The sequence below is a fragment of the Urocitellus parryii genome, chromosome 11, assembly GCF_045843805.1.
Source record: "Urocitellus parryii isolate mUroPar1 chromosome 11, mUroPar1.hap1, whole genome shotgun sequence".
NCBI classification, from domain to species: Eukaryota; Metazoa; Chordata; class Mammalia; order Rodentia; family Sciuridae; genus Urocitellus; species Urocitellus parryii.
The window spans coordinates 95,407,164-95,551,342 of record NC_135541.1 but is presented as its reverse complement, the minus strand read 5'-3'; the positions used below and the strand labels follow the sequence as shown (position 1 = coordinate 95,551,342).

The 144,179-nt window shown below is 37.0% G+C and overlaps 1 protein-coding gene across 1 annotated transcript; it reads right to left on the bottom strand.

Annotated features, from left to right (window-relative positions):
• Positions 1-27,926: 27,926 nt before the first annotated feature.
• LOC144249336 (solute carrier family 23 member 2-like) lies at positions 27,927-118,491 on the bottom strand. The gene is made up of 10 exons (XM_077791584.1): positions 118,369-118,491; positions 107,355-107,536; positions 105,870-105,990; positions 104,653-104,809; positions 103,986-104,239; positions 99,441-99,605; positions 99,122-99,230; positions 98,904-98,999; positions 97,296-97,554; positions 27,927-28,254 (listed from the first exon to the last, which is right to left on the bottom strand). Exons 1-10 carry the CDS (start codon positions 118,474-118,476, stop codon positions 27,927-27,929), a joined length of 1,779 nt encoding a protein of 592 aa, XP_077647710.1. The 5' UTR covers positions 118,477-118,491.
• Positions 118,492-144,179: the final 25,688 nt, after the last annotated feature.

The following is a 144,179-nucleotide window of genomic DNA, read 5'->3' as shown; positions in this document are numbered from 1 at the left end:
CAACCACATGTTTTGCATGATTGAGGGAATCTAAACATCTGAAACAATGTTTCCTCAATATGTTCTGTGCATATGTATTCTGTGTCCTTCAATATGATGCTTAGTTTCTGACACAGAGGAATCTGAAGATCAGAGTTTTCTCTGGGCAACTGTCAGCACAGTCTGGATGTTTTTTCATATGTTTGCAGTGCTTACCAACTTTAAGTCCTCCTAATGTACAGAGTAGTCCCAAAAGATATACTTAAATCATGTTTATTTGCATGTTCACATTTTTTCACATCAAATTTCATTACAATTAATCTTTGTATTACATAAACATGTAAATAGTTTTTCTTGGTGGATAAAATTTATAGATACCTGAAATAGGGAAAAAATTGTATGTTTTTTTTCCTCCTAAACCAAAGTAACTTACAACAATCCTAAAGTCTCTTTTCGCTTCTCCAAAATGTTTTATATCTAATTATATCGGGGAGGAGATCCATATTAGGAATTGGTGTGTCTTGCACACCTTTCTTTAATTTGGTAAACTCTCAGTTTGGCAGAGCATGTGTTCCCAGCCAAGGGCCATTTAGATAACTCTACCAGTTTAGAGAATGCAGCAAATGGGACTGAAGCAACCCAGAAGTGCATCAATCATCATTCTAACACATGTCATGTTGATAATAAATACAAAAAAAAAAAAAAAAACTGGGAATACATAGCCCCGAAAGCCAGAGGGTGTTCTGTATTTCATTTGGACATTGTGGCTGATCCCTCCTTCTTATCTGAATTTGCTGATGTGCTTGGTAAACATGATCTTAGCCTCAGCCATTCTGTATGAAGATCACAACAGGCAACTATCCTCACTTTGTATTTATGTTCCCATGGGGACACACATATTCCTTAGAGAATTTGGAGACCTTTCTGCTTTGATAAGTCAACTGAATACATGCATTTCTCCACATTAAGGGCAGAAAATGTAGTGATGAGAAAAGGAGATAGCTTTCTTCCAGACATAGTCCTTATCCTTGATATTCTCTTAAACAACAGGCGGAATTCTTCAAAGACACTAGGAATTCTGAGTAGTAGAAAAAGATAAACCTCAATACCTCCAGAATGAGTGAAGCTACACTTGCTGTGATGGAAATCCCTTGTTAAGTATTTGCTAAACTCTTATTAGACCTAGTTGGTGTAGCAAGTTGTTAAAGGTAAGATAAATAAAATAAAAGCTAATACCTCAGTCTAGTGGCTGAAAGTGAAACTAGCCAGCATCTATGACAATGGCTGCCTCATTATCTCCTTTTATTATATACTGGAATGATTCAGTCACCAGTTTGACAAGATTAAGGTACAAATAAATAAAGGATGAAGGTACAGAGATATGAAAGAGCAAACCCATTTCATTGATAAAATAACTGAGATGTAGAGACACTTAATAACTTGCATAGGCTATATTTAACTACCAAAAGCCAGAATGAGTAATAATGTCTATCTCTATGACTTACTCTTTTTGCAACTTTATTATAGTATGATGGTCTAGACAAGGGCGATGACAATTTATTTGCAGGACTTATTTCAGCTGGCATCTAGATCGGTGTCACTATGTCCACCAGGAGGCTTGTGATAATTATTTGTTTATTCCTCCAGCAGGCATGGTCCAGGCTTGTGCCACCAGGTCTTCTTGTGGCATCTGGAGTGTAGTGCTGGTAGCACATTTGCTTGTACTTATGGGTGCTGTGGTTTGAATGATTTTGTTCACTCCCAAACTCAAGTGTTAATAAATTAATCTCCATTGCAACAGTGTTGGAAAGTGGTGCCCCTGAAGAAGTTTAGCTCATGAGGGCAGGGCCCTCACAAATAAATCAATGCCATTATAAAGAGGGCTGTGCAGGAGTAGAGTTAGCCCTCATGAACAAATTAATATCTTTATAAAATGAGCCTGAAGGAGTGGGTTTGCTTCCTTTCCATACTTCTGCCACTTAAGGGCATGGTTTTTGTCCTTCCTTGAGCTACCATATTCTGCCATGTGAGAACAGCACAGAAAAAAGACCCACATCAGATTCTAACCCCTGAATCTTGGACTCCCTGTCCTCTGGAACTCAGAAAATAAATTCTGTTCTTTAAATTACCAAATCCACATAATTCTGTTATAACTATGCAAAAGGACTGAGATAGTTTAGATAGGAGTCCTCCTACATTTCTTACATCCTGAACATCCATACCCCTGCATAAGTTCCTTAGGGAAGAAGTAGGTCCAATAGGAAAGAAAGTAAGAATTCAAAGAAACAATGATTACTCAGGAATCCTCTGCTTCCTACTTATGGTATCTGTTTCTGGAAACAGTAATCATGTGACAGTTTAGGTGGGTAGATCATTAGCTTCCATCATCATAAAAATTCAGCTGTGCCTCAGTGAATTGTTTTAGAAACATTCATTAAATGTATATAAGCAGATGTAACTGCAAAACAATAGTACACTTTGTATTTTGGAATAATTTTATATTTATATGAAAGTTGTAAATATAGTACAGAGTTTCCATATATCCTTCATCCAGATTCTTATACTTCAACATCTTCTATAACCACGGTACATTTATCCAAACTAAGAAACTAACTTGTGTTCAAGAATTCAAATGCTTACTTAGAGACACAAAAAATGCTTGAGTAGGGCTGGGGCTGCAGCTCAGTGGCAGAGCTCTTGCCTAGCATGTGTGAGACACTGGGTTTGATTCTCAGAACTGCATATAAATAAATGAGTATAACAAAGTTCCATCAACAACTAAAAATAAAATTAAAAGTGGAAATTAAAAAGTGCATGAATAAGAATAAATTATCAATGTTTGGAAGACAATATTATAATGATGCATTTCTTCTGGAATTAATACATAAACTTTATATACTCTTTATAAAATAACAGTAGGATTTGCTTTACAACTTGACACAATTTTAAGTTTTATTTTAGAAAAGTTGAGGCTGAGCAAGGTGGCATATACCTGTAGTCTCAGCTACTCCAAAGACCAACGCAGGAAACTTGCCAGGTCAACACAGACAAGCCTGGATAACTTGGGCAACATAATCAGACTCTGTATCAAATTTTGAAAGTGGAATAATAAGAGAAATGTATCCTAGGCAATATTAAAATATACAGTTTATTTAAAATAATTTGATTTTGATTCAAAAATAGAAAGTCCATCCAAAGAGAAACTTCAGAAATAAATTTATATTGACAAAAAATGTAAATGTTGCAATTCAAATCTGTCAAAAAAAGGATTATTTCTCACATAAACATTTTTTATAAAAATTACCAGAGTATCATTATGATTTTGAGAACCATATGTCAAAAGAAATTCTCAACTTATTAAAACTACTAAATAGGCTAAGAGGACTAAAAATAAAAGCTCAGAACAAAAATTGAACATAAAAATATGCAAAAGAAGCTAGAATATGGTCAAAAATATTTAAAAATAAATCAATTCTAAATGGCATGGAACTTTCCAGAATATACCATATTTAACTGGGCAATATTTATCTTAAAAATGACTACTCCCAGGGCTGTTTTAGAATGACAATTGTGTGAAGTCAATGGATAGAATTCATAAAACCATTCTGTGAATTGATTGGCAACATGTATGTAAGATATTACAAACTCTGTAGTTCCAATTTTAATGACCAATTCCAAGGAAAAGTTAAAACATTCAGATAAAGATAGGACAATGACTACCACAAATATAGTTATTATTGCATTGCTTAATAAATAAGATAAAAAATAATCTAGAAGCCTTCAGTAGAGAGCAACTGAGAAAACTGTTTTGCTTCACATAGATGTTGAAATACTAGAGATTATTAAAAATGATTTTGAACAAATATGTTTGTTAATTCAGGAAATGTTGATGCTATTCTGTTAAGTAAGAAAACAGACTATAAAGCACATGAAATATAATAAATGGAAAACATCTGGAAATATATAGATCAATATGTAATTTTAACAATAACGATTCATATTCTTAGTGTTGCTTGGTCTCATTGTCTATATATTCATTATACATTCCAGCTTAAATTAAATATAAGTCATAAAAGTATCTATACTAATAAGGTAAATTAAATAGGCAAATAAATACTAAGTGAGTTTTCTTTGTACTAAAATTTGCCACCATTAGATACTGAAGTAATGGTATGAAAGGGTGCTAAAAATTTACAGGAAATGAGGATATATGTTCCATCATTAATATCATTGAGTTAAGTTAAAAAGTCAGATAAGGGCCTAAGGTCACATGGAGATTTTAATGGAGTGTATTCTTGATTCAATAGAAATGTCATAGACAAAACATTTGCATCAATGAACTACACATGAATTAAAGATAAGTGAATCAAAAACCTTAATGTACTGATTTGGAGTCATAAAATCTGTATAATTGTTAAATGTTTCATTAATTTACCAAAAGGTTCCTACTTCACGTCTTTTTCTATTACAAATTGGTGGTAGTACGACATGCATTCAGTCTGCACAAAATACAAAATGTTAAGATAATACTTAGAGATCTTTTGAAGGAAGTGAAAAATACATATCATTAGAAAGTATATTCAGCATGAGAAATATTTGTGACTATAGATAAATTTGGAACTAGTATTAAACTTCCAATATACCTGTTATAATAGTAATAATAGTATGTACAATATAACATGGCATAATTTAAATGCTTGAACATGTTATTTCATTTGTAATTCACATATATCTAAGAAATAGATAAATAAAACCCTTATAACTCTTTGTGTACAAATAAAGTGTAGAGAGATAAAGATAAAATATATAATCTTCTGGTTAGACAAGTGGTCAGTAATGGGTTTCAGTCTTCTCAAGGAGATAGTCAGTCATGTAAAAAATACACACACACACACACACACACACACACACACATATATATATATATATATATATATATATATATATATATATATATTGTTTTATATGAACATTAGTTAAAAGAATCAAGGAAATCTATCTTGGAGAAGAGATTATGCTGGATATTGATGGGTTCTAATTTCAGAATACAGTAAATCTTAGATATAATTTTGACACCTTTTAATGGAAAGAAAACGTTTTTTTTTTTTTAGTTTGCTTCTTGCTACTTTGAGAACTAATAATCTTGAGTTCATCTTTAAAATGAACATATTAATCCCACAGTGTGGATTTGATTCTGAACCCAAGAAAGGAACACAAAAGTTACAATATATAGATTAGAAAATGTTTTAAAACTATTAGTTAATTTATCAAATTCAGACTCCATGATTATATTGTAAAATAAAAGTTCTGAAAATAACTATAAGGTTCAGTGATAGAGTATTTTCCTAGCATGTGTATAGGCCCTGGGTTCCACTGTACTGTCAAAATTAGTAAATATATAATTACAGTCTTTGGGACAAATAGCTGCAATAAACTCTGAGCATTTTAGATATTCTGAAAATATAGTATAATTAATAATAATATGCTAATAATAAAATTAACATAATTTTTTGTCTTTGTTGTTCTATGATGTCACTGCCTATTTGATTGTTGAGGTGTATTTTGATAAACTAAATATTTTCTCAGGTTAAAGACAATATATAAGTTCTTAGGAGGTTGACCATCTTCTGGGTACCTGAATTTGAGAACAAATATTAGGTGTTCGGAGTTATTTTAAGACCATCATCAAACCCAAATATTTTATGCTGTTTTTCTTTTCTTTTTTTAGAAATATTTTTCTTGATCTTGGGATTGTATAATTCTTGTGTTACCCTGAATATGTGAGCATTCTCAGTAAAAGCTGGGGTATAATTTTGAAATAGAAGCTGCAAATAGAGACGTCCTAAGAACCGGTGAGGATTCTCCAGATGCCCTGTATTTGGCTCTTTAGAGTTTACAAGCAATGCTTGCTCTACGAAATTTGACTTCAGGTATCACTAGATTTCCAAATCCACAAGGCTAAACTCAAAATCCTTTGAATCACTTGAAGACCACTGGTCTATTGGTTAAAGTCACAGTCTGTCACTTGAAGACCACTGGTCTATTGGTTAAAGTCACAATCTCTGAAATGAAGCAATTTGGCTCCTAAATCTCCTGTAACATTTATTGCCTATGCAAATTTCAATTAATTATTTTATTTCTCAGTCTGTCTCGTTAATTTCATCTGCAAAGTAAAGATTTTTAAATAGTGTATACTTTGAAGTTCATATAGTTTGAAAACAACATGGATAAACATATTTTATAGTCCGAATGATCTCTGAAAACACGTATTGAGTAAATGTTAGCTATTGAGCTGGGGTTATAGCTCAGTGGTAAAGTGTTTGCCTAGCATGGGTGAGGTACTGGGTTTGATTCTCAGCACCACATATAAATAAATAAATTAAGTAAGGGTCCATCAACAACTAAAAATATTTTTTTTAAAAATATTAGCTATTAATAATTGTCCATCTGGATACATTGGTATATTGGGGGCATGATACTCCCTTTAAAACTCTTAGGACATCCAGCTGGCATCTATGTTAGGATTCTCTTGGTAGACATCAAATGTCCTCAGAGCATTTTAGATATTCTGAAAATGTAGCTAATATTAACATAGATTTTTGTCTTTGTTGTCCTACGAAGTCACTTCCCCTTTGCCTGTTGAGTAATATTTTAATCAATTAGTTATTGTCTCAGGTTAAAAGACAAACACAAAATTTTTTCTTTTAATTGTGGATTGCTTTGAACAACTATTGGCAACTATTGTCTAGCAGAGATTGTACTGAGTAGCATTGTGATCCTCAGCTGGTTTAGATTTATGTACTTTTGAGGTTTATGTTGTCATCTTAGACTTCCAATATTGTGTGAAGAAAAGGCAAGATATTAGTTGTTAATCCATTATATGTGAATAATAAAATTATGGAGAGAAAGGGAAAAAACTAGAAGAAAGTTATGAGAAACAGAAAGGGCAGGTACCTCACTCAGGATGAAGGTTGAAGTTTTTAAATCTTGAGTGTATTAGTGGAAAAGGATAGAGTCTAGGAGGACTACAGGCTGGGGAGGATGGCAGGCTGGGATCCTTGGGCAAAGGAATGAAGGGAAAGACACACAGGTTACAGCTTCTGGTAACTACATAAACTATACTGCATGTCACATATTTCTTCTCAGTACTAGCACTCTGTTATAATATCAGAGAAATATGACAAATAATTATAAAAGACACACAAAGACAGGTGAATCTTTGAAGTGTTTCTGCTTTAAGAATACATATGAACAATCCTAATTTATAATTTATGTATCAATTTATTGTTTGGAATTTAAAGTATTTTCCCCTAGAAAGACTGTTTTAAATTGAAGTTGTGTTCCCATATAACCACCAAATATCTATAACATAAAATAACATCTATTGGATACTGCTGAAAGTATAATTTTCTATCAGTGTATAAAAAGCTTTGGATAAGATTTGCCTTGATTCCTGATTAAAGAAAAGTAAAACACTTATTAAATCATGAATAGAAGATAATTCCTTAAAATGATATAGGAACTTAACAGTGAAATAAGCATTAAGAGAAATTTAACATCCTTACTTACAATCAGAATGAGTTGAGGAAGTGTGACATCAGTATTCTGGAATTTCTAGCCTTTGCAATCAGAATCAAAGGAAATTATAAGCATTAAATAAGAAGAGACAAATTATTTTTATTTGTATATTATATAATGAATATCAGGAATAACCAAGGAAATGAATAAAAATGTTTTTTTTAGAAATAATAAGTTATAAAATGTAGAGAGATTAAAAGCAAGCATACAAAATCCATTTCACTATAGAACAGAAGTAATCATATGGACTATAATAAAATATATTACATTCATAATAGCAAAACAAATATAATTATTGACATCAAAGACAGTTTGAGGATCTATATGAAGAATACCATAAAATTTGACTGAATGAGATTTAATAAACGTATATAAGCATTTCTTTTTTAAAATGTAAATTTTCTCAGCTAATTTCTGTAATTTTATGTAATTCTCATCACAATTGAATAATTTTTTAAGAAGCAGGGTGATGATTAAATAATTCCAAATCTTATTTCCAATGCAGAAGAACCTACATATAGATTGCAAGGCCAATTAAATGGTGAAAGGGAGTCTTTTAAAAATAATGCTGGAACAAAAGAACATCCATATGGAAAAAATATACACCTCACATTATACACAAAATTTGACTGAAAATGAACTAAAACATAAATATGTACATTTTTTTGAAAAAGGAAAATCTTTGGGGCCTTACATTAAGGGAAAATATTTTTAGAATAACACCAAAAGCAAAAGCCATTAATGAAAAAGTAGATAAAATATATTTTATTACAAGTTCACACTCCGTAAAGGACATTATCAAGAGAATAAAAAGATAGGCCTCAGACTGGGAGAAAATACTTTTGAATCTGATGTTATACAACAAATTTGTACCTCGAATATATTTTTTAAAGTTTTCAAACTGACATAATAAGACATTTATAAATTACTTTGCAAAATGGCTAGAATATTGTATAGATTCTTCACAAAAGATAATATGTGGATTGAAAATGAGTCCAAGGAAAGAAGTCCAACACCATTAGTCATAAGGGAAATGCAAATTAAACATACAAAGGGCAGAGTGAAAAAATCCTTTGATATGTTGGATTGTTCTGTATACTGAATATAGCATTGGTTACCAGATTTTATGTCTAAATCTCATAGAACTGTGTACCAAAAAAGGAAATTCTTTTTATTTTAAGTTTTAGTGCTTCAATTATAACAAATATATGGCTAAATGAATAAAAAATATAATTCTGCCCAATATGTCCTGGAAAAAACTCAACAAGTTATTTGAAAAAGCTAGACTCCAGAATCAAAATATCCTTAAAAATTTGACATGTCATATAGATGAATTTTCAAGTGGGAAAAGATATATGAATGAACAAATGGATTACAATGTGGGGTAAAATACCCCATTTCAAAATAAAAATTATTTCCATCTGAATCCTGGTTTTATTCAATTAATTAATTAATTTAGTACCAGGGTTTGAGCCTGTGGCACTTTATCACTGAGCCACATCCCAGTCCTTTTTATTTATTTATTTTTTTTGAGACAGAATCTCACTAAGTTAACTAGGGCCTCACTAAATATCTGAGGCTAACCTTAAACTTGTGATCCTCCTCACTAGCCTTGTGAGTTGCTGGGATTACAGGCATGTGCCATCACTCCTGACTTAAATCCTGTTTTTAAAACAAACCGCCTAAAAAGAAGGTCTAGAAAATATTTTCTTTTTTCTTTTTCTTTTCTTTTGAGTACTGGGGATTGAACCCAGGAGCATCTAACCACTAAGCTACATCCCCAGAAATTTTTACTTTTTGTTTTGAGATAGGGTTTTACGTTGCTTAGGGCCTAAGTTGCTGAGGTTGGCTTTGAACTCATGGTCCTCCTGTCTCAGTCTCCAGAGTCACTGGGATTATTGGCATGTGCCACTGCACCTGGCTGGAAAATATTTTCATATTATTAATCAGAAGGAAAGAAATTTGTTAGCATAACACCAAAGGTATGACTCATAAAGTAAAGCTAGTAGGTTTGAATACATAAAAATTCTTAAAAATATAAACTGTAAAAGGCAAATGATGAACTAGGAAAAAATACATTATTATGTAAAGAGCATTTTTACTGCCAGCCTTAGTGTTTCAGGACTTGCTAATTTTAATACTGCTTCTGCCCAACTCCAAGGACAGGTAAATCTAGCAAATAGGAAATAATTCCCCCCAAATCATTCAGGAGCTATCAGGAAAACAAAACAAATATTGTTTTGTTTTGTTTGTTTGTTTTGTTGTTGTTTTGTTTTTTTAGTGGATATTAACCCTTTATTTTTCCATATGAGTATATCAATGATTATTAATTGCAACTAAAGTCACAAATATATGCAATAAAAAATGAAATGTAATTCAAAAAGCTCAAGTGAAAAAAATATTAGATAAAACAAAACATACACTTATCCATATAAGTGATAAGTCCAGAGTGATTATCTAATATGTATGTACCCAGCCACCAAATGCTATGTCCTAGACACTGCTTTTCTACATCTTGTCTCTAGCTGACACCCTCTTGTATTCTCTCCCATATGGTCCCAGATATTTCATGGAAACAGCAGCTTTAGGTTTACATTACAACATACTTATTGTAGTATATGGCTTTTTAAAAAACAAAATTGTCAATTTCTTCTCATGATTGGGGAATTCCTACATCAGACTTAAGTTGCAAATACTGAACCTGATCCCAGACTCTGTCTCACTGTTATCATGTGCCAATCATCATTCTATTATGAACCATGTCTAGTAGTCATGTGGCTTAACCCCAGTCACAGATTTTCATTTTAATTTATGTTTGGTCTCAGAGATCTTGTTCTTGTTTTAAACATTCCTTAAGTTTTTTCTCCAAGTATTTTACTTCTAATATTTATGTACTTGAAGCAAACTATGAGGAATCTTAGAGTACAAACTTCTAATTTGTCTTTAGCTAGAAGCATAAGCTGAACCTGGGAGAAATGAGCCCCAGTATCCAGGGAGCCCCAGTATCCATATTCTTAATATTGTATAGAAAAGATATTAATTGGTATGAGAAGTATTTGAGATCCACATCTGATTTAGTGGCCAAATAAAGTATAAGAAATCAGTTAACTTTGAATTTTGGATAAATAATGGATGATATTTTAGTATATTTCAAATATTGCATGGGGGATCCTTTTAACAAACAAACAAAAGACTTCTTTTTTCTTTTAACTGGCATTAAATTTTGGCTGTATTTCCTGTATTTTTATTTACTAAATACAACAAATTTAAGTTATGCACAAGAAATCATTTCATAATTAAAATGGTGTATCCTTAGGATCATTGTTTCAGGAATCTGAAGGTTTTAATCCTAAAATGGTAGGAATTAAAAGTCTCTATCTCCTAGGATTGTGTGAAGATTAGATAAATTCTGAATGTAAAACATTGAACATAGTGTTTGACCCAGAGTGCAGTTTCTGAAATGAAAACTAATTATTGGTGCATCAAATACTAAATTTATTGAAACTGAAAATAAATCAAGTAAAACAGATCGATGCAAACTAATGACTTCCAGAAAAATGTATAAGATGATTGGACTTTAAAGGTGGCTGGTGAAGAAATAAGAGAAGCTACAAAAAAAAACTTCTTATTTGATCCAGTTGTGTAATAGGAAGTCATGGTAAATTTATAGACTAATCACTGGATACAGAAGAGCCAAAGAAGTGACATTTTGACAGGTTTTCTGGGATCATACCATAAAATAAGTTTGCAAGGGGAGGGGAAAGGCAGATAATAAAGCACACTGAAAGGCAGGCAGAAGAGTGTGGATTTAATGGCATACATCCGAGGAAGCCTTTTTCAATTTTTGACCAAGGAAGTAAAATGATCAAATTGGCCCCTTACAAAATTAGTCTGTCAAAAGTATGCAAGATGGATTGGAGGGGAGAGAAACTTATCAGAGAGCTCAGTTATGAGGCTATTGTAGTAATCTAGCTTCAAAGCAGGAAGGACCTAGATTAATTGGTGGCATGAGGGTAGCAAAGGAGTGAGCAAGTCTGAAAGACATGTGAAAGAAATAAAACAGTTCCTATGACAAAATTCTGTTCTTCCAAGTGATGTAATTGGATAGTCTCCTCACAGCCCTCACAGAGTGTCAGTGATCCTGTCGCTGTTCCATGATGTCTGCATCCCTGGCAGCACTTGTAAGGCACATGTGGCTCCCAGAGACCCCTCGTTAATCCTAACACACCACTTCTATCTCCCCAGGCTTTATTTCAGGACTCTCCAGCACCCTTGCAGGGACAGCACCTGCTGGCCTCTGAGCACAGTCTCTCTGCAGCAGCCTTCCATTTTCCCACTCCTCTAAATTCATTTTGCTCAGCTCAAGTCTCACCTTCTACATAAGGCCACTCTGAGCAGCAGGGATGTAGGAAAGGGAGAGATGGAGGCTGGAGAGTCAGCAGGGCCCGCCTGTGTGGCTCCATGGAGACACTAGGCTCTCCACACAAGAAAAAAAGGAGAGGAGAGGGAGGGAGGTGGGAGCGAGCCCAAAGTCCTGTGTTCTTATCTGTTAGAACAGTTCAGCAATGAAGGCAGGTCGGGAGGTCAGTTACCACACCAAGGTAAGAACATGGTGCTGGGTGAAGCAAAGCTTTACAACAGATTCTATCTACACTGCCTTCAGGCCATAACAGGCTACTATGGATGCTCTGGTTGATTCCAACTCGGACATGCCCCATTTCTTCTCTGATTTTCACTTCCACATGTTTTAATATGCAATATATGCATTGTTTTTAAATTTCCCTTGCTTAAATAAATAAACCAATCTCTTCACAGTCTTATATTTACTTGTTATCCCCAAAATGACAGACACAGGACCAGATATACAGCAGGTCATTTTTTAAGCTAAAAATTATTTAAGACACCTATTTTTAAAGATAACAACTTGTTGCAGTATAAATCAGCAAAAAGAAGCAACATTTTTTCATTAAGCAGACCATTAAAATAACTGCACTAAACATGAAGACACCCGAGTCACTTTTTCAGTGCATGCACACAGCCATCAGTACAACTCCAATACTTAGTCCACATCACATGTTAAAGCAAGTGTGTCTGAAAACATGTAACACATTTCCTTCCCAGCCATTCCAGTTTATATTTTCTATTGCACAGACAATGCTCACTAGGGGGAAAAATAAATCCTACCATAATTTGTTATTTCATTCATTTAATTTTATACACTATTTTTACAGTTCTAACCTAAGACACAATAAAGTTACAGAGAATTATGAATTATGTGAAAAATTAAACTGTACTTGATATGATTTTCAGTACTTGAGGCTATATAAAGCTGACACAAACACTAATATTAAGCTTAGTTTTGTACTTTTAACATTTTTTTCAATTAATATAATGTATCCTCTCTAAATATCCAGTTTCCTGGACAGAACTTCAAAAGACAAGCAAAACTAGTTTGCTGATTCTTCTTCTGCTCAATTACTAGTCCTCTCAGCAAAATTTGAGCAAAACTGAAAACTTTTATCTGCTTAAATAGGGGAAGGCCCCACAGAAAAGCTCTGTATATCACTCAATGAATTAACTCAATGAATCACTCAATGAATTAACATCCTACAGTGAAACACACAGAACATTGTCAACTACACACACTGCATATTAAGAGCTTCTTAAAACCACAACTTGTGAAACACAAGAAAATTTTCATATTCCAACTTCTACACCGTGAATAGGTCAGTAAGCCAGGCAATGGCTCCACACGCTATTTTTGTTGCCATTGCTATTACTGATCAAGAGTGTATAAGAGCTCATTGTCAGTCTAGAACACAGAAATACTTCAGCAAAAAATAAAATCAATTTAAAACTTCAGTTACTCAGTCATCTTTATGCATAAATATTATAACAACAATGTGCAAAAATATATAAGGAAACTACTCCTGTGCAGCTTGGTTGGGTGAAATGTGTACAGATGTTTCCTATATTATAGGTTATATACATAAGTCAAATTTCCTGTATAAAACTAAATTTGGGAGTTGGGGAGGAGACATTTGAATATTAATTTATTTTTAAAGATGCAGATAGGACTTTGTGCAATGTATTTTTGTAAATGTTTTTCAAAATATTTGTCTTTGGTAGTGTTTCTTTTGCTGCCACCAAATTGGTAAGATGCTATTGAGATGTTTAGAGAGTTTAAATTTTTAAAAGTGCACCTGATATCTCAGATGAATAATAAACAGTATATTTCTTTTCTCAAAAAAACTATATAAGGAATCTACTATTCTTTGTGAACTTTAATTATCAACTCTTTTAACCACCCCCAAAGACATTTCTACTATTTAGGCAACATAACAAAGACAAAAATTAAGCAAAATTCTGGCCCAAATGGTCTCCCCCCCAAAAGGGAAAGATCCATTCACAAAGGATACAAAAACTCAAAGTAGATGTGTTACTGAATGAAATCCACAACTTTTAACACTAACCCTAAGATTAGATTTCCTTTAAGGAATAAATGCCTGCAAAAGCATTTGGTATTGAAGAAGATATGGAAAACAAGAACATGGTGACCAGGAAGGGGCAGGTTTTGTCCATGACCTGTTTTGTCCTGTAAACAATAATTATCTGAATAATTCTAAAAGCAGCACCTCGGAAGATGGCGGCGGGGAATGAGTGAGCCGCTCTGTGCTCCGCGCCACCGCCACCGCAGCGTATGTTGCTGCTTCTTAAAAGAAGAAGTAAAGATCATTAAAGGAGATCTGTCGACAAGGATTCAGCACCGTGTCAAGAAAAGGGCCTAGATGGAGTGAATCCGCCATGACTTCAGCGCGAGCAGTAAGGCTGCAGCCCCCGAGCTGCCTGGCTCCCTGGGCCCCTTCTCATTCCCCTCTCCGCCTCTCCGCTTCGCTTCTCCCCCGCCATCTCTCCTCCCACGCTCACTCCCTAAATCTAGATCTCAATCTCTTTCCCCCACCCCACCCGCTCTCTCGCGTGCCCAGTACCCGGCCCGCACGGGCCCCGAGGCGCTGCCTCCCCTCCCCCAGCCCGCACCCCCTCCACGGGGGTCCTGAAGTCCACAGCTTTGCCGCCGCCGCCGCCGCCGCCGCCGCCGCCGCTGCAGCCACCGCCGCTGCCGCCACCGCTTTCCGCGGAGCACCTTAGAACAGACTCTTAACCGCGAGAGTGAGCTGCCGAGTAAAATGGAACAGCTGATAAGATGAGTGACAATTTAAAATCTAAATGATCCAACATGGCGGCGGACGCGGAGAGATCAAGTCTCTAACCCCTTCAGCTGCACGGGCACAGGGAGAAGTAAACTGTCAAAATACTGTTCGCTCAGGACCACTAGGCACGGTTGAGCTGAAGTGGACCCCGGGCGAACGGTCTAGCCTTCTCAGAACACACTGAGCCCGAATTGGCTGCATTCTAGCTCAGGTTCGCCTGCTTTATGTGACTCAACACTAATGATCCCACTGAAATAACTAGTCGGCCCGCCTGAACTCAAAGAGGTAAAAGCCAACTGAGCACCACAGCCAGACCCAGGGAATCAGGAGTGACGCAGGACTAGCGGCGCAGGACTCCCAGCTATCGCTATCACCAGTGCTGACAACAGGTCCCTTGCACCAGCTATCAGGGGAGTTGCTGCTACCTGAGGGCAAACAAATTCGCTGGGGGCCCTCAGCCCCAAGCCCTACAAACTTAGGGTCTGAGGGAGGCAAACAGAAAGGGTGTGCCCAGGCACCCATGAAAACAGGGCTCCCAGGAGCAGCAGACCTGGCGTGTAGTCAGTATTGTGGTGAGTGTCACAGGTGAGCGGGGCCTGGCTTGAGGAACCACAAGAGAAGGCCCTAGGCACTCAGGATTAGAGACCCACACAGTCTGGGAAGAAGAGCTGAGGCACAGTGATTGGTTCCCAACTATCAAGAAGAGAAGCCTGGCCCAGTGGGCATAGCTCCACCAACTGGATGAGAAGTTAATCGAGCTATATGACTGCATTTATTATTATTATTATTTTTTTAATGATTATTATTAGTATTTTTTTTATTTTTATTTTTTTATTTTATTTTCACTTTTTGTTGTTGATGTAGTTGTTGTTCTTTAACGTTCTTATTAATGGTTTCAATTTTTTTAAATTCTTTTTATTATATTAGTATTACTATTATTTTTTAAACTTTAATTTCCATTTTTTTACTATCATTATAAAATTTTTTCTTTTCTTTTTTTTTGGTTTTAAATTTTTATTTTTTTTCGTTTCTTCTTTCTTTCTTTTCACTTTTTTTTTTCTTTTGTCTTCTCACTTCTTTTCAATTTTCCTATTCCCCCTTCCTTGAATTCTACCTGCCTACACTCATTCTCTTTAGTGACTTCTTCCCTCCCCTTCTAATATCTCTCCTCCCCAGTGCCTGCAAGCTAGGCAAACCTGCAACCCACGGGCGGGTCAGGTCCAGCTACCTGCCGAGTGACAGAACAGCTACACGTGTCTGCAGGGAACTCGGACAGGACCCAAAAGTAGGACAGGGCCAGTGGCTTGCTGAGGGGCGGAACCGACCCCTCCCCCAGTGCCTGCAAGCTAGGCGAACCTTCGACCCATCGGGAGGTTAGGCCCAGCAACCTGCGGAGTGACAGAGGTGCCCCTCGTGCCTGCTGGGTAGGTGGACCTTTGACCGACCACTAGGACAGGTCCGGCGGACGGCTGAGGGCTAGGCCCGTCCCCTCCCCCCAGTGTCTGCAGGTAGGCGGGACTGTGAACACCAGCAGAGCGGGCCCAAAGCCTGCTGAGGGACGGAACCGGCCCCTCCCCCAGTGCCTGCAAGCTAGGCGAACCTGCAACCCATCGGGAGGTTAGGCCCAGCAACCTATGGAGTGACACAGGTGCCCCTGGCGCCTGCTGGGTAGGTGGACCTTTGACCGACCAGCAAAGCAGACCTAGGGCCTGCCAGCATGGTAGACGGATCACACTAATTGGAGGAGGATCACAGCCACTACCTGCCCTGCAAGGGTGATTTTTCAACTATACAAGAGCAATATAATTAAATAGAGGGGGAAAATATCAAAGACACAACAATTTCACCAAGCAGAAAGAAACGCCAGCAGTATGAAATGACAAGGAAAGAAAGGACCACAGGCAATGCAGGTCAACTCAACTTTAGAAGAGGTAATAGCTGCAACAGATGGAATGTCAGATAGAGAGCTCAGGACATACATGCTTCAGATGATCTGGAGTCTCAAGGAAGACATGAGACAGCAAAATCAGACAATGAAAGATCATATTGACAAACAAATCCAGGAAGTAAAAGATCAATTTCACAGGGAGATAGAGGTAATAAAAAACAAACAAATAGAAATACTAGAGATGCAGGAAACAATAAACCAACTTAAAAACTCAATTGAGAATACTACCAGCAGAGTGGATCACTTATAAGATAGAACATCAGACAATGAAGACAGAGTATTTCAACTTGAAAAGAACATAGATAGCTCAGCAAGTCTACTAAGAAACCATGAGCAGAACATTCAAGAGCTATGGGATAATATCAAAAGACCAAACTTAAGAGTCATTGGGATACAGGAAGGCACAGAGCTCCAAACCAAAGGATTAAGCAATCTATTCAGTGAAATAATACAAGAAAACTTCCCAGACTTGAAGAATGAGACAGAATCCCAAATCCTAGAAGCCTACAGGACGCCGAATGTGCAAAATCATAAGAGATCCACACCTAGACACATTATAATGAAGATGTTCAACATACAGAATAAGGAGAGAATTTTAAAAGCTACAAGGGAAAGGAAGCAGATTACATTTAGGGGTAAACCAATCAGGATAACAGCTGATCTCTCAACACAGACTCTAAAAGCTAGAAGAACCTGGAATAACATATTTCAAACGCTTAAAGAAAATGGATTCCAACCAAGAATCGTGTATCCGGCGAAATTAAGCTTCAGATTAGAAGATGAAATTAAAACCTTCCACGATAAACAAAAGTTAAAAGAATTCGCAGCTAGAAAACCATCTCTTCAAAAAATCCTTGGCAAAACATTACAGGAAGAGGAAATGGAAAATAACATTGATAACCAACAATGGGAGGTAGGACAGTAAAGGGGTGAAAGTAGTCAAAGAGGATAACAAATCAGGTTTAGTAACATCAATAAACAAATATGGATAGAAGAACAAACCATATCTCAATAATAACCCTAAATGTTAATGGCTTAAACTCACCAATTAAGAGACACAGGCTAGTAGAATGGGTCACAAAACAAGACCCAACAATATGCTGTCTACAGGAGACGCATTTGATAGGAAAAGATGTACATAGACTGAAGGTGAAAGGTTGGGAAAAATCATATCACTCATATGGACCACGGAAAAAAGCAGGAGTGTCCATACTCATATCTAATAAAATAGATTTCAAGCCAAAGCTAATCAAAAGGGATAAAGAAGGACACTTCATACTGCTCAAGGGAACCATACACCAACAAGACATTACAATCATAAATATATATGCCCCAAACAATGGTGCAGCCGTGTTCATCAAGCAAACTCTTCTCAAGTTCAAGAGTCTAATAGACCACCATACAATAATCATGGGAGACTTCAACACACCTCTCTCACCACTGGACAGATCTTCCAAACAAAAGTTAAATAAGGAAACTATAGAACTCAATAACACAATTAACAACCTAGACTTAATTGACATATATAGACTATACCACCCAACATCAAGTTGCTACACTTTTTTCTCAGCAGCACATGGAACCTTCTCAAAAATAGACCATATACTATGTCACAGGGCAACTCTTAGACTATACAAAGAGGTAGAGATAATACCATGCATCCTGTCTGATCATAATGGAATGCAACTGAAAATCAATGATAAAAGAAGAAAGGAAAAATCAAGCATCACCTGGAGAATGAACAATAGGTTGCTGAGTGATCAATGGGTTTTAGAAGACATCAAGGAGGAAATTAAAAAATTCCTAGAGTTAAATGAAAACACAGACACAACATATCGGAATCTATGGGACACATTGAAAGCAGTTCTAAGAGGAAAATTCATTGCTTGGAGTTCATTCCTCAAAAAAAGAAAAAACCAACAAATAAATGATCTCATACTTCATCTCAAAATCCTAGAAAAAGAAGAGCAAAACAACAGCAAAAGAAGTAGAAGGCAAGAAATAATTAAAATCAGAGCTGAAATTAATGAAATTGAAATAAAAGAAACAATTGAAAAAATTGACAAAACTAAAAGCTGGTTCTTTGAAAAAATAAATAAAATTGACAGACCCTTAGCCATGCTAACGAAGAGAAGAAGAGAGAGAACCCAAATTACTAGCATACGGGATGAAAAAGGCAATATCACAACAGACACTTCAGAAATACAGAAGACAATAAGAAAGTACTTTGAATCCTTATACTCCAATAAAATAGAAGATAGTGAAGGCATAGATAAATTCCTTGACTCTTATGATCTGCCCAGATTGAGCCAGGAGGATATAGACAACCTAAACAGACCAATAACAATAGAGGAAATAGAAGAAACCATCAAAAGACTACCAACTAAGAAAAGCCCAGGACAGGATGGGTATACAGCAGAGTTTTACAAAACCTTTAAAGAGGAACTAACACCAATACTTTTCAAGCTATTTCAGGAAATAGAAAAAGAGGGAGAACTTCCAAATTCATTCTATGAGGCCAACATCACCCTGATTCCGAAACCAGACAAAGACACTTCAAAGAAAGAAAACTACAGACCAATATCTCTAATGAACCTTGATGCAAAAATCCTCAATAAAATTCTGGCGAATCGGATTCAAATACATATCAAAAAAATTATACACCATGATCAAGTAGGATTCATCCCTGGTATGCAAGGTTAGTTCAATATACGGAAATCAATAAATGTTATCCACCACATCAATAGACTTAAAAACAAGAACCATATGATCATCTCGATAGATGCAGAAAAAGCTTTCGACAAAGTACAGCATCCCTTTATGTTAAAAACTCTAGAAAAATTAGGGATAACTGGATCATACCTCAACATTGTAAAAGCAATCTATGATAAGCCACAGGCCAGCATCATTCTGAATGGAGAAAAATTGAAGGCATTCCCTCTAAGATCTGGTACAAGACAGGGATGCCCTCTCTCACCACTTCTGTTCAACATAGTCCTTGAAACACTGGCCAGAGCAATTAGGCAGACGAAAGAAATTAAAGGCATAAAAATAGGAAAAGAAGAACTTAAATTATCACTATTTGCAGATGATATGATTCTATACCTAGCAGACCCAAAAGGGTCCACAAAGAAGCTATTAGAGCTAATAAATGAATTCAGCAAAGTGGCAGGATATAAGATCAACACGCATAAATCAAAGGCATTCCTGTATATGAGCGACAAATCCTCTGAAATGGAAATGAGGACAACTACTCCATTCACAATATCCCCCCAAAAAATAAAATACTTGGGAATCAACCTAACAAAAGAGGTGAAAGATTTATACAATGAAAATTACAGAACCCTAAAGAAAGACATAGAAGAAGACCTTAGAAGATGGAAAAATATACCCTGCTCATGGATAGGCAGAACTAACATCATCAAAATGGCGATATTACCAAAAGTCCTATATAAGTTCAATGCAATGCCAATCAAAATCCCAACAGCATATCTTGTAGAAATCGATAAAAGAATCATGAAATTCATATGGAATAATAAAAGACCCAGAATAGCAAAAACAATACTAAGCAGGAAGTGTGAATCAGGTGGTATAGCGATACCAGACTTCAAACTATACTACAGAGCAATAGTAACAAAAACAGCATGGTACTGGTACCAAAACAGGCGGGTGGACCAATGGTACAGAATAGAGGACACAGTAACCAATCCACAAAACTACTACTATCTTATTTTTGATAAAGGGGCTAAAAGCATGCAATGGAGGAAGGATAGCATCTTCAACAAATGGTGCTGGGAAAACTGGAAATCCATTTGCACCAAAATGAATCTGAATCCCTATCTCTCGCCGTGCACAAAAGTTAACTCAAAATGGATCAAGGAGCTTGATATTAAATCAGAGACATGGCATCTGATAGAAGAAAAAGTTGGTTATGATCTACATGCTGTGGGATCGGGCTCCAAATTCCTCAATAGGACACCCATAGCGCTAGAGTTAACAAATAGAATCAACAAATGGGACTTACTCAAACTAAAAAGTTTTTTCTCAGCAAAAGAAACAATAAGAGAGATAAACAGGGAGCCTACATCCTGGGAACAAATCTTTACTCCACACACTTCAGATAGAGCCCTAATAACCAGAATATACAAAGAACTCAAAAAATTAGACAATAAGATAACAAATAACCCAATCAATAAATGGGCCAAGGACCTGAACAGACACTTCTCAGAGGAGGACACACAATCAATCAACAAGTACATGAAAAAATGCTCACCATCGCTAGCAGTCAGAGAAATGCAAATCAAAACTACCCTAAGATACCATCTCACTCCAGTAAGACTGGCAGCCATTAGGAAGTCAAACAACAATAAGTGCTGGAGAGGATGCGGGGAAAAGGGCACTCTTGTTCATTGCTGGTGGGACTGCAAATTGGTGCAGCCAATTTGGAAAGCAGTATGGAGATTTCTCGGAAAGCTGGGAATGGAACCACCATTCGACCCAGCTATTCCCCTTCTCGGTCTATTCCCTAAAGCCCTAACAAGAGCATGCTACAGGGACACTGCTACATCGATGTTCATAGCAGCTCAATTCACGATAGCAAGACTGTGGAACCAGCCTAGATGCCCTTCAATAGATGAATGGATAAAAAAATGTGGCATTTATATACTATGGAGTATTATTCTGCATTAAAAAATGACAAAATCATAGAATTTGCAGGGAAATGGATGGCATTAGAGCAGATTATGCTAAGTGAAGCTAGTCAATCTTTAAAAAAAAATACCAAATGACTCCTTTGATATAAGGGGAGTAAACAAGGACAGGGTAGGGACGAAGAGCTTGAGAAGAAGATTTACATTAAACAGGGATGAGAGGTGGGAGGGAAAGGGAGTGAGAAGGGAAATTGCATGGAAATGGAAGGCTATCCTCAGGGATATACAAAATGTCATATAAGAGGAAAGGAGGGGTAAGACAAGATAATACAAATGGAAGAAATGATTTACAGTAGAAGGGGTAGAGAGAGAAAAGGGGAGGGGAGGGGAGGGGAGGGGAGGGGGGATAGTAGAGAATAGGACAGACATCAGAATACATCAGACACTAGAAAGGCAATATGTCAATCAATGGAAGGGAAACTGATGTGATACAGCAATTTGTATACGGGGTAAAAGGGGGAGTTCATAATCCACGTGAATCAAACCGTGTAATATGATGTATTAAGAACTATGTAATGTTATGAATGACCAATAAAAAAAATAAAAAATAAAAAATAAAAGCAGCACCTCCTTTAGTAGAAACACATCTTTATACTAATCAACAAAACCATGTCACTGAACCAGCACTGATGTGTAAATGCAAGTTACAGCAGTTGCACACCATTATTTTTAGTAGTGCTCAAAAGAAGACTAAAATGCAAAATGTAGGGCTGTTGGTTTTCAATATAAAAACAAAACAAAAAATAGTAAGGTGATCGCCATATCACATCTATAGTCCTCCAACTATAAAAACAACTCTTCATGAAAGTGAGTGGTCAATTTTAAAACACACACAACTAGATTCAAAATCAAGCAATACAGATTCAAGAAACATTTCAACTACTACTTTTTTTAACAACAAAAAACTTATTTAAAAAAATTTAAAAATCTAGTTTTATCATTTTAGAACTACCAACCTAAGATATTCAAGGTTCTCTTAAATATCTTTGGAGGCTTGATGAGAGTAATTTGACACTCTGAACCCTGAAATTATTCCAAAAGCCACTAACCAGATGAGTGACATATTAACAATTACTTCAAACTAGGCAGTAATGAGTACATTTTATTTCTTCTGCTCTTTGCTATACACTGATGCAGAGAATAACAAATTAAAACTGTGACTGAACGCAACATCATTTACACCTAAGTAACAGCCACAGTTTGTGTTTTCCCTGACTACTGGTATTTTTGACTATGACAAAATGAAATAAATTTAAAAAGTTATTTTGTGGAAAGAAGTTAAAAAGTACTTTTAGTAGCTTGGAAGCAGGACAGTCCTTTAGAAATTAACTACATTTGATCAACTGTCATACAAATGCTCACGATTTGCACCATTACAATTAACTATTTTAAAATTTTTTTGAAATTTTTTTCTGACATTTTTGTCTATTGAATTATCTTTGGAAATAGTTTCTAGAGTTATGAACTATAAAATAGTTGCGATACCTTGTTTTATATCTTTCTTATATTTCTATATTGAAATTTGTATATATTCAGATATACATATCTTTTCCAAATTTACTTGAGTGTCTGCTTAGGAAATAGCTTTTTCTGTGCTATTGGTTAAATGTGTAATGTTGAATTCTTTTCCAGATTGTGTCTGTATTATAGTTTCCTGTGTCTTATCTGTGACTCATGAGTTGTAATAGTTTGCACTGTAAAGTAACAATTTTCTGTGTCAGTGTTGTGAGAATAGAGTCATGTTAGTGAAATAGTGACATAGGCTGTAGAGCATCTGAAATGCATTTTATGTGGTGGTTCCTCCATACTTGTCAATAATATGCTGTCTGCAAATATATGGGAGAGACCTAGGCTGAGGACCTGCATGAATGAAGATCTCATTCCTGTATAATTCAATAAGAGTTGCTTCATTTGTTTCTAGTCTTGCTTTAGGGTGTCCAGACCACTGAATTTTAGTCCTCTCTATCCATTACTAAATGGGTGTGTTAGATGAAAGCTTTTTATCTCTCTTCTTATTTTTAATTTTTTTCAGCACCAGGTTTTATTTCAATTTTTAGATATATATAACAGTAGAGTGTATTCTGTGGATACATGTGCTATAACTTATTCTATTTAGAATCAGAGAGAACATTTGGCCTTTGGATTTTTGGTATTGGCTTATTTTGCTTAGTATAATAGTCTCAAGTTCCATCCATTTACCAGCAAATGCCATAAATTTCATTATTTATGGATGAGAAATACTCCATTGTGTATATGTATCACATTTTCTTTAACCTTTCATCTGTTGAAGGGAACCTAGGTTGTTTCCATACTTTAACTATTGTGAATTGGGCTGATGTACACATTGATGTGACTGTGTCACTGTAATATGTTGATTTTAAGTCCTTTGGTTATATATGTAGGCCCAACTCTTCATCATGTCAGCCTAGGAACTGATTTCCTCAACAAGACTTCTAAATTGTAACAAATAAAATCAAGAATCCACTGGGTTGATAACTGGTTGATGGTGTTTCCATTCCAAATTTTCTGAGGAATCTCCGTACTATTTTCCAGAGTGCTTGCATCAATTTTTAGTCTCACTAGCAATGTATGAGTGTAAATTTTTCTCACATCCTGTCCAGCATTTATTGTTACTTGTATTCTTGATAATTGCCATTTTGACTGGACAAATAATGGTATCACAATGTAGTTTTAATTTGTATTTTTCTAATTGTTAGAGATATTGAGCATTTTTAAAATATATTTGTTGACCAATTGTATTTCTTGTTCTGTGAACTACCATTTTCACACCCTTTGCATATTCATTGGCATCCTGTGCCCACTAGAAGAGAATATTAACTATATTGGGTTACTTGTGTATGTGTGTGTGTGTGTATGTTTTTTGATTTTGATTTTTTTTCCATGGGGGCAAGTACTGGGGATTCAACTCAGAAGGGCATTCAACCACTGAGCCACATCTCTAGCTGTATGTTTTGCATTTTATTTTATTTTATTTTTATTGTAGATGGGCACAATGTATTTATTTACTTGTTTATTATTTATTTATTTATTTTTATGTAGTGCTGAGGATCAAACACATGTTGTCACACCTGCAAGGCAAGTTCCCTGACACTGAGCCCCAGCCCCAGCTCTTTTTTGCATTTTATTTAGACACAGAGTTACTCAGTGCCTCACTATTGCTTAAATTGGCTTTAAACTCTTGATCCTACTGTTTCAGCCTCCTGATCTGTTTTTTTTTTTTTTTTTTTTTTTTTTTTTTTTTTTTTTTAGTTCTTTATATATCCAGAAGAATAATGTTCTGAGGTGCAGGTGTAAGGATTTTCTCCCATTTTGTAGGCTCTCTGTTCATTTTCTTGATAATTTTCATTGCTGTGAGAAAGCTTTTTATTTGTTACCTTCCCATTTATTGATTCTTGATTTTATTTAGAAGTCTTGTTGAGGAAGTCACTTCCTAAGCCAACATGATGGAGAGTTGGGCCTATATTTTCTTCTAGTGGGTACAGGATGTCTGGACTAATGCCTAAGTCCTTGATGTTATTTGAGTTGAGTTTTGTGCATGGATAGAGATAGGGGTACAATTTGATTATGCCACATACATATTTCCAGTTTTCTCAGTACTGTTTGTTTCAGAGGCTGTCTTTTCTTTCAATATATGTTGTTGGTGCTTTTTTTTTTGTCTTGTTTTAGATAACAGTATTTATGTGATTTTTGTCTCTGTGATATATTCTCTGTTACATTGGGCTTTTTGCCTGTTTTGGTGCCAATACCATGCCATTTTTGTAGCACTATAGTGTAATTTGAGATTGGATATTGTGATGCCTGCTGCCTCCTTCACTTTTTTCACTACGGATTGTTTTGAATATTCTGGGCCTTTTGTTTTTGCAAGTGAATTTTATGAATGCTTTTTCTATTTCTTTGTGAAATATCATCGACATTTTAATAGGAATTTCATTAAAACTATAGCATTTTGTTAGTATGGCAATTTTGGTAACATTGATTCTGCCAATCCATGAATATTGGAAATCTTCCATCTTCCAAGGTCTTCTTCAATTTTTTTCTTTAGTGTTTGGTAATTTTCATAATAGAGGTCTTTCATTTCTTAGATTGTTTCCCAATTATTTTATTTTTTTAATTTTTGAGTCCATTATGATTTATCAGCTGATGTATAATTTGTGTACAGAATCATAATTGATTTATTGGTGTTAATTCTATATCCTGCTACTATGCTGAGTGCGTTTATGAGTTCTAGAAGTTTTGTGGTGTAGTTTTTGGGTCTTCTACATATAGAATCTTCTTGTCAGAAAAGAGGGATATTTTGAGCTCTTCTTTTTCTATTAGTATCTGTTTAATTTCTTTTTCCAAATTGTGCTGTTTAGAAATTCAATATTCATAAGTTGAATAGAAGTGGTGAAAGAGGGCACACATGTCTTGTTCTAGTTTTTAGAAAGAATGCTTCATTTTTTTCCCATTTGGAATGATGTTAGTCTTGGGTTTGGGGGTATAAAGCTTTTTAAATGTTCAGTTATGTTTCTATTATCCCTAGTTTTACTACAATTTTGAGCATGAATGGATGCTGTATTCTGCCAAATGCTCTTTCTTGAACTATTGAGATAATTATGTGATTTTTAAAGTGTATTAATGAATTAAGTTTTGATTTCCATAGGTTGAAGCAACCTGTATCCCTGGGATGAACCCCACTTGATTATGGTGCACTATGTTACTAAATGTGTTTTTGCATGTAGTTTTTCTCAGTATTTTTTAAGAGTTTATGCATGTGTGTTCATCAGGGATATTTGTCTAAAGCTTTATTTCTTTGATATAACTTTGTCTGGTTTTGGTATCAGGGTGATTCTTCCTTCATAGAATGAGTTTGGAAGTGTTCCATCCTTTTTGATTTCATGGAATAATTTGAGAAGTATTGGTGTTAGTTCTTCTTTAGAGGTTTTGTAGGAATATCCAGAGAATTTATCTAGTCCTGGACTTTTCTTTATTGGTTGGTACAAATACTTATCCATGAAAAATAAGTGGCTTCAAAAATGCTAGAAATCTCTGGGCTCAGTGTTACAAACCTATAATCCCAGAAGCTTTGGAGACAGAGACAGAAGAATAATGAGTTCAAAGCCAGCCTCAGCAATGGCTAGGTGCTAAGCAACATAGTGAGATCCTTTCTTTAAATAAAATACAAAGCAGGAATGGGATGTGGCTCAGTGGTCAGGTATCCATGAGTTCAATCCCCAGTCCCCCCCCCAAAAAAATACAAATGAGAAAAAGAATTATGAATACATATAAAGGTTTATTAATTATTCAGGTCAAAATTAAACAGGAATTGAAAAAATATACTTGAAAAAATAGATCTCAATGCTTTTGTGGTGCCAGTGATTGAACCCATAGCATCATAAAATTGAGGCATATTCTCTGAGAGTGGGCTACATTTAAAGCTGTTGTCTTTCATTTTTACTACTTTTTTCATCAGTATAGGACATGAGAGCATATAGATTGCATGCTGAAGAAGTGTGGAATCTATAAACATCTTACACTTATGAGGAGGATTGAGAAAATTGACATTATATTGTATAACACAGTACTAATTGGACCATACTGCTCTGCTGGGATCAAATAATCTCTTCTCAGTGGAATTTAACAGTCTCAAGAAATCATAATTTGGGATTGGTTTGTGGATCAGCAGTGCAGTGCTTACCTAGCACATGGGAGATGCAGGATAAATACCTCAGCACCACATAAAAACAAATAAAATAAAGGAATTTTGTCCAACTACAACTAAAGAAATATTTTTTTAAAAAGTCATGGTTTATAAAATTGTCATCAAAAGGTCTTTTACATCTACCTTGGCATTGGAAAAAAGATTAGAATGTGAATAGAATGCATGAATTTAAATAATTCTCTTCTTTTGAGTGGTGAATATAAACGCAGTCTATATAATTTTAACAGTAAAATTCTTTTAAAAATCATCACCATCATCATCATCATCAAGTAGTAATCATCATCACCATCATTTTCACCATCATCATCATCATTTATTTCACTGTTGGGGATTGAAGTCAGAGCTCATTCATTCTATGCAATACATTACCACTTAGCATTTTCCTCTGCCCTACCAGTAGATTCTCTCAGAGTAAATGCCACAAGATTCACATTTTTTTGTTTGTTTGTTATATTGTTTTGTTTTGTTTTATAGTTTTTTTTAATCTGTTTTAACTTCCATGTTATTATTGTGAATAGTAACATTGAGGCTTAATGTTTTGCCCTTTAGATTACATGCTTTGAAATAGATAAAAATGTGAGGGAATAAGCTGAAAAACTAGTAACTTTTCCTATGTTTCTTGAGAGTATGTCACCAGCTGTGGCCTTGATCAAGTTACTTAGTGCTCTCTTTACTTAGTGCTCTCTTCCTCAGTTTCTTTATCTTGTTTTCCCTAAAAGACAAACAGGGCTGTCGTAGTTGCAATACGAAGGCTTGTCAAAATTAGTAGCGCCGGGAGACTAGCTGGATCTGGAGGCCTCCAGGGGAACTTCGGTCTCTGCCCAGACCTTCCAGCTAGAGAAGCGGGGCGTCTCAGTCTTCCCATCTTTCAGCTCAATCTTTGGATCCCTCATCCCCTTCCACTGGGTTCCCGACATCGGCGAGGGTCCCTTCATTGCCCACCGGAGCTGTAATCTACTCAAGTCAAAGGCTGTGCAGCAGAAGTGGAAACAACATCGCCAGCTCAGTCCGGAGCCCTCGTGGCGGGCCGCCTCCCTTGGTCGGCGTCCAGCTAGCGGACCTGGCGGCTGGGAGGCGGCCTGCGACCGGCCAATGACTGGGGTACCCCTGTTTTATAGTTTTAATGAAGTGGGGAGGAATTTCTTCTCCTATATGGAGAGATAATGGTTGGCTCATTCTGAAAGCATGAGTGAGTTCATGGCGTATTTAAATATTTTATCTTATCAGCTATTACTACATAACAATTTGCTGCTACCTCTCTAGTGATTCTTTTTACATTTCCCCATGACAATGTGGTATGGATAAAAGTGTATAAACTCTGAAGGTTGTCATCTTTAAACTCTTTTGTCCCTAGGGGAGGTAAAGTTTTGTTTGTACCACACATAAGGTAGAAAAAGTAGCTGGAAGTAAGAGATGAGCATATTTGCTGTCTCCTAAACTGGAGTGTCTTTGTAAGCTTTCTGTCCCTGATCTGTTTACTGCTTTCCTCTAATTTCTGCAGATTTTTTTAATATATATTTCTTGACCATCTGTATTTCTTCTGTGAAGTGCCTGTTGAATTTCTTTGCTCATTTATTAAATTGGTGGTGGTGGGTGATGGTGTCATTATTATTTTTAAGTTGTTGTTGTTGTTGTTATTATTATCATCAGTTCTTTCTCTGTCCTGGAAGTTAATGCTTTTTCTGAGATGCAGGTGGCAAAGTCATTTTTCTTATTTTTCTGGCTCCCTTTTCATATCCTTGGTATTTTTCTTTGTAGTGAAAAAGCTTCTTATTTTGCTGCAGTACCATTTATTGATAATTGATTTTACCTTATGCTGAGAGGCACAGCCTTCTAGCATCCAATGTTGGGAGTTTAAGGTTACAAAGAAACCCCTCCAAAGACAGTTGCAGATAATTATTTTTGCTATATTATGCAGCAAAATAGCTTTTATAGTGGCTTTATGCAAATTTACATATAACAGTCATGATAGGCCAGAGGTGATACACAACATATTTTATTATGGGAGTCCTGACACCAAGAGTCCAGGAAGTGGCTTGTACCAACTGGGGAGTAACTTCTTTTCAAAAGAGCAGGAAAATGGTGCTTGCAGTGTTCAGACAACAGTTCCAAAACATAGTGTTGTATGTTAGGACTTTCCTGCTGCACAATGAGAAAGATAGGCATTCCTCCAAGTAGATTCAAGTTCAAGCCCAACAACAACCTCTTGTGCTTTAGATATGTTATTAAGAAGTCAGTTCCTGAGCTGATATGTTGTAGTTTTCGGCCTACATTTTCTTTCATCAGGTGCAGGGATTATGGTCTAATACCTAAGTCATTGATCCACTTTGAGTTGAGTTTTGTGCATGGTGAGAGGATAAGGGTTCAATGTAATTCTGCTACATATGGATTTACAATTTTCTCAGCACCATTTGTAGAAGAGGCTATCTTCTAACCAGCATATTATATTTGTGACTTTGTCTAGTATGAGGTAATTGTATTTATGTGGGTTTGTCTCTGTCTTCTGTTTCATTGGTTGTCTTACCTATTTTGTTACCAATACCATACTGTTTTGTCTTTATAGCTCTGTAGTACAATTTGAAGTCTGATATTGTGATGCCTCCTGCTTCATTTTTCTTGCTAGGTATTGTTTTGAGTATTCTGGATCTCTTGTTTATCTAAGTGAATTTCATGATTGATTTTTCTGTTTCTGTGAAGAACATCTTTGGGCTCTGGAAGGGAATTGCATTGAAATGTTATAGCACTTTCAGTAGTATTGTCATTTTGACAATATTAATTCTGCCTATCCAATAACATGGAATTTTTTCCATCTCCCATGGTCTTCCTCAATATATTTCTTTAGGGTTCTGTAATTTTTAATTGTAGAGGTCTCTTATTTCTTTTGGTAGATTGTTTCTCAAGTGTTTGTATGCTATTGTGAATAAGATAATTTTCCTAACTTATCTTTTAGCTCATTCTTTATGGGAGTATAGAAACAAAATTTATTTATGAATGTTACTTTTGTATCCTGCAATTTGATAAATTCATTTGTGTTTTAGAAGTTTTCTAGTGATTTTTTTTTGGGAGGGTGGGTGGTCTTCTAATTACAGGATAATCTCTTCAAATGGAGCTAGTTTTAGCCCTTCTTTTCCTATTCATATCCCTTTAATTACATTCCTTTGTCAAATTGCTCTGGCTAGAGATTAAAGAAACTGATTTGTTAAGCTCTGTATATATACAGTAGTGAATTTGGTCTCCTGGTGTTTTATTCTATTATGATCTGATAGATTGCAGGGTATTATCTCTACACTTTGTATTTTCTAAGTGTTGCATTGTGTACTAATAGAAGTAGTGAAAGTGGGCATCCCTGTCTCATTCCAGTTTTTAGAAGAAATTCTCTAGTTTTTCTCCATTTAGAATTATGTTAGCCTTGGGTTTGTCATGTATAGCTTTTACAATGTTAAGGTATGATTCCTTCATTCCTGTTTTTTCTAGTGTTTAAAGCATGAATGGATGTGGCATTATGTCAAAAATAGTTTCTGCATCTATTTTGATAATCATGTGTTCTTATCTCTGTGTCTAATTGTGTGATGAATTACATTTAATGATTCCCATTTGTTGAATCAATGTTGCATTCCTGGGATGAAACACACTTGGTCATGAAGCACTATTTTTTAAAAATATGTTTGTATGAGATTTAGCAGTATTTTATTGAGGATTTTTGCATTAATCCTTATCAAGGATATTAGTCTGAATTTTTCTTTTTTTTGATGTATCTTTGTCTGGATTTGGTATCAGTGTGAGATAGACTTCATTTAGTATATTTGAAGTGTTCCCTCTTTTTCAATTTCATGAAATAATTTGAGGAGGATTGGTATTGGTTCTTCTTTAGAGGTTTGGTAGAAATTGGCTGAGCATCCATCTGCTCCTAGGCTTTTCTTTTTTGCTAGGTTCTTGATGACTTCTTTATTCTCATTATTTGTAATTGATCTGTTTAAATTTTCTATATACTTCTGGTTCAATTTGGGTAGATGATGTCTCCAAAATTTACTGATGTCTTTAAGATTTTCAAGCTTATTGGGGTATACATTTTGAAAAATAGCACTGTTTCAGTAGTGTCTGTGTTGATATTTCCATTTTCACCATAGGATTTGGTACTTTGCATTTTTCTATCTCTGTTAGCTTGGCTAAAATTTATCATTTTTTAAAAATTTTAATTCATTTCTTTTTCAATTTTTACATCTTGATTTTATGAATTTCATTTTTCATTTTTATTATTTTCTTTCTTTTTCTTATTTTAATGTTTTCTCTAGGTCCCTAACATGAAATGTTAGATTATTTTATTCAGTAACTTTCTATTCTTTTACTGTATGTGCTCAATGCTATAAACATTTCTGAACATTTGTCCTTTAAGTCATCTAGTCTATTGGTGATGCTTTGCATTGCATTTTTAATTTGGTTTATTGATTTCTGCATTTTGAGAATTTCTGACTGATTCTCCTTTAGAACTTCTATTTCCTTATTGATATTTTACTTTTTGTTTCTTCTCTGTGATTTTACTTTTTACATTATATTTTATCTAATAGGTCAGTTGACATCTAAACTTTCAAAATTTCTCCTCTGATGTTTTCTTCACTGTGTTTTTTGTGGAATTTGCTGTTGAGTCATTCTGCTTTGTTTGGGATGCTTTGATCCCTTGCTTGTTGATATTTTTTGTGTGTATACTCATGTATCTAAAGGGATCTATAGCAACAGAACTTCTATTCTGTGCATTTCTAGTGATCCTGTAGATATCTGTGGCTCACAGATTGGGGGGGGAGCCAAATAATTGCAACCAGCTATGCATAAAATATATAGAACTAAAATGCATTCTTAATTTTTATTTCAAACAAAGTTAATTGGCACAATAAACAGAAATGTATCAATTTATATCAGTAAAGACAGTAAGTAATCATGAATTATATCTTTCATAAAATAAAAGAATAGGTGTTTCCTATGGCTTCAGTTGTATTAATTGTTGCTTTAGCATTAGTGGTGGTGTGTGGAGTTTTATAAACCAAGAGTGCTGGAAAAAAGTAAAAATAGGGTTCACTATGAGGAAAAAGCAATGGTGATAGAAAAGGATTAGCAGTTTCAAGATGTGAATAAGGCAGATGCAGAGGTGATATAGGATGTATTGTTTATGAGGAAGAAGGAGAAAAAACTAAAAGAAATAAAGAGTAAAGAGAGAATAATGGAATTTGACTGTTTGTAAGAGAAATAAAAACAAATAAATAAACAAACAAAAGGTTTGAAACAGAATACAAAGTCAATCCAAAAAATGCTAATTGACAACTTTAATCCTAAACAACAGAGTAAGGAAAAGTAACTGTTTAAGAATGATGCAAATGAGAAAGCATAAACAAATATGTACATGTACAAGTGTGTAAATGTTCATCATGTAACCATTAATACATATAGAAAAACTAAAAAAAAAAAAAACAGGATTCATACAGAGATTATGTGCTTGCTGTTTGTTCCAAAGTGTCTTTCCATATCTCAGTTTCCATTCTCCATGGGATGGTATGGGGAGCTGTGAGAGGTGCTCTTAGCTCCATCCCCAGTGTAGGTTATACAAGATGTTCTCAGGGGAGGCAGTGAGGTCCAGTCTTTGCCTCAGGTATTTCATTGCATGGGGAGTTACTGAGCATAAATAAATCAAAGCACACCAAGGACTTTACCCCACCCTTCTTCCCAGGGCTGCATTCATGAGCCAGGTAATCCAGTCTTTTACCATTTATGTTTTTCCAGGGTACTGTTCTTTCTGACCTCCGAAGGTCTGCCCCCAAGCACCAAGCTTAATCACTCCTGCTCATTAATATTTTGAAGCCACTGCCACTGATCTTGGTTACTGGTGTGTCAAGGGAAGACAGGAAGACAAGCTGTTTTTGGCCTATCTGACTTGCATTAACCCCAGGGAAAATACTGTCCATGTCAGAAATTCTCCTGATTTTCTAGGCTCAGTTTAGGTATTGTGGTTGATGTCTTCCAGATTTATGTATCACACTGAGCCTCAAAACATGGATCTAAGTTCCCAGTTTAAGTTGGTGCCCCTGCAGTGCAGATATTTAAATATGTCTTCAGCTTCAGCTCCCTGTACATAGCAGGCAGACTGGGGGTGACTTTCATGCCACAGTTTAATGAGTAGAATAGCTTGAGTCTGCCCAGGGCAGGCTTGACCCTCTGGTCCCAGATTCTGCATTCCAAGACTGTCTGTAGCATTTTTTCTTATTATTATTATAATTTTTTAGTTTTAGGTGGACACAGTATCTTTATTTTATTTTTACATGGTGCTGAGGATTGAACCCATGCCTCATGTGTGCTGGACAAACACTCTACCACTGAGCCACAACTCTAGCATGTTGTCTGCAGCACTTTTCAGTCTTTTCTGTCCTCATGTACTAATTTCTCCCACTCACATCAAAACCTAAGCTCCAGTTCTGTTTCTCATCTTTGTCTGATACATCCCAAATTCCCCAGTTTTTAAGGTTCTCTGTCAAATATTGAGTATCAGTGCATGATTTTATCATGCACCTCAGAGAGAAACAGTTTTCTCACTTTCTGAGTCCCATGTGGTAGAGTTGTGAGAAAAGCCACTTCTTGTTAATCCACCATCATGTCTCCCCTTGTTTAACACTTATATCTTTATGCTACTTTATGTGACAATGATAAGGTTTTCTTTCCTTTTTGTAGCTTTTAGTAAGGATTATGCTTATGGGACCAATGATTTACTTTTAAGTATCAAACTTTTATAATTCCCATGTTTATTTCTTGCATTTGATATGTACAAAGTGGGAGACATAGGAGTTAATGCATTCATTACTTACCTTTCAGAAATACAATTAATATTAATTCTAAAAATTTCTCCAAGTAGGGGCCTGGAGGAATGTTTTATAACAAAACTTCAGAGTCATAAACTTTTAATATTTTATATTTCTGTTTTTGATTAAATATATATTTTACTGTTTTTAATAGTGAAAGAAATTTCTAAAGATGACTCATTAAGAAGGTATATATTTATAGATTTTAAGTAAAAAATGTCTATTAACCAAGTGGAGAGTGAAAGTAAAAGGATTTGTTTAGTATTCTAGTCTGGGAAAGACACCACATGCAGTTAACACTTGTTTCCTAAAGTTGTCTTATAAGCACTTTGAAAGTACCTGTGTTATTATATCCTGTTAATTTCTGATAAAGCAACTGTCATTCACACAGTTTGAGTATTGGTCCCATATTTGCCTAATTAGTAAGTTTTAAGCCTGTGTTTAGACTGTAGTCTTACCTGGATGACAACTGCATTGTGTTGTTCTACTGTACAGGTTGATACTGTGATGTATCATCAATTGTGTATCATCAATTTAGAAAGTCAAAGGCAGTTTGTGTTAATTCTGAATTATATTTTACCTGAGAAGCTGGGTTATAATCCAAGATTTTGTCCGGACATTGACAGTTCCACTGGTAACCATATTTTTTTTCTTAATACATCAAAGATTTTTAAAAACATCTCACAGAACTATGGCCACATGGTTTCTAATGAACAAGATCAGGCAAGTGCTGCATAGAAATGATTTTATGGAAGTGAAGATAACATTATTTAGACAATGTTGTATTAATTAATCCTTAGAGGACATTCTAATTTCTCTACTTCCTGATTTTCCATTTAGTTTCTCTTCAATTACTACCCTTATCCATTTTATGAAAAATTTTACTTTTATAGTTTTTTTTCCTTTTTCTATGACTATAATCTTTTATTTAATTTCTATTTGTATTTTCTGTTTGTTCTTTTATGCTTATATTTTATTTTGTCAAGTGAATTTTATATTTTGCTGTTGATAGAATCAAAAGTTCTGAAATTTCAGAATTTTAAGGAATTTTAGCAACCATCTAGTCTTTCATCATGTGTTTGACATGCTGGCCAAATGATAGTTTTGAGTATGAAACTGAATCTTAAATATATTAAAGGGACTTTTCTGAGTACAAACAATGATGACAATGAGATTTGAACTCCAGTTCCTTAATTCTGAGCTCAGTAAAGTTTCTGGTTATCATTTTATGGTGAATTTTTTCATAATAGATTGAAGATTGACTATAGGAACCCAACTAAAGAGAACAACACTAGAATTATTTAAGTGAACACAGTGATAAAGGATCAAAATTTAACTAGTGAAGAAAAGGGCTATTCTAAAGACTAACAATAGTGTGTTGGGTAGGAATAAGGGTATTAAAACACTTGAAAATACAGACACCCTCCCCAACACACACACACACACACACACACACACACACACACACACACACACACACATTGTTTTAGGCAAGATGAAGAACTGGAAATCATCTTTGGTGGCCACTAACAGACACAAGAAGACAAAGTTGCAGCAGCCCTTATATATTGAAGGAAATTTTGTAGGAGAAAATATCAGACTTAAATTTGTCCACTTTTACCATCTCACAGTCTCTTCCCATTCTACCAATAATATTGGGAAAAATCTAGAGTATTTCACTTTAGCAACTGTATACTGTGAGCTAATCCACCTCAGATCTACAACTTTATGAGTCTGTCCAAAATATGTAAACATTTTCATATATTAATCTCACAGAATACAAAGCAGAGAAAGAATTCCCTTCTATTTTAGAACTGGATTTATGCTAAAGAGGTATAAAAAGCCAAAAGAAAAAACCTAAAAATTGTACTTAGAATGTATTCATTTGGTCCTATATGTATTCATTCCTTAATACTTACAAGTTCTTAATCCACAAAATAAGCTAGGTTTATCAAATAGTTATATTTACCAACTAATGATTTTTCTGGAAATTAATATAAGATTTCTGTGGTATTTAATGAATTCATAAGAGTTTTATATTTATTTTTTGGTTTGCTTTAAATGAGGAAATGATGTTTGAAAATTAAAATAATGCTCCAAATAAATATTGGAATAATATTACTTAGTTTTCTGGGGATAGGAATTTTTTACTCTGATGTGGGGGAATTTTTAAAAACTCTGATGTGCTCACATTATACAAGCTGTTCTGATTCTGGATTTGAACTAGTTTTACTGTTCTATTCAGTAAATGACTACATATTGTCCTGCTTACTGAGTTCTGTTTCAAAATGAGCTAACTCAGTGAATTAATTTCAGTATTTGAATATGTCCTCCTTTAATCATATTCTAATATTTTGGCATGTGTTTGCCATTTAGGGCCATGACTTTAGATTAGAATGATAGCTTATCCAACAGACATTTTCTTTGTCTCACTTAGTCATTAAGTCAAGGCTTAGGCTGGATGATGAGGACTGGGTCTCAAGTCTGAGGAGGTCACCTTGCATTTTCTTTCAGAGGAGTCACTTCATCCCTTCCTGTGTGGACTCTGGACAGTGCAGAAACAAGTTGTGGGGTCTGCATCCTTCTCTCCCTATCCCTTTTCATGGGGACTGTGGGTGGGGTCTTTGCACCCGACTGAGGAGACCTGAAATGGTCAATCAGAAGCTGACATGAGAATGAATGCCAATCATGACACTTGTGGCCAGCTGAAGAAGTCACCCTTGAAACTCACATCAGCACTGACCAACCTGAGGCCAACACCATGCCCCTGAACTCTGCTCAGCCAACCTGCTGTCTGCAGCTGAAATTTGTATGGCCTCCTACCTCTGGTTTCCCTTATTGGTATTGTTCTCACCTTTCCTGCCCACAACTGCCCCCTGGCCCTCACCCATTCGTGGACAGGTGAACCTGGCCTGGGAGCACCCCCTCAGTAAACTTTCTTTTGGTGCCTCCTTTTTGTTCCGTGGTTCCTAATCTTGCATATCCTTTCTGTTTTACACAAGTCTCATTTGAAATGCAAGAAGATCGATCAATCTGCATTTAGTAAACATATACACATTTTAAAGAAATGCAAACAATTATATGGAAATATTGCTTACTACAATAAAGTCTTACTTTCAGGGGATGAAGCGCTCATTATGGGATGGTATGGTTAAGTGAAGTCTTACTTTTCTACAAAGGACCTTTCCATTTCTATCCTTAGTTTCTCTAGCAAGAGCTGAGAGATCTCAGTGTGTTTAAGGCCATGTGTGCTCATCTCCTTGATTTGTAGGTATCAGCAGTGTCTGATAAGGAGACACTTAGCATCATAATCCAGAGGTTGGAGTTTCTGGCAGACTCTTGAATCATTAGATCTCAACCTTAGGTGAGGACATGTTACCATAGCAGACAGAGTTATAGGAATCCCTTTTTATCATGCCATAAGCCTAAATAAAAGACCATGAGATTTTAGTCACAATAGCTCAGCAAGAAAAATCTCATGTGTACCTTGGGGGCATCACTTGATTTTTTGGTCTCTACCTTTCAAATAAATGACAGGTATTTATTTACTGAATGGCTCCTATGGTTTATTGGGTTCTTGGATATATGAGACTGTTCAGGATAGAACCCTTGCCCTTGACAAGCATGTATTTCATTTATGAAAAGTAGTTCATATCTATGCAAGTAAATTATAAAAGATTTCATTGAAAGCTGGGTTGCATGAAGATGATGTCACAGGAAATTACTTACATTTCTTTGGGGAGTTAAAAGCTGAATGGTGGAAAAGGGGGAGACCTTGAGGCAGAGGGAAAAATAGGCAGTCAGGGGCCAAGAGGAAGAGAGTCTGGCATGTTATGGACAATATCTCTTCAATTTCAGTTCCTTGTTGGGAACCCCAGCATCCTTTCTAGTTCTTCCTGGCTCCTCTGTGTTTTATTATAGATAACCTTCCTCCAAACTGAATGCACTACCTACAACCAAGAATTCATCCAAAGGAGGCTGAGGATGAGCAATGCCATAGAAACATCTGTTGTGTTCTTTCCATGTCCACCACTGACCATTTCTCTCCAACACCAACTGAGGTCTGAGTTATTCTCCCACTCAACGTCACAGACTAAAGCCTTGTGGGTAGTGTCATTATATTTAGTGATGCTGAATCTAAGTCCTTGTTATAACCTTAAGTAAATCACTTTGCTTCTCAGATTCCCAGCCTCATCAATGGAAGTGTGACTGCTAGTCTATGATAGTTAAGAGTTGTTTATTGTTAAACTCTTCTAATACAAAGATGATAGACAATGTAGTGTGTAATAAGAACTGGGGATAATGATTTTTTTAAACATTTGAAAACAATGTTCCCGCCTTACTCTTGTGAGGGTAACAAAGCATATATAGAAATTACAACACATCCATGGGAAGGTAAAAGTACCACAGAAGAGAAATTTCTGAAGCAGAATCTGGGTAGAAATATACTTTATTCTCTGACTGTAATACTAGGAATGGGAAGATTATCTACATCTGTTAGACTTCAAAGAACAGGGTATTTGGAACTTAAATTTAAAATATAAGAATATATATCTACATCTGTTTGGAATTAGTAATGTAAAATCCCATGGCATAGGCAGGAGAAAATGGTGGGATATGTTTAAGAATATTTCCCTATCCATTTTGACCAGATGTTAGAAATAAAATGAAATAGGGGGAATGAAACTGAAAATATAATTTGTAAGACTAAATTTTATTTTGTAGGAATGAGGGATCACTGAAACTTTATATTAAGATGTGACATATTAAGGTGTCTTTTAGGAATATATTCATGTTTCTGTTCATAGGAAAATTTATAAGCCAGGAAGAAATTTTGATCAACAAAGTTTTGAGATCTGGCTCAAACATCTGACAATAAAACATGTTAATGCACATGGACAGTATACTGATATGTGGACAATAAGACTATAATTCCTAAAAATAGATAAATCATTGTATATTATGATAATATATCATATCTATTATGGTACAATTAGATACTAAAGAGGGTCTTTCTTTACAACTTAAAATAATTAAATTTAAGATATACACTACAAATTGTAGATAATAATGCATAACTATTCAAGTCCAACTGCTATCCAGAATATTACTCCAGAGTTACCAGCTCTGTTTTGTAATTCATGAGCCCAAAGTGCAGATTTACTTCCCTAAAGTCGTCATCAATTTTTCTGGCTCAAGGTTCTAGCTATTTACTACTTCATATAAGGATTGTGCAATTTCATATCACATTCTATACATTTCATATTTTTCATAAATATTATTCTGAATATTAATTATAGTAAATTAAAGTTACACATAGCAACATTTATTAATCATACAAAATTTTATACTGAGCCTTAGTCACCCATTTAACGTAAAGATATACAACATGCTTTTTATATCCTGGGTTTACCACCTCCTAAGTATATAACCTTGGTTAATTTATTTAACCACTTTATTTTCCTCATTTTTAAAATGGAATTTTATTACCTATCTAACAAAACTAAATGGGTTAATGGTAAAATTCTTCTAACAGCCTTAGCACTAAGTAGTTGTTTTAAAACTAGCTATATATCAGGCTCTTTTTCTTCAAGGGTCAATTATATTTTGTAAATAAATCTCAAGATTTCAGACATTGATTTAGGGATTAAGGATGCCAAGGCACACATTATAGTAAAAATAATCCTTTTTTTCAACAGAAGTCTGTAGGAACCAAACAGAAGGGAAAGTTAGCAATTAACAAATCAATTTTGACTATGTCCACAGTTAACTTAGATCATACAAACTAAAGAGGGTTTATGTTGGGGCTTGACTGGCTGTCCACTTTAACAAATTAACCAGATAATTGACATCTCTTATCTTGACAGTGTATTGTAAGCGTACAGTCAGGTTCTACTCTCAAATGCCATGCAGCATTTACAATCTAAAGTGAATTTGAAACAATATGTGCAGTAGCTTTCCCTTTCATTAACCCAGTGACATTCCTATCATTAACCTCATTTAAAAAAGAAATTCCATAGAGATTTGGTAGAATTAAAGGAAAATGCAGTCTATGTACTTTTCCCCTCCATAATTAGTAACGTAGAGACAGCATGTTGTAATTTGAATGAAAGTCAGCATACATTCAATGTCTTCCTAGCTCCATTAACGAACTAAATGTGCAAATTTACCCATATCATTCTAATGCATGTCATTTCTCTCATTGGCAAAATGGAAGGTTGTTGAGTGATCAGAAACTCACCCAACAAGGAAAGTTTCACAAACAAGCACTGTTTTAGTATCTTTTGTTTTTAGCAAAATATCTAACACATAATAAGAAATGATCAATATTCACAAAATCCAATCTAATGCTTCATCTGTAAAAATATGATTTGTATCCATCTATTAAAGTGTTGGTATTTTAAAAAGGCTTCTTAAATACTCAATGTACTTTCTAGGAGGAAACCAAGAAATAATAAAAAAAAATAATGGTCAAGGTTGCTAATTTATTCTATCTCTGGGAAATTAGACATGACAGACAAAGAACAAAATGGTAAAACAGAATAACGGAGGAAATAAAACTGACTCTCATTGAGATATCTTCAAAGAAATAGATATGCCTGCACTGAAATAGACCAATGTGCATCTGAATCTTATCTTTCAATTTTGTATGTATGCATACAGATCAGGTACAGCCTAGCTAACTTCCCATTTCTCACCATGCAATTACCTGAAAAACACATGTAATTGAATATATTAAGAATTCTGCAGATGCAACTTATATACCAGCATGAAAATTGCATTTTACCCAATTGTGAAATATTAATTAATTTAGCAATAATAGTTACATATGTTAATAACTTTAAAAGTGCTCACATTCTTTTTACACATTTTCTTTGCAAAATATGTGTACCAAAAATAATACTACAAAAGAACCAAATGCAAGTCATACATGAGAATATACAAGAAATAATTCAATTTTTTAAATTGACAATTAATAATGGTCTCAGATTATTCTATACAGAAGGCATTTATTCTTCTACTTGATATAATTTAGCATAGTTCATCATTGAGGCAACTATTCTCCTTGTATAATTTCTAGGCCTCACAGTAATTTCATTAGTTAAACAAGTAAACCCATTTTAGAGATGAGGATATAAATCTAACAGGTTTATGAACTGTACTTTTTATAGCCAGGAGGTCATTTAGACCTACACTTTCAAGGAAGAACAGAGTTCAACAACAGTGAGTGCCTGTACTAAAACTAGTAGGCTACAACTAATTGATTCCTATCCCAGTGGTAGGTTTTTTATATTATATGAATCTAATTTTCTTTAGGAAATATAAAAGAAATAATTTAAATACTTCATGCAGTCACAGTCTAAAATTATTAAAGGTGAAATATATAGTTCACAACTTCCTAGTAAATAATAATGGTAAATACCCTGAAGAATAAGGCCATGATTGTTTGTAATAAATGATTTAAATAATCAAATTGTTATTCTTTTGATGTTACAGGACTGATAAGATTGAACAATCCATTTTTAGGATATTGATTTTGAGAAGGAAATGGGTATAAATCACTTGAATTTTCAATTACTATTACTTTAATTAGCAAATTGAATAATCTCCTGTCTCCATTAAGATAAAAGGTGAGAAACAGTGTATAATCTAGCCATGAGTCTATTGAGAAAAATGATTGTTAATTTTCTTTCAGGATTAAAATCCTGTTTTCATAACATTTTTAAAGAAAAATAGCATTACATACATAGTTAAAGAGGAGAGTTGACCAGTTTGGGATTGATCAAGGAGTTTGATGGTAACCCGTGCTATAATCATTAACAGATTTAATTAGCTTTTTGTTGATTTGATTACATTTTATTTAAATTTTATTTGCCACCTATTCAATTGGTAGCAGGAGTGCAGTAAAATCTGAATTTATCTGTTCAATTATATTCTGGATTTCTACTACCCCAAAGCTATAAAACCACCAAGATGAAATGTTTAGAGTCCAGCTAAAACTATATTTTGTGACATGAGGCCTCAAAAATATGACTGGATCTTTTGTTATTCCTTCAGTATAAATTTCCAGGACATTCAACTGTAAATGTTATACAATGACTAACATTAAAATACTAGAATTACAAAAGTTATAGTTTACTATTTTTTATTTAGATTAGAAAAAATGAAATATCATACCTCTAGCCTGGAACACATCACAGTAGACAAAGATTAACTTGTACTCAGATAAGTAAGGTTCAAAATCAGGCCTATTAAGAGCAATCAAATAACTTTAGATTTTACTAATCAAATAGATCATAAAACAGACATAAAATTTGGTGTAGTTTAAAAGAAGTTAAATGGCAGCAATCTTTTATATTAAAGAAACAGATGTTCAGTAGTGAATACAAATGAGGACAAAATGACACATTGCAATAACAGGCAAGATCATTTAGAGCTACACCTAGCAGAAACAAAACAATTCTACAAAATCCAAGAAAATTTGGAATTTTTTAGTTATGCATTTCATTCTGTCAAGATTAATACTGTAATTCAATGCCAATGTCTCGGCTTGGTACTGAATCACTAGCCACTCACAGCTTTGTAGATTCAAACAGCAATTCTTTATTCCCGAACTCACACCAGCCTCCACACACGTTCAGGGGAAATCCAAAATCTCCAATATGCTGCCGCCCCCAAACACCTACTCCACAAGGCTTTTTTCCAAATCCCATTTGAATCTCATGAGAACTCAACAGGAACAAGCAGCAGGAACACCCTAATCCCAACAGCAATAATCTTCAACCTCCAACTTCCCTAAAACCCCTATTGTCTTAAACCGGGAACACCCTAAACTCAAAGAGCAGGGAAACTTCCTCAAACCTGATCAGCTCTAAACCCGGATCCGCCCTGGTCTTTGAGCAAGGTCACCTTAATAAAGCATACATGCAATGTCCCATCGAATGTCCTCTAAGCAGCATGGGGTACGCTGGCAAGGAAAATTCCATGTATCATTCCTACTTGGCAATGGCCCTCAGCATCTCCCCCCTTCTGATTAATTAAACAACAAGCAATGTGGCTTAAGGACTTTAAAAAGCATTCATTGGGCATAAACTTTCTTAGTTTGTGGAGTACAATATTATTATTCCTGTGGTCATTTTCAGCTATTACATAATAGTTTTATGTTCATATTCTCAAAAATCCTAATAAATTATTATTTCAGCTTCAAAAGTTTATTTCGTCAATTTTTACTGACATTTTAGCCTTTTTTTTTGACTCTCTGCTATACTCTTCTCCAAACTCCAGGTTATGATTGCAAGTCTGATTATTTACTTTCAAATTATTTTTGGTGGTCCTCAAATCTATCCCTATTCCTTGTTCTACCTCATTAAACTGGCTCACTTTCTCACTAGATATACAGAATTCTGAACATCTTTAATGTTCATGCCCTGTCTGCTTTACTATAAGAGCATTTGTATACATATATAAAGCATCTCACACTTAAAGAATCACACTCGTGAAAACTACGATAAAAAGAACAGTCTACTAATTATTCTATTCAATGCATAATTTGCATATTATGTTATACAGCACTATATAATGAAAAGTGATAAACACACAATACCAGCCATTTGGCATTTAATGAATCCTTTCTTCTTGTTTTATTAAATGAACATAAAACTACCTCTATTTCTTAAAAAATATTTTAAAGTACCTATAGTATAATATATGCACAATTCTTACATTTTCAGAATTAAATAATAGGGATTGAGTAAGTGGAATAAATTTACAGATTCCACTTTATTTGAACAGCATATTAATGAGAATATAAAAATTCTAGGGGAATGGTAATACTTGGTTTCAACTTTCTAAAATAGTACCAACATTAAAATATAATAATGGCAGAAAAATTAGAAACTGAAAGAATATACTGCCATTTTAAAATTTTTAGTAGAAAAAGTTTGGCTGAAATATAGCTTTAAAATATGAAACATAACTTTAGTAAAATTTAAGGAGAATTATTATATGTATAAAATTTATATGATAACATAAGTATCTACATAAATATAAAAATCAGCTTCATAATTGGGAGGACTTGCATATGATTACTTAGATTTCTATATAGAATTAAAAATTGGTGAAATAGAAGGGTAAACCTACAAGTGTCTCAGGGTAGAGGTTTGTGAATAAAGGAAAATATAAAATAAATAAGCAATCAAAGTACAAGGGAAAAAAAAAAGCCTGCTCTGTTAAGAATTTTTTCTAAAGCTCAGCTACTTGACTGGGACCTCATTTTCCAGTTTCTTCTAGCCTGCCCATACTTTAACACTGACCTATGTAAATGCAATGCACATATATACACAGACACACACAAAGTCAACACCTTGTATTTCAAGCATTAAACTCCTATTATTTCAATAGGCAGAAAATATGTACAAGGAAACAGAAATAAATATTTCTACTTTGAGGTACAGTCTTAGCAAAAATATGTATATGAGTAATATGTAAAAAGATGAAATACAGTAATAATCTACCATTCAAATACTCTTGCAAGCTACATGCCTCAGTTTAAAGGTGAAACTATATTTATATTTGAAGTGAATATTTTGCCAAGCACAGACTGTGGCATATATTAATAGTGTCTGGAATATTTAAAAGTTCACAGATTTTCTGGTTAGAATTGGTTGATATTTTATAATAAAAAGTTTTATATATGTTCAGCTATATACATTTAAAAATATATGTTCTATATAGAATAACCCACATATAATATTCAAGCATAGGTTATATTTTTACAAATTATTTGGGCAAATATACTTTATTTTTGAGTAGTATTTATTTAAAGATACTCCAGTCCTTCAATCAGAACTCCCATTGTGATGAGATTTTATAAACAGTATGACAAACCACTTAAAGGTAGAAACAGCAAACAGGTGTACAGCTTGTGCCTAATAGACCTTCCCTTAGTGTCTCAGTCTGATAATCTTTTTTGCATACTGTCTTGACCCGGTTATTCATGACTTTTTGCATAATGAGAGAAAGTTTTCCGACATGTTAGGTATGACATACAAAATCTGCAGCTAGTCAACCATCCTGGAAAGTCCTGTTGATTTTTTAAGTAGATATAGCAGTCAAATTATAATTTGATCCAGCATGATTAAAATGGTGAACCTATTTAGTGAATTCCTAAAAGCAAAAAACACTTTAAAATATTTCAGTGAATCGTCACATGCATAAAACTACCTTATACTTGCATAAATTGTCTAAATGAGCAATTAACACACTTCAGCACTGTTTTAAAAAGTTCCCTAGGGTTGGGGATGTGGCTCAAGCGGTAGCGTGCTCGCCTCGCATGCGTGCTGCCCGCGTTTGATCCTCAGCACCACATACCAACAAGGATGTTGTGTCAGCCGAGAACTAGAAAAAAAATAAATATTAAAAATTCTCTCTCTCTCTCTCTCTCCTCTCTCACTATCTCTTTTAAAAAAAAAAGTTCCCTAAACTATTTTACTCTATTACATTTGTTAATATTGTCCATATTTGACTAACTGACAGAAATGTTAGTACATGGGTCACTGCCTCACAAAGAAAATTTAAATTATTCAGAAATACCAACAGTTCTCACTTTTACATAATACTATAGCTCACATATAATGATTCACATATAATGACAAATGCTATTTGTCCAAAAAATGAGTCTGCTGTATATTTGAAATTCATAAAGAAAAAAGCTTTGAAACTATAAAATCAGGGCCAATTCTATAATACTTCATGATTTTTATTATAGTTTCCACAAAGAAAGCCAAAAGATTTTATGATCATGACCTCATCCTCTGAGAAATCACCTAGCAAATATCCACAGTAAAAGAGAATGTTCCACAAACTACACAATCGTAACCATTTGAGAGCAAAAGCCCGATCAATGGAAAAACTTTGAGCACAGGAATGTTCAATCAAGATCAAACTAATGCAAGGCTCATGTGCATGGATGGATTTTAGGTTTTCAATAAAAAATAAAAACATTGAAATCCAAAAGGAAAGATGTATGAATCATACCTGTCATCCTATTATCTGACATTTTGTGGAAAGCCAGGGCACGTACTGCAATCATAACAAAACCATAAACAAAACCACAGAATAGACCTTCACTGTTAAATGTTTACCGCTCCTGATTCATGTATAATGCAAAAGGACTTCATGTTCTGCCTTAGAAACTCATGATACCCTTTGTAATTTTTTAGAATTCAAGAGCCAGAAGAAAAGTGTCTAATATTATTCAACAGCAAGGTGAATGCTATCACAATTAAGGGATTTCACAAGGCAGTTGCTTCAATGAGTACCAAGTTACTCCTGTGCTTCCAAACTTTTGCTGGAGCTTTTTGACAAAGATCAGAATATGGGAAATAGCCTTCAAGTGCTTGCCTGACTTCCCTTTTAGACTCTTCCCTGCTCCTATTTGATTCTATGACCAGAGCTTTTCTTTTTCTCCCACCTCAACCCTCCCTATTTTCTCACTGACTCCAAGCTCCTTCCCTGCTCTAGGTCTTCAAATCTTCTCTTCCTGGGGTTTTCCTGTACTTGTGCCCCAAATTCCTGCACACTTTCATTGTTGTTCTTAAATGTCACTTTGTCAGAGAAACTCCAATCCCCCCATCCAAGCTAGGAACTCTATGGATTTTTTTTTAACAGCTGTAGTGTTTTCAGAGTTTATGTGTATCATTATATATTTAGTTTCTTTTTCTGGTGTCCATGAAACTCCATGAAGCAATAATATCTATTTTGATCACTGCTGCTTTCTCAGGGGCTACCTCAGTTATTACTGAATAAATTTCTGAGAATTATCTGCAAGAGGTAGGAATGTGTTTCAAGATACTGGCATTCAGTAGATGATCTTTGGATTATTTTGTAAGTGCATCATTTAAGAAGACAAATTAACATCAGGGGAGAAAACATTAAGAATGTATTCATTGAAATTTTGTATATATCTGTTATAACATGGCCCTTGGAATTTGCCACTTAAACTGTGTGACCAAGGAGAAGTAACTTAAGCTCAGATTGTCTCTATCTTTAAAAATGGAGACAACTATACTTACAACTGAAATCCAAGTGAAATAATCACATAAAACACTCTATAAAATGTGCACATATATGTAGCATATATTCAAATTAATTGAGTTGCTTTAAAGTTGACACAGCTTTGTTTGCAATACTCAGCACAAAATATGTTTACAGTTTGTTTACCTTCTTTCGTTACAGAATGAGACTCTCACCTGAGGACCACACTTCCTCTTCTCCTGAAGCTCTCTAATGGCAGTTTCTTCCTCCAGAAAGGGAAGGCTGAATTAGAGGGAGGCTTGCACACCGCCTTTTCACATCTGAACAACTTTCCTACCTCCTCAAGCTTTCAATGTGGGTTCCTCCGCCCACACCACCCACAGTGCTCAATTCTCTGGCCATCTTGTTGAATTGTCCACAGGCTGTGAACATCTTTAGAACCTGGCTCAGGGGCACTCCTGTGGAACCACCCAAACCTGCAGGTTCCTAAATTTTTTGACTCTCCTAGAATACTCTGTCTCCTGAATCCCTTTCTGATCTGTTCACGTTCTGACCTTGGATAGCCATAGACCACTGACCTTGCATGATCACAGCAGACTCTTCACTTCTCAGTTCCAAGTGGCCCGCTCTTTAATCATACCTTCTTTCCTTGTAGTTCAATTGTTCTGGTAAGTTGACCACAAAAAGTTCATTTAGCTCCACGTTGACCTACAGTCCATGGAACTTAACCACCTTTTCTTCATCACTCACCTTCAGCTGTTCTCATTTTCCTCTTGATCCACTCCAAAAAACAGCCCCCACCGAATCACGGTTTCTCACCTTGTCATCCCTAGCATATCCTAACCACAGCTCATTTCTTCACCCACACAGCTAAATGCATCAGAGAAATGTGCATGTTTTCTATGTTTATGGTCAAAACCTGAAGTACTTTTAATTCTTCAAGTAAACATTGAATGTCCAATTTAATGTCTCTTTAATTCTCCAATTGGTAAATATTTCATCTTTCTTTAAGACATCTCCACCTTATCTCCACCTTCACTTTTAACTGAAAGCCTTATTTATAAAACCCTTAGTCTGTCAAATGAATCAGAAGGAAACTACCATAAGCAACTACCTCCTGTGCTTTTATTTCTCCCAGTTACTTCTCTTAAATTCACTTCACTCTCCAAACATTGCTCCATTCCTATTGACTTTGAAATTCTTCAGAGGAAATGTGCTCACCATTTTTACTTAAACCCTTCTGATTTTCTCTTTGAATAACAGCATCCCTGAAATTGTTCTTCTTATACTTACCCATATAGCCTTTGCATTGGGAAATCCTATTTGCAATTCTCAGTGTTCATTTTATTTGACTCATCAACACCATTTGACCCAACTGAGGGTTCCTCACTCTTCCTGAAAGCAATTTTTCTATTAGCTTTTGTGACACCTCAGTATTTTAAGTTCTTTTCCTACCTCAAAGATTACTCTCATTATCTTTGTCCTTTGATGCTTCAACCTCCCTCTAGGGGTGATGACAAGGTAGAAGTAGTGTTTTACCCGTGCTAAGCTAGCACTCTACTTTTAAGCTGCACCCCCAGACCTGATGCTCCATGTTTTTCTTCATTTCCTGAGGGGATCAGAGTGGCCCAGGCCCACACTTTGAAGGTAGCCATAAGGAAAATGGAGTCCATAAAGTACCCTACCCAGATGTCTGGGAAGCCATGAATAAGAGGTCTTAAGTCAGAAACAAGAGCACATGCATAGTCTTATATAACCCAGGACATCATACTTGGCACAGGGCCAACTTTGTTATAATCTTGTACATAAACTGAACAGAATTTTCTGCTGTGCAGATTGTCAGCCCATCAGATAAATAATGTCAGGTCTCCCTAAGGCTCTGTGCTATCTTCTTCAGGCTGTGCCAATCTTGAGTTCACCTGCCTTGGATGGGGAAGCTGCTCTACATAGTCCCTTCTGATGTACATTTCCATCTTGGTGATTTCATCTGATACTGTGTCTTTGACTATCATTTATTTCATAATGACATGAGCTCTTTTCCTGAGGTCACCCTCTGAGGGCTTATTCAACAAGTCCTTTGAAATGAAGACTAGCAATGTCCAACTTAACATGTCTTCTGAAGTCAAAATTCTTTTTCCCGAAACAATTCCACCTGCAGTTTCCCCATCTTAACACAGGACAGTTTCATATGTGGAAGTGACATCAAAATATTGGGGTTATCCTTTGCTTTCTCTTTTTAATCATTTAGCAAATTCCATTTTAGCCTCTTGGATTTATGTCTGGAATCCTGAGAGTTTTCACCACCTGCATTGCAACCATACCCAAGAAAGTCACACATTACATTATCACAATTGCCTCTTCATTGCTCTAACTCATCTTTCAATTTATACTCAGTACAGCTGCCCAAGTGATTTTGTCAAATTATTAGTGAGATTATTCTCCCCTTCTCAAATTTTTTCCATGTCTTCTTACCTCATTTAGAATAACCATTCTATGGCCTCTGAAGAATTTATTAGATTAGGCCTTCTTTGACTTTTTTCCCAGTTCTCTTTGACTCCAATCCCACCCTATTGCAATCTTGGCACCCCAGTTACACCTTTCTGATTTTTTTTCTTGTTTTAATTATTTTTGTCATACAAGTTACCAGAAGAAAAAAATTAACTTTATTTAAATTTTATCTCTCATACAAGAAAGTAAGGCAGGAATTTTTGTCTGGTTTATTCATGGTTGGATACGCTGTCAGAGCAATTTGGGATTGATAAGTGTTTCTTAACTAAAGAGAAATTTTGGCTTAATCAGTAGGAAACTTTTCTCAACTACTAAGGTGATATAAATCTGCAATTCTAAACATAAGTAAAGAAATGAATGACAATTATTAATTTTTTTCAGCTGATTCACTATATTGCTGAGAAACTGAAGAGATAAAATGTCATTTATATCACCACATAATTATGAATCTGAAATAAACTTAAGTTTCTGTATTTAATACCATCCTTCTATTCTCTTCTGTAGTTGGAGTTAAAGAAGTGTTTTTATACATAGTTGTTTCAATAGAACCATATAAACAGCTGCCTTTTTTCTTAACAATAACATGATTTTAATTTTTTTTCCTTTTTGGACATAAAAGAAGTAAATGTGATTTAAAATAGTATATAATAACATACTCTTTTTCATCAAGAAAAATATGCACAAGTTGTATAAGCTCTTTGCTACCAAGATTAACTTATCCATGTTTGCTCTCTCATATTTTCTATTCATTTATAAAATTTTACTTTTAAAGTGAAAAGTATATTTTTTTATTCATTTTTGGGGGACTGTTTATACAATGGGAGGAACACTGGGTTTTTGTTTTGGAATTCATCATTTCTCTGCCTGACTGCTATTTTCTAGCCCACTTATCTTAGTTCATTCATAGCAAACTTTTCTTCTTAACTGCAAAATGTGGACACTTGTCCAGATATACTTACTGGGTCATTATGAGACCAGATGACTTAACACAGGGTTTGTTGAATGTTGGCCTGGGGCTCAGGATATGACAAAAATAAGGATAAAATTTTAAAAGTTTATAATAATATTTAGTATACACCAGAGGATTTTAGAATAAAATTTAGTCCATACAAGAGGATTTTCTTCAAGTTGCTGTTAGGTACTATCCATAACTTTCAGTTATAAGATAATCAGAAAAACATGGTTGTTTTCTTCTTTCATTTTTTATTTATGATTGTTTAATTTTATTTGTGTATTTTACCTCTGGTGAAACACAACTCTAAAATCCATATGTGAGTTTACCAGATTTTTATTCACTTATTTATTTTTAATCTAACAAATATGTTAAGGTCTGGGGATGACTGAGTTAATATATTCGTGGCTTAAATTTTGATACCTAGACCTGACAAGTTAGAAGTAGAAAGAAAGATGGTTATTATTTGGGTTCTGTCATTAAAAAAGATTATGACCTGGGGTAACTCACTTATGTTCTCTATATCTCTAATTCTGTTCTATGATATAAAGAAAACAGATTAGAATACTTTGGAAGTGGTTTCTGGTTCAAAATTTATCACATGATATAAATTTCTACTTGATGTTTTCTTATTCCAACATATTATTGAGTCATACTTTTGTGTTCAAAAATTTATTAAGCAGTTGGATAATGAATGCTTTCATGAATTCTTACTTCATCATTGAATAGTACAGTAAAGCTCATATTGTTTTCTGGAAATAAATGTTTTAAATAAACAAAAGCAAATATAAGACTGTAACAGAACAAAACAGCTCATATGTTGCTTTACCACCATGCAATATTCAAATTTGGACATGAAGTCATTCTGAATTATTTTCCATTCAGAAAGCTATTTTGCTCAAGACCAACTGCTAATCATTCATCTCTTTAGATGACATTGACTTTTGACCAGACACTGCTAGGTTCTAAAGCTTCATATGATGTTTCAATTAGAGTGATTGTGTAATAAGAAACATGAAAGGGTAGCAGCAATTAACCTTCCCCAGTTTAAAAATGGAAAATTTAAAAACATAAACAAGAGTTTGAATCCATAGGTCAGACATGCCAATAATCATTTTCATTAATTTTTTCATGTGCATATTCATCGAAGGAACTTATGCTTTTTTAAATGTTTTTATAAAATTCATATTTGGGGAAGAAGCATACAGGACATAGTGCTTAAATATGAGGTTTTCTTATCTCTCACTTTAGCCATGTTATTCAATGAGATGTGTATTCAATGAGTTGGAATCAGAAGATGAATTAAATGGTTCTGATTAACAGTGAGCCTTTTTGCCCCTAGACAAATGGTGAGAGCCAGATATTTGTTCTGTTTGCTGAGTTTATATGAAGGTTGGTTGAGGACCAGATATCACTCAGCCTTCTTACTATGTGATTACTAACCTCATAGATTTGCCACATTGATGCTAAAGACTAAATGCAATGTACAACAAGAGAAAATGATCACATCCATATTAACCATGAAGCCAAAAAGGTCAACTTACCTTAAAAAATTGTATCATTTCTATCAAAAAAAAAAAAAACAACTAGTAACTATCATTTCTTAAATATACTATTTTAGACAGGGTTGGTGTGGGCTTTATAAAAACCATACTAATTCTTTTTCTGCACCTCAGATACAAATATCTATAATTTATGACATATAAATTCACATGCAGTTATATATTTTATATGACAAATCAGATGTTAGGGAGTTTTTAAAAAATCTAGATTTTCCTCAATTCTTAATATTCTGGAAATTACCTGAACATGATCCTTTTAACAAAGTATTTAGTAACCAGTTTCATTACAGAATGTGTCAATATGTCTGATCACATTTTAAAATATTATATCTCAGGAATGAAGTGAATAATTTAGGAATGAAAATTTTGACGTAATTTTAAGAAGAAAGTGCAATTCTGCAACATATTTGGTACAATTGATTAACCCAAGCCTTATGGCACTTGACAAAATCATTTATTATTGGTAGGTATAAATGATGCCACTTCACTTTCCCACTTCCCCTGGGGAACCTAAGGGTCCCTCATGAAAAACCATTATTTTGTCTGTAAGTGGTATTTTTGGTTATTACAAGATGGAAGGACATGTTCGAAAATAACATACTTTTTATGACCTCAAATACTTTAAAAAGTAAAAAGAAGGATAAAACTTAGAGAACAGAAATAAAAACTGAAGAAGTATCAGAAAGAAGGAAATTTAAAATGTTCATTTCCTGCTTGAAACAGATGGTTACATTGATTTTGCCTCAAAAGAAAAAGAATGGGAAATGGAGGGTTGTTAGAACCATGGCTTTCTATTGTGATCCTGAGAGGAAGGTCTCTAGCTATGAATGGAATGATAGCTCACTTGGTACACAAGAGATAGAGAAATATAAAATAGCTATACAACATAGGGTATAAAATTTTCCAAGGGATTCTACGGGTAGGAGCTTGGATTTTCATATCATTTCTAAAACACACATTTTTTTTACATATCTCCAGATTTGTGTTAATATTTTCATTGTGGCATTAATTCTTCAACACCCAAATATTGATTAATTACCTGTATTTTGGTATAAGTTGATATTTTCAAAATTTTTATATTACCTAATTCTTTTCTTTCCTTCAAAATAAAAAAGCACATTCTCAGAGCAGTCTTACTTTTATATCAAAGTTATACTATGAAATAATTATAAATAATTCTGTGAAAGCTGGTATTATGTCAGATCATCTTACTAGATTTTAGAGATAAGTATTTCATTTATTTATTATTATGTTTCTAGTTGTACTGTTAATATTATTTAAAAGTTTTTCTTGTGCTTTTGAATTTATTCCATCAATATGAAAATAGTCTTGGTATTTTTATTTATTTGCCTTGATTTTAATTTTATTTACAATGACAAAAAATCCTAGAAATATAGGAGAGATAAATCATTAGGATTGAAGCTATAAAATCTTAAAGTATGATACTAGAAGTGTTCTGGTTTATAAATACTAATAAGAAATTCATTTCAGTTGCTCATATTTGTTAGAGTTTCAAATTGGTGTATACATGCACATGTGTTTTGAATGTTTACCTTATATGTGTAAAGGGTTCTTTGTTTATATAGGATGTTTGCATTGTATACATTCAAAAGGACATCTATTCAAGTAGATTAAACCTTAAAAAATAGTTGTATTGAAGAATTTACTTACGAAAAATGTTTACTAGCAAAGAATCTATTTCTCTCTTGTTATCACGAATCGATACCAATAATGATTAGTATTCCAACTTTTAATTTTTGAAAGAAGGATTCACTCTGTGCCACAGTAAGTAAATTCCATTGAAAATTGATTAAATTTAAATGTAGTTTCAAATTAAACAAAATTATGTCTTCATGGGACTGGATGCAGTAGATCACACTGTTCCAAACGGCCACAGGCATTGTCAATGTCTTTCCCTCTGTTAAACCCTAATTTGCTCTATCTCCTTTGTTTAGTAACCAATTCATCATCAGTTGTCAGATCAATTATCACTTCTTCAGGGAACTCTTTCCTGATATTGCAGTAGACTAAATCACATCACCTATAACATGATTCTAAAAAACTTATCAATAACATCTAAGTTCTATTTTTTATAATATTACGTGAAACGTACATGGCTTATTGCTCATGTACTTCAGTGTATTTATGACATTTAATTGTGCCTAGTAATAATGGTGACTAATAATGCATTGTAGGATTTTACATTATCATTTCAATAAATAAAATCTACAAATGAATGAAATGATCCAATGTAAAGTGCATTACAAAAAGAATTACACCTCTTAAATTATGAAATAAATGTTTTGCATATTTCCAAGAAAATATTTTAAACCATGATTCTTTATATCTAAAAATATTCAAATTGGTAATTGCTATGACTAAAAAATTCTATCATTACAGTTGTCCCTTGGTATTCATTGGATACTGATTTGTGGAATTTCACAGATAATAAGATCCATGTTTGCTTATGTCTGTTATATAAGATACTTGTACTATTTGCACTGAACTCACACACACACTCCTGTGTCATCTTTATGTTATTTATATCTTCTAATACAATATAGATGCTATGTAAATTGTTATATTTTATTATTTATAGAATAATGAGAAGACAGAAAGTACATATAGCTGTGTTTTTGTTGTTGTTTGTTTTTTTGTTGTTTGTTTCATGTTGTTGTTTTTTTGTTTTTAGTATTTTCCAAGTGTAATGGGTTGAAACTGCTGATGCAGAGGCTACAGATGTGGGGAGCTCACTGTCTATGCCCTGTATTGAGTTCCTCAGTTTATACCTTGCATATTATAATTTTATTTAATATTTTAAGGTATTATTACCAGATACTTCTTAAGGCCCTGGGGAGACAGTAAAGATTCCTTCTTTCATGGAATTTACTTTCTGTTGGTTGGTTTGGGGGGAGGAATATAATTACTAACATAAATAAACAGAACATATCTTATGATGGAAAATAAGCAGATCAAAATTAACTAAATGAATATACACAATCATTTTAACATGGCAGTCTAGGATGCCTTCTCAAAGATTGAGACATTTTAATAATGATCTAAAATATGTGAGGAAGTAAAACAGTACAGAGAAGGAATGCTCATGGTAAAGAGCAAGTATTAAAAACAAAGAAAGATTGTATATTATGTATTTGATTTCTTATTTTTCCCTTAATACTGGGGATTGAATCCAGGGGTACTTTGCCATTGAGTTACATCCCAAACCCTATTTGTTTATTCATTCATTCATTCATACATACATACGTTTAATTTTGAGAGAGGATCTTGCTATGTTACACAGACTGGCCTCAAATTGAGATCTTCCTGCCTCAGTCTTCAGTGTAGCTTAGACAATAGGCATGTGACACTGTGCCTGATTGTGCCATATGTTTGAAAACTACCAAAGGGGTGTAGTGGTAAAGAGAGGTCCCTCATTCCAATTGTGACCAGACCAGACCACATTTCAGACACTACTGCAAAAAGTAAAAGTAAAAAAAAAAAAGTCTCTGTATTATATCTGACATTCCTTGTTAAAGTTGTACTGAGAGATGAGAAGTCATTTAAAAATCATACTATGTAGAGAAATTTGTCTTTACATAAAATTATGTATTGCCAATATTTCAAATGTATTCTAAACTGAACTTTCAATGTAAAGGGATGCATTTATTACTTATTCAAAACACTATTGAAAAAAAATGCTTACACCTTTCTTTAAATGTATTATTCTCATTTGGTCTTTGTCTAGGTTGTAATGTTAAATCCCCATGCACATTACTTGATGAGGAGAAATTCTCTCATACATTGGAAGATTTCTCAACATAAATAGAGTACTGCTGTTGATTACTAATGAAGATCTACTAGTTAGAGTTTTAAATGGACATTTTTATGCTTTAAGTTGACTAGCAATGTCAAGGCATTGATCCAATATTGGTTTTCCCCTCTATTTCTCCTTCAAAAATAATCTAGCACTTCTACAATATTAAAGCAATAAAATTGCTGATTACCCAAAGGAATGCCATGAAAATAGATCATTAAACAGTTCAATATGAAACACCTGATATCTGTTCCAAAATGATATCCAGGTATTTTTAAGACATTTGCCAACTCTGTAAAAATCTTACAGTCCTGATTCTGCTTAGTCTTTACAGAAAACATTCTTACACCTCTCCTTGTCTTTATCTGACAGAAGAATTATTTAGAAAAATCATTTAAAAATGGAGAATTATTAAATATCAATTATTTCCAGTGTTGTATTTTTATTTGTGGAATTCCTTTATAATTAAAAGTTTAAGGCTTATTTTTAAAAACAAACCAATTTGCTTGTCAGACTTCTCTCATAATGTTCATCTTTTTATTACCTATACTATAAATCATATATTTGGTTGGAAAGGAAACAAAATATTGAAATTCAGATAGTCATTACATCATCTCTTCCTTGCATCACATTTAAATTCATTTATTTTTGTTTACAATTTAAAACAATTCTAGGTGAAAGGAATGTCTTCAAATTTGAAGAGCTCATTTCGAGGCTGCAAAAACACAATGGGAAATAGCAAATGTGGTTATTTATGGCATGTTTATCCACAAACTTCATTCTCTATTGTTAGAAGACCATCTCTCCCCCTACAGACAGGTAGCACAGCACAGCCTGAAAGAGAATTGAGACATTCATGCATTCAGAAAGTCAGCTTACTGTTTTCCATTACGAGACTATTTTCTTTCAAACCTTAGGGCATAGGAAACAAGTTACTGTTTGAAAAGTTGACAATTTTGGCTCTATTAAGGTAGAAACAGCTACCTGCAAACATGTGAATGAATAATAAAGTCTCTTCAGAGTTTATACTGGAGGGCAGAGAAAAGAGGTTGGCAAAACATATGTTTATTATATGATACAAAGAAAGTAGTTTGGCAAAACTGAAAGTTATGAATAGGAATTATTCTTGCCATTTAAAGTTTCAAAGTGTTCTACATAATACACAGTAATTTGGAATTGCTTGTGAATGGTTTCCATTCTAAATAAGTTAGAACTTACAATATATTTAAGATTATACTCGTCACATAGCACCTGAGTTTTTTAGCAGAGGAAATAGTAATCCAAAAACAGTGCACTAATAATCACACATAATCCTGAGATCTTCCTCACTAGGGACAGTCCTTATTAATATGTTGCAAATGCACATGATGTGTGTCAGAGGTGGAAAGCCAACTGAGAAACCCCTGGCACACAGCACCCATTACTTGTGAATGTTCATGTGTTAAACGCATTTTAGACATGACACTACAAACCCTATAATAACTTACAAATGCAAAAAAGTTATTAGCACTTCAGAAATTTATTTAACTGTGTTGTAAATTTATCTACCTTCTTTTCCTAGGAGAAAAAAATGTTAAAAAGTTTTTTCTCAGCAAAAGAAACAATAACAGAGGTAAACAGGGAGCCTACATCCTGGGAACAAATCTTTACTCCTCACACTTCAGATAGAGCCCTAATATCCAGAGTATACAAAGAACTCAAAAAAATAGACAATAAGATAACAAATAACCCAATCAACAAATGGGCCAAGGACCTGAACAGACACTTCTCAGAGGAGGACATACAATCAATCAACAAGTACATGAAAAAATGCTCACCATCACTAGCAGTCAGAGAAATGCAAATCAAAACCACCCTAAGATACCATCTCACTCCAGTAAGATTGGCAGCCATTATGAAGTCAAACAACAACAAGTGCTGGTGAGGATGTGGGGAAAAGGGTACACTTGTTCATTGTTGGTGGAACTGCAAATTGGTGCAGCCAATTTGGAAAGCAGTATGGAGATTTCTTGGAAAGCTGGGAATGGAACCACCATTTAACCCAGCTATTCCCCTTCTCGGTCTATTCCCTAAAGACCTAATAAGAGCATGCTACAGGGACACTGCTACATCGATGTTCATAGCAGCTCAATTCACGATAGCAAGATTGTGGAACCAACCTAGATGCCCTTCAATAGATGAATGGATAAAAAAAATGTGGCATTTATACACAATGGAGTATTACTCTGCATTAAAAAATGACAAAATCATAGAGTTTGGAGGGAAATGGATGGCATTAGAGCAGATTATGCTAAGTGAAGCTAGCCAATCCCTAAAAAAAAAATGCCAAATGTCTTCTTTGATATAAGGGGAGTAACTAAGGACAGAGTAGGGATGAAGAGCATGAGAAGAAGATTAACATTAAACAGGGATGAGAGGTGGGAGGGAAAGGGAGAGAGAAGGGAAATTGCATGGAAATGGAAGGTGATCCTCAGGGTTATACAAAATTACATACAAGAGGAAGTGAGGGGTAAGGGTAGAATAATATAAGTGGAAGAAATGATTTACAGTAGAGGGGGTAGAGAGAGAAGAGGAGAGGGGAGGGGAGGGGGGATAGTAGAGGATAGGAAAGGCAGCAGAATACAACAGACACTAGAATGACAATATGTAAATCAATGGAAGTGTAACTGATGTGATTCAGCAATCTGTATACGGGGTAAAAATGGAAGTTCATAACCCACTTGAATCAAACTGTGAAATATGATATATCAAGAACTATGTAATGTTTTGAACGACCAACAATAAAAAAAGAAAAAAAAAGAAAAAGAATTAAATATTTAAAAAAAAAAGAAAGAAAAAAAAATGTTGTACACAGAGACAACCATCAGCACTTCAACAGTTTTTCCAACCAAATCCAGATCTTTGCTGGAAGTTCCCTAAAGATAGACATGGTAACAAAAAGGAATTAAAAGGGATTTGGATTGGAGTCTATTTCTTCTACGTATGTCAATATTCAATATTATAAAATTATTGCCTTAATGCTTTGACTTTGCTTATTATTATTTATAAACTTAACGCAAAAAAAGTGTGTCACATTAGATTGGATAGAGGGAGAGGAGGGGAGGAGTAGGGAGGATAGGAAGGGCAGCAGAAAAGAATAGACAATATGATTGATGTATGTACATTCCATGTATGTATTATATGTCAAAATACATTCAACTATCATGTATGACTAAAAAAAAATAAATAAAAATTCAAAAAATAAATAAATTATTAAGGCAAACTAAAACCTCTTATCTGATGTAATCATAAATATTTATGACAAACAAATTGAAGTCATTTTTTACATATTCATTGAAAAAATCACATCACGATTACACAGCCTGTCATATTCCACTGAACAGAGGAACATTACTCACTTTAGAAATAAAATATTTAAAATTTGTTGAAGCAAGAAGGACCTTTAGAGAGGCAAACTAACCAAGAAAGGAGTTTGCATTTTTCTGCTCTAAACTGTATTCAAGAGGCTTTAAGACTTCATTCATCTTCAAAAGATGACTAACCTTTCAGACTGTGTCTGCATGAAGACACCCTGGCACAATGATTTTGGAGTGAGCCAAGTTCTCAAAACACAATTATATGTTATTATTTTTCCATCTTATGTTAGACCCATAATCAGATTGGAAATCTATAGTCAGCAATAATTGAGCACCGAGACAATTGGCCATGTCATTCAAGCCAAAAAAACACTTTGATTTGAAATTCTGTATCTAAATGATTGGGGCCAGAGTGCTCCTTTGGTTTGAATGATTTGGATAATTGTTTCAGTTCTCTACTTCATTTTGCTAGTATAAATTGTCCAAAAGCAAACGTATGAGGAGACCATATTCATTCAGTGTAGTGAAAATATGTACATATTTTGTGGCATATAAAGTTTGTAAATGTTTAAAGGAAAATAAAACTGGAAACTACTGAAGGCATAATTTACATATTTTCCATACCTCCTTTACAGAAAATAAACTACAGTATTCAAGCTCACACATGTTCACTAAATTGCATTTTTGTATAGCTATTTATCACTAAACTATTCTGAAAATTAAACAATTCTTAAAAATTTGATCATCACAAATGATTAGGTGTTGAGATCCACAGCCAAGTCAGAATGATGCCTGGCATATTGCCAGAGGGAATGGTTGAAATGTGATGCCAGAGAACCATTGAGATGATGATTTGAGTTAAGCTGTATATAACTGCTGTGATGCTGGATTAATTGAGTTGTATATGAACCCTGCTCTGGGAATAGAGCAGCTCCAGGAATCTGCCTCTACAACTGACCAGCTATTTTACCTGTGGCAAGTTACTTTAATTCCCTGTTTTTCAATTTCTTTATATGGGACTAGATAATCATATTCAACACTTACAGATGTTTAAGAAAATTAAATGAGTTAACATGTTTTAAATGGTCAGAATGATAAATCTTCTAAAATTGTTGATTAAATAAAATGCATTTGAGATGATGATTTTTTTTAATAAAGTCTGACACAGATGTTATCTTTTTCTCTTTTTCCCAGAAGCTAAGGGGCAGAAGGACATCAAAGTCAAACCACAGAAAAGAAATGAATCTGCTTTTGACAACGTGGTAAAATGCCACTTATATCACTTCAATAGCAGGAAAACAATAGAAAAAACAAAAGAATTAAGAAAATGGAAGGTGTGCACTGAACACACAGTTAAGCTTTTAATATATTTGTAATGAGGCTTTATAATCTACAAATCTGGGTGTTAATCAAAATTAGACTTTATGAGCATCCAAAGGACTTGTAAATAATGAGATTTCTGAAAGTGAAGATAACAATAATTGGGTAATCTCCGGAGTTCAGCAATTTGCTTTTTTGCAGGCAGATATATTTTATAGCACTTTAGAGAAAGTCAATATCCAAACATTCATTTTCTATTTGTTTAGCTGAGGCCTTTGGCCTGAGAGCTGCAGCTCTTTTGGAATAGGAGCTCTTAGTTTGCACAGGTGCATTTCCTCTGGAAGATTTATATGCCTCATAAAAGCTTTATATAACTCATGAATGCAGATTTTCAATCCTACAGATACTGCTGATCTGCAAGTTTTATTTTATCTTTGGGGTTGATGAAATGGCACCTCCTTGTTGGGAGATGCCAGCATGAATGGCAGAGCAATGGTATAAAACCGCAAGAGAGTGATCCAGATGAAAAGAGGTCCAGGAGAGGAACTGGGAAGCAGAAGTGCACAGAGAGAGAGGCAGCTGCTCACTGGGAGCTGCAGAGAAGGTGGGATTCACAGGGAGAACTCAGAGGAGTGGGCACAGAGGCATGAGAAAACAGAGCAGGAAACAGCATCTCAGATCAAGTGGAAAAAGAAACAGGCTTACCCATGCCTCCTGTATCTAGATTTCCTTTTGATAATGTGTATTGTTTTCAGGACAGTCTAGGTACTTCCACATATTAAGCTAGTGTGGGTCAAGAAAAAAAAAATTGCTGATGTGCATTTTCAAAATATCTAATACATTGAAGGCAGATTTTTTCCTAGAAAGTTATATATAATAGTAAAACTTAGTAAATGCTTATTATGTATGTGGTGAAATAGAAACAGTATGTATAATATCTCTCTGGATATGGAAGTAGGACAAAAAGTAGGGAAAGAGTCAAAGAAGAAAACATATAGATTCATCTTTACTGTCAATGAGAAAATTCAGTTATGAATGCTGGCAGTAAAGATGGGAAAAGTTTTGAGATATATTCTGAAAACGAAATGACATAGCCATGCTTAATGTATGCCAGAACTATTCTAAAAGTTTTAAATATTTTCCTTTGTTTAATTATTTAAATAATCCAGAAAAGTAAATATTCTGTTATTTCTGTTTAACAGAAAAGGGGTGTGTGGAGAGGGATTAAAGTAAGTTACCTACTGTGAAATGTTGGAGCCAGGACTTGGGGGTTTTCATGACTATGTCAGTCAACAAGAGAAGCTAGCAAAAATTTCAATGGGGCTGAAATCCAGTTCAGTGCTGCACTTACCACCTAAATGAATGAAGACTCTTCTGAAAAATTCAAATTTATCAACTGGGATAAGGACAACCTTGTAGGACATGGACATAAACAGTTTGATACCAGACTCTGTATTTTAAATTTCATGCTAATACAATATATGTGGGGATAAAGGAGTGTCTGGAGTCAAACATGGTTCCCAAGATTCCATTTTAAACAACTGGATAGACCTTACCACTGTTTACAGTTATAGTGTAAAATACTATTGTGGTTATTGTTGGGAAAAGTATAAATGGCAGCCATACCCCAGACAAAAAACCCCAACATGGCGCCTAAGGACCTCTTCTTCCTACCTTCTTCTTTTCTGCAGTGGCCCGAAAACTTCCCGCCCGTGTCAACTCTCTTGCCGGCACCAATTTCAAATCTCGCTGGCGGGAAATCTTAGCTCCAATGAGAACTAATTCCTGGGCTCCGGAGCTGATATCTGGAAGAACTTGCCAATAAACAGGTGGCCTGCCATCTATCTAAGCCCTACCACCTCCCCCTTAGTTCTATATAAGCACGCAGCTTTTTGCAATAAAATTGGAATTCTCCCGGCGAAGTGTCTTTGCGTGGGGGAATTCTTTCAGTTATTGCACAAATTATATCATGCAAATTAAATACAATACATGGAAAATTAGCTTTAATATTATTTCAGATTGTGTCTGAAAAGACCCAAGAGAATAAACTTGTTTTAGGTCAGGAACTAATATGCACAGGTAAAATCAAGGAGTGACTGTGGCTCTTCAGTGAGATCTGTCAATGGGAAAGGAAGGAGGAGAGGAATGTCAGGCAGTATTTTTTCAGCTAGCTTCACCCTTCAAATAAAATCCAGAGGTCTGTTTAGACAGCCCTTACCACTCAACTCCCTCTCTTTTTATTCCTCTCATTGCTCCTCCCTTGCTCCTTTCAATTGTAGAGACACCCTGTTTTTACTAACATAAGTCCACACTATTATTTTGTTCTCACAATACCATTTCCACATTTATGAATAAGGCTTTGTGATATTACAAAATATATATTTGATCTTTGTTCCTATTTTCTGGCTCAGACATCCAAAAACTTTGAAATCTCAGCATTATGAATGGCTTTTGTATGCTACTAAGATTACTGGTAGCTGGGGAAACTTAGATAACCTCAGGACAGGGGCTGGGTCACCAGGAAAACCAAGCCATGATTACATAGGCCTGACAATCAACCTAATCCTCTGGGAAGTGGAGAAAAGTTGAAATTGAGTTGATCATTGGTGGAGGATTATTTACTTAACATACCTAGGTAATGAAGGCTCTGCCAAAACCCACAAAGATAGAGTTCCCAGAGCTTCCCAATAGTTGAACATGTGATGGTGCCTGGAGGGCAACATGCTGCAGAGGGAATGAAAGCTCTACCCACTCCCACCAGCCTGGCCTAGGTATCTGGCTTTAATCTATATTGTTTATAATAACATTTATAACATACAAGTAAGTGTAAGTAAAATACTTCCCTAAGTTCTGTGAGTCAGTCTTGCAAGTGAATTGAACATGAGGAGAGGACAGTAGGAAACCCAATTTAAAGTTGGTCACTCAGAATCACAGGTCACATTAGCATGTGAAGAGGGTCAGTTTGGCGAGATTGTGCCCTTCACCTATGGGATCTGACCCATCTCCAAGTGGATACTGTCATTGTCCACTGGAGAATTTGGTGTCAGAAGTGTGTTGAGTGGTGTGAGAGAATAGAAAAGACACTTTTCAAAAAATCATTAAGAACCCTTTTTAAATTCTGCTCATAGGATACTGGTCTTGGAAATCAGGATAAGTTCCTCATTCCCATGGGGTTAAAGATTAAACACCTGAGAAATGCCAAGGCAAGATAGAAAGCAAATTTTATTTAAGAGACAGAGAAAGAGAGATAGTAGACTCCTTTGGAGATGATCCAGGAACCAGAGCAGGTGCCCATGGGAGTGGGGGTGTCTTGTATTTTTATAGACACCCCCCAACACACACACACACACACACACACACACACACACACACACACCCTCTTTTTTCCTACCTTCTTGACCACAAAAAGGAAGGGAACTGCCCAGGGGGTAACTGCTTGTACTGAAAAATGAAATCCTTCCCTCCCCCTGAGGCATTAGCAACCAGTTGCTGGAGAAGTGCTCTCTACCCATTTCCTTTCCTTTGATAATCAGCTTCCTGTCCTTTGCACCAGTCTCATTATTAAACAATGTGATTAGCCCAAATTATCCACTCGGTTTCATGTCAGAAATCTGACCTAGGAAGCTTCTTTATTCCAGTTTACCTCCGAGGAAACTACAGGACATACAGCTAGTAAGTTCAGTTCAGTTTCAGAAGGACTCCTCGCACAGGAACCAAAAGAAGGACACAGCAATCTTTTTTTTTTTTAAAGAGAGAGTGAGAGAGGAGAGAGAGAATTTTTAATATTTATTTTTTAGTTTTCCGCGGACACAACATCTTTGTTGGTATGTGGTGCTGAGGATAGAACCCGGGCCTCACACACGCCGGGCGAGCGCGCTACCGCTGAGCCACATCCCCAGCCCCACAGCAATCTTTGAAGACATAAGTTTTACAGAGGATTCCTCAAAGTTCTAGAATGTCATTGGTTCAACCAAAAGGGAAAGCATATAGACAACTGTATCCTGTGGAAAATGAGGGAAGAGTAAACGGTAAATAAAGGTGGAGAAAACTACAAAGAGATCCTTGTTCTTGCCCCAAGGGACCCAAGAATGGTGAAAAGAGAACTTGGAAAGGCATCCAGGAAGCTAGATATGACAGGGAACAATGGAGGAGGTCAAGTAAGCCATAGGATTTCACCAGGAAGCCTGAATGAGTAGAAAATTTAACTTGATTTTTTCCGAAGCCTGATCATAATCACACAATAACTTTAATTTTAAAGACAGTAATATGTATGCATACATTTGCATACGTTTCCTTTGCAATCATGTATCCATTGTATATGTATTGATAGGAAATATGGTAGTCAGGTATTTCTGTGCTAAGTAGAAACTAGATGTTCTGCAATAATATCTCATTGCCTGAATGTGAGTAAGCAAAATTTTAAATTAAGACAGATATTCTTTAGAAAATATTTGTTTTGTTTGGATTTTTCTTTTTACTGTGAAGATTCACCATATTCTTTTGTGGAAACCAAGCTTTTGCCTTTATTAGAAAAAGTAATAAAACTCTTTTTCTTAACATATAGGCTTGCATAAAATCTCATAAAGTTTGCAAAGTTTTTTTTGCTAATATTCATTAGATGTTTTACATAATGAAAAGGTCATTAAATTAGATGAGATGTTCTGCCTTTGTTACCAGTCAGGTTTGAAAACTGCACACACCATGGTCATCGTGAAAAGGGTAGGGAGAAAAAACCAACGAGTTCTTTACATATGTGAAAATTAGTTTCTATAATAGGCACAGAGAAAATAGATTCTGGAATCAGATTCCTTGAGATAGAATAACTACTTAATCTCTCTGCCTGTTCTCTATTCATGTCTAAGGGAGGATCAAATGAAGCATTACACATAAAGTCCTAAGAATAATATCTGATACATGGTGTGTCATTCATGTGTTTTATGCTTTGATTAAAGACACTCATACATTTGTTATCATATAGTGTTTTTCACAGTATTAGTTGTTACTTTTGAAGTCTTAATTTACAATCAAAACATTGTAAAAATCATACACTATAATACAACATTCAATGTTTGAATAAAATCTCATATGAGTCAGAAAAACAAAAATTAAACTTGAGATGCTTGATTGACTAGACAAACACTTGCCAACAGTTCTCATATGGACTGATTTTGATTACCATATTCCCCAAATTTCATTACAGTTGATGGGTAATGTTGTTGACTTCGTGGCTAGTGTTTTCTGAATGAATTCATGGTATGGTAGTGGAAAATATGGACCACTGTGAGAAAAATCTAAAAGTCACCAAGAAAGGAGAATTCTATACATTTTAACCAGCTAATCCTTTAACTTTAAAGTTTTTAAAGGGCCTCCAAAAATCTTTCACAATTTCTTTTAACCACAGTTTGCTTAATAAAATATTGAGAACTTAAATGATTAGACAAGGAAAAGTCTCTGATGTTAACAAATTGCATTTTCTTTGCCTCCGTAGATAAGTATGCCAGTCATGAGAGTCATCTACCTCTTCACCTGTCAATGACAGTATCCTGCAACTGACTTCATTTTGCTTTTGCAGTACTGGTGATTAAATTTAGGGCCAAGCAAGTGTCCGCCCAGCCCTGCAATTACTATGGATTTCAAATTTCTACAATGAGCATGACTAAAAAAGAGACAATAGAAGTTGAGATGATATAATATCTATGATAACTTAGAGTTCTGTCTATGATATTAATTAATAAATCAAATAATTTCATTATTATTATATTTCTATGTTCAGGCTAGGAATTCCAGAATAACCTTATCTCCAAAGAGAAAATGAGTCATAATGGCAAAATAAGTGATTGAAATATCTTCTCAGTCTAAATGGTCTATTGTCTCTGTGACACATTTGAGGCTCATTTTTGTCTCTTTCTGTAATATTTTGACTTTGTGATTTCCCACTGGCATCTGGAGACCTAGAAAACATTTTCATTCATTTTGGCAAGGGTTAGGGGAAGCTACCAGTGAAAAGATAATGTCTTAAAGCAAAGAGAGGCTTCAAAAATATAAATTTTTGGACATATTTACCAAATAAAATTGGTTAAAGTGCTGTATTTGCTGAAAAGCAGACAAGAACAAAGTAAGTGATGCAAATACTTTAATTTTTTTAAATTACATAATTGGTTGTTATTCTAATTAGAAAGAAAATAAAAAATAATAAAATTTAAAAACTGATATTGCAGAAAAAAATTAATTCCTAAAATGAAGGAAAGAAACAACAATTTTCTGATCATAAAAAACTAGAAAAAAAGGAATAATTTTTACATATACCATTATAATGGAATTTCATAACTGTATCTAATAAAAATAACAACATAATTTCCACCTCCACTTAGATGCCTCTATAACATAAGAAAATTTATCTCAAAGCAAGTTATTTTTATTTCTTTGGATGAGCACAATATGCCTAGTAAACTTCTTTCCATACAATGACTGAAAGTGGGAATATTCATTAACAAGAATTGTTGAGATTCCATCTGTATTCAGTACAAGACACTTGTGTATCTGTATAAAGTTAGACACCTTAGATCTTTATCAGTAAGATCATTTCAGTTTGATCACTTATATTTAGATTAGTATTTTAACACATTTCTTAAATATTGATTATATACCTGAATATATATATATACCTAAATATATATATATATATATATATATATATATATATATATATATATATATATATATTTATATATTACCTAACGTATGTAACTTCTAAGTTATATTATATAATATATAACTTCTAAGTGATCAATTAATGTATTTGGGGGCAGCACCTTTCGTTCACAGAATGTATTACATTGAACCACTTGATAATATATTTTTTTGTAATTCAAATGGCTTTAATATCAGCAATGTCTAATGGGTCCACCTAATATATTTACTATACATTTGTTCAATGTATATATTTATGTATTTCTAAATGATGAATTATCATTTACAGGCCTTTACATTTATTTTGAAGTGTCTTTGAAAAACATCAATACTTTAATTCTCTATCTTTACTTAATAAAATACTAGTAGGTCTTTATATTTGCTTATCAAGTGATGGTTTAAATAAGCCAAATATAAGCATTAGATAGTTTATGACAATTTCATACTTGTACATTGAATAAAATTTTCTGGTAATTTATATAAATTCTATTTACTACTGATTTTTATTTGTCAATCATTTGAATTCAATTTAATTTGAATTAAAATTTTAGGTGAAAAATAAAAGCATAAAACTGTACAGAATAATGAGTTACTATGTGATATGTTGGTACATGTATATATTGTATAGTGTTTAAATCAGGTTAAAATATTTTTCTTCTCAAAATATTGACTATTAAGGACAGGAGGCAGTTTGACCATACAATTGGAAGCTAATCCTAGTAAGCAGATTGTTCAAGAACAGCCTGAACATTGTTTAATATTAAGGAATAAAAGGAAGAAGCACATATGGTTGGCATAACATATATTAAATTATGCAATACCAGTGTGGGATTTATAAACTTAAACAATGAGCCATACTATTAGTAAAATATTGATCATTTAAAAATGTTTACATAGCCAGGCTTGGCGAAGCCCACCTGTAATTCCAGTGGCTCTGGAGGCTGAGGCAGGAGAGTGGTGATTTCAAAGCCAGGCTCAGAAAAAGCAAGGCACTAAGCAATTAGTGAGACCCTGTCTCTAAGTAAAATAGAAAAATAAGGCTGGAGATGTGGCTCAGTGGCAGAGAGCCTCTGAGTTCAATCTCTGGTACACCCCCCCCCAAAATGTTTATATACATATAATATACTTTATATAATATTTACACATGTAATAAATTTATTTCATTGATGCCACTTTATGTGATTGTCAAATGGTCTTTATACATATTTTAGAAATTTAATAAGGATATTTTACAAAGGTGCATTTTTTACTTTATTTCAAGTTAACATACTTATTCCACTATTAAGTAATCTGAGTGAGAATTAGGGTTAATAACTCTGAATATACCAATCAAGAATGTCTACTTAGTCCATTAATAATTTTCAATGATCTCTTTGTATACTTCTACATGTAGTGAACAAATGAGATTAGAAAAAATTGCATCAATATTAAATTTAAGTTATATAGATTTTTAAAAATGTATTATGTGGTCCCACTACATTTTAGTTTGTGCAAAAATTAAACTTAAATAAGTTACCTTGTTTTCAAATTTGTCACATAATTTTTCCAACTAAAAAAGAAATATATTCTGGTAACATGAAATAATATTGGTTAAAAAAAGAATATGCATTTATAATTACAATGAATAAATCACTATGGATAATATAAATGTTAATTCAAATGATGTAATAGTAATTAAAGTCATCAAATGATCTATGTGTTTTGAATTTTAGCCTCTGTTTTTTTCCAGGTGTTTTTAATTGATGAACATTGCTTAATATATCTAATTTTAAGTAAACACATACTTTGGGACAAGAATAAATAAAAGTTAATAAAAGTTTAGATGGGGGTAGGTAGTAACTACCTTCTTAATATTAATCTATTTTATTTTAAATATTTCACGTCATAGCCACCTAGAATCAGCAGTTTTAAAAATTGGTAAAACTTCAGAAATATAAAATATAGCAATAGCTATGTTTTATGGCAGAAGATATATCTTTATGAACAATAAACTTAATAAAATTAAATAAATGATAAGAAAAACCTCAAATTATATTCACAGAGAAATTGTTAGCAACAGTTTATACTATCACAATATAGTATAGCAAGAAGTTTTCAAATATACTAAGCAGTATCAAAGAATAAATATTCATAAGATCTTTTCTTGAAGCTACATAATTATGCTTCTTACAAAAACTTTCCTCATGCATTTTATTAATTCTACAATATTTCCTTCTCAAAAATTGGGTTACCTAATTTTCACTGGTCACTCATCTAGAATAAATTTGGCCTTCTCTGTTACTGCTCATGGTAAGAAAGTTGATTTACTGAGTACACAAAAATGACCTTAGATGATTTTATTTACCTCAGGGGACAAATTTTATAAAACTTTTTAGTTATCACCAAATTATAGACTATATGTCATCTTGCTTAGTCTGTTACTTCTACTATATCATTGATCCATTTCTAATTTAAATGTTTTGTTTTCCTATCTCTCACCTTTATTTGAAGACAGTGAAAACACAAATCTATCGGCTATTAGTGACATTCTCACTGGGGGCAGGTCATAAACATTTATGCAATACATAAATATTTATTAAGTGAACAAATATGAATTTGAATGTCAGAGGAGTTCATAGGGGTATATGAGAGAAAATACAGAACGCAATTGTGAAGAAGAATCTCTTTAGTTGTTTTAAATACAAAGCTGCAATTAATACTAAATTATTATAAATATCCTATGATACTTTAGATTTTTCCTGAGAAAAATAGAATAATCCATATATAAGTTAATACTTACAAAATAAGAATTTTTCCAAATATTAAAACAAGCAGATTTTGTTAACACTATTTAGACATGCATTTTTGTTGAATTTAGTAATTCTATTTATCAAACCAAAGTTAATATCCATTCTAATCAACAACAGTAGATAATGTCTCACATAAGATACTGAACTAGCATCTAAATTGTCTCAACTATAGTTTTATTTTATAACACATGTCTGGCAGTTATTGATTTAATTAAAATTAAATAGAAATTCATTTCTCTTCAGTTTCAATTATTTCTCATGACAAAGAAAAAATAACGTGTTTAAATCAGCATCAACAAACCTTGCAGAATAATTTTGGTTAAAAAATATGGATTTATAATTATAATGAAAATCACTATGGATAATATAAATGTTGATTCAAATGATGTAATAGTAATTAAAGTCATTAAATGACCTATGTGTTTTGAATTTTAGCATCGGTTTTGAATTTTATCATGTCTAAAGGGGAGTAAAGAACAAAACAAAATTCATACTATACAAAGTTAATGGCCAATTCCTAAATAATTAAGAAATTGTATTATAATGTCAGAGTTACTGACCTAGAAACATGGCTAATTTATATACAAGAATATTATTTTGTATAGTTAAATGTTTTAAAAGAGAAAATGTTTTTGAAATAGTTTATAATTCTAAGTATTTGCTGAGTTTAGAATAAATTCTAATAGTTCTAACATTCTGTACATTATAGCAAAATTCTTCTTATAGTTAAAACGGCCTAAACTGCATTCACAGTTCCTTTCAGTGAACTTCAAAAAAACTCATATATCTTTCATTATTTCATATTTTGAACAAATCATAACCTCATTAACTTTATAATAAATACTTTGTTTTTCTTAAAAAAGTAATGTAGTATCACACTTGTTCTATTATAGGTTTTGTGTGTGTGTGTGTGTGTGTGTGTAAACTACATTAAAGTTAGCATAGGTTAAAGCTTTTATAACTCTTCACCATGCACTTTTCTACATGATTTCAGTAAATCACATTTTCAGATATGTAATTCATTCTGTAATATTTAGAATTATGTGAAATATTCTATACTTGTAAAAATTGGCTCTTTATTGTTATTATATCTTGATCATTTAAAGTCATTTAAAATTTAAAATTTAAATCATTTAAAATTTCTTCATTTTGGAAGTATGTAGTCAGATCTCATTAAAGATCAATACAGCATGAACAGATGAAATATAACAAAGTGATTTATAAGAAATCATACAGATAAGACCTTATCAATAAAACCCCCCAAAAAAGCTGTAGCAGTAAGTTCTCTGTCTCATAGAAACACGCAAGCACACACACACATTAAGTGTCACATAATATTGTTGATTCTACTAAATATCTCAGTATCAATGACAAAATATATGCTTTCATAGTTTTAGAGATGGCAGCCCCTTAAAAAATGGTTGTTTTACACATACGTTGGCCAGATGTGTTTACATTAAAAATCTTTAAGCTTCTAGGTAATATAGTACAAATATAGCAAACAGCAAACCCAATCAAGTGAAATAAATCTGGACTTTAGTTCTATTGTCACTATTTCCTAGCTAGTTAACTTCTTCCTTTTCATTAATTACTGTGAGCCACCATTATTCAAGATAAATTATTAATATCTCTTTTGTGGGACTCTTTGGATTGACTATAATGCAGTCAAAGTGAATACCACACTGCTTGTCACATGGTAGTAATTGTACTGTAGCTAATATATTTATAAATAGTTGTCTTTAAATGCAAATTCTGTATATGCCATCCAAATTGAGAAAGGAATGTAGAAGTATAAGGACTGACTGAGATAGCAAAGAGTCATATCCTTGAGTGTCAATCATCTGGTCAATTCCAAGGAAGACTATGAAGGCACAGGCATATGTGAGGGCAGAGGAAGGAAAGCATCAGGCTGATTTCATTCCTGTTTAGCGGGGACTCTATTCTCTCCAACTGTTTTAGTTTTATTGTATGTTCCTGAATCCACAAAGCACTGATCCAGACTGATGAAAAGCACACTGGGATCTTTTCTCTTCTGATGATTCACATGGCAACTTTATTTTTGTTGCTGGATTTCCCTAGTTGTGTAGAGGATTTTCTGGCTTTGCTTGCATGATTCCTGATTGGAAACAATCATGCGGAAATAGCTATTATATGACTTGAGAGTGATATTGCATTCCAGGTATCATTTTTGTCTTGGTAAAATAGATAAAATGATAGGGATTTAGTCAATACCTTTTCTTTGTGGAGAAAAAAAATCAAACTATTCATTATTTTGCACCATCCCCCAAATTCTAATTTTAATCTAGACTTTGTAAAGAATGATCAAAGCCTAATAATATTTCTGCTATAATTTTCCAGATTACAGCGAATTAATGCTTTGGTAGCAGGATGGAGGTGAGGGGAGGAGTGAAGGACTTATTCAACAAATAGATATAATGGAATCAATGACCTCCAAAACCTCTGACACCCCTGGGGCCCTGTGAAAGGAGTACTTACAGAGGTCAGTTTGCAGTGGAAAGGAACTGAACTGTATCTGAAGATCAATACTTATGGTATTGCTCTAAATCACAGCTAAGAAAATAAGAAATAATGGCTAATGAGAAATAACAGTTAAATTGTTACAAACAATCAAAAGTGTTGTTGGAGAAACTAGGTCTTCACATTGCTTTATTGCAAGGCCAATAAAGAAAACTGAAACAAAATCTAACTACAATGTTTCCCAATGTTATTTAATATGAAGCTGTCAAAGATACAAAAATAGAAGATTTGCATATTGGTTTGAATGAATTGAGCCTGAGGAAGTTCAATCAATAACTTACTTTAAGACCTTTAATTGCATAATGTTTTTGGCTGAGATTTTACTTCATTTTATTCAAAAGGACCCAAGAGACACATTATCCTTCAGTCAAGTACAGAGCCCTTACATGTTGTTGAGATTTTGCCACACTATTTGTTACAATAAACCAGAGATTGAAATATTGGTCAGCATGATTAACCATGTACCAAATCTTTACATAAGGCAGTATATTTGATGCATATTTAAAATGAAATCCATATTTCAGGTAGAAGAGTTTTTCTTAGCAACATAAAAAAAAACTCAAATTACTACTTAGCATTACAGAAAATACTTCAATAATTAATTAGCTTATGATCTATGAAAATGTTCAATGATTATAGTCCTTTTTTTCTACTGGGTTGGGAATTAGGCTTCATTAAAGGCTTTAGATTTAAATAATCAATTTCACTATGTTGTGTGTTTGCCTCTCAATACTTAATTAAGAATAAAATGAAGAATAATGGATCTGATCTATTGTAATTAACTATGTGAGTTTTGTTCTGACAGTAACTAACATGGGAAGAAAGGATCAGGAAAAGGCCCTTGAGAGGGCAGTGGGCCCATTCCCATAACTTTTATTCGAATAAAACAGAGGATGTCGATTTTTTATTTCCTTATTATAGATAGAACTCCACCACTTATATATTCACCTTGGATTGAGGGGACATTAGTTATGACTGAGTACTCTGATTTCCCCACTCCATTTGGACAGCTTAATGAACAGACTCCCTCATTCAGGACCAAATGAGATAATGCATGCAAAATCACTTTGAAGAGCATAAAGTACTTCACAGATGCAAAGTATTATTACTTTCAGATGAGTAATTAGTGCTTTTAGTAATAAAGAAGTACCACTTCACAAAAATAATTTATGAATGATAGTTCTTTGGAAATTAACCTCTAATCAGTTGGGCTCATACCTAAGTGATAAGTAGTATAACTTTAGTCACTTTATCTTACTTTTCTGATGAGTATTCAAGAAATGTTTTAAGAACAAAATCTATCAAGCTTAAAAGATATACAGTGTCTATTGTTTTTCACTGAACAATATCTAGAATTCTAGGAAAGATCATTCATTAAATAAAACCTCCAGAAATCTTTGTTATTTAGAATCAAATATGAACAAATGATATTGAAATATTTTTAAAAAAATCAAATTTTATGTAGAAAAGAGAGAGAGAGAGAGAGAGAGAGAGAGAGAGAGAGAGAACATTTTCCTGCTTCATCTAATTTGTTGTCTTTTTAAAACTACAAACGTCTCTCTGATTACATGTTCATGTGTTACCTGCAGGGTGGTATAAGTCTATTCTTCTATCTGAATGGGTAAATTTCTTTATTAAAATATTTTTATTGGTGTATAACCATATAAAGAAGAGTGGGTTTCCTTGTGGCATTTTGCACATGCACAATACATAATTTGACCAATTTAATTCCTTACTATTTCCCCACCCTTTGATCCTATTCCTCTACTCTACTGGTTCCCCAGCACATACACTTTTTTTTTCTATCTGTATTCCACATATGAGAGAAAATATGTGATCCTTGCATTTCTGAGCCAGCTTATTTCACTTAACATGATGCTTTCCCTATTCCATCCATTTTTTTTTCTGCTAATTGCATGTCATTAATCTTTGTGGCTGAATACAACTTCATGGAATATGTATGGGAAACATTATTGTTTTTCATTCTTCTATTGATGGATACCTAGCTTGGTTCCATAAATTGACTTCTGTGATTCATGCTGCAATAAACATGGATATGCACATATATCAATTTTCTTCTATGAGAAATTCTAAAAACTACTGAGATTTTAATCTTACATATTTTATTGATGTCTTAATTCAATTAAATATAAGCTATTTTCATGAAATTAAAATATAATTTTTGAGCACAAATGATGGCTCTATTCTTTAGAATACAAGGTCATTGACATGAAATGTTTTAAACATCTTGAAGAGTTATAAATAATCAATTATATAAGTAAAACAGAAAGCATGAATTAACTATGAATTAAATGTATGGCATTAGAATAATTTTAAGCATCAATTAACAAAGCTTTTTTTAATGATGGAACAAGATGAGTTTGAATTGTTAGAACTGAAATTTTACATCATTTAATTTTGTCTCCATGATATTCTTTAAAAATTTACAAGTATATGAATACTAGGAAGATAGACATAAGTACACAGACAACTTAGACATCTTATAAAGTAAAAATTAAATTAAATCTCCAAAGTATTAAAAATCAACATAAAATATCCCCTAATGAATTTCAGACTTTTAAAAGTTTTGCTCAATTTTTTAAAATTAGATTATTTAGATTAATTTCTTGAAAATACACATGAAAGTCTTAAATCATGGGCAAAAGTCTTGAAGCAATAAGAACATAATATTTTTTAAACCTGAGAAGTAAATTTTATGATATTTCTTTAAATAATGCATGCTAGATTTTCATAATAAAATTAAGCTTATTTAGAAAAAGGGGATTGTATGGCAATACTATTATTCTTTCTACTATCAAAAAACACAAATTTTCCCATAGATTACAAAATGAAATATGTAAAAGCTCTTCTGATTCCCAAACTTTAAATAAGAAATACTAAAACTGTGCTTCTGATTCCTACAATCATGTAAGGAATGAGATTCTTCAACTGAGAGATATCAAGGTGGGCATATGGCTGCTATGTCAATATCCACAGAGTGACCTTTCACAGGACACTCAGAAAGAGGACCAAGAGGTGAAGATTGGATGGTGAATATACTTAAGAAAATCTCTTCTATGATAGCTATGGATACATTGGATTCCTCTACATTTTCTTTCACAGAATAAAAATCTCCAAAATTGTAAAAATTTTATGAATTAAGAAATATGCCTTGCTAGGCATGGTGGTACAATCCTGGAGTCTCAGGAACCAGGGAGACTAAGGTAAGAGGATTGCAAGTTTAAGCCAGCCTCAGCAACTTAGCCCCTGTCTTAAAAAGCAAAATAAATAAACAAAAGTTCCTGAAAGGAGTAAAATACCATTGGGTCTATTTCATCTTTTAAAAAATATATATATTAATAAAAATAGATTTTTGACAATTTACTTCTAACAAATAATATATTTTCTAATTTTAGTTATACTATCTGATGATATGATTAATGTTAATTATTTACTTAATTATTTAATCACAATGTTCTCTTAACCCACTGAACATCTAAATTGATTATGACAAATTTTCTCAATCTTAAACAATATAGAACATTAAGTTCGCTGTATTAACCTGAGTTTATCTCATAAGCTAACTATATTTTGTTATCTAGTTCTACATTTCACCTGACTATACAATTTCACTTTCTTTTTTTAAACATGCCTACCACACAATTCTTTGCCTCAGAGTATTTTCTTTCACAAAGCTAGAATACATTCTGAAACCAGGACTTTATCTTGTATTTCCTCTACAGTGAATGTGCTATCATCATCTCAGCTAATTTACTTTTCAATAGTCTTGTTTTTCACACACTGGACATTTGTTCATGTTGCACAGAGGTCATACTCTTAGTTTTATAGTGCTTAATAAAATTTTATTGCTACTCTTCTGTCAATCTCAAGAGTAGGTTAAGTCTATTACATTCATAATTAAACACACCATTGCTCAGGAATTCAATCTCAAATAGCAAAGAGGGTTCAATGCTAACACCTAGTTTACTTTTCTGCATACTCAAAATTTATGCTATGTCATATATGTTTCACACTTTAGCCACAAATATTTATGAATAAGCACTATGATAACATTAGGATGGTGACAAATTTCAAAATAATAGATAGATCCATCACCCAGACCAACACTTTTTTTTTGTTTTTCATGTATCATAGCAAATTGAGAAAATGAACAGAATTTTGAAAACAGATTAGTTTTAGAGGAAATAAACTGTTGGTTTTTGTCTCATTACTGTATTTGAAAAGGGTGTGTTATTTAAACCTTTGCTCAAACCATTCATTTGTTCATTTTAATCATTTTCGAAGTAGGAGCCATTAACCTAGTCTGATATGATTGAGTACATTATTGATGTTGGCCTAATTAAATATTTTATGAGCAATAAGAGTTATGCCTGAAATTGAGATATGGTAGGATTAATATACATTTTTTAAAGTAATATCTGTGACCTCTACAAATAGTTTCCATCAATTTAAGTAAATACATAGGTCTATCACAACTGAATCATTTGAAGAAGTGATATTTTTCATGTAAAAAACACTTTGTAAAGCCTAAAAAGCATCATGATATAAGAGTAAACCTAGAGAAAATTATCCATTTTTCATTCATCCACTTCTATGTGTAAAAATACATTCAAATAAAATTCAAATAAAATGACACAAATAATTATAATTTACCAAATTTATTTGTCATCATATTATAAATTAGGTAGCAAAATCAATACTATACTTTATGTCATTTACACAATATAAATAATAATAAACTAAAAAGAACCAAAGAAAAAAAAGAAAAAAATTATTGTCAAATACCATCATGCAATTATGTCAGATATCTCTTCATTAAGATGTTTAAATAATTCTCTGGAATGTCTATTAAATAATATAATTTTAATGCTACAATCATATCTTAAGGGAACTAATGCTGTACTTAATCAGCAGATACTCAGTTTATATGTTTCTATGTGTATTGATAACCTCCTTGAATACAATTAATATTTAATAAAGAAGATTTTCCAACACTTTGAGTTTTCTTTAAAAATGCAATGAGAAGTGGTGCATGCCTATATTTCTAGCAGCTTGGAAGCTGAGGCAGGAGGATCACAATTTCAAAGCCAGCCTCAGAAACTTAGGAAGGCCCTAAACGATTTAGCAAGACCCTGTCTCAGGAAGAAAAAAAAAAGGACTGGGATGTGGTTCAGATGTAAAATGCCCCTAGGTTCAATTCCTGGTACAAAAAAAAAAGAATTTGAAGAGTCAATTACTTAAAAAATTTTAATTTCTTATACTGAATAAGTATGTTAAAATATTGTCTGTCAAAATAAAACAATTTCCTCACAAAGGGTCTTTTAATATAAGTATAAAAGTATTTAATATAAGTATAAAAGTATACTTAATATAAGTATATTTAATATAGTATAACAGTATTTATAATAAAGTTTTAAGAATAGAATGATCCATGTATTTTATCTTCATATCCTGTTCTTAAACATTAAGCTACAATTGGGGCTGGGGATGTGGCTCAAGAGGTGTTAGAACCCATGATACCTCTCCCTCAAATTTAACCTAATTACAATGCAAGTTTTTTCTAAACATAAAATGGTAATAAGTGATATAACATTAATCACTTTCCATATTATAAAGATCAACTAAGATATGTACTTTCAAGATTAATAATGAAAATCTTGCTTTCTAAAGTATCACCTTTTGAGTATGTCTACAATATAAAAACTATGACACTTGGAAATATGAAATCTGGTGTCTTGATACTTGAAAATGACTTTAGTTTTTAAGAAGCATAGTCTCCAGTAACAAGAGAGAAAGAGGGTAATAGTGAGACAGGCTGAAAGTGAAAGAGTTAAAGTGATATACAGTGAACTGTGAATTAGAGCATTTAGTATTTACTTTTTTATTATACTGGTTGATATATAAGTTACTATGTCAACTTAGCACACTAGAGTAAGTTTTTAGATATCTTGTTATAAGGTACTTTTTAAGCCTGATAAATTATTTCATTGTATATAAAGTTGTCATCACTGTGAGATAATATAGATAAGCAAACCAATATATTTATCTGTAAAATTGGGATTATAACCATAACTAAATTACGTGAGTTTTTAAAGCATCATTATTAGTCTACTAGTCACTGAAATAGGGTGTTATTCAATTATATCTCTCACATAATGCAATTTCAAATTTAATAGGTATTTGTAAATATCACTAAAAGTCAATCTCAAACTTGCAAAACCCCTTTACTTCCTTTTTTCTTTTTCTTTTTCTACCTAGTTTAACAGCAAAAACTTTTGACCCTGGAATTTGACTCACCTGAGTATGAATATTAGTCTCTGACTTTTGGTATTTGTGTATACTTGAGTAAATCATATAATAAATCTATGTCTTAATGCCCTTATCATCAATATGACAATAATACCCCTTATCAAATACACCCTAATAAGTCTTAACAATTATTAATATCAATCAAACACTGCTTGAGAATCTAGTTGAGAAAGCAGGTTCTATGTTTACATCTGGAATTGGTGTAATTCTAGCATACAGTTTAGGTCACTTAATTATACCATGAGTTCACTACCTTAGAGAAGGTATTTATCTCTTGTATTACTATAGCTCTTCATGTTAAGAAGTCTTCTGCTAGTTGAATCTCCTGCTTGTACTTTCATCAGCCCCATCTATAACTTTTCTCATACAGATTATCAACATTTGAAATTATTTAATGTGCATGTGAAAAATGGCAAAAAAACCTATTTGTAGGAAATGTCCAATTCTACTATAGTTTATTAACATTCATATTTCCCCACATTATGTAAACTGTACAGCAATAATTTTACCAAAATATACTTAAACTTTAGTTCTTTCCCCTAACTCAAAAGTAATATATAAGCATACTTATATGGAAAATAACAACATCTATTTTCATCATTTGCAATTAATTTCAAGTCCACCTGTTCTTTAAAAATAAACAACAGAATATATGCAAGTACAGTATTTTAAATATAATTACTTCGATGCCAAAATAAACTGTCCAGCAAAAATAGATTATATATACACAATCATTTTCATTTTGTATTCTTATTAGTTAGACCTGGAATGAATTTATTTGTCCCTCTTCCAATTACAATCCAAGTGCTGCTAGAAAATTGAGTAATATTAACTATCTTATCAATTAATATGAACATATCAAGGGACACCTGAGGTGAGGAAGGTGTTTGATCTTTTGTGGTGTAGACCAATCAGAGACTCAGAAAAGACCTAATGCTGATAGAGAATTTGCTAGGGCACTTATGAGAAGTATATGTCTCTCTTGCCAACAATTCATTGAAATAACATCGTCCATCTTGAAAAAATTGTGAGACAGCAAAACAACAGAATCCTCCCTGTGCTAGACAGGTATCAACTGCATAATAAGAGGGTAGCAACAAAACCTGATTCAGTTGAAATTGCTAGCTTATAATGACAGGTGGAGGCCAACATACCCTGAGTATCTACCATATGCTCCAACAAAATATGAATAATCTACAGAGCAGAAGAGCCACCAGTATTATTGCCTAAGGAAGAAGCTTTAAAATGCACAATTTGTCTTTTACACTATTAATGATCAACCAAAAAATATAACAGAGAATAAAAACTAAGAAGCCATTACAAGGGGGAAAAGAAGGGGTGGGGTTCTCTTAAAGGACATCAAAGAAGACACTTAGAGATAGATCTTATCATAAATGAGATGTCACTCCAAAACAAGATGTACTACATTAAACTTTTAATATAAATTAAATATAAATTTTAATCCAGATTAACAAGAGTATGTTTAGAAATACCTGGACAATTTCAAAAATTAGATGAAAAAAATTAATGCAATTATTTTAGTAGAACATTACTTTTGCATTTTGTAATATGTCATTCTTAGCATTAATGATTCTAACTAGTGTTCTGCTAGTAAGAACAATTGTAATAAATTTTAGGAGGATATTGTGTGGGTGATTTTTCAATGTTCCATTCCATTACAACTCATAAGTTATAAGAATCTCATGTACAATAAATAATTTGTATTAATATGTATAGATGTTTATACAATACATTATATATGAATATTATAAATACCTATATAGTTATAAGTCTATATAAAATCTATAATTCAATTGAGAAATTTCATCATTGAATAAATAATAAAGACTATATCAATGTAGTTTTTACTCAAATATTTTAATAGACTTTCTTTAGAAAACTTACACAGAAAATATCAAAAATTCTCATATAACCTCTTTTCACACAGTTTCCTTAATATTAACATTGAACATTAGTGTGGGACATTAGTTTCAATGGCTGGACTAAATTTTATTTAAAATTATTAATCAATGCACATAGTTTAATTTTGTATAGGTATTTGTAAACCCTTTATTTTGTAAAGTCAATGGGTTTTGAAAAGTGCATAAAGTCATATTACATTGTCATGCTGTTTAGCTTCATTGACCTATAAATGCCCTGCACTATTTATGAAATCCTCATTCCCCTTAAGCCCCTGAGAAACACTAATCCCATTAGTTTCTATATAGTTTTGTCTTATCTAGAATGACATATAATTGAAATTATACAGTAAGCACCTTCCTTAGAATAGTTTTATCATTTCACTACATGCATGTAACTTCCCACCATGTCTTTTTGTATCATAATAACACATTTCTTTTTATCACACAATTATATTACATTATATGAATACACCACCATTTGTTTATATATTCAACTATTGAAGTTCATTTTGGTTTCTACTTATTTTGACAATTAAAAATAAAGCTGCTGTAAATATTGGTGTGCAGGTTTTTGCATGGACATGCATTTTTCCATTCATGTGAATAAATATTTAGGAATGTGATCACTGAATTGTATGGGAAATCTATGTTTAGCTTTGTAAGACACTGCTGAACTCTCTTCCAAAATGGCTGAACCATTTTGCATGTCTAATAGCAGTGAATGGGAATTCTTGTTCATCTACATCAGATTTTAGCCATTTTAAGAAGTGTGTATTTGTGTTTCATCATTGTAGTTTGCAACTTTCTGATGTTGTCAGAGTTGATGGCTACTTTTAAAGTGACAGTCACCTAAAATTCCTATTGGTAGCACTGTGACATTGCAAGTGCAGTTCTGATTTGAGTTGAATAGTTTTGAAGTGAACATTTTATATTATGACAAGGTCAGTGTATTTTTGGAGTCTATTTCCTAGGGCATTACATTTAGTAGTGGAAGAGTTTCTTAATACATTACATTTTACTAATAAAGAAGTGAATAGCTAAATAAAAATCAAACAAAGTAAAGTATAAAGGCTCCCTGATTAGGAAACAACATTCTATGTTATACAAATACATGTATTTCTTGCATTTGGAGTGTTGGGCATCACTAGTTCTTTCTGTATTTGGATATCATATTATTCCTTTTACTAGTAATTCAAAATAATCACTAGGAATTCAATATATTATACCTTCCACACATTCTGTGTTCTTTATTTACAAATTGCAGTTAGAATAGGTCTTCAAGGTTTATAAAAATCATCTTACATTTTAAACAATCATCTCCAAGTCAATCATTGCTTTTAGGCTTAAAAGCATATTTTTTATAAGTTTCAACTATGAAATAAGACAGTCTAAGCTGCATAGACAGTCAGTAAGGGTAACTAGGTTAAAGTCCTCTGTTATCAGTAGTAATTCAGAATACCTATGGTTTGAAAAATTGTCATCACTATATAAATGCACACACTTTTTGTATAAAATATCCAGCTGATTACATATACCTTACCTTGGCATGCCCTCTGCTACCTCCTCTATGATGGCTCTGGATCATCTCAAGGGGCTGCCTGCAGCATTCAGAGGTTAAGATGTGATGACATAATTTAAACACAAGGCTAATGCCCTCTAAACTAGGAATGAAGTCCTGGAAATAGAAGAGCCTGCTGCACCAGAAATGTTGCATCATTATAGTTTGATGCCTTGCTTATGTATTCCTAAGATCTTTTATTACCATTTAAACAATTGTGAAGTTTCAAATGATATTCTTTTTTATTTCTAAGATATTTTTTATATTGTTCTAATAGCATATTTAGCTAAGCCTAGAATGTGACTCACTTTCAAGTGGCAGCTTATCTACATAAGCTAGTGCACAATTTCCACTTTTACACAGAACAATAAATAATAAAGGCAAACTTATATCAATTCTATCTAAATGCATATTTTCCATATATGTTTCAATAATTTTTAATGCCTTTCTAGCTTTAGGAGTTAACATTCGGGGTGAATTTGGATCTGATGGACCTTTTAGAATATCAAATAAAGGTCCCAACTCTCCTGTTGGTATGCCTAGATAAGGCCTTATCCAATTTATATCTCCCAACAACTTTTGAAAGTCATTAAGTGATTTGAGTTGATCTACTCGTATTTGAATTTTAGGTGGACGGACCATGGTTGAGGATAATAGAACTCCTAAATAATTAATTGGAAAATTTAATTGTACCTTATCTATTCCTATCTCTAGATTATAATTTTTTAACAAGTTTTTAAGTGTGGCATAACATTCCAGCAATGTGTTTTTATCTTTATGTGCTAATAATACATCATCCATATAGTGAAATATTTTTAGTTCAGGATTTTGATTTCTAAGTGGCTGGATTGCTTTATTAACATATATTTGACACATAGTCGGACTGTTAGCCATACCTTGAGGGAGTACTTTCCACTCATATCTCTCATCAGGACCTTCATGATTTAATGCAGGGATAGTAAATGCAAAACGTGGATTATCCTCGGGATGAATTGGAATCGAAAAAAAGCAATCTTTAATGTTTATAGCTAAAACATGCCACGTTTTTGGTAAAGCAGACAATTGAGGAATCCCTGATTGAGCAGGTCCCATAATAACCATCTCATTATTAATTGCTCTTAAATCTTGTAATAATCTCCATTTACCCGATTTCTTTTTGATAACAAAAATGGGAGTATTATGCAGAGATATGGAAGGTTGTAAATGTCCTTCCGCTAATTGTTGTTTGACCAGATCATGGGCTACTTGTATCTTTTCTTTAGTCAGGGGCCACTGAGGAACCCACACTGGTCTTTCTGATTTCCAAGTAATTTTAATTGTCTCAGTGGCCCTTTCTGAAAATCCAACCCATGTCTGTCTGTCCCTTGATCTATTTGAATTGGTGCTGCTATACCTTGTTCTTGTTTTCCTAATCTTTTTTCTTTCCTGATACCTTGTCTAGCCCTAGTAGTGGGCGCATTAGGATTGATGTTATTTGTTAACATCAAACCTAGTTGATCTAGGACATCTTGTCCCCATAAATTAATAGGAAGGTGATCCAAAACATATGGCTGTATAGTTCCTTCACATCCTTCAGGATCCTTCCAATCTAATACCATAGCACTTCTATGGGGATTAGTCGCCACTCCTAGGCCTCGAAGCGTTTGAGTGGCTTGTTGTAATGGCCAATGTTTTGGCCATTATTGAAGAGATATGATGCTAAGGTCAGCACCTGTGTCCAGCAGGCCATTAAACTCACGACCCTGAATATTTAGTTTTAGCATTGGGCGAGAATCTAAATTTAAAGACAGCATAGCCCAATCTACACCTGTGGAGCCTAATCCCCTGGAACCTCTTTCTACATTAAGACTAGAGAACTTATTATGTAGGCTGGGTAATATTAACAACTGTGCTATTCTATCTCCAGGTGAAATTACTGATATACCTCCTGGAGAACTAGCTATAATTTTTATTTCACCTACATAATCAGGATCAATTACCCCAGGACTTATCATAAGTCCTTTTAATGTAGATGAACTACGTCCCAATAATAAGCCTACTGTTCCTTGGGGAAGAGGTCCTTTTATTCCTGTAGGAATGATTTGAACTCCCATCTCTGGAGTTAATACTGCTCTGGCAGAGGCGCAGATGTCCAACCCTGCACTCCCTCGGGTTTGTCTGATGAGGGATTTAATGGACAATGTGTCCTGGGCACCACCCTGATGGTGTTGCTGGGTTCCTCCACTGCCCCGTATATTTGTGGTTGTGGGCCCCGGAGCATTGGGCCCCCCAGTTCGTTTTTTGGCAATGAAGCCTGATGCCTTTCTCCACGATATCTTGGGTAAATACCTGATCCTTGTCCGTTTTTTGATAAGGGAGTACCTTCTATGGTGGTTTGAGAACGGCATTCATTAGCCCAATGTCTCCCTCTACGGCATCGTGGGCAAATACCCGGTATTCTATTCCTTTGATTTCTAGTTTTGTTAAAACCTCCTCTTATGGGGCAACTCCTTTTAAAATGTCCTGTTTGTTCACAATTATAGCATGTTTTTGGCCTGGCATCTAAAGCCTGTTGTACTGCTGCCACGACTTGCCCTTGTTCATTAACATCTCTACATAATTTAATATATGTGTTTAAATCTTCACGTTTCCATGGTCTAATAACCTCTCTGCAGCAACGATTTGCTTGGTCATAAGCCAGTTGTTTTATTAATGGCATTGCTTGTTCTGTGTCACCAAAAATTTTGGCAGCCATTTGAATAAGCCTATCTACAAAGTCAGCGTAAGGTTTATTAGGTCTCTGTATTACCTTAGATAGCTGACCTTGTAAATCTCCATGTCCTTGTAAAGTCTTCCATGCCCTAAGTGCGTCTGCAGCAATCTGTGCATATACAGCAGGATCATATTCCATTTGTTGCCGCTGACCCTCATAATCTCCTTTTCCTAGCAGCATCTCTAGATTTCTTTGAGGGTAACCGGCTGCTGCATTTCGTCTAGCTGTCTCCCTGCAAAATTCCTCATTGGCAACCTTCCATAACAAATATTGTCCTCCATTTAGCACAGATTTACACATGCTAGCCCAATCTGCTGGCGTCATGTCCAAGTTAGTAATGGACTCCACCATGCTTACCGTGAAGGGGGCTTGAGGACCATAGGTTGTTACAGCCTCCTTTAACTGCTTCACTGTTTTAAATTCTAAAGCACGGTGAATTCGCTGCCCTCCTACCTGTTCAAATACAGGGCATGCTAATCTTTGAGGTCCTGTCTCAGGATCCCATCTATCAACTACGGGGTTTGAGGGCCACTCAGCTGTCTCCATCGGCGGGGCTGTTGGTTGAATTACGCCCTCTGGTAATAAAACGGAGTTAGTAACAGCCTTTTGTTGTGGCCTTTTTCCTAATAACCCCTTTTCCTTTAAATTTTCTTCCTCTCACTGACTAGCTTGAGAGACCTTCTCTTTTCCTTGATCTAAAATGTCTTTCTCCATGGTCTGAATCTCTAACAATTTACTTAACAACTTTTCGGTTTCTTTTTTACTAATTTCTGATCTTCTATAAAGGTAACGCAACCCAATAAGATAACACAAAACAAAACCGCAAGTGAATGAAATGAAAACTGAATAAAAATTCGCTGTATCAATTTTCTCTTTCTCGGGGCTAACAAACTTCAAACCTTGAGCCAACCATTTTTCCCAGTTTGCCTGAGAAATTTCTAGGGACAGGCAACTTGAAACAAAAATGAAATAAATCAAAACAAGAACACATTGTTTTTTGAAATGGTCACCCATTCTCTCACCTTCCCTCAGGGGCGAGCAATTTACTCACCTCCAAGTTTCAGACGTTCCCCGTACGGGCCACCAAATGCCGAAGCCAAGTGCCAATGTCTCGGCTTGGCACAGAATCACGAGCCACCACACAGCTTTGTAGACTCAAACAGCAATTATTTATTCCCGATCTCACACCAGCCTCCACACACGTTCAGGGGCAATTCCAATATGTCCGATCCCAAATCCTACTCCACGAGGCTTTTTCCAAATCCCATTTTAATCTCACTAGAACTCAACAAGCCGCAGGAACACCCTAATCCCAGCAGCAATAATCTTCAACCTCAACTTCCCTAAAACCCATATTCTTAAACCGGGAAACGCCTTAAACCCAAGGACCGGGATACTTCCTCAAACCTGCAGGATACTTCCTCAAACCTGGATCCACCCTTGATCACCTTGAGCAGGGTCATCTTACTAAAGCACACAAGCAAGGTCGCAGCAAATTTCCAAGGCAAGTCCATTTAACATGGGGTACACTGGCAAGGATTACGATGCATCATACCTACTTGGTAATGGCCCTCAGCAGTGGACGGACCATAGATGAGGATAATAGAACTCCTAAATAATTAATTAGAAATTTAATTGTACTTTATCTATTGCTATCCCTGGATTATAATTTTTTAATAAGTTTGTAAGTGTGGCATAACATTCTAGCAATGTGTTTTTAGCTTTGTGTGCTAATAATACATTATCCATATGGTGAAATATTTGTAGTTCAGGATTTTCATATCTAAGTGGCTGGATTACTTTCTAAACATAAATTTGACACATAGTTGGGCTGTTAGCCATCCCTTGAGGGAGTACTTTCCATTCATATCTCTGATCAGGACCTTCATGATTCAGTGCAGGGATAGTAAATGCAAAACGTGGATTATCCTCAGGATGAATTGGAATTGAAAAAAAACAATCTTTAATATCTATAACTAAAACATACCAGGTTTTTGGCAAAGCAGACAATTGAGGAATCCCCGATTGAGCAGGTCCCATAATAACCATCTCATTATTAATGGCTCTTAAATCTTGCAATAATCTCCATTTACCAGATTTCTTTTTGGTGACAAAAATGGGAGTATTATGGGGGAGATATAGAAGGTTGTATATGTCCTTCCGCTAATTGTTGTTTGACCAGGTCGTGGGCTGCTTGTATCTTTTCTTTAGTCAGGGGCCACTGAGGAACCCATACTTGTCTTTCTGATTTCCAAGTAATTTTGATTCTCTCAGTGACCCCTTCTGAAAATCCAATCCATTTCTGTCTGTTCCTTGATTTATTTGTATTGGTGCTGCTATACCTTGTTCTTGTTGTCCTAATCTTTTTCTTTTCCTAAAACCTTATCTAACCATAATAGTGGGCGCATTTGGATTGATGTTATTTGTTAATGTTAGTCCTAATTGATCTAGGACATCTCATCCCCATAAATTTACGGGAAGATGATCTAGTACATATGGTTGTATAGTTCCTTCACATCCTTCAGGATTCTTCCAATCTAATACCATTGCACTTCTATGGGGATTAGTCGCCACTCCTAGGCCTCGAAGCATTTGAGTGGCTTGTTGTAATGGCCAATGTTTTGGCCATTCTTGATGAGAAATGATGCTAAGTTCTGCACCTGTATCCAGTAGCCCATTAAATTCATGTCCTTGAATACTGAGTTTTAGCCTGGGGCAAGAATCTAAATTTAAAGACAGAATAGCCCAATCTACACCTGTGGAGCCTAATCACCTGGAACCTCTTTCTACAGTAAGACTGGAAAATTTATCATGTAGGCTGGGTATTATTAGTAACTGTTCTATTCTATCTCCTGGTGAAATTACTGATATACCCTTTGGAGAACTGGCTATAATTTTTATTTCACCTTCATAGTCAGGATCAATTACCCCAGGACTTATCATAAGTCCTTTTAGAGTAGAAGAACTGCATCCCAATAATAAGCCTACTGTTCCTTTGAGAAGAGGCCCTTTTACCCCTGTGGGAATGATTTGAACTCCCATCTCTGGAGTTAGTACTGTTCTGGCAGAGGCACAGATGTCCAATCCTGTGTTTCCCCTAGTTTTTCTAGTGAGAGATTTAATGGACAATGTGCCTGGGCACTACCCTGATGGGGTTGCTGGGTTCCTCCAGTGCTCCATATATTTGTGTTTTGGTGCCCTGGAGCATTGCCCCCCCCCGTCCATTTTTTGGCAATGGAGCCCAATGCCTTTCTCCACAATATCATGGATAAACACCTGGTCCTTGTTCGTTTTTTGATAATGGAGTACCCTCTATGGTGGTTTGAGAATGGCATTCATTAGCCCAAAGTCTCCCTCTATGGCATCGTGGGCAAATACCCAGTATTCTACTCTTTGATACCTAGTTTTGTTAAACCCTCCTCCTATGGGGCAATTCCTTTTAAAATGTCCTGTTTGTTCACAATTGTACCATGTTTTTGGCCTGGCATCTAAAACATGTTGTACTGTAGCTGCCACGACTTGCCCTTGTTCATTAATGTCTCTACATAATTTAATATGTGTGTTTAAATCTTCACGTTTCCATGGTCTAATGACTTCTCTGCACCAACGATTTGCTTGTTCATAAGCCAGTTGTTTTATTAATGGCATTGCTTGTTCCGTATTCCCAAAAACTCTGGTAGCTGTTTGAATAAGCCTATCTACAAATTCAGTGTAAGGTTCATTAACTCCTTGTATTACCTTAGATAATTGACCTTGTAAACCTCCATGTCCTTGAAAAGTCTTCCATGCCCTAACCACCTCTGCAGCAATTTGTGCATATACACCAGGATCATATGAAATTTGTTGCGGCTGATCCTCATAAGGTCCCTTTCCTAACAACATATCTAGATTTCTCTGAGGATAACCAGCTGCTGCATTTCGCCTTGCTGTCTCCTTGCAAAATTCCTCATTGGCAACCTTCCATAACAGGTATTGTCCTCCATTTTGCACAGCTTTACACATATTAGCCCAATCTGCTGGCGTCATGTTCAAGGTGGTAATGGATTCGACCATGCTTAGAGTGAAGGGTGCTTGAGGACCATAGGTTGTTAAAGCCTCTTTTAGCTGCTTCACTGTTTTGAAATTTAAAGCATAGTGAATTTGCTTCCCTCCTGCCTGCTCAAATACAGAGCATGTTAATATTTGAGGTCCTGTCTCAGGATCCCATCTATCAACTACGGGTGTTGGGGGCCTCCCAGCATATGGAGGTGGCGCTCTTGGTTGGACACTTACGCCCTCTGGTGATAGAAAGGTGTTAGTAGCAGTCTCCTGTTGTAACTTTTCCCCTGATGGCTTTTTCTGATCTAAAGTTTCTTCCTCTGATTAGCTCGAGAGACCTTTTTTTTTATTTGAATTTTTTCCTCTGTCTGACTAGTTGGAGAGACCTTCTCTTTTACTTGAATTTTTATGTCTTCTCCTTCCTCTACCATTGTCTGAACTGAAGGCTTTGGACTAAGCAAACAAGATACCAACGTCCACAATGGCAATCTGCCAACTGGCAGAGTCCCTGGGCTTTTCTTTTCTATTCTTTTTAAATCTTCACCATGATGGTTCCATTGTGATATATTTAACAACTCCTCCTTAAAAAGCCATGGGCTACATTTTGTATTGTATCAACGTATGCCCTCACTGCTCTTGATTTTACTGGGATACCTCCTTCCTCTAACAATTTACTTACCACTCTTTCTGTTTGTTTTTTACTAATTTCTGATCCCATATTTCTACTATAACTATAATGCAACCCAACAATATAACGCCAAACAAAACCGAAACAGAATGAAACAAAAATGGAACAACAAAGAATCATTATATCAGCCTTTCTATCCTCCTGGAATGTCCATCCGTCCTTTCTCTCTATTTGTTCCTCAAACACAAATAGTTTTTCCTCAGATGTGAGCGGTTTTTCTTCCATCTTACACATCTCCAGGGCCAGGCAACTTAAAACAGAAGCAAAACAAAACAAAAGAAGAATCTTAAAATGGCTACCCATCCTCTCGCCCTGCCCTCAGGAGCAAGAAGTTTACCTTATCACTTACCCTCAGTCGTTCCCCTTGCCTGCCACCAAATGCCGCAGTCTGGCTGGGCACAATTCAGGAGCCACTTGTCAAAAGAAACGAACTTTATTTTTAGAACACACACACCGCACCACACAGCTCCTCAGGAATTCCCTCAGAGCCCAACTGCCACCACCAGCTTCCCACAAGCCTCTCCACCTCCCCTACCCCTCCTGCTCTTGAGGCAGATTGGCTGGGTCGCATGGGCGGAGCCAAAAACAGTCCCCCAATGAGCAGCTCCATGGTCTGAAAGGGCGGGGAAACAGCCCAATGAGCATCACCACAGAGGAGTCAATCAACTGGCACCTAGAAGTTTGCTGGGGCTGCTGTGAGCCAATCATCAGCTGGCAGCTGGAAGTTTGCTGGGGCCCCCTCGGCTGTGGCTCTCAACAGCCGGGAAACTTTCCCAGAAGGACGCTGCTCTCCTGGCCTGCTTTGTCCTGCGTTGGCTCCCTTATGACAGCACACAATAGGGATAAAGCACAGGAACATGGACTTGGAAAGCTGAGCCTGGCTGGCAGCTACTTAATGAAAACACTGGAAACACTCAGAAGACCTAGAGGCATCAACCTAAGGAAAAGAATAAATGAAACCGCCTAATTGGACAGGATTTAAAGGGCCACAGGGGCAGAAGGGGCAGGACGGAGGACATGCCTGCTCTTGAATGATTTGAGAGGTGACCTGGGTCCCCTAGAGCAGTGAGCCCAGGTCCTGGGTTCGCAGCAGAGTTACTACAGCTTTTTGTAAATCTGACTCTGTTACACTTAAAGTAATATCTAAGCCACCATGCCACACACTCACAAGAAATCAGACTTGAAAAACAATTGGAAGTAATAGCAGGTGTGTATGAAGTCAGAAATTATTAAAAGAAAGAGAAAATCTGATGATGCAAAAGGGGAGATCACTGCAGTGAAATCCTTGAGTAGGAATCGGGGAACAGGCTGTGAAGCAGAAGGAGAGAGAGAGCTTCCAGAAGAACCAGGGAGTTCATTCAGGAGGGACACCGAGGACAGGAGTGCAGAATGTGGCAGGGGGAGCGATGCAGAGGTCTGCATGGACTCTCTGTGAGGCTTTCCTATGGATTTATCAGTGAAATAGGAAGCTGAGAGTCAGGATGAGGATAGAGGCAGAGTTTTAAAAGACAGAGAGAGCCACAGACTTGGGAAAGCAGGAAGCATGGAGGGCCCGTGTGAAGTTCACGGTCAGGAGCCTAAGGCCAACAGGGTTGCGTGTTTTCTCCAGCGCCACTGCATGCAAGAACAGGGAGGGTGAAAAATGGTTTCTGACCAGTATTAAGGTTTTACCAAGAGGGTGTGATGAAGAGAGCAGTGACCAAGAGCATTAAGAGCACAGGAAGGTGTTTTCTTAAGATTGACCGTGGAATTGAGCCTGGACAAGGAGGGAAGAGAGGGCAAGTGGGAGGTGGGAAGATAGCATGTTCAGAGGGGTGAGCTACAAACAATATTGTTGGAATTGTTGGAAACTGAGGATGGTGGAGGGCACAGCTGTGGGTAATCCCAAAGCCACCAAGTGAGACATGACCACCAGGAGGACAGTGGAGATGAGTGAAGGGCCAGATAATTGTGAACCTTGAAGGAAGGAGAGGCCAGGGGAGGCTCCGTCAGCATCAAGTCACCAACTGTTCAGATAAGATGGTTGGAGAAGGACAGAAGCAGATGCACTAACATTCCCAGGGAAGGGGGGTCAGTGTGTGGAGGACTGATGAGGGCCACAACCAAGTTAAGATGGCGCCTGGCAGTATGCTAGGAGGAGTGGTTTCTGAGCCAACACCAATGAGCCATTAAGATGATGAGAATTCCTGAATGACTGACTGCTGTGTCTAGATGATGTCAATTAAGTTAAGCTGTGTGTAATTAGTTGGGTATATGTACCTCTGCAGTCTGGCAAAGAAGCGGCTCCTGCTACCTTGGGTGCCTGCTACTTTGACTTCTCAGTTCCTGCTGAGTTCACTCTCAATAAAGTAGTTCCCAATTCAACCTTCAAGTTGCTTGTCATCTCTCGGTTATTTAACCCAGCCAGACTACGGCAGAGGACAACAGCAAAGAAGGACATGGTAGAAAAATCTGATGATGTGAGAGTCAAAGTGTTCACTTTTGTCATCGATCAGCTTCCAGAACAACTTTCCAAAGGCTACATTTCGTGCAAATGTATTCTCTAACTGGACATCAAGGAGAAAAATATTTTGAGGAATGGCTGACCACTGATCCCATAATCTGATCAGTTTTTTTGTAGGCTGACAGCAGAATATCTTCTAAGAACAAACAGATCAGATATATTGCAAAATCAGCACAAAATATTTGTATTGGGAATGAAAAACTTTTTCAAAAGAGCAGAATTGGTTCAGAAACTTTACCAGGAAGTGATGAGAAAAAATACACAACTTTGCATCAACTAAAGGTAAATGCAAGGAGGTCATCCTCATGAAAGCAAGAAAAATGTCGACTGTGGGTGTGTTTAAAAGTGTGGAGGTGACTATATCACCAGGAGACCTACTATGGGAGGGCACTGACAGCTTCACCCCAAGAAAATTGGTTGTCAATCCAGCGGATCTGTAAAGATTTGGACAATCTTTACAGATCCTGTCAATCTCCAAAAATACAGATCAGACTCATGGTCTTAAAGAAACAGTCATCATTACTATAAAGTAAATGCTATGATCTGAATGTTTGTGTCCAAAATTTGTGTTAAAATTTCTAACCCCAAGGTGATAGGATTAGGAGGTAGGTCCTTTTCAAGGTGATCAGGTCATGAGCAGAATCTCATGAATGAGACTAGTGTCCTCATAAAAGAGGATCTAGAGAGATATCTCACCTTTTGCAACATGACATTGGTGAGGATATGTCACCAATTAGGAAGTCTGCCCTCACGCACCCAATTTGTCAGAACCTTGATCTTGGATTTACAGGTCTCCAGCAAAGTGAGAAATATATTTCTGATGTTTAACAAGCCACTCAGTTAGTGTATTTTGTTATAGCAGCCTGAACAGACTTCCTGCCAGCCAAGCCAGAGACCCTGTCTGGATTCCAGCTGGCCAGATTTGGCCACCTGCCTGCATAAGATATAAGCATTGATTCATAAAAGAAAAAATGAATTTTATGCAGGTTCCCTGGCTTGGCTTCTGGCAATAAGGCTGCAGCTAATACAGGATTTTAATTAGGATTATAGTAGGCTGAATAAGGTCTCCCAAAAATGTCCATGTCCTGACCACCAAAACCAGTGAATGTCACCTTTAGAGTAAAGACATTTTTTCACAAGTGACTAATTTGTGATCTTAAGATGGAGAGATTATCCTAGGTAAACTAGATTGGCCCTAACTGTAAACACAAGTATAAAATATAAGGAGGCAAAGAAGTCAGAGGAGGTAGGGCAAAGGAGGCTGAGATCAGACCATTACACCCTGAAGATAAGGGAAGGGGCCATGAGCCAAGGAATATAGGCCCCTTCTAGAAGATGGAAAAGGCAGGAAATGTTTCTCCCCTAGAACCACCAGAAGAAAGCAGGCCTTAAAATATCTTGATTTTAGCCACATAAGACTCCCAACTTCCAGAATTTGAAGAGTATAAAGTGTGTTTTTTATACCATTAAGTAACTATCACAGGAACAGGAAAGGTGGAGTCTTCAAACTCTATACCTACCCAACTCTTTGCAGAGCCCTCCCCCACCTCTGTTGTGTTTCAAGCCAAAGGAGAAGGCAGGGGGTTTTGTTTGTTTGTTTTTTGGTTGTTGTTGTTGTTGTTGCGGGGGGAGGAGGGGGTATTTGTTTTTGGTACTGGGGATTGAACCCAGGGGCACTTACCCACTGAGCCACATCCCCAGCCCTTTTTATATTTTATGACAGGGTCTCACTAAGTTGCTTAGGGCCTTGCTAAGTTGCTGAGGCTGGCTTTGAACTTGTGGATCCTCCTGCCTCAGCTTTTTGAGTAGCCAGGATTATACACAAGTGCCATCATGCCCAACATAAGGCAGCTTTTTCTTCTGTCTTTGCAGTCACAGGGGAAGTTCCACACCTGGGGTCTTGTGACCATCACCCTCAGCTGGGGTAATTGAGAATGAGGCCAACAGGCAGGCAGAAGGAGTAGGGGAGATGGACAGAGGGTGTGTGTGGAGCAGGAATGGAGAGAGAGAGAGAGAGAGAGAGAGAGAGAGAGAGAGAGAGAGAGAGAGAGAAGACTTAGGTCTCAGGGTTCAGGCCCTGATTCTTCTTAGGATCCTGCTCTGGTTCTGTGACCTCTCCCAGGTTCCTTCCTTCCCAGTGACAAGAATGAATAAATCCCATCCCCTCTTTTTTGAGTTGAGCTTTTCTCATTTGCAGCCAAGGGTCCCTGACTAAATCCACAGAGATCTCATGCATGTCAGCAGGGAATTCAGAGGCCGTGACCACCTCTGGATGGCTCTGCCGACCCATGTTCCTGCCAGGCCACAGTGACTCTATGTGCCAGATGATTTCAAAGGTATGCTCAGCTGGATCATCTTCTGGGGTGCTGTCTGTTATGTTCCTCTTTCCTTATGTACTTAGCACTCAGCCCTCAAGCCCAGCAGGCTAGCACCGCTCCTGCAGCATTCCAGGTGCAGCTGAGCAACTGAGACACTGGTGCCATGCAGGAGGGTTCTTAGGAGCAGGATCATTACTTGGGTCCATGAGACTCAGTGTATCACACTTAACCCACATGTCACCTTCTCAACCCCTCATTTTAAGTGGCAATCTTCCTTGTGCCCCTTATCCATTATATTTTAAGTGACAACTGAGCTATCAACACTAAGAGGGGTGGAGACTGCTCCTGCTCGCCTCCCTGAGGGACTTTGATGGGAGAATAGAAATTACTAAACCTCAGAAAATGCATTACAGAGGCCAACTCCCCCATCCAATGCTGAGGAGAGATGAGTCAATGGTGGGAGGGGAGGAGGCTGAGGAGGTCCTCATAGAAATGCAGTGTTCTCTGAAACAGCATCACATTTCCCTTCCCCACCCCCAGAGCCAAACTTCTGCCCTTCTTTCTTCTGGAGGAGTGGGTTTGGCCAAAGGAAGGTAGCGTTCTTGATGGGGAATGAGGGGTTGGGAGAGGACCTGGATCTTTTTCTTGTTAGAAGGACCCAGTGCTTATCAAAACCTGAGGGCAAAACCCCGAGTCCTCCAGGGAAACAGTGGAATTTTCTGGAAATCCCTCAGGCAGCAGAATTGAGCTCAACTTCTTAGCAGCCTGTAGCCCATGCTAGCCTGGCAGAGGTTTCATTCCTGTCTGCCACTCCTGGACCTGGCCTCCTGACTTGGCAACCTCTGCCCTACTGGAAGGAGCCTGATGTCCACTACTCCATGGCTCTCAGGTGTCCTGGAAGGAGCCTGATATCCACTACTCCACGGCTCTCAGGTGTCCAGGCCTGTGTTCACTCCTGGAGGGAGGCTGAAGAGCAGTGAGGAGACCAAGGGGAGACTGTGAGCAGAACAGGGAACATAATGTGTGACAGAGCCATACAGGCCTGCTGGGTATTGTCCTGCTTTAACTCAACTTAAATAAGACCAGGATGCAGGGCTGTATGGGACAGGGACAGTAACTGGGAGGAGGTGTAGGAGGAACAGTGTGCTCTCCATGGTTCCCGGACACCAGCCTTGAAGGGAGGTCCGGGTGGGAAACTGATGGAGAGGCTGCAGGCTCTAGTCTCTTTGGAGAAGAAAAAACTTGTTCGCTTTGTCACCACTCAAGGTGTAGCTCCCTGCCACCTAGTAGAGTGGATAATCCAGAGGCAGAGTGATGGAGAAACAGCTTTATTAACAAGAACCAGGCACTGTTGGAAGATGGTCGGCTCTGACCTTCAATCTTATCCCTTAACCTAAGGGAGTTTGGGGTTGTTATTGTTGTTGTTTTTGCTACTGGGGATTGAACTCAGGGGTGCTACACCCCCAGCCCTTTCTATCTTTCTTTTGAGACAGGGTCTTGCTAAGCTGCCCAGGTTGGTCCCAACTTGCAATCATCCTGCCTCGGCCTCCTGAGTTGCTGGGATTACAGGTGTGTGGCACTGCACCTGGCAGAAGAACCTTTTATGATATTTCCAGGGAAGGTCAATGGGTCCCAGACAGGTGGGTGTCTCAGTTGTCCAGTATTTCAGGAAGTAGCCTCCTCTGACATGTGGGTTATGTACATCTTATCTCGTTCACCCAAGTCAGTGAGAGTTGTGGCCAGTGGATCTGAGGAAGACATAAATGATCAATGTTTCTGTGTTCATTAAAGTGAGTTGTGAGACGGGTGTGGTGGTGCACGCTCAACGCCAGCTATTCAGGAGGCTGAGGCAGGAGGATCACAGGTTCGAACCCAGCCTGGGCAATTTAGTGAGACCCTGTCTCAAAATTTAAAAAAAAAAATGTTAAGAGGGCTGGGATGTAACTTAGTTGTTGAGTGCTTCCTTAGCAAGTCTAAGGAAGTCCTGGGTTCAAGTACCAAAAAATAAAAAAAATAAGTGACGTGTGCCTGGTTTTTGTTGTGTTGTGGCGGTATTTCCAGCCAGCACCCTTCTAGGTGTGATCTTTTCCCATAACTTGGGACTAGGGAGTGCTGGGTTTGGTGACTTCCAACCAAACGTTAGTGTGCATTGAATCTTCAAAGATAGCCTTTAGTGGCAGCTCATCCTTAAAATGCAAAGCAGATAGGATCAAAGAGAGACTTATGACAACTGGGTCTATATTGGTGAAGGGGAATAAAGTGCGCTTTCAGTGTCACCTTCCAGCAAACAGCCACCACTGTCCCTACCCTACCCAGGCCTCTTCCTCCCAATCTTTCAAAATACTGCAAAGCACAATGGTGTAGCAGAGTTCTGTGTGGGCAGCAGCCACATCTGTCCACACCAGAGCTGGGAGAATAGCAGAGGGACAGGGCAAGATCAAATGCGATGACCGAGTGACCAAGACAAAGCCTATAGGTCACTATTATAACCTGAAGCTTCCTGACTTCCATGGTGTACAGGTGCCGCAGGTGTTGGAGAGGGTGGGCACCTCCAGCTCATGAAGGCAGATGGGTGCATATTGCAAAGGCAGAAGTCTGTCCAGGGCTCGGCCATGCAGGAGGATCCTTTTCCTCACATCCTGGTTTCTACTGTATCTGACAGGTGCTTTCTGGAGGAAGCCTGGGAGCAGTGGGCAAGCTGGCTCATGCCCACCTCACCTTTGCCACTATGCTCCAGCCTGGGCCAGAAGGGGAGGACCCGGAGGTAGGAGGACGTGCAGAACTTGGTGCCAATGCCCCAGGGAAAGTCATAAACCTCCGAGGACTTTAGAGTAGTCTCCTTGGAATTCTCCTGGACTTGATTCCATACCAGGATGCCTCGCTCCTCCAGGCTTCCTAATGTAGGACAGGAGAAGTCAAGAGTGGGTCCTGATGGCAGGGGCAGACAGGGCAGAGGGAGGCTCTGGTGGCCACATGCTAGGACCTGTGGCCTCCTCTCAGCACCCTGGTGCACATGCCCCCACTGACACCTCCTCCTCCATCTCGTCCCCTCTTCCTCTGCCTCCATCTACTCCTCTTCTCCTTCCTCCTCCTTCTCCTCCAAGCCCAGCTCAAGAATCAGAGCTCAGCTCTGCAGGCATCCTCTGAGCCTCACAAGGAGTCCAGCACAGCCATGTGGAATCCCCCTTTCCACAGCTCTAGTGAGCAGACTTGTCCTCACTTGAATGTGCGTGGAATATACAGATGCACTTCACACTTGGTGGACAGTCACAGGGTAAAATAGAATACCATGAAGCAGGTGCTACCACAAGGGTCCCCAGAAGAGGCTGAGGGAGGCCAGAGAGAGAGAGGAGAGCTGCTGGACAGCCGATCCCAGAACCTTCAGAGACTGGGCCTCTTGCTTTCCACATCAGCTCCCTGGACCCCTGCATACTCTATTTGCTCCTCACAGCACGTATTACCCAGTACCGGACTTGTCTGCTTTCTTGCCTCGTTCCCCATTAGCCTGTGGACTTCCAGAAGGGACATATCTTACTACTCTTCATATTCTTGGTACATAGCACCTGTTATGTAGCAAGTGCTTCATGGAATTTTATTAATACTGTGAGTGAATGAATGAATATGTGTGATCTCTCACCAATTAAATTATAGGCTTCATGAAAGCCAGGGCTGTGTCTTTTTCCTGTTGCTTCTGGTACATTTCCCATTTAGGGCTCTGCTGTGGGTTGAACTGTCTCTCCCTTAAAATTCATTCATTGAAACCCAAACCCCAGTTTCTCAGAACGTGACTATATTTGGAGATAGGACCATTACAATGACGTAGTTAAGTTACAAAGGGGCCTTTAGGGTGACTCCTAATCCAATGTGGCTGGCATCTTTATAAGAAAGGGTTAGGACACAGGATCAGATACCAGGAATGTGCACACACAGAGGAGAGGCCATCTGCAAGCTAAGGAGATAGATCTCAGAAATAACCAAACTTATCAGCTCCCTGATCACAGATTTTTAGACCCCAGAATTGTGAGAGAATAAATGGTTTAAGCCCCCAGGGCTGGGATGTTTTGTTATAGCAGCCCAAGCTGACTAATACAGACCCTTCCATATCCTCATCTCCAGACCTAGAGCCAACTCAAGGTGTGCCATGACCAGTGACCAGGCTGACACAGAAATTACAGCTAGAAGCTCTCCACATCATTCAGACTGTACCCATTTATCCACATTGCCAGTTCACAGGTGAGCCCTACCAGGGATGGTGTTATCCAGGAGAAAGCCCAGAAATCCTCCAACAAACATGTCTGTGGTCAGCAACACCTGGATGACCTGGTCCAGCTGGAGAATGCCTATAATGAGACAAAAGTGACAGGTTCACAGGACCCTGGGTCCCTGCTGGCTCCACAACCAGAGTGGCGACTGTGTAGGGGACAGAGCAGAGTGACAAAATGGAGAGGTGAGGAGCAATCACCTGTCTGCAGCTTCTCGGGGTTCTTCTTCACCCAGTTGGGAATGGTGAGGCCACAGTAAATGGAGAAGCCAAAGACAAAGAGGTTCCTGGATGAGTTCATGTCCACGTACTGCAGGAGGAAGGCCCAGAGAGAGGTGCTGAGATCACTCCTTCACCACCTTTCAGAAGGTTGGACATCTCTGGCTATTTCTCTCTTCCATTTGGGAGCAGTGTGGTTCCAGGCCAAGGATTCCATTCTCCTCCCCAGCCCCTGTTCCATTCTGCCCATCTCCATCCTCTGGGCTCCTGCTACTTTTCTGAGGCAACTCGCCCATCTCACCTGCAGAGTGGAGATCCCCACGGCACTGATGATCCCAAACATGACAATGAACATGCCCCCGATCACTGGGGTTGGAATGGTGGCAAACACAGCCCCGATCTTCCCAAAAACACCCATCAGGAGCAGCACGAAGCCCGCTGTGATGATCACCATCCTGCTCCCCACCTGTGGCAATCAGGGAGAGGGGGATAGAGAACCAGGCAGGCCAGACATCCCAGAGGACTTGTTACAGGTCACCTTGAGCATTGCTGAGATGGACTTTCAGAAACAGGGCCCCAGAACATACTTCATACCCTCTGCTCCCAAATGGGGTTGGAGAGAGAGAAAATGAAGGCATGACTTTGGGGCCCAGCCTCTGCCCTCACCTCTCCACTCTGTCACTCTCATACCTGTCTTCAAGTGCTGGACCAAATGCTCTCCCCTAGGAAGCCCGAACATGAGGGGATTAGTCTCTCTGGAGTGGCAGTGGTCCTGTGCTTAAGAATGGGGGTTTGAGAGCCAATCTCAGCCCTGCTTCTCACTGACAGCCGTTACCTGGTTTGCATAGAGATCCCCGAGTGGCAAGGAGTCTTGGAATGCTAAAGAAATGTTTGGCTACCTCCTTACAACTGCTATTAGATCTTGAAATAAAACAGTTTCTACAAAGGCTTAAAAAATAGCTCACCCTGCGGTGAAGATCATGGACCTTGGTCAACATCCTCCCATCACATAGCTGGTCTCAATGCTGGGGCACACAGCTGCCACCCTGCTGTCACTACCAATGGTTGTGCTAATCAGGGCTCACAACTGGGGTTTGGGTGACAACTTGTATCAGTGAGGCAGAAATGACCTCTGAAAACAATTCTGTATGATACTGCAGTGGTATACATGTGTCATTATACACTTGTCTAAATCTGCAAGATGTACAATACCAGGAGTGAACCCTAATGTAAATTGTGGATTGTGGGTAGTGATGATTATGTCAGTTCATCAACCCTAACAGATGTACCGCCAGAGTGGCAGAAGGCCATTATGCCTGTGTGGCAGAAATGGGTCTCATTATCTCTCACTCATTTTAGCTGTGAACCTAAAACTGGTTGGAAACAAGTCTTCAAATAATGACCCTCCAATTTGGGGGATTCCATATCATTCTTGGAAGTTAGGGCTATATTACAAATATTCTCATCCTCATAAGTCCAGTGTTGATGAATATATTTAGATAGTTCTTGAATCTGTTTCTCATTCCCGTGTACCTACCCCCAGACCCTAGCAGATACCATAATATAGTTTCAGTCTTGCAAGATGAAAAAGTTCTAGAGATATGTCATATAACAATTTGAATATGATAAACACTACTGAATTGTATACCTAATAACAGTTACCAGAGTATATTGTATGTTTAGTGCTTTTTACCACAATTAAAACCATTTGAAAAGATACTCCAGCCTCAACTAAAGTCCATCAATGCAGTGATAAAGTAGCAGATTGTACGCTTGCCTATTTTATTCTTTCCAGGCAAAACGCTTATTTATTTAACTGTCTTCATTAGAAATTCTTACCACATCAAAGAACGTTTTGTTTTCTTTACAGCCTTGACAATTAGCTGTGAGAACAGAGGCATGACTACAAACACCATGGATAGATGTGTCGGGGTCAACCCATGTCCTTTGCACTTGCCACTAGTCTCCTAAGGATGGAAGTCTTCCCCAATCTTATTACTGCACACACTTTGCATATAGCCCTGGGCCGTTTTAGTCTCACAAATGACATATGGGCTGGCAGCAGGACATCCTACAGAACTGACAGGAGAATTCTGGCCTTTAATCTTATTTCCCCCAAGACTTGGAGAGAATCAAGAAGTTGTGGGAACTCATTGCTGGAGAGGCACAACACGGGGCAGTACCTCAAAGGACCGCAAGGGGGGCACGAGTCCATAAAAGCGAGTGGTCTTAGCACCTTCACCTCTTTCCCAGTTTATGGGTCTTTTACTTGATGTGTAGCCTTGTTTTCATCTATGTACCTTTATTTCCTACTTTCACCCTTTTCTCTAATGACCTTAGCTTGGAAATGATTTCCAGAAAAATGGCCTTTTTTTCTTTATTGAGATATTTTTGTTGGCATGAGATTTATTCCATTTAGTGGGAAAGGAAATATCTGCTGCTTAGTACTTACGTAGCACTGTACCATATTTCTGCATGGGTTAGTGGTCCTCCTGTGGAAAATGTTCCCCTCACTTGCATGAATGGCTTTGAACTCTTACAGAGTGGGTGTCATGGAACATAGGACTTGCTGTAGGGTTGGGTGCTGGCTCAAACATTTGCTCACAGATGTTAGCTCCAGCTGTGCCAGAGGTCATACAGGGCACAGAGGAAGATAGATCTGATGCTATAAAGACTCAGTGCCTTCAGGATGCACACCAGAGCCACTGAGGGAGCCATAAGACAGGGTGTGGGGGGAGGAGGTGCTGTATTTCTCCTTGGCTCACAGGACTTGCTCTGGGACCACTGCCAGAATTCACAGAAACATATGGAAAGCAACAAAGCAACACTATGGTTTTCTAAGTCACTTTATTTTTGGCAGCAGGGATTGAACTCAGGAATGCTTACCCACTGAACCACATCCCAGCTCTCTTTTATGTTTTTATTTTAAGACAAGTCTCACTAAGTTGCTTAGAGCCTTGTTGTTGCTAAGGCTGTCTTTGAACTTGATATCCTCCTGCCTCAGCCTTCCAAACCACCGGGATTATAAGCTGTGCCACCTGGCTCTAAGTCACTTTAGAAAACACCATTCTCAAGAGTTCTTGCTGATCTGATTGACCTATAGTGTAGAAAATGGGGAGCCATGAGAAGTAGATGGGCAAGATCCTGAGAAGACAGGATGGAAGGCACTACTTTAGCATCCAGGTGGGAGATGATCAGGCTGCGGCACTGGGGAAGATGAAAGGAGACAGGAAGGGGCCATGGGGAGAAATCAGAACCAACAGGTGAGCAAGAAGCTAAGGAGGACATGCCAGTGGGGTGAAATAATACAAGGACGGCAGGAAAAGTCAGATAGGGCATGGGTTGGGCTTCCCAGAAGTCACTGTGCATGAAGTGCCTTGGGGACATCAGGAGGGGCTGCCATGCACAGTGGATCACTCAGGTCTGTAGGTAAGGAAGCCCCCACCTAAACTTCAGAAAGGAAGGACTCTCTCAGGTACCCACCAGTGACAGAATAGACTTTTTGCCTGTGGATGGCCACAGTCCAACAAAGTCAAGGACAGAAAGTGGAATCATGGGCCCTGCAGAGGCACCTGTCATAAGCCTCAAACCTGCGAATACATTGCCTCTAATGGCAAAAGCCATCTGCTGACGTGATGACATTAAGGACACGGGGATGGGAGAGTAGCCAGGTAGGCCCAGTCTAAGTCCATTGGTTCTGGAAAGCAGAGCACCTTTCCATCTGTGGCAGGGGGATATGGAGAAAGTGGCCACAGTCCATTCATTGCAGATTCTGGATGACAGAAAAGGACAGGACATGGGTCCCCCAAGAGCCTCCAGAGAATGGCCTGGCCGATGCCTCCCTTTTAGCCCACGAGGCCAGTGTCCAAAATCTGGCATCCAGATCCATTAAGATAGTAAGTTTGGATGTTTATTATCTCTAGCAATTAGAGAAACGCAAATTAAAACCACACTGAGATTTCATCTCACTCCAGTCAGACTGGCAATTATCAAGAATATGAGCAACAATAAGTGTTCGCATGGATGTGGAGCAAAGAAGTATACTCATACATTGCTGATGGGACTGCAAATTGGTGCAACACTCGGAAAAGCAGTGTGGTGATTCCTCCAAAAACTTGTACTGGAACCACCATTTGACCCAGTTAGCCCACTCCTTGGTGTATACTCAGATGATGTAAAATCTGCATACTATAGTGATGTGGCCACATCAATGTTCATAGCAGCCCAATTCACAATGGCTAAGCTATGGAACCAACCTAGGTGTCCCCCAATAGATGAATGGATAAAGAAAATGTGATCCACATACACAATGGAATATACTCAGCCTTAAAGAAGAATGAAATGATGGCATTTGCTGGTAAATGGATGGAACTGGAGATTTTCATGCTAAGTGAAATCAGCCAATCTCCAAAATGGCTAATGTTCTCTCTGATATACAGATGCTGACTCCCAATAGGCAGGGGTGGAGGAAAGTGCAGGCTGATTGGACTGGACAGGGGTAATGGTGGGGGGAGGAAGGGGGATGAGAATGGGAAAGACAGTAGAATGAATCTTATATAACTTTCCTATATTCATATATGAGTACACAACCAGTGAAACTGCACATCATGTACAGCCACAAGAAGGGGAAGTTATACTCCATATATGTATGACATATCAAAATACATTCTACTTTCATGTACAGCTAAAAAGAAAAAAATAAAATAAAATAAGAAGATAATAAGTTTGGGTTGTTTGAAGCCATCACTTTGTGCTAATTTGCTACAGAAGCAACAGGAAAGTAGCAGGTACGATGGCAGATTCAGGTACCCAGCCTGTCCCTAGGAGCCACCATCAGGAGACTTACCTTGGTGATCCCCAGTGCCCCAATATTCTCGCTGAAGGAGGTGGTGCCATTTCCTGTCCCCCAGGCTCCTGCCAATAAGCAGCCAAGGCCCTCGATGCCAATGCCGCGGTTGATGGCGTGCTTCGGAGGGGGTGGGGCTCCCACCAGCCGGGCACAGGCATAATAATCACCCACAGACTCCACCATGGAGGAGACCACGCCAGCAATGATCCCAAAGACTCCAGCCAGGCTGATGGTGGGGCGGCCCCATTGTCCTGAAAATGCAGTGCAGGGGGAGTGTCCAGTCAGAGGAGGCTGAGGAAACCCACGTCATTTCCTGGCTAGAGGGCTTTCTGGGAGACCGTAAGGAGTTGGCAGCTCTTACAACGACTTTGGCTTTGCCTGGATTCCTGCCCTGCCATTCCTCCTGAGTCTTATCAGATGCCCAGAACTTGAGGCCACTGTGCACAGAAAGAAGCAGAAATGGCCTTTTCCTAGGGAGGCCTGAAGGTTTTGGAATTCTTATAACAACCTGGAGTCTCTTCTTCTTTAGGAGTCAAATATGGACTCCGTGGGGCCTATCTCTCCTTATCAATCCCTCCCCCAGCCCTGTTCAACTGTCCATCCCGTCACCTGAGCCACACAGATCCAGTGGCCCAAGCTAGAAGGACACCTATCTTCTCCTTACCTGGGTAAGGGATGCGGAACCAAGGGGCCTGGCGCAGGACATTGATTTTGGTGTCAGTGCGGGCCAGGTACCCATAGTCAGTGGGGGACGAGGGGAGAGTGTTGGTGACCGTGAGCACGAAGCAGATGAACCAGGAAATGCAGAGAGCCAGCAGCACCTGCCAAAGGGAGTCTCCCTTCAGCTCTGCCAGCTCCTGCCCCCTTTCCTCCCTCAGGAGGGGTCCAGGAACATGCTCAGATGAGCAAGTGCTGGGTGATCACGCTGCTAGGGACAACAGGAACCTACTGTGTCCATGGAGAACTTAGCACATTAAAGAAACAGGCTGGAAATAGAAGCACAAAACAAACTATGGGAGGAGACTATGGGGCAGGAAAATCCAGCACACTGGGCACAGCATGGAGCAGAAGGATTCCCACCTGCTCTCTCTCCACTGATTGCTGATCATGTGACCTGGGAGCAAACCCTCTGAAACTTAGTTTTCTCATCTCTACCATGGAATTACAATCACTGTTCTGCAGAGCCTGAAACAGGGCCTCAAAGTGAGGTCCACAGGTATATCAATTTTATATTTGGTTGTGGGACCCCAGAACTCCATATTCTTAGTCAATTCTCCAAGTGATTCACATGCACACTGAATTTTGAAATCATTGGACTGCAGGGTTATTGAAAGATCAACAAGATCATATGTGAAAGTTTCTTTTTACCTTGAGAAACACAGTTCTCAGTTAAACCTGAAGACACAGTCATGGTGACAATTACACACTGGACAGCGTGGTGTGAAATCAACAACGAAGGCTCTGGGAAGGTATGCGCCATCTTGCTCACAGGCAGTTGGATTGCCTGTGAGCCATTGGGAAAGACCCTGATCTAAGCAATTTGGCTCAGCAGGCTCCTTCAGACCCTTAGTTTTACATCATTAGAGGTGAACCTGGCTGTCTCTCCCAGTACCTTGTATGAGGACAAGAAGACACAACTGTGCCCAGAACAGTGACTAGGGCTCCTGGGAGAGAAGCCTGAGAAGAAGGACCTATAATGCAAGGCCACCAACTGCCAGGAAGTACACCCCACAGACCTGGGACTCTTTCTTCCTCCTAGGAAGAGGCCACCACAGATGGAGGAACTTTGATTTGGGGGCCACCTGGGCACAGGGAAGTTGCCGACAATCTCCAGGTACATCAATTATGAATGGAAGAGGGTGGGTAAGAGGTGCTTCTTACAGGGAAGAACTGAAAGAAGTAGAACTTGGAGGTGTGACACTTCTTCTCTCCACCATACACAGGCACAGGCACCGGGATGTTTTTCAGGAATTGAGAAAACAGCATGATGAGGAAGATGGTCCTGAAACAAACAAGCACACCCAAGCTGGAAAGTGGGCTTATCCTGAGCAGGGGCTCAGGAGGCTTTGGGGATGGACTGAGGAGCTGAGCCACCAGGTGTCTCTGGGACCAGTGTCCTCACCGGGTGGGGCTCCAGCTGGTCACCCTCTGCACCATATGTAGATACCTGCTATCTCTAAAAAGAGGTCCCTGTTGGAACTGCTTGTGGCTGAAGAGGACTCGTGGGATAGGATGCCATTGTTTCTGGTGCATCTGAGAGGAACAGGCTGTTGCAGCAGAGTCACTGAGACCAATAGGGACTGTCATATCTCTCAGGCAGGTCTGTTCAGGTCTGATGATTCTCACACCTCACCTCAGACCACAAGAGGCAGAGTGAATGACAGTGTTGAGAAACTGATGTGACTCCATTTTTGAGAAACCAGCCTCTACCTTAGAACAAAGCCTGTCCAAGGAAGGGGGCATGACCCTTGTCCTTGGAAAAAGCCACAGAGCACTTCTAGACAGATAGCCACCCTGCTGAGTTATTTGTCTGTAAATAACAGGAGAGATCTGTGGCTCCAGGTGTCCCTGACTCAGGCTGTGAGGACCCATAGCAATCCCCTAGCAACTAACAATCAGCATGAGACATAGAAAATACCTGGGATGCCAGATGACCCCCCAGTAGTTTATAGTGGTTGACGACATGTTGGGAAACCAAGTAGTTCAGCATGTTCTCCCCTCATGGCTTAAACCAATCAGTTTAAAGGAATCCCCCTCTTGTACTAGCCAATCACCCTCACCCAACTTGTTCCCATCAGTGAATGTGGTAATCATGTTTTAGAGTTGTTTTATGATTTTCCCGTGGTGTGTGATGATTTGCTGAGAGATGGTATGTTGTATGTGAAGTCCCTGCCTCCCCCAAAGAGTGTATAAAACTACTGCAAACCCTGGGCTCGGGGCCTCTCAGTGTCACCAGTTGCTGTGTGCGCAGAGGACCCAGCTAGCTCGCAATGAATACCTCTTTGCTGCTTACATTGATCTTGGTCTATTGTAGTCTTTTGGGGGTTCCAAATTTGAGCATATCAGTGTCTATCCCAGGTCCCTCCAAAATTGTTTAAATGCCTGAGGCCTCATTTCTTGTTTCCTGATCCTCCCAGCTGACCACCTCTCCTTCACATGCGCACAGCCCCAAGGCCTCCTAGCTGCTTCCTGGTATCATGGGCCTTTATCTCTCTCTTAGACTACAATGATGCTGAAGAGCTGGGGCCATTCTTTGCACCCTTTCCCAGCTCAATGAAAACTGGCATCCTGGACTCACATTATTCTTACTAGCTGTACTTCCACCAAAGAAAGCATGGCTGGGCCTCCTCCCCAGAAAGTACTTACGTGAACGAAATCCCCCAGTGGATTCCAGCATCATTGCCAACAGGATCAAAGAGAGGCAGGGTCATCAGGGAAATGGTCGGAGCAATGGTTAAGGGGCCAATGAAGCGCAAGAGAAAGCCGATGAGGCCTGAGAATCCCACTAGTATCTGGATACAGGAAGCAACCATGATGGCACCCTGCAACTGAAGGGAGAGAGTTGGCCTCTGCTCAGCCCAGGCCCCCCAAACAGGCCAAGCTGCTCAGCCTGCTGCTCAGTCTGGTCACCCCTGTGTGTGCATTCAAAGGCAGGGAGGGCAAAGGCAAAGCTGGAACCCAAAGGAACTGAGAGGAGAGACCTCATCTCACTCCTGTCCACTCTCTATTCCAATGGTCTGTTGCACATTTTCATTTAACATGAAAGATTTCAGGTAACAGGCCTCAGGGTTCTTATACGTCCCAGTCATGGTGATGAAATGACTTGTGACAATTCAGTGTGTATTTAACATCTTGCTGCTATACTCTTCTGTTCTTCTGCTGACTGTTGCTGGGGTCGGAAAACTTTTTCTGTAAAGGACCAGTGAGTGAATATTTTAGGCTTGGTGGCCATACGGGCTCTGTTGCAACTTTTCCAGACAAGAAGTGAACAAGTGAGCGTAGCTGTTTCCAATGGGACTTCATTTATAGACACTGAAATTTGAATATCATGCAATTTTGACATGTCAGGGCATAGTATCCTTCTTTGAGGCTTTTAAAAATTACCATGAAAATGTAAAACCATTCTTAGCTCATGGGCTATTCCAAAACAGGCAATGGGCCAGATTTGGCCTTAGTTCGGCCACCCTCAATCTATTGGATTTGAATGAGCTTATTTTACCTCCTCTCTTTACCAGTTTGGATGTCATACATTCCTTTTTAATCTTTTAGAAATTATTACTAACTCTTTAGTGTTAATATTCACATAACAAAGTCTACAGCTAAATAAAATTTTCTTTCCTCCTCTCAAACAATATAATTACTGTAGAAAACTTTAACTCCTATTGTTGGGAGTTGTCCCGGCTCCAAAGACTAACTTCCCCATCCCCCAAGAAGAACCATCCAATGGTGAGCCCTGCTGGCTCACATGATCCTTACCCACCAATCAGAGCCCTGCTGGCTCACATGATCCTTATCCACCAATCAGAGCCCTGCTGGCTCACCTGATCCTTACCCTCCAATCTAAAAGCACCCCATGCCAACTGTCAAACCACCCTGGGCTCTATAAATATGCAGAACTGTTCCTCAATAAACGGGCATTTGCTCCCACGACAAGCTTTGTTCGTTCTTTCATTGGTGTCAAAACCCGGGAGGAGGAATGCCTCACTGCTTGAGGGCGCCCCCTCTCAAGGCTTGCTGTCCTGGTCCACTCTTTCGAGTGCTGTTTACAAGACCAGATCTTCAGTAGGTGAGTTCCCCTATCGGGTATCCAACTCTCTCTCTCTCTCTCTCTCTCTCTCTCTCTCTCTCTCTCTCTCTCTCTCTCTTTCTCTCTCTCTCTCTCTCTCTCTCTCTCTCAACCACGCTTGTCCCTCTCCTGACCTATGGGGGCCTCTTCTTCCCTCCCTGCAGACTCCCCCTTATTAAATTCTGCACACAAGATTGGCCTTACTATCAATTAGACCATCAAAGTCAATGGCCCCCAGGAGGATCCCTAGATCCCGCAATTCATAGAGATCTGTTTAACTCCTGTGAGCGCTCGAAAAAGTGGAATGAGTTCCCCTATCTTGAGGTTTTTCTCTTCTTCATTCTCACCCCTACCTATCCAGCAGATGAACACCCTCCCTACCGACCTCCCCCATTGGCTCCGTCCACCCCCTCAGGTGCTCCCCCTGACTTGGCTGACAGCTTTAGTTCCCCCAAACTAGATCCCACCCCTAGTCCCACAAATCATGGCCCCTTTAAGAGAGGTTGCTGGACCTGAGGGCATTATCCAGGTATAGGTCCCGTTCTCTATGAATGACCCCATGCAACTCGAGCAAAGGTTGGGCTCATTCACCACAAAAGAGAGTTTCAAAAGGGCCCTCCAGGCTTATAGCCTCACTTATATGTTATTGGCTAATACTCTCCTTCTTGAGGAACGTACCAGAGTCTGGGAACTTGCCAGAGCCCATGTGGATGAAACTCACCGAGTTAATCCCAATCACCCTCGCAGGCCACTTGCTGCCCCAGATCAAACTCCCCAAACCCCAGATGGCCTTCATGTTCTTATGACATATTTCCTCTCACAGAACTACCCTGACATCTGGGCCAAACTAAAAAAGCTCAAACAAGGCCCTGCCACCCCCCAGACTGAGAAATTTCAGATGCTCGCCCAGTCCTGCAGGGTGCTTCCTTGGGTTGCCGCCCATCACCGAAAACCTCCCTGGGCACCTACTTCAAGTGTGGCAAGGAGGGACATTGGGCCAGGGCATGTCCTGCACCACACACTCTGCGTACCCCATGCCCTAATTGTCAACAACAAGGTCATTGGGGCTCTGACTGTCCTAGATCTTGTAGGAGGCCTATGGCATGGGAACCCTCTGAACTTCTGGGCATGGCAATCAATTGACGGTGCCTTGGGTCCTTGTCCCTGGCTGTAACGATCAATACACAGAAATCCAGGGTGCAGATTCAGGTAGACAACTTCCCAACCTCTCAGGCATTCCTAGTTATGTCCCAATGTCAAGTTCCTTTGCTTGGCTGAGATATTCTCTCTAAATTCAATACAACAATCAATATACAGGTCATACAGGTTCCTGGCATCACTCAGGCCCCAGAATCGGCCTGTTCATTTTTTCTGGCTCTTTTGGCAGAAAACTGGCCATTCTGCTCCACTTGTGAGGCTGACATGGTTGACCCATTGTATGGAATACCCACTCCCCCTCCACCATTTCCTGATTATTCAGGACCTTCTTAGCAAGGGGTACCTCCGTCCTGCTCATTCCCCTTACTCCCATACTACGGTAAAAAAACCCAATGGGTCCTACCTATGACTCATCAACACTTCCGTTAGGCCCATAAAGTTCTTCTGGGCCTAAAACATACATCCTTTGGTTCCCAACCCATACACTCTGCTGTCTCAGATCCTCCACACTGCCCCCCACTTCTTGGTCATAGATTTAAAGGATATCTTTTTGCCTTTAACCTGGACTGTCCTTCCTCAGGGATTTCAAGATAGTCCACACCTCTTTGGACAAACCTTGGCCTCCCACCTCAAATCTTTTCATCCCCAGTGCCCTGAATCCACCCTCTTGCAATATGTTGATAATCGTCTGGCAAATCTCTTTGCCCAATTGCGGAGAGGAAAGCACCCCACCACAGCCTTTAAGGCTACGGTGGCCCTCAGGGACTCCTTCCTTGGGCAGATTCGAAAGTCCTAGTCCTCTCACCTTTAGACTTGGCCGCTAGAGAGACACTTACCCTCCCCTTCCTCTCCCCTCATTCTGGCCCTGGGAGTATCCGACCTCTCCAGGAAGGGTGCCGAAAAGCCTTGGCCAAGGTCTCCCATGGCTCTGGCTCCATCCAAGATGAGAACTTCGACTGTCAGGATTCAGTGACGACCAATCTCTGCAGCTCCAACCTGCCACGTAGGCACTCCTGATTTTTGGCTCTAGCAGGGATGCCTCTTTTGCCAATAAATCAGTTTACTCCTTCTCTGTGTCCTCTTCCCTCCTCCTTACATGGGTAATGTGTCCTCTCTGCCGGTCGACTCTCCCCTACAATGCCACTTGGATTAAATATAGCACCCAGGCCTGGCCCACTTATCCCTTAGACAACCAAAGCAGATGGCCCCTTTTTGGGTCCCTGGATCCCTCCATTCTAAGGGATCTTTTCCAGGCTTTCTTCTTGCTCCAATCCAATCCTGCTCTCTCCACCTCTTGCAAACAATTTCTTTTGGCCTCCAAAGGGCACTCAATAGATAACAGAGTTCTCCTACTTAATTTCTTGGCCTTAAAGGGATATTGGGCCTCTCCACAAAAGGCCCAAATAGCATGTATCTAGGGTTCTCTATCTCTCAAAGCAAAAAGGCCATTATTGTGTCTATACCTACACCAAAGACCAAAGATGACTCTCCTCCTTGTGTTTGGCTGGGTACTTCAGGGCCTGGAATCTGGCCAAGGGCCCCCAAGATGAACCCCTACTCTCAGCAGTAGGGAATCCCTTTAAAAATGCCCTCCTCTGGGCACCCACCCTGCATCTCTCCGACCTCTCCCGACCCTTCACCCTCTGTATAAAAACAGGGACAAGTTCTGGCATTCAGAGTCAGGAATATGGCCCCACATTTGCACTAGTGGCCTACCTATCCAAACAGTTTGACTCCAGCATCAGGGGCTGGCCCCCATGCCTCAGAGCCCTAGAAGCGGCCCATGACCTCCAGAAAGAAGCACACAAGCTTATCTTTGGCTCCCCACTAACCATCTCATCTCCTCACCATTATTTTCTCACTTACAAGGGGGTGACAGTCACTTCCTCCTTCCAGGGTTCTATCCCTCCTTGTCTCTCCTTGAAAATCCCTCCATCTCTTTTCAGCCCTGCTCTCCATTAAACCCTGCCTCCCTCCTCCCATATTCTCCCTCACAAGATCCCATCCACAAATGCCTGGAGGAATTAGAGATTATTTTACCCTGCCCTACCACCATTTCTGAGGGACCCCTGCCCTCTTCGGATCTCATCTGGTTCTCAGATGGTAGCTCCTTTATATACAAAGGGGTTAGAGTGGCGGGGTATGCCGTCATTTCCCTCTCATCCATCATAGAGGCAAAACCTCTCCCACCCAATACCACCGACCAACAAGCTGAACTCATAGCTGCCACAAGGGCATGTGAGCTAGCGGAGGGAAAAACCCTCTCCCTATATAATACGTCTTCCATATCCTGATCTCCCATGCAGCCATTTGGAAAGAAAGTGGGTATTGACCACCAGAGGGACGGCAGTCATTAATTCCACACTTATTTCTGGCCTACTACAAGCCTCCAGGCTGCCTTCCTAACTGGGAATAATCCATTGCAAGGCCCACCAAACTGACTCCTCCCTTACTACAATGGGGAATTCCAAGGCCGGTCAAGTGGCTCTATCAGCCACCCTACAGAGCTTTACCCTCCTCTCTGCTACTCTTCGTAACCACCGGGGATCAGCCCAAAGATCCCCCCAAAACTCTTCCAGTTTCTTCACTCTATTCCATTCTAGTCCACAGAGTCTCACTATTTTCCTTCACTCCTTTTTCACCCTTTCCCTCTGGGTAAAGGTGCTCCCCTTGGCTTTATTGCACATTAGGGTCCTGCCAAAAAAGCCTTCTAATCTCTCACCTTACAAAGTCATGTATGGCCATCCCCTCGTTCCTCCCGGACTGCCTACAAAACCCCTACCCATCTCCAAAACCTATGCCCTGCCCCTCCTCTTCCATTTATGCTCTGAACTCTGGTGCTATCAAGTCTGGCTCCTTCCTGACCCCAGTCTCTCTCAAAACCCTACCTCCTTAACACCTGGTCAACTTGTTTACTATTGCCCACCGGGGGAAGAGCTCCCTCTAAAACCAAACTGGGAGGGTCCTGCTCAGGTGATTATGTGCACTCCCTTGGTAGCCAAACTCAAACTATCTAATAACCAACTTACCCCATGGATTCATATTTCCAGGCTTAAGCACGGCACTCCTATACCTTCATCAGAAGAGCCAATGATCGTCACCTGTCATTAAGTACTCTTGTCAATGCTCCCCCTCATTTCTGACCCCTCTTGGGTCTTCTCTTTGCCCTTTATTCAAGGCAATTGACCCTAAGGACCCCCTTCAGCCAGACCCCCTTCTCTTCCTTACAGACCCCCTACTTGCTTGGATCTGGCCGGTAGTGGGACCGTTGTGTGTTGTCCTTCTGACAAACCACTTAGGTGTCCAGAGCATGGTTACCCCTGAATAAGTGTGATCATAAGAGAGCACTTTACCAGTTGCCTTATGGGCCTAAGGAGAAACGTGTGTTTTGTTTACCCTCCCAGTTTCATTGAGGTGTAACTGGTGTGCAGGACCCTTCACATAGTTGGCGCGTACAGTTTGGGCATGTGCACACTCTGGTGTTCCCATCACCACCCTCCAACAGCGTTCCAATGCCTGGATTCCTGGTGAAGTTGTTTCTTCCTGTTGCTTACATCTACCCCTACCCAGTTATCTTCAGTGAGTCCATGACTGTCCTGGGAGGCAAACTGAGCTCTCCTTGGGTGAGGCCTTGGGTATGCTCTGGTCCAGCCCACCTGCTCTATCATCGCTCTGTCTTCCCCTGTCTGAAGTGCTCTCTATATCCTTCCTTTCCTCAACTTCTCCATCCTGTGTGGAGGTTGCCCTGTTATGGGGATCCACATGCCCTGCTTCTGAAAAACCAAGGTGCTTATTTGGGTCCTGCCCATTGCCAATAGAAGAGTGAGAAGCTTTGGTGTCGTGAGCTAGTTACAGGCTTTGATAGAGTTTCTGCTTTTCCTATGTGTATGTTTGTGCATGTCTGAGTTCAGTTTTAAGTTCCCAGGGGAAGAAGTCACCATCTTCTGATGGCAGCTGGAGTGTACCTAAGTACCACTGAGACTCGCTGCTCAGACCAGTGGTTAGCTGGAGCATCTATGCCAAGTGTGATAGCATGCACTTAGTGTGTCCACCTTCAAGTTTACACAGGGCTCCAGAGGGCCTCTCAGTTTCATAAGAATTCCAAGTATCAGTATTTAAAGTTGAAGTGTTTCACATAAATCCTAGAGAGATCTGACTGCTCTCAAAGGGAAATATGGTAGCTGGTACACCCAGGTAGGAGAAAGTTTGAAGAGCACACTTAATAGAGAAGGGAGGGAGCTAGATTGGACTAGGAATGAAGAGTGGAATTGAGGGTGTTAGGTGCAGGAAGGCTGGTCTGCAGGGCCTACAGGGCATGCCAAACCAAGTTAGCTGCAGGATGACCTGACCACTCAAACCCTCTGTCTGGTTCTATATCACCTGTTTGCTTCAAGCCCAAAAGCCCAAGCCCCTGCTCAAGGCTGAACACTCAACCCCCTGCTCAGGGTTGAACACTTAACCCACCTTGGGCCAACAAGGCAGCTTGCAGACCCAGAAACCCCATTAGATTTGGGCTATAAAAACTCCCTGTGCCTGTTCCTTCCCCCTATCATAAAGTTCATTCAGACTCAGGTGGGTAAAATTTCTAGTCAAGCTTTTAACCAGCTTCTCCTCAGGAATTACCTACTCCTGGCTACTGATGATACCTCCAATTGAGACCTATGCCAAATGGACTGATGTCATCATGGATCTATGGTGGCAAGGAACCTTCGTTGATACCGGTCTTCTCTGCCCTCCTGTGGGGGCTCCTTATTTCCCTCCTCTTTCTCCCACACTGCTCCATTTCAGCAGGAAGCAGACAGAATGAGTCAATGCACATTCTCATTTAATAACAAAGAGGGGGAAATGTTGGGAGTCACCCCGGCTCCAAAGACTAACTTCCTCATCCCCCAAGAAGAACCATCCAATGGTGAGCCCTGCTGGCTCACATGATCCTTACCCACCAATCAGAGCCCTGCTGGCTCACATGATCCTTACCCACCAATCAGAGCCCTGCTGGCTCACATGATCCTTACTTACAAATCAGAGCCCTGCTGGCTCACCTGATCCTACCCACCAATCACACTAGCCCTGCTGGCTCACCTGATCCTTACCCACCAATCAAAAAGCACCCCATGCCAACTGTCAAACCACCCTGGGCTCTATAAATATGCAGAGCTGTTCCTCAATAAACGGGCATTTGCTCTGATGACAAGTCTTGTTCATTCTTTCACCTATTACCATCTTCTGTTTTCTATGCTATTATTGCCAAGTGTATATTTTTCCACTGTCATTGATTATTATTACGAACTTTCTTTATTTTGTGCAGTTGCTCCTTACTTACATTTACCTACTGCCCTACACTGAACCGTGTCACATTCCAAATTACGATATCAAAGTCCTAGCCCCCAATATTGTGGTATTTGGAAATAGAGGCTTGGGAGGTAACAAGGTTTAGGTGAGGTCAGGGGAGTGAGGCCCCCATGACAGCCTTAGTACCATTATATGAGAAGGAAGATTGTCTTTCCCATGCATCAAAGAAAGCTATGAGAGGACGTAGTTAGAAGGCAGCCATCTGCAAGCCAATGAGAGAGCCCTCACCAGAATCCAACCATGCTGGCAACCTGATCTGAGGCTTCCAGTCTCCATCACTGTGAGAAAATACATTTCTGTTGTTTAAGCCATGCAGTCTATGGTGTTTTTGTTATAGCAACCCAAGCTGACAAATATACCTACGCTTTAACCACATGGTCCTTTCTTCACTATCGCTTCTTTCCCACCACTCTTTAATTCAAGATTTAATTTATTTTACCTGAAGAATTTCTTTTAGTAGTTATTTCATGGAAGGTCAGTAGTGAATAAACTCTGTCCATCTTTGTTTCACTGAAAATGTTTGACTTTGTCACCATCCTTGTATGATATAGAATTCTATAGTTGGGGACCGAATTCTAGGATGACTGTTTTCTCTCAGCCATTTGGAAATATTCCATTGCCTTCCAACCTCTGAGGCTGCTTACTGAGAAGGCTGCAGAATGTCCAATTTCTATGATTTTGTAGGTTGTTTTTCTTTTCTTGTTACTTTTAAGATTTTCTCTGTGTATTTGATGTAGCTGCTTCATTATGATGTGTTCACTGTGGATTTGCTTTTATTTATTCCACTTGGGACTTAATGTGCTTTCTTCCAGAGTATTCCCATCTTTCATCTGTTCTACACTATCAGATGTTCTATCTTTTAATACTATTTACTCTTTTATGGCCTTTTAGAACGCCAATTAGATGCAAGTGGACATCTTGTTCTATTCTACATTTCTTATTCTTTATTTAATATTCCTATTTTTTTCTCTCTTTCTGTGCTGAATTCTGGATTATTTCCTTATATGATCTTTCAGTTCATTAATCTCCCTGTGTATAAATGCTGTTTGATCATTAAATGCATTTTTAAATTGCAATGACTACATCTTTTTATTACTAACATTCTATTGATTTTATTTTCAAATTTCCCTGTTCTTATTCCACTTTATTATTGTGTGTAGTATGGTTTCTAATGAGTCTCAATCCTCTTAAATTAATTTAAACATGTTGACTTAATAGCCTTTCAGTTTGTTCAATTACCTCTTGTTTCTGCTGAGTCTCTCTAACAATACATTATTTTCTTTTGTGAAATGCCGACATTTTCACCTCTGAGCTCATCTTCAGGGGATTGTTTTTTCCTGTGGGAGTCTTGTAGAGCTGGGAATGTGGATGATTCCATAGAGTGACTTCACATTTTCTTCTGCTGAGAGCCACAGGTATTTTGTTGACAGGACCTGTCTCCACTCCTGAGTTTGGGAAACTTGCCACCACCCTCACGTGTTGAGAGCTGTAGTTTTAAATGCTCAGGCAACTCTGTGTCCCAACACTTCCCACAGAGTCCTGGGCAGAGTGAGAGAGAGGCTTCCTTTCTCTCTCCCTATCACAGACCTCTGCTCTCTGGAGGAATGCCCATCAGGACCCCAGCTGATCATTACAACCCAAACGTCGAGCCTTTGTCCTTTGTCTGGCTTGATTGCTCATACCACCATCGTAAGCCCCATGCTTCTGACTATGCTTTCCATCCTTGTTTCTAGAAAGAGGCATTGCCCCTTGGCTCTCTGCTCCTGTATGCATTTGAAAATACAGTTCATAAATCATTTTTATATGTTGGTACTGTGAGTGGTTCTGTGAGGCCTGAAGTACCATAACACTGGGAGGTGAAGTTTAAAGTGGTCTCATGTATAGAAAATTGAACTTGCCATTTCCCCACCCCCCATACACACAATTTGCTACTTTTCCTGCAAGCACTGTCTCTTCAGAACAGAATCACTGTTCATTTTCCCTCTCCACTGCTTCCTGAACCTCAGCAAGTCATATTCATGTGGCTTTCATCTGTGAATAGACAGTGATTTATAGTTGGTGTGCTGACCATGGGTGGGTTCCAGCCTTGACATGTGCACAGGTCAATGTAATTTAGTGAGACATGGAGAATCCACCCTCCAGCCCAATAGGGTGACCTGGTCAACAAAACCAACCAATTAATCAATTAAGAAAATCAGGTTGATACTTGATGGAACTTTCACTCATTAACAGCACTGATGACCAGAAGAGGGAGCAAAAACTATGAACGAATACTGGGCTTGTGGCCCATTGCATTGAACTCCTCGAGGTGGGAAAGGATGGTGCAGATGAGAGACTGCCTTAGCCCAGGCAAAAGGGGCTCCTGCGCTGGGCTGTGTTTTAGAGCAGGAGTTGGCCAACTTCTTCTGTTAAAAGCTACTCTTTGAAATGCTTTTTTAAATTTTGGGCCATGTGTGGTTTCTGCCACATACACCTTTTCTTAAGCAAACTTTGAAATATAGAATTTATTCTTAGTTCATGGGCAGTTAAAGAAACATAGCCACAGGTGGAATTTGGTGCAAGAACCATAGTTTGCTGATTCCTGCTTTATGAAACTCTACAAGCACACACACAAAAAAAAGAAAGAAAGAAAGAAAAAGAAAGAAAGAAAAGGAGAGGGAGAGGGAGGGGGAGAGGAGGGGGGAGGGGAGGGGGAAGGGAGGGGAGGGGGAAGAAAAGGAAATGTATCAAAGAAATGTAGCTATCTCTGTCACTTGAACCCTTCCTCTTTGAAAGATTAAAAGTGTTCCCAAGGATGCCCCTCCCCACACTCTACACTCTCCTCGCCGGCAGCCCCCATCACCTCTCCTGCTCATCATCCTCTTTTATTTTCTTCATGGCACTGTGACTCCCTGACGTTTCCCTCTTGCATCTTCTTATTGGAGCACACCCACTAGAATGCTGGCTTCCTGAGGACAGGATCCTTATCTGTCCACTTGCCCATCACTATCCTAAAGCCCAGATCTTTCCTGGCAGGGAGCTGGATAATAAAGCTTCAGCCAATGAATTGACCCCACCTGTCCACCCACCCCCTGAACCTCTTACCTCTCGGATCCTCTTCTGCCATTCCTCTGTGAACTCAGGTGAGCTGACATTCACCTGGCTGGCATTGAGTGTCCACTCTGGGCACTTCCAGGATGGAAGAGAGAGCATGGCCAGAGAAGGCGCCACAAAACCAAATGTTGATCCCTGGAGAATCGGCAACCTGGAGGAGCGGGAGGATGCAGTCACTTCCTGAGACCTTCCCCCACAGGCCTACAACAGAAGCATAGACCAAGCCCTTATTTTATTTTGGAAACAAAATAAGGAGCAATATATTCCAACTAGGGAAGTGTTGATTAGAAGAAGAGACGACTTTTGAAGTTTGCTTCAAAACAAATTCTCATTCTTAAAGTTCTTACAGTATATGTTTCCACTCATTAGACTTTGAAAGCTCGTATTTTATTCCCTTGAATCTCTGCTAGCTAACAGACATCTGGCACAGGATAAATTTTCTGATGTCTCTTGAATGAATTCATGAATAAGATAATCAACAAATCAGTCATTCAACCACAATTTCTTGTTACCAAAATCTCCCAACCTTTGTAACTGAAATTTCTCCTAGATGTGATTTTATTGATATATTATTGCTTTATTAAATTTTTTAAAAATCGGGCACGTAATGCTTATTCTAAAAAGAAAGAAATTTTAAAAATCTTTCCCTGGGCACAAAATCCATTTCATAAGTGAACAGTAAACATTTTTTTTTTATTAGAGCATTATAGTTATAAATAGTAGTTGGGTTTATTTTGACAAAATCACACATGCATGGAATGTGATGTACTCCATTGCAATCACATTTTCCTCCTCTTTTCCCTCTGCATATTTTATGAATCTTTTTTTCATTCATTTATTTATTTATTTTTGATAATATACATAAAGGTGAAATTCCCTTTGGGATATATATATATATATATATATATATATATATATATATATTATTATAATTATTATTATTATCAACAGATTTTGTTAAATTGATTTCTCATTTTCTCTTTCCCATCCCATCCCTCTTCCCTCTCTCTTAATCTTCTTCTCCACTCATCTTGCCTATATCTTTATAATATCAAATTTTCCCATTACTTCTTTCCCTTATTTTGCTCTAACTTCCACATAGAAAACATTAGATCCTTGGTTTTCTACATCTTGCTTATTTCACTTAGTATGATATTCTCCATTTCCATCTACTTACCAACAAATACTGTTGTAATTTCATTCTTCATAATTACTGAGTAAAACTCCATTGTGTATGTGTTCCACATTTTTTAAAGATGTTTATTTTTTAGTTGTAGTTGGACACAATATCTTTATTTCACTTATTTATTTTTATGCAGTGCTGAGGATTGAACCCAAGATCACAAACATGCGAGGCAAGCACTCTACCACTGAGCCACACCCCCAGCCCCTCCACATTTTCTTAATCCATTCACCTATTGTTGGGCATTTGGGCCGATTCCATAATTTGGTTCTTGTGAATTGTGCTGCTATAAACATTGAAGTGACTGTACCTCTACAGTAAGTTGATTTTAGTTCTTCTGAATAAATAATTCTGAATAAATATAAAGAGTGGGATAGTTGGATCCTATGATTCCTATATTTTTGAGGAATCTTCATACTGTTTTCTAGAATGATTTCACTAATTTGCAGTCCCACCAACAATGTATGAGCAAACCTTTTGTTCCTCATCATTGCCAGCATTTATTGTTACTATTTATAGTTGATCATTGTCATTCACTGCAGTGACATGAAACCTTAGTGTGGTTTTGATATGTATTTGCTTGATTGCTAGAGATGTTGAATATTTCTTATTTGTTCATCATTTGTGTTTCTTCTTTTGAGAAAGATCTATTTAGTTATTTTTTCCACTTACTGATACTTTTTTTGTTAAGTTTTTTGAGTTTTTTAATATATTTTGGATATAAATACGATGTCAGAGAAGCATCCGGCAAAGATTTTCTTCCATTCTGTGGACTCTCTCCTCATGTTTTTAATAATTTTATTTGCTGTACAGAAGTTTTTAATTTGATGGCATTCCACTTATTAATTCTTGGTTGTATTTCTTGAGCTTTGTGTGTGCCTGCACCTATATAATGGAATGTTGACCCTAGGTATTCTTCTAGCAGTTAACAAAATTTATAGTCTAATTCCTAAGTTATTGATCCCTTTTGATTTGACTTTGGGGCAGGGTGAGAGATAGGGATCTGGTTTCATTCTTCTACATATGGATATGCAGTGTTTCAGCATCATTGTTAAAAGACTGTCTTTTCTCCAGCATATATTTTTGGCACCTTTGTCAAATGTCAGATGGCTGTATGTATGTGAGTTGGTCTCTGTGTTGTGTATTCTATTCCACTGGTCTTCATTTCTATTTTCATGTCAGTACTAGGCTGTTTGTTTCTTTTTACTGTAGCTCTATAATATAATTTGAGATCAGGTATTGTGATACTCTTCTCACTTGTGAGCACTCTTCCTGCTCAGAATTGCTCTAGCTATTCTGTGTCTCTTATTTTCACAAATGAATTTTAGGACAATTTTTTCTAGTTCTGTGAAGAATGTCATTGGTATTTATTTACTTATTTTTTATTTTTGTTACACATGACAGTACAATGATCTTGACAATTCATACATTTGAATCAAATGGGGTATAATTTCTCATTTTTCTGATTGTACAGGTTACAGAATCACATTGGTCATACAGTCACCTATATACATACAGAAATAATAATGTCTATTTTATTCTGCTACCCTTACTATCCCCCTTCCCCCCCTCCCATCACATCTCTCTACCCAATCTAATGTGACACACTTCATTTTTTTCTCCTCACAACATCATACAGGTATTCTGTATAACAATGAGTGTCTCCTTCCATCTTCCGTGCAATTACCCTTCTCCCTCCTTTTCCCTCCCACCTTTCTTCCCTATTTAGTGGTAATCTTCTCATGCTCTTCCTCCCTATCCCTGATGGGGAAGGCAATGAATATGTATATTGCCTTTGGTAGTTAGGACCATTTAACAATATTAATTCTGCCTATCCAAGATCATGGGAGGTCTTCCATTCTCTAAGGTCTTTTTATATTTCTATCTTCAGTGTTCTATAATTTTTATCACGCTATCTTTCACCTCCTTGGTTAGATTAATTCCCAGGAATCTTTTAGGATATTGTGAATGGGATGGTTTTCTTCATTTCTTTCTCAGAAGAATCACTGTCCAAATATAGAAAAGCTATGGATTTATGAATGTTGCTCTTGTGTCATGCTACTTTGTTGAATTAATTTATCAGCTCTAGTCTTCTGGTGCAGTGTTTGGGGCCTTCTAAGTATAGACTCATGTCATCAGCAAACAGAAAGTTTGGCATCTTCATTTCCTATTTGTAAACCTTTTATTTCCTTCTCTTGCCTGATTGCTCTGGTTAGGATTTTAAGAACAATATTGAATAGAAGTGGTGAGGTTGAACATCCTTGTCTTGTTCCTGCTTTTACAGAAAATGCTTTCAGTTTTTCTCCATTCAGTACAGGATTTGGGTTTGTCATCTACAGCCTTTGTAATGTTGAGGTAAGTTCTTTCTTTTCCTAGTTTCTCCATTCATGTTTTTAACATGAAGGGGTGTTGAACTTTATCCAAGGCCTTTACTACATCTATTGAGATGATTATGTGATTCTTGTTCTTAATTTTGCTTGAGTGGCAAATTACATTTATTGATTTGCATATGTCAAATCAACCTTGCATGCCTGGGATAATACACTTAATTATGGTCTATTATCTTCTTGATGTGATTTCTAATGTGACTTGCTAATATCAAGGATTTTTGTGTCTGTGTTCATCAGTGACATTGGTCTGTAGTTTTCTTTCCTTGATGTGTCTTTGTCTGGTTTTTGTATCAGGATTATACTGTGTTCATAGAATGTATTTGGGAATGTTCCTACCCTTTCAATTTCATGAAATAATTTGAGAACAACTGGTATTAGTTCTTCTTTAAAAGAACATGGCTGAGAATATATCAGGTCCTGGGCTTTCCTCTGTTGGAACGTTTTGTATTGTTGCAATTTCACTACTTGATATTTGTCTGTTTAGGTTTTCTATGTCTTCCTGGTTCAACGTGGGCAGGTCATATTTGTACAGATATTTGTTAGTATCTTCTGGATTTTCCAGTTTTTTTGGAGTATAAAGTGTCAAAATAGTTTCTAATGTTTATGTTTTAGAAGTATCTGTGATGATCTCTCTCTTTAAATCTCTAATTTTGTTTATGTGGGTCTTCTCTCTCTTTCTTTTGGTTGATTTTGCTAAGGATTTATCAATCTTATTAAGCTTTCCATAGAACTCTTTATTGCATTGATCCTGTATATTTTTATTCTCTATTCATTCATTTGGACTCTGATATTATTTCCTGTCTTCTGATCATTTTGGAGTTAATTTGCTCTTCCTTTTCTAAGGCCTTGAAGTGGAACATAAGTTTATTTGGGATCTCTCTGTTTTTTTTTTAATGTAGGTACTCATTTTTTCTCTTAGAACAGCTTTCCTACTGTCCAAGAGATTTTGATGTCTTCTATCTCTTTTCTTATTTGTTTCCTAAAAATTTCTGGATTTCTTTTCTCATTTATTCTATGATCATATTTTATTTATTTATTTTTTTTTTTATTGGTCGTTCATAACATTACATAGTTCTTAATACATCATATTACACGGTTTGATTCAAGTGGATTATGAACTCCCGCTTTTACCCCGTATACAAATTGCTGTATCACATCAGTTACCCTTCCATTGATTGACATATTGCCTTTCTAGTGTCTGATGTATTCTGCTGTCTGTCCTATTGTCTACTATCCCCCCTCCCCTCCCCTCCCCTCCCCTTTTCTCTCTCTACCCCTTCTACTGTAAATCATGTCTTCCATTTGTATTCTCTTGACTTACCCCTCCTTACCTCTTATATGACATTTTGTATAACCCTGAGGATCGCCTTCCATTTCCATGCAATTTCCCTTCTCACTCCCTTTCCCTCCCACCTCTCATCCCTGTTTACTGTAAATATTCTTCTCAAGCTCTTCGTCCCTACCCTGTCCTTGTTTACACCCCTTATATCAAAGGAGTCATTTGGTATTTGTTTTTTAAAGATTGACTAGCTTCACTTAGCATAATCTGCTCTAATGCCATCCATTTCCCTCCAAATTCTATAATTTTGTCATTTTTTAATGCAGAGTAATACTCCATAGTGTATAAATGCCACATTTTTTTTTATCCATTCATCTATTGAAGGGCATCTAGGCTGGTTCCACAGTCTTGCTATCGTGAATTGAGCTGCTATGAACATCGATGTAGCAGTGTCCCTGTAGCATGCTCTTGTTAGGGCTTTAGGGAATAGACCGAGAAGGGGAATAGCTGGGTCAAATGGTGGTTCCATTCCCAGCTTTCCGAGAAATCTCCATACTGCTTTCCAAATTGGCTGCACCAATTTGCAGTCCCACCAGCAATGAACAAGAGTGCCCTTTTCCCCGCATCCTCTCCAGCACTTATTGTTGTTTGACTTCCTAAAGGCTGCCAGTCTTACTGGAGTGAGATGGTATCTTAGGGTAGTTTTGATTTGCATTTCTCTGACTGCTAGTGATGGTGAGCATTTTTTCATGTACTTGTTGATTGATTGTATGTCCTCCTCTGAGAAGTGTCTGTTCAGGTCCTTGGCCCATTTATTGATTGGGTTATTTGTTATCTTATTGTCTAATTTTTTGAGTTCTTTGTATATTCTGGTTATTAGGGCTCTATCTGAAGTGCGTGGAGTAAAGATTTGTTCCCAGGATGTAGGCTCCCTATTTATCTCTCTTATTGTTTCTTTTGCTGAGAAAAAACTTTTTAGTTTGAGTAAGTCCCATTTGTTGATTCTATTTGTTAACTCTAGCGCTATGGGTGTCCTATTGAGGAATTTGGAGCCCGATCCCACAGCGTGTAGATCATAACCAACTTTTTCTTCTATCAGATGCCGTGTCTCAGATTTAATGTCAAGCTCCTTGATCCATTTTGAGTTAACTTTTGTGCACGGCGAGAGATAGGGATTCAGATTCATTTTGGTGCAAATGGATTTCCAGTTTTCCCAGCACCATTTGTTGAAGATGCTATCCTTCCTCCATTGCATGCTTTTAGCCCCTTTATCAAAAATAAGATAGTTGTAGTTTTGTGGATTGGTTGCTGTGTCCTCTATTCTGTACCATTGGTCCACCCGCCTGTTTTGGTACCAGTACCATGCTGTTTTTGTTACTATTGCTCTGTAGTATAGTTTGAAGTCTGGTATCGCTATACCGCCTGATTCACACTTCCTGCTTAGTATTGTTTTTGCTATTCTGGGTCTTTTATTATTCCATATGAATTTCATGATTCTTTTATCTATTTCTACAAGATATGCTGATGGGATTTTGATTGGCATTGCATTGAACTTATAGAGAACTTTTGGTAATATCGCCATTTTGATGATGTTAGTTCTGCCTATCCATGAGCAGGGTATATTTTTCCATCTTCTAAGGTCTTCTTCTATGTCTTTCTTTAGGGTTCTGTAATTTTCATTGTATAAATCTTTCACCTCTTTTGTTAGGTTGATTCCCAAGTATTTTATTTTTTGGGGGGATATTGTGAATGGAGTAGTTGTCCTCATTTCCGTTTCAGAGGATTTGTCGCTCATATACAGGAACGCCTTTGATTTATGCGTGTTGATCTTATATCCTGCCACTTTGCTGAATTCATTTATTAGCTCTAATAGCTTCTTTGTAGACCCTTTTGGGTCTGCTAGGTATAGAATCATATCATCTGCAAATAGTGATAATTTAAGTTCTTCTTTTCCTATTTTTATGCCTTTAATTTCTTTTGACTGTCTAATTGCTCTGGCCAGTGTTTCGAGGACTATGTTGAACAGAAGTGGTGAGAGAGGGCATCCCTGTCTTGTACCAGATCTTAGAGGGAATGCCTTCAATTTTTCTCCATTCAGAATGATGCTGGCCTGTGGCTTATCATATATTGCTTTTACAATGTTGAGGTATGATCCTGTTATCCCTAATTTTTCTAGCGTTTTGAACATAAAGGGATGCTGTACTTTGTCAAATGCTTTTTCTGCATCTATTGAGATGATCATATGGTTCTTATTTTTAAGTCTATTGATGTGGTGAATAACATTTATTGATTTCCGTATATTAAACCAGCCTTGCATCCCAGGGATGAATCCTACTTGATCATGATGTATAATTTTTTTGATATGTATTTGAATCCGATTTGCCAGAATTTTATTGAGGATTTTTGCGTCAAGGTTCATTAGAGATATTGGTCTGTAGTTTTCCTTCTTTGATGTGTCTTTGTCTGGTTTCGGAATCAGGGTGATGTTGGCCTCGTAGAATGAATTTGGAAGTTCTCCCTATTTTCTATTTCCTGAAATAGCTTGAAAAGTATTGGTGTTAGTTCCTCTTTAAAGGTTTTGTAAAACTCTGCTGTATACCCATCCGGTCCTGGGCTTTTCTTAGTTGGTAGTCTTTTGATGGTTTCTTCTATTTCCTCTATTGTTATTGGTCTGTTTAGGTTGTCTATATCCTCCTGGCTCAATCTGGGCAGATCATAGGACTCAAGGAATTTATCTATGCCTTCACTATCTTCTATTTTATTGGAGTATAAGGATTCAAAGTAATTTCTGATTATCTTCTGTATTTCTGAAGTGTCTGTTGTGATATTGTCTTTTTCATCCCGTATGCTAGTAATTTGGGTTCTCTCTCTTCTTCTCTTCGTTAGCATGGCTAAGGGTCTGTCAATTTTATTTATTTTTTCAAAGAACCAGCTTTTAGTTTTGTCAATTTTTTCAATTGTTTCTTTTGTTTCAATTTCATTAATTTCAGCTCTGATTTTAATTATTTCTTGCCTTCTACTTCTTTTGCTGTTGTTTTGCTCTTCTTTTTCTAGGATTTTGAGATGAAGTATGAGATCATTTATTTGTTGGTTTTTTCTTTTTTTGAGGAATGAACTCCAAGCAATGAATTTTCCTCTTAGAACTGCTTTCAATGTGTCCCATAGATTCCGATATGTTGTGTCTGTGTTTTCATTTAACTCTAGGAATTTTTTAATTTCCTCCTTGATGTCTTCTAAAACCCATTGATCACTCAGCAACCTATTGTTCATTCTCCAGGTGATGCTTGCTTTTTCCTTTCTTCTTTTATCATTGATTTTCAGTTTCATTCCATTATGATCAGATAAGATCATATTTTATTTAAATAGTGGTGGTTCAATCACCATGTGATTATATAGTTCTTTTGCTGTTTTTTTCTAGTTTCATTCCATTATGATCTGATGATATATATATATTTATATATAATATATAATTATATATATATACACACACACATACATATATAGTACTTGTGACTTATATAGAGACCTAGAAATATATAATATTTTTGACTTATATCATGACCTAGAATATGGTCAATAATGGAAAAGATTCCATGAGCTTCTGAGAAGAAGGTAAATTCAGCTGTTTGGGGGTGAAATAGTCTGTAGATGTCTATTAGGTACATTTGATTTATAGTATTAAAGTCAGAAAAATCCTTATTAATTTTATATTTGGATGACCTGTGTGCTGGTGATAGGGGTTGTTGCAAACAACATTTAGTTGGATCTTGTTTTCTGATCCAATCCATTAATCTGTGTCTTTTAACTGGGGAATTGAGACCATATGCATTCAGGGTTATTATGGATATGCATTTGTGGTTTTCTGATATTTTGGTTTGTTTACTACATTTAATTCTGTCTTAATTTTCATTTAGTTGGTTGCTCTTCTCATGGTCATCATCTATTTAGGAGCTTTGGGAGTTATTTTGGGGTACATCTTTGTGCAGTGTATCTTTGAGTATTCTTTGTAGTGCTTCTTTGGTGATCATAAATACTTTTTGCTTATCCCTCTCATGTAAAGCTTTTCTTTCTAAATCGATTTTGAAAGAGCTTTGCTGGATTTAGAAAGTTAAAAATTTTTCTTTAAGAGCTTTATTTGAATATCTCATTCTGGGCCCTGCTCTTCTGTAGGATCTGAGTTCAGAAGCCAGATGTGAGCCTTAGTGGCTTGCTCCTAAATGAGACCTGATGGTTTTCTTTTGCAGCTTTTAGTACTCTTTCCTTCTTTTCTATGTAGGTACTTTGATTATCATGTGTCTTAGGTTCTATTTTGACCTTGTCTATTTGGGGCTCTATATGTTCCCTCTATGTGGAAGCTCCCTCATTTCTGATATAAGGACATTTTTCTTTTACTGTCTCATTGAAAATGTTCTTAATGCCGTCAACCTGTATTTCCATGTTCTTTTCTATCCCAATGACACCCAGGTGTGTTTTCTTCATCCTGTCCCAGAGTTCTTGTGCATTTTGAATATGGTGTTTTATTTTCCCCCTTTATTACATGCTGAGTATTCAAGTTCCTTTACCCTATCTATTTTTTCTTTGACCCATTAAGAATAAATTATTATTTTTGCCTGTAAAGAAATGTATCACACAAATGAGATTAAAATAATAACTTTATTATAAAGATAATATTTGATGAATAGGATAAAACTTTCACCAAAGGGAAACTGAAGGATGGGATTAGGAATATTTAGCCAATACACATTAACTTTTACCATGTGATTTTGGAAATTCCAATTTGTTTATAACTCTACTTTGAAAATTCCAATTTGTTGAAAAAATTTCTCTCTAGCTGGAGCCAGACCTCTTTACATATTTGGACTAGCCTTGTTTTCAACTTTTCTGACTATACAAATTTTCTATTTCAAAGGCATATCTAATTTACAAAACATGCAAGAAATACCTCTTCGATGTACAACTTAAAACTGTAAATATGAACATCCTCATACAATGAAGCGTCAAGTCAGGACTTTTTATAATAGGCTCATTAAAAAATTTAATAAATACACAGGTTCCCCCAATTCAATTTTTTTAAATAAACCATACTGTCCTCTCTCTGCCTGTGCTCCCCTCTTACCCCCAGCCCTGCTCTAACATAAAATTTTTCATATGATTTTTGAAGTTTCTGACTTCCCATGTCTCTGTGGTTTCTTTTATGCTCCAGTATAAAGTTCCAGTGAGTTCCCTTAGTTACCCACTTTGCTGAGGAGCAGTCTTCCTACTTTGTTAACTCTGGTACTGAGGAGCTTCTGGGACCTGTACCCTTCCTCTAATCTGCCATCTTCCCATCTTGGAGCAGCAAACAGAGATCTGTCAGCAACCTCCCTGTTCATTCTCATGTTTTCCTATTCTAGCAAAGAAACCCTATGCTTTGCCAGAATAAAATTCTAGCTCTTCTGTGATCATGTGTTTTCATATATTATTCTATCTGCCTGAAAGTTCTCTCTCCTACTTCCAGGAGTTAATTCCAACTCGGCCTTCAGGATCATGTTCAACAATTACCGATACTTTAGCACTTAAAATGCCTCAATTTTTCTCAATGCCATAGTTTAGAAATACTAAAAGATCTATATTATGAATTCTTAATAAAAAATTGGCTTACCAGTTAAAGAACTTATGTAGTTGCTTGTTTGGAATATATTAAAATGATTTTTAGTGTTTAGATATTGTGCTTCATTATGGATAGTCTGGCATTTGATTAATGTAAGAGGAAACCAAATCTTCCTACTTCCTAAGTCTACTTTCATAATTTTAAACCAAAGTTCATGAACAATTATAAAGACCAAAGACTTTTTAAAAATGCTTTTCTGGAACATTTAATGATACTTTAGGTAGCTCTAATGAAAATAGACATACTTAACAAGCATGCTTTTGTGTTCTTTTGTTGTAAACACTTTGAACTATGCTTTTAATATATTGAAACTACGCTTTTCATATATTGAAAAAATATGTAAAATATTCTACCCTTTAAATGAGAAACATATCATAAGCTCCATGAAAATATACCTAAATAAATGGGACTTTATGGGGATCAACAGGAAAAGTCTTATTATTAAATATATTCCATTTTTCTGAACATTAGAAGTTAATTACAAATATGATGAGTATTTAGGATGATTTGTGGAATTTTCATTTTGTTTTACTGTTTCTACATGGTTGGGAATGATTATGGAATTTTACTGTAATTCTAATATCATTTTTCTCAGTGACATGCTTTATATCTTTTCTAATTACACCTGTAGCACAATTATTTTCAGGAACCCAGCTTTCTGTGTATGGTATATTATTTTTTGCACTACTGAAAATAACCTCTTTTCTGTCACTTTCAAATATTCTTTACTTTTCCCCTAAAATTACAATATTTCATTAGTTGATGCCACAAGAGTTTTAAGTTCTTCTCTGAGTGTTGGCATCAGAGGTATCCTTAACCATGCTTATTAGGCCTTAGAGAATCCTAATTTCCTTGTACAAAGGGAGTTTTGAGCTTTCATTAGGATGTTTCCCAGATGCTTTAATTTTCAGATGCACTTTAGTACAATATGGCTGCTTTAACCAAGGATATTTGAAAAAAATATACACAGAAAAATGGAAGAGTAATAAGTAACCAAATATTAACCAACCATAGGAATATGGCTTATATATCCCATATCCAATAAAGAAAATGTGTATTATATGGTGTAAACTATGTAATTGCTAATACATACATCATAATTTAGGCAAATAAATTCAAGAATACCAAAATCTCTGAAAGCTCATGCATTCTTTGAATCTGAATTAAAAATATAGTACTATTCAATAGGGTAGACACTAGAGTGACACAAATAAAAAATGAAAGTCAATTATAAACTATAAACACACATGGAAAAAAAAGAATTTATAAAAATGCATATAACTAATAGTATAAATTCATTGAATGAGTTAAGAGAAAAAGTAGATTATAAAACATTATTAATAATATATTCTGATTATGTTTTTTTAACAAAGTGGCTATGTTTGTGTTTCAGGGAGCTGGAAATATTTAGACAAATCAAACACTGTTTTCTCTGGGCTAAATATTCCCAGTTCTTCTCTCATAACTTATGTGGCTTAAGTTCACCATCCTACTCACATCTCTTTGGATATATTCTGCCTTAACATAATCCTATAAAAGATGAATAATAACAAAATGGCCCATTCTGTTTTGTATAGGTAGGCTGTTTTGTAATAATGCAGCCAAAGTTGAGAAGGGCTTTGTACTGTAGTCATACTGTATTGTTCACTCATATTAAACTCATTTCTCTAATCTGACAGATTACATTGACATACACAGGTTATACTCCAGCATATGTCAAATATGTTACCGTTACTGTCATTTCATAACATATTCCTTACTTACTCCTCCTGGAGTTTACGGAATAGTGAATAGAATATGACATCTGAGAATAAAATTTAGTTTAGGATAGTGAATATTTTAAGTTGAAACCAAATATGTTCTACATGGGAAAATAAATTTTGAGGATATTCTCACTATCATGTATGTTCTTTCTATAACATCTTCAAAAACAGAGAGTATATTCTTTAAAAAGATGAATTATACTCAGGAGGCTGAGTCAGTAGCAGTCCATGTTCCAGAAAAAAGTAAAAAGGAAAATGGAGATGGGAATGTAGCTCAGTAGTAGAGCATTCTTGGGTTCAATCACCAGCAACACAAACCACCATTAGCACAATAACAAAAAACAACAAAAAAGAGTAATTCTAAGAGTTTGTATTTATTGAGACTTTACAGTGAGCCACAGTAACACAGTGAAGTAGATCACAAATGCATTTTAGAGATGAGGAACTGATTATTTGCTGTGATTCTTATATAAAGAATTTTTAAAATTTATTTTTTATTGTTTTGTTTGTTCTGAGTAGTTATACATGACAGTAGAATGCATTTTGACACATCACACATAAAAGGAGTATAACTTCTCATTCTTCTGGTTGTACATTACACCAGTCATGTAATCATATAGGCACATATGGTAATAATGTCCATTTCATTCTACTATTCTTCCTACCTCTATACCCCCTCCACTCCTCTCATTCCCCTCTCTCTAATCCAAAGTACCTCTGTGCTTCCCTAGCCTCTCCTCTGTCTAATCCAAAGTACCTCTATGCTTCCCTAGCCCAACCCCCTTACTGTGAATTAGCATCCACATATCAGAGAAAACATTCGGCCTTCGGTTTCTTGGAATTGGCTTATTTCACTTACTATGATATTCTCCAGCTCCATCCTCTTGACCAGTGGGGGCTTCTTCAAGTTAGCTTCTACATCCTTTTGGCATAGCCCCAAGTTTTCTATGGCTTACCCCATGTAAGGAATTGATGAATTGTCCCAGAGTTATGGTCCATATTCACTGCCTCAGAACTGAAACCTGCCACTCCACCATGGAGCTCTTGTTTGTTTATTAGAGAACAATATTTAGAAACCACAAGCCAAGTGCTAGGATGGTTCACTAAAACTAGTTTTTCACTTTTCCTAGGACTTCTAGGACTATTCATAAGGCAGAAGTAGGTGATATCAACATTTTGGACTAAAAAAATCAGTTTATATGGTATTTTCAAGTCAAATTAAAGAGCACATGAAGTTTTACTTAACATCTACAATTTATGTGTGTATAAATTGAAATCTTAGTTCCTAAATCATAACATAAATGTGGGCTGGGGTTGTGACTCAGAGGTAGAGCACTTGCCTAGCATGTGTGAGGCACTGGGTTCAATCCTCAGCACCACATAAAGTAAAATAAAGACACTGTATCTACCTATAACTAAAAAAAAAATTTAAAAAACCATAAATGCTTGTCACTTCAAAAAGTAACAAAATAACAATAATAATTGCTTCAAAATAATAATAATAACTTTGTTCACAGTAAGATAGTTTCAAAAATTGTAGTTGTTTTTGTTCTTGTGATAATCTACTAGCAATGATCAGACAAAATATGCATTCTTAAGTCCCTTAATTATTGTCTATGTGGTTATGCCTTTGAATGATATACACTTAAATTCATTCATTCTCTTTGCTAAGTAGTTTAAGAAACTGCATTTTAAAAAAATTTCCATTTCATCATTTTATGTGAGATATTTGCAAGATTCCAAATACAAACTATAAAATAAAATAAATATAGAGATGTCTGGATTCTATACCTGTTACTCTCCTTGCTTTCTTTCTCCCCTTATACCAAGAAATTGTATCTAGTTTTAGATTCATTTAGATTCATTCTTTCAATGTTTCCTTTTAAATATAATACGATACTGTATTACACCATTTATGAGGGGAAAAGTAGCATACTCCACTTTTAAATTTTGTGGGTTTTTTTAATTGGGGGAAAGTCAACTAAAGATATCCTGTAGATACTTGTATAGCAGTACACAGAAGTCTTCCTACTTTCTCATTTATAGCAGCTATGTAACTTTGCACCATAACCACTTTTCTATTTTTGTCTCTATGAGATTACTCTAGGAACCTCGTATAAATAGAACCATATAACATTTGGACTTTTTTCACTTGGCACAATGTCTTCCAGTTTAATGGATGTGTCAGAATTTCCCTGCTTTTGAAGACTGAACAACATGCCATTGTAGGCATGTACCATGTATTGCTTATACATTCATTTACCAATGGACACATGGATTGCGCCTACATTTTAGCTATTATACATAATGCAATTATGAACTTGGGTTCATAATTTCTTTTGGATATATATTATTATGGTTTGCCTTTGTACCCTAAAATTCATGTGTTGAAAACTCAATCCCCAATGCAACAATGTTGGGAGGTGGGGCCTAATGGGAGGTGTTTAGGTTGTGAGAGCTTTGCCCTCATGAATGGACTAATGCCATCATAGAAAGGGCTTGCTAGAATGGGTCCACCTTCTGCTCTTTTGCCATGTGGAAACACAAAATCTGTCATTCTTTTACCTTCTATCTTCTGCCATGTGAGAACTCAGCAAGAAGTTCCAGCCCTGGCTTATGTCTTGGACTGCCCAGCCTCCAGAACTAAGAAAAAAATATCTGTTCTCAGGTATTCTGTTGTAGCAATACAAAACAAACTAGGACACATATCCAGAAGTGTATTGTATGGTAATTCTATTTGAGCATATACTTGTGGGAATGTATGGTAATTCCATGTTTAAGGTTTTGAGAAGCCACCAGACTTTTCCCCCTATTTACTGTACCATTTCACATTCCCACCAGCAAAGTACAATGGTTTCAGTTCCTTCACATCTTCACTAACACTTGCTGTTTTTTTTTTTTTTTAAATAATGGCCATATTTATTGGAATGAAGTAGGATCTCATAGTTTTGATTTGTTCTCTAAGTGATATTGGACAACTTTTCATGATCTCATCAGCCATTGGTAATAGAAATAGACATGTCTATTTAAATAGACATGTCTATTTAAAAACTTAAATAGACATGTCTATTTAAGTTCTTTGCCATTTTAAAAACAGGTCATATTGCACTGTTATCATTGCTGTGGAGTTCTAACAGTTCTTATAATATTCTAGATAGTAATTCCTTATCAGGAATATGATTTGCAAATATGTTCTCATATTCTGTGATAGTATTGACACATAGAATTTTAAAATTTCTATTAAGTTCAATTTATTTATTTATTTTCATAGCCTGTGCTATTGGTGTCATACCCAAGAAATCCTTACAAAATCCAGTAACATGAAGCTTCCCTCCTGGTTTTCATCTGAGGGTTTTATTGTTTTGTTTCTTATATTTAGATCTTTGATCCACTTTGAGTTAATTTTTTGTATGGTCTATAAAGAGAATCCAACATCATTGTTTTGTGTGTAGATATCCAGTTTTTCCAGGCTCACTTGTGGAAAACTCTGTCTTTTCCTTATTGAGTGATCTAAACACCCTTGTCAAAAATCACTTCATCATATATTTCTGAGAACTCATTCTATCCCAGTAGTCAAGATTGTTATCTTGGGACCATAATAAGTTTTTGTTTGTGACCAAAGTGGCAAATATTTTTTTTTCAGTTTGTCCTTTGTTTTTTTACTTTGTTTATAGTACTGCCAGATAAATTTTGTTATATTTTGTATGGAGTTAATTTCTCTTTTTTTAAAAAAAATATTTTTTAGATGTTGATGAACCTTTATTTTATTCATTTAAATAAATGTGTGGTGCTGAGAATTGAACCCAGTGCCTCACACGTGCTAGGCAAGTACTCTACCACTGAGCCACAACCTTAGCCCTGTATGGAGTTAGTTTCATTAGTTTTTTTTTTAATTATACTAGCTTATAAAGGAACATGCTGATGTTTCCTTCTAGCACATGAGGAACACCAAGTCAATCCATCTAATAATTATTATATTCAATTCTACTTTAATGTTCAGAGAAACTGAGAGATTGGCTGCTTTTAGTAAATCCATGATAAAAAGCCAAATTAAAAGAGTCTACAAAAAGGCACCAGCCACGTTAGGATGTAATCTTTTGTTTATAGTAACAATGGCACTAATAGTGATGATGATGACAGCTACTATTTAATGACTTGGGAGACTGCATAAAGCACTGTTCGAGGTCTCTGCATAAACCAACTAGAGGTAAAGAAGCAAATCACCGTTTTTAAGAGCTTTAACTTCAGAACTACATAAACCTGAGTTCTAACTGTTGCTATACTAGATTTGATTCCAAACTCGGTCACTGACATGTCGTATGGCTTTGGGCAAGATTCTTACATTCATTAAGTCTCAGTTTTTAAATCTGTGAAGTGAAAATAAAATCAGATTCACTTCATGAAGTTGTTATAAGATTAAATAAGTCTATGAATATAAAGTCCTTAGGGATTAGCATGCAATACATGTTGGTCACTGCTAGTCCCCAATTTATAAATGAAATTATGAAACTGATGAGAAATCAAATAACATCATATACTATCATGTGTCAGAACTGGAATCTATTTTCACTCCAAAGCTCTTCTCCTTCCTTCTACTACATTAGTAGAAAGTAATTTTTACATGAATGCTGACTTTTAGAAATGTCTAGAGTAAAGCAGACTTGTGTGTTAAGGGAACTCTTCTTGATTAGAAACAATGGTATTTATACAAGGAATTTAGTGTCCAAAAGCAACGTGCACAAACCCATCCTTACAATCAAATGGAAAGTATTTAAAGTTTTAGAGCTGAGAAGTCAGAGAAGAAAAGGACTTAGGCAGTGTCTCTGTCTGGAGATGGTTGAAATGTGCCTCTGATTCCTGCATAAACTTCTATGTCTCTGGGGAGAAAAAAATAAGAAAGAAAAAAGAAAAAGAAAAATGGATGGAAACAGGGTCATTAGATTATGTGTTGCAAGCCATTCATGGGCTGTGTGTGTGAGCTATATGCATTGGAGCTATATGAGGGGACAGGTCTGGTTTTGCATGCTGAGTGGGCTATGTGACACAAGTGCACCTTTCCTCTCGCTCTGCCTGTGATCCCACACAGCACCTGAGATGGGTATGACTTGCCAAGATGTCAATCAATATGCTGACCACAAGACATCACAAAGCAAGACTCCACCTTTGAAAAACATTATCCCCTGCCTTATTTGGTGCAGAACATTCCATTGAATCTCCTTTTGGGTCCCCCCTATAAAAATAAAGAGATTCCAGGTGCACGCTCTCTTTCCGGCGCTGTCCATCTTGGAAGCTGACCCTTACAGTTGCAGAGCCATCCTACCCTCAACATGATAACTACTTCTGTGTTGCATGATTTCTCACCATTTTCTTAGCTCTTTTGAACCTAGATCATCTAGTCAGCTAGTCAGCATGGGCAGCTGGTGGGAATTGGGTATTGAAGATCTTGTGGTTGATTATTGGGCAGAAATCATGGTGTATGATTAAGGAGTGAGTGTAGACCAACATCAGGGCTGGTACAGGTTAGATGGGTCAGAGCAAGATTAGATAGACTTCTGGGACAGAACAGGAACTGGGAGAAGCCCCAGCAAGAAGGCAGAAAATGGATAGTGGGGACCATTTATTCCCCATGACTCACACTTCCATAAAAGGAAGGAGATGTTCAATCTATTCTCCAGGAATGGAAAATTATGGTAGGAATGTTTCCAGCTTATCTCCAATCTTTCTTTCTTTTTTTTTTCTCAAAAAGAGTGGCTTGTTCTTTGTAAATTTGGAAGAAGGCTTAGCTCCTGACTCTCTAATAAGGTAGCCAAGTGCAAACAAAGTGCAGAAGATTCATCCTGGGCTGTTCTTGAAAGAGAAAAATTCACTATAACAAGGCTTTTGACCAAACACCTAAAGACATATTCTCTAATCAGTCCTATCAGTAGTGGTATTAACATTTTGATGTTGGTTTACACATTGACAAATAAGATAGTAAATGAAAGGCCAGAAATACAACCATAAATTATAGGGTAACAGGAAGGGTCAAGAGAAAGATTTTCTAGAACTTGGGTAATCTGACCATTAAAGCATTATTTTAAATAGTTATTCTTTCCTGTGGTATTATAGACGTAAATATAAAAATTGTAAAAAATAATATTGAACTCAAAACATACCTGGGAAGTAGCTTGTCTGATTTGCTACTTCATTTTAAAACCAAATTCAATATCTCATATCGTAAGTAGAATGCAAGTATTTATTAAACACCTAAGAAATGCCACACATGTGCTAGGGCACACATAAATATGTAACTTGATTTTATTAAGTACTCCAATTGGTCAGGTTCTGAGTCAGTTCTACATCTAACTGCATCTCTCTCCAACATGATGTAATGTGCAGTGCATGGTCCTCTCTTGTTTATCTTACAACCAGTTATGAGACATGAAAGAGATTAAACAGTGTAACAACAAAGAAAGGGTGAATATAACAAAATACCAATATGTGTTACAAACTTTTAGAGAAATTAAGAACATGAGTTAGCTTTGAGATGTTGGGCAAGATTTGGATGAAAAGGAAAAAAAAAAAAGATTAGATACTTCTACCCAGAGCTATTGTGTGCCAGAACAACCACAGGGTGTGGATCAAAGTACTACAGGAAAGGAATAAAAGAGAATCTGAATCAGTTTCACTGAGACTCTGGCTGGGCCGGTAGGAATAGGAGAGAAGGGAGATATCTCTGAAAATCTGCACCATTAATTCAACTGCTTCTTCTAGCTTCTCTGGGTTGTTTTGGATTTGAAATAATAACTATGGCATGCTTCTTTCTATAGTTTTCTATGAATATTATTATTTAAAATAATTTCATTTTAGTGTCTTTCAAAACATGAAGTGTCTAAGAACTGGTGTACTCTGTAATTGTTGAAGTAAGTCCCTCTCCTCAGAGCCAACCTTCAGAAACCCATTAGTCAAAGTCAAATTGTAGCCTACTAACTTTGGAATAAGACACAAGGCCTTTAAAAGAGCTAAACTTTTTCCTTTTATAAGCCTTAAAATATACTAAATAAATATTGAGAGAGAGAGAGAACCGTTTAAATATTTGAACTTCTCTTTTAATGTCATAAACTGAGCTGTGATGTTTTTATTGTTTGTGGATTCAAAAGAAGCCAATGGGTTGATATCATTTTGTCAAACATCTTGGAACTGAAAAGAAATAGAGTTGTAATTGTTTTGTTTTGATAAATTCTTGAACAAAATCCTCTGGAATATATTCACTAACCCTCAACCCTATAGCAGGTCATGGATAATGCCAGAATGACCCTGAGTCAGGAAGATCCTAGACAGCTAGTTAGCTGTAAGGTATCTCAGGAGTTGACTTAGTTCAGTCTACACATCCCTCCTGAATCCCCAGCTCTTCCCACAAAGAAGCTAGATGGGTAGGTAGTCTGGCCTAGGCCGCCACCCTCTAAGCCTATACCTCCTTTCACACCTAACACTTTGACACTTAACAAAAATATCTATGGAGCAGGTTGTTCATGCCACTGGGATTCAGAGTGATAAGACAGACATGGTTCATGTGCTCATGGAGTTTACAGCTGATAAGGGAAGGAATACAATAAAAAGTGATTATGATTTAATTGTACTTATTTAATTATTAATTATTTCACTGTAAATGAGGTAAATTCTTTGCTTTATCTCTACCAGGGCCCATTTGAAGCATAAGGGAAGAAGCAAGTACATCCATGTATAAAGTATGCTTGTGCTTAATTTAAGTTATATCACTTTTCTGCATATGATAACAAAATACAACCAGATCAAAAATTAAGTTCTTTAAGAGATCAAAGTTGGGCTGCATAATATTTTTAATTTACATTTTTATCACTTATTTTTCCCTTAATCTTTCCAGAGTCAAGCAAATTGCCAGATCTTTGCTTCACCTACTCCAGATATAGAAAGGTAAAGTGGTCCTTATCCTTTTTGGCTTTTGTTTCTGAAAATAAAACTAAGCCCATGGAATTAATTATACTGTTTAGTAAAGTAGATGCACAAGGGATAAGACATTTTCAGGAACAAGTATTCTCCCCAGGGATGGAGGTTCTGGAGCAGGAGATATGGCTTCCAGGAATTATCCAGCAAGAGCCTAACATATAATGGCTTCAAGCAATGGCTATGATTGGGGAGGAAGGAGGATGTGGAAGCATCTGAGGACAGCCAGACCTGAAGGGACAAAGCATGTGGAAAGAGATAACATTCTCTGTAGGATGCAACCAGGAAACTATTGTCCTCATTCATCATGTTCAGTTGGGTATAACCTCTCCTACCACTTGGCAATATTTCAGAGAGATCCTGGTCATTTTACCATAGCTACAGTCTCATTGCTAGGAAAGTATAAATCTAGCTTTAATTACTTGTTTGAATTCAAGCTTCTGGGTATCAGGAGTAGAAAGTACAGGCTGTTTTTACTATTAGGAGGCAGTTAAATGAGAATGGTGAGAACACCAGATTAAAGGATAATTTTATAAAATGAGGCCACTGTGCCAAGAAGCAATTTGCCTGCAACCCCATCTGGCCTAAGTGAACAAGATATGTCACATTCCTTAGCAAAGGGCAAAGGTCAGGCAGTCAGTGTAGGTAATGAAGTATGGGGGTCAAGAGGATTAAGACTGGTTATCAAAGAGAGAACAATGGGTTGCTGAGGGTTATTCTCCTGGATGGAGCTCCTGTGCACTCTTGGTTGCTAAAAATTAACCTCTGCACTCCTGCCTTTGGTCACATATACACGGAAGAGAGGGATGACAATAATTAAAGAGGGGGGTTCTGGAGTCTACAAAAAGGCAAGTTGCATCCCCTACCATAGGCTTTCAGTTCCAAGGCCCCTTCCTCTCCAGAGGAGTGTGTGTCTATCACTTTCTTAAAGAAAACTTGATCTCTATGTTTGCCACCGAGTCTCTCAGGTGTTTTATTCTTCAACACCTGGGAAAAAGAACCTGTTCCTGATCTGCACCAGACTGGTATCATTACTGCTGTCTTCTCCAGCTCTCAATACCACCAATGCCTGATTTGCATAGCTTTTGTTCTTTGTACTTTGTCTAGAAGGTCATTATAATGTACTCAGTCTCTGTCTCTCTTCTCTCTCATATTTTTAGATTATTTAAGTACCTTCCCACCGGGGAACTCTAATCTGTGGTTCTCTGGTGAGATAGATTCCAGATGACCTATTACCACGCTGCGGCTGTTGTGCTCCACAGTCTCTTTCTGCGCCAGTCCTTTTACTTCAACAGGCAGCCTGTGAAGATGGCTCAACCCTGGCTCCACCTGGTGGTGTGCAAAATTCTGGATCAATGACATATTTTGGGTTTGAAAGGCTTCCAGAAAATTAAACCAGAACAATCAGATCCTCCATCTGGCACGTTATGCCTGTGGTTTGAGAGTCATATCTGCTAAAATAGTAAGTCACCTATTGAATGTTGTCCCTGCAATTGTGTAACATGGCCATGATCTTCAGTTCATGTAGGCCAGGAAGGTTTTCCCCACTTCCATATATTTCTCTGGACTTCTTTTGCCATAGTTGTACAGGAGGGAAAAAATAATTGCTTTTATTGTCCAAGAGGCTGAGGGAGTTATTTCTAACCAATTTCCAAAGCTAGAAATGAGGTTTTCTCATGCAAGTGTTTAAGAATAGGGTTTCCTTTCATAGAGCAAAACAGAGAAAGGGATTTTTACCCCTCCTCCCTTTCCCCAAACCTCCCTCTTTCTTTTGTCACTTCATCAGTAGTTCAAATTCCTCAATTCACTGCTAATAGCTGACTGGCACAAAGTTGGCTTCTGGTTGCTATCTACTTTTAGATTTTACATTGTCCTTGCTGAGACCATCATGTTTTGACAATTTCTGTTCTGTTGATCTTCTCTGTTAATTTTCAAAATAGTTAGCAAGGAAGCCCTTTATTCTGTTGTGGGGGGAAAAAATCTGTTCCCTGGGCATTTATCCATTAATAATAGTTCTAAAAGAACAAAATTCCATGCTTAAAAGTATATGATGCTACTGTGCCATTGTATTCTACTTTATCTCTAAAGAGCTATTAAATGCTGCTAGGTCAACTTTGACATAGTTAGTTAATGGGGAAAGGAGAACAAAGAAAATCAACCTACATAATGGGTCTGTGAATAAAAAGAAGGCTGCATGGTTGGGGGTCTCTCAAGAATCACACATCTGTGTATTATGTCTCTCACTCTGCCTTTCGGCTTTGTCAAATCTTTTTGCTTTTCCAATTACATATACCTGAACTCTTAGAAAGGTATCAAAACCAAAAACTTAGCAAACTCTGTCAGAATCCTCAAAACAGAAACAAAAAGCAAGGAAGGTGGAATAGAATAGAGAGGGGTATTCTTAGCTTGAAGAGAATGTTTCTGGAAGGATGACATGGTTTCCTAACAGTTTTAGGTCAATAGTTTATACTTCTCTTCCAAGTTTCATTCTTCAACTTGTTACAAGCTCTTTTACAGTTGTCCTCAAAGTTCCCTATACACTCATAAGGGCCTATTCAGGGAAATTGGCAGATGAAAATGCCCATTCTTTAAAAGTGTTCAAAAACACATTTTTATAAACAAATTATGTATTTCAGGCTAGCTCGTTTTTCCTGGTAAATTAGATGTTAGACATGTAGAATTTATGCCATCATCATTTCCATTGATTACAGACAGAAATATTAGAGTTCCAGTGATGTGGAATACAATTAAATAAAAAATTTTGAATAGCTAGAGGAGGGCACTCTGTCCTAATGTGAACCATTTTATTTTAACAAAACCCATTACACACATATATTTATCAGCCATTCACATATACCCCCAGACACTTTATGTGCTTTGAAAAATAGAGTGATGGGCTGAGAAATAACCCAGGCGAATGTACTTGATAGTAATTAACATCTAAAATCCTGGAAATGGCACAGAGTGGGCAGTAAACCCAGTCCAATGTGATCGCTGGCAACATCATCTACTGGGCAGAGTGTTTGAGTGGGAGCCGTGAGTTCTAAATTCCATCCAAGGCAATCCTCTCCTTGGAATAAATCATATCTCTTGACTCCTTAATTTTTCCAACATTAGAGACTGGCAGAAATGCTTGGGAAGGGAGAACATTGGCAGAGTGTCTCAAGATATTGTTTTAGCAGAGCTTTCCATCTCATACCATTTTATAATTCATATTTTAACGAGGTAGTTCTTAAACTCACGTAACTCTAACCCTAGCCCTAACCTTAAGGTAGTTATTTTCCTAAGGTGATAGAAGAAGGGTAGAATACAATGTATCTCTGAATTGTGTTTCTTTAATTTATTTTAGTCTACATTCCTGTCTTCTTCCTTACTGTAAATATCTCTTTTAGTCTACATTCCTGTCTTCTTTCTTACTGTAAATATCTCTTCTTGCATATATTCATTTTTAATAGCTAAACCTTAAGCCAGGATTGTGGTCTAAATTTCAAGGAAAGGCAAAATAGGAACTTCTTAGATGAGCACAATCAAAAAGAAAAAGTGGAGTATTCTCAATTTTAACAGACACTAGAATTACCCAAGAGAATTTTAAAAACATCGACTCTTGGCAAGCCTCCAGAACAACAGAATCAAACTTGCTTAGGGAGCCTGGGCATAAACATTTTACAAAGTCGGGTTTCTAAAATGTAACTAGCATTGAGAGCCATTGGAACAGACATATCCACAATGAGTTAGAAGAGGATGTGTCTATGGCTGTGGAAGACTCTGGAGAATGAGATAAGAATTATGCTTAAAGAACAACAGAATTGCCTGAAGGGCAGTTCTGTAGACATGGAAAAGGGATGCAGAACTGAGGAGAATAGCAAAAGAGGTAAGCTTCTACCATCACCAAGTAAAGAAGAATAGGTCTGGGAAGGAGCTGAGTCTGAGACTCCAGAGGGTGTCTTAACCGAAGACATATCCCACTCTGTGACTTTGTAATTGCCAGTCTGCAGCAGGCACAACAAATTCTGCATGAAAAGAGCTTCTGAGCACACCTATAAATTGCTATTCATGTCGTTCTTGAGGAGACATGTGAGAAGAAAAGTTGCATCAAAGGAGCTAACATTTACTTTCTCCTGTGTGAGATTCTATGGAAGATACAAACAAAAGACATGATCCCTGGTTTTAATGAGCATGTTTCCAATGAGTTAGAACGATTATTGTAAAGTGAATATCAATACTCATGTGACATATTATTCTGAATTTTCACTTCCAAATCATTCTTCTTTACACCTCTGATCTTCAGCTCAACTTAAGAACTATTTTGAAACAGTCTGTAACTTAGTTGTCGCATAGTGGCTCAGACTATATATGCTTTGGTTTTGGAGAAAGGAGACCACTATGGATGAACTTCAGAGAAGGCTGAGACCTGAGATGGACTTGATGGCTGATCTGGCAATAGATAAGTGTATCCTTAGTCCCAGGGATAAGGATATCCTTGGTTTCTCCTATCACTTTTTCAGGTGGGGTAGTCAGAGACAAGTCAGGTTTGCTGATTCCTTATTACCTTCACGGTATAAACCAACATTTCCAGAACAGATGACACTTCACACAAGTCAACTGCCACAAAGGACTCTGTCCAAACTTCCACATTATTCACAGTGTGTTCTGGTTCAACCACACATGCCCAACAGCATAATACCATAAAGGCTTTACCAGGATAAATCCATGGACATTATATGTAAAGAAGGAGGACTACGTCTATAATCATAATTGGACAAAGAATAAATTGTGTATTGATATTACATTACAAGACATAACAAAATAATATTTTGTTTCCAGACTTTATAGCTATGCTGTGAGCATCTAAGTTAATTAAAGCTAGTGTTCTGGAAGAGGTCAGCTATCACCAACAAGCCCCATCAAGAATGGAATAAATGAAAGGAATCAGAGAATAGGGAGAAAAAGAGATGGAGAGGTCCACAGAGAAGGAGACAGTGTCAAGAGCAAGGAGGGCCATTCAGTAGGAAGTCAGCCAACACAGGCTGTCTGCTACAAGGTCTTCCTGAGGACTATCTTTTGCAGGAGTGATCCTAGAATTTTCCTAAAACCACAGCTGGCCAAGATTGGCTGTATATCAGCAACACCTGAGAAGACACCTAGTGGCTCAGAATCACTGAAACAGGATCCAGGGTTGCATAACTGCTCAAATTGCCAAAGTTGGTGCTGATGTGCAGCCATGCACTGCTCTGGAAGAGTTCTCACAGGAAAGGCTGGGAATGGATCACTGTAGGCTCCACCATCCACACCAAAGAGTATAAGGTAGTAGACCAGAAGTTTAAAATTTAGCATGTCTTGTGTTCAGGCCAAGAACTTGCATCTTTAAAAAGCTTCCCATGTTGTCTTGATACTAGTGGTCCAAGGACCACAGTTTGAGGAACACTGTGCTGGGCTGTGAGTTAATGTCAACTGGTAGAGAAAGCCAGATGACCCAGTGCAGAGTCCTCTGAGGAAAAGACTGGGGATAGCACACCTATCCCTGCTATGGTTTGGATATGGTTTGAGAGTGTCCCCAAAGGAACATATATTGGAA

Coding starts and splice junctions, on each gene's coding strand:
- LOC144249336 (XM_077791584.1), bottom strand. CDS start 118,476: ATGCTCTCTCTTCCATCCTGGAAGTGCCCAGAGTGGACACTCAATGCC. Junction 104,810..105,869: donor ACTTCTTTCAGTTCTTCCCT/GTAAGAAGCACC, acceptor TCCCTTTGGCAG/GTGCTGCTGGCTCTCTGCAT. Junction 28,255..97,295: donor GATACAGTAGAAACCAGGAT/GTGAGGAAAAGG, acceptor ACTATAAAACAG/GGGTACCCCAGTCATTGGCC.